Source organism: Xenopus tropicalis, chromosome 6, assembly GCF_000004195.4.
Source record: "Xenopus tropicalis strain Nigerian chromosome 6, UCB_Xtro_10.0, whole genome shotgun sequence".
In the NCBI taxonomy this organism is placed as follows: domain Eukaryota; kingdom Metazoa; phylum Chordata; class Amphibia; order Anura; family Pipidae; genus Xenopus; species Xenopus tropicalis.
The window spans coordinates 26573430-26713858 of NC_030682.2; the positions used below are offsets into that span (position 1 = coordinate 26573430).

The 140429-nt window shown below is 40.5% G+C and overlaps 1 protein-coding gene across 4 annotated transcripts; it reads left to right on the forward strand.

The window, feature by feature from the left end:
* Positions 1 to 32024: 32024 nt before the first annotated feature.
* Positions 32025 to 121581, forward strand: pip4k2a (phosphatidylinositol-5-phosphate 4-kinase, type II, alpha). 4 transcript variants are annotated; one of them, XM_031903245.1, is made up of 11 exons: positions 32025 to 32132; positions 32620 to 33251; positions 95423 to 95520; positions 101528 to 101624; positions 107848 to 108000; positions 108182 to 108328; positions 108997 to 109035; positions 114306 to 114419; positions 115026 to 115269; positions 115766 to 115869; positions 117252 to 121581. In XM_031903245.1, the coding sequence occupies exons 2-11, from the start codon at positions 33111 to 33113 to the stop codon at positions 117330 to 117332; spliced, it is 1218 nt and encodes a 405-aa protein (XP_031759105.1). In that variant the 5' UTR covers positions 32025 to 32132; positions 32620 to 33110; the 3' UTR covers positions 117333 to 121581.
* The last annotated feature ends 18848 nt before the right edge of the window (positions 121582 to 140429 follow it).

A 140429-nucleotide genomic window follows, 5' to 3' on the forward strand; every position in this document is an offset into this window, starting at 1 on the left:
TTTTAAGAGGTCACTATTTGAATGAGGTATGCACAACAACAGGGACGGGTGGAGTAGGGGGAGGAGCAACTGCACAGGTATATGAGTGCGGGGGGGGGGCGATGTAAAGTGGCCAGCCTAGGAGCTCACAAACTGTAAATCCAGGGCTGAGGAGAACAAGTATTTAGCACCCGTGTTTAAATCTGAACTACCGCAGGCAATATATCTCCCCTGAATGTTTTCCCACCAGCAATAATTAATTAATTAATTGCCGGTGGCTAAACATATGCATTACTTCATTTTCCAAAACTACCTAAAGTTTACTCACAAAGCAACTTCAGGTGACTTTGGAAAACTGAAGCATTGCATTTGTTTTCCCACTGGAAATTTACGATATTGCCAGTGAGAAAGCATTTAGTATCAAAGGTGTTTAACAGGTTACTAATCACCTTGTGTGCCAGTACCCTAAAGTTTTTATTTTGTGATGCTTTAAAAAATGTGTCCCCAAAAACCTTACTAGTATAGGTATGGGACCTGTAATCTCAGGATCTGGGGTTTTCTGGTATAGAGGTATTTTCCTAATATGGACAAGGGACAATTAGTTCAATACTAACTGCTTGGTAAAGCTATTTTGACCACTTGATATATACAGGGTTACTTTACTTCTCTACACCCTAGCTAATCATTTTTTTTAAGTCCGTTTGATGGCCATATTCACACAGTTTGCACACCATTTACAAGTGGATACAATCTTGCGTCAGTACTGGCACATTGCATTTACCTAGTGGTGGGTATAAAGTTTTGTAGTGTGCTCAGTGAAGCTTGAATTGTGGAGGAAAAATAGGTACATTGTACTGCAAATATGCCAAAGTGCAGCCACTTTCAGAATTACTACTTACTTTCAGATTTACTACTTACTACCTGCTATTGGTGCCCCATTGGTTAGATAACTGATAGTATGGCTGTGCCCAAACCAGCACAGGGATCCAAAAGAGACCATGGCATTCCAACTACTCAGAGGCCCAAACAGCCCCCCACCAGCCCAATAAATAGTGACTGTCTATTGCCAGTCTGGGCCAGTCTATGCCCACTCATATGGATAAAAAGAAATATACAGATAAATACCCCCTTTCAACAGGGTACATATGTACATGTTTAATAAATAACCTAAGACTGCACTGTGCATACAGCACAGAAGGAGGCAGTCTCTCATTTTTGTGGCACCTTATGATTATAACAATAAATCAATGTTGAACTGGGGTTTTAGCTGTCCTTTAAGACATAAATGTTTTACCTGTAGAGCAAATGAAGACCAGTGGCACTTTGCTCATAAATGCTTAGCTTAGGTATGGCTGACACATATTACATAGTTATTTATGGACTAAATCTTAGATAACCTTGTTGCATAAGTCTATCCCTAAATGAATACTAGATTGCTTACCTTGATCTATGTTTTGACCAGGAGCTCTGCCTGAATTATTCTTGGTGAAATAAATGAAAAAGTATTATCTAATCATTTTAATTTTGTTGCACATAGACTAAATAAACATATACTGAAACTGCTCTGTAAGTAGTCAGTAACCCCACTGGTCCCTGCCGCAATTTATGGCTTTCAGTTGTTTGTGAACTTCCCCTGGGAGTCAGTTGTATCCTTGTGTTATATTGCCCATTTTCATGAACAAAGAAAAGCTTTAGATTTGATTCTAATAATTATTATCATGCATTGTGTTAATTTCAAGCTTCCCATATTGCACAATGTTTAAAGCAAATCAATTTTCCAAATTAGCATATTGCGCTGAAAAAAATGGGAAAAGGCAATGTAAGTGGATCAGGCTGTTATCTTGTCTTAGAAACCCCTATCAGTGCAGCTGAATAGGACAAATGACTTAATAAGAATGCATTACATTTACATGAAAACCTGCTGCATGCTGCTAATTCCAATAATCACAACAGGACAGCAATTGCTGAAATCAAACTAGAATGGCCAACACTGAGTAAGCACTTTCTCATTTTATTTATATAAAATGAACATTTAGTAGCAGGATTTAAAGGTATATTGCCAAAACTGCAAAGGAGAGTAGCACAAACAGAACCACCATCAAAAATATGGGTGCCCTTTACATATGTTTTGATCAATCTGCCTGTCACATCATTTCCAAATTATATGAATGTACAGATGTTCAATAAAACCATAGTTGCTGTGGGGCCCAATAACCAGTCATTCCTACTGCAGGCAAGTTCATGTAGGAGACGCTGATAGAATTCAGTAAATAGCTCCCAATATATACAGCTGAAGTTACTCTATAAAAAGTTCATATAAATAGATAATCAATTTGCTAAAAATTCACCCAGTTTATTTGGGGGCAGTGAAATTTACCTTTACCTGTACTAGCTGGACTCATAAATATAGAGATAATACAGAATGGTATTTTGTTTTTTTACCTGTTAAAGATGGCTTTGTGAACTGTGAATGTTTAGATTTTGAGGTTGGCCACTAGTCATGTAAAAAACTCTCATGCTCTGAAGTTTACCTAGTTCTGCCAACAAAATGCTGGGCTAAATTGAAATGATCCAATTTTTGCCCCCCCCCCAGGCCAACAATCATAATGGGGCCTAGGGAGACCTGTCAGGAAAGGACCACATCAGTGTGCCAATGTGGGCCTCTCGAAACCAAATTATCTTATAATCTGCCTGATTGGCCATGTGTCACGATCAGTATCCCAGAACCCAGAACAGACTCCAAGGACCCGGTCTCGGCTCACGCTTCTGCCTATAACCGCCGCCTTTCACGTCGGGAGGAGCCCTTCGCTACTCGGATGCCGCCAGGACTGGTTGTGAGAGACCCGAGGAGAGAGTTCTGAGCAGGCACGGGAACCAATTGTATGACAGGAAGGTGGGGGAACACAAGCGTAGTCAGGACGGGCCGGGGTCAGCAACAATCGGGCAATGCAGTACAAAGTCAGGATCCAGTAGAATAGTCGGTCAGGCAATGGTCGGTCCAGGCAGCAGGCAAGAATAATCAGGAACAGGCAAGGTCAATACAGGCAGCAAACAAGAGAAGGTCGGGTACAGGCTAAGGTCAAAACACAGCAGGAACACCAGAGAAACACACCCAGGAACTTACAGGAAGCAGAACCTACGTTGGGCAATGATTTCAAGCTAGAAGCACCTTAAATATTTGAATTTGGCGCCATCGTGACGTCATATGCGCGCGCCGAGCGTAGACGCGCGTGCGCATGCGTAGAGGCGCCGGACGCGAGCGCGCATGCGCACAAGGCAGAAGCCTTAAAGGGCCGCACGTCGCGCGCGCCCGCGCCTAGGGAGAACCGGCGGGCGTCCCCGCAACGGAGGAGGCGGTGGGCATCCCCGCCGCCCCACTAGACCACCAGGTACCCTTACACCATGTTTATGGAAGCTATGGATCAGGGAGACAATTGGGATGGCCCCATAAAGGGGCCAAATATCTGATACAGTGGTGTGGGGGGCTGTCTATGGTCTATGATAAGTATGTAAATCAGGCAATAACTACATAAGAAGAGTGGCTTTTATTTGAAAGTTTATTCTATGGGGGAGATTTACTAATCCACGAACGCTCTGAACGTTCGTTCAGCGTATTTTCTGCGTCTTTTTCATACCTGCATGACTTTTTCATATTTTTGCGCGACTTTTTCGTACTTTGCGACAAAATTTGTGCAACAAATTCGTATTGTTGTGCCGAGTACGAAAGTTTTGGATTCATTCAAGCTTCGGTATCGTGACTTTCCTTGGGCCAGGTTAGAGCTGCACAGTGCCATTGAGCCCTATGGGAGACTTTCCTTGGGCCAGGTTGTAGCTGCAGAGTGCCATTGAGCCCTATGGGAGACTTTCCTTGGGCCGGGTTGGAGCTGCAGAGTGCCATTGAGCCCTATGGGAGACTTTCCTTGGGCCGGGTTGGAGCTGCAGAGTGCCATTGAGCCCTATGGGAGACTTTCCTTGGGCCGGGTTGCAGCTGCACAGTGCCATTGAGCCCTATGGGAGACTTTCCTTGGGCCAGGTTGGAGCTGCAGAGTGCCATTGAGCCCTATGGGAGGCTTCCCTTGGGCCAGGTTGGGGCTGCAGAGTGCCATTGAGCCCTATGGGAGGCTTCCCTTGGGCCAGGTTGGAGCTGCAGAGTGCCATTGAGCCCTATGGGAGGCTTTCCTTTGGCCAGGTTGGAGCTGCAGAGGGCCATTGAGCCCTATGGGAGACTTTCCTTTGGCCAGGTTGGAGCTGCAGAGTGCCATTGAGCCCTATGGGAGACTTTCCTTGGGCCGGGTTGGAGCTGCAGAGTGCCATTGAGCCCTATGGGAGACTTTCCTTGGGCCAGGTTGGAGCTGCAGAGTGCCATTGAGCCCTATGGGAGGCTTCCCTTGGGCCAGGTTGGGGCTGCAGAGTGCCATTGAGCCCTATGGGAGGCTTTCCTTGGGCCGGGTTGGAGCTGCAGAGTGCCATTGAGCCCTATGGGAGACTTTCCTTGGGCCGGGTTGGAGCTGCAGAGTGCCATTGAGCCCTATGGGAGACTTTCCTTGGGCCGGGTTGGAGCTGCAGAGTGCCATTGAGCCCTATGGGAGACTTTCCTTGGGCCGGGTTGGAGCTGCAGAGTGCCATTGAGCCCTATGGGAGACTTTCCTTGGGCCGGGTTGGAGCTGCAGAGTGCCATTGAGCCCTATGGGAGACTTTCCTTGGGCCGGGTTGGAGCTGCAGAGTGCCATTGAGCCCTATGGGAGACTTTCCTTGGGCCGGGTTGGAGCTGCAGAGTGCCATTGAGCCCTATGGGAGACTTTCCTTGGGCCGGGTTGGAGCTGCAGAGTGCCATTGAGCCCTATGGGAGACTTTCCTTGGGCCGGGTTGGAGCTGCAGAGTGCCATTGAGCCCTATGGGAGACTTTCCTTGGGCCGGGTTGGAGCTGCAGAGTGCCATTGAGCCCTATGGGAGACTTTCCTTGGGCCAAGTTGGAGCTGCAGAGTGCCATTGAGCCCTATGGGAGGCTTCCCTTGGGCCAGGTTGGAGCTGCACAGTGCCGTTGATTCCTATGGGAGGCTTCCAAAATCATGCACAGAAGGATCAAAGTCGGAAAGGTTTTCCTGCATTTTACGATCGTTCAGATACGAAAATTTCGTGACTTTCGGATCGCCAATACAATATTATCGTGACTAATACGTTTTTTTTCGTAAGCATATTCGTGATATTTGCGATTTTAAGAAATTATCGTATCCAATCCGAATTTATCCCATTCGGGATTCAAACTCGCGTTTTCATGAATGTGAACCTTAGTCTTTCATATTAAACATAAGATTCTAAAATAACAGAAAAAAAGACTACGGCTAAGAACCCACAGAGTGAGTTAGTCACCCGCGATAAATCTCTAAATAGAAGTCGTCGGTGGAAAGCCCTTCGCATTGCTTCATTTTCCGAAGTTGCATGAAGTTGCTGGATTACTGAAGCAATGCTGCTGGCTTTCCACCGCCAAAAACCTTTTTGGAGCGGTTACTCGCCTGCGATAGCAGCAACCGATCGCAGGAGACTATCTTGCTCTGTGGGTTCTAACCCTAATGGAGTAAACGTAAATAACTTTCTCAAGCACAATGTTTACGCATACAAATCTATTTATCTGTCTTCATAATTCCCAATGGTGTTGTCTGTCACAGATTGTGACATATTAGTATGAACACATCCTTTAATAGTATAACTCGCAGGTGTCAGGCACTCTGATGAATTATTTAGTCTCTTCCTCTACCTCCTAATTAATACAAGCTAACTGGTTTCCCAGACACGGCCACATTTTCCTTAAATAGTACTGCTGTGAACCTAACTGCAGAGGTAATGAGAATTTTTGCCATTCGGATTAATTACTGGATCTAATGAGTATTTTTGTTATTTAAAGTAATTACATATAAAAGTGCACATGGATATTTCTTGAAGTATATTAATGATTCCTTTGTTTGCCTCTGCAGTACAAAATTAGGTCTTTGCAATAAAATAATTGTCCGGTAATCACAAATAATTCAGCAAGAAGACCAGAAGGCAGATATATTAACGATTTGTTGCACATTATAATTATAAAAAAAAAGCTAAATAGCAATAAATTGGTATTCGTATTAAGTACAATAATATGCAGTAGTTTTAAAGTGATTTGGACAGTTTTTAAAGCATTAGCTAAACGCCTAAAAATGAATATAGCTGAACGTATTGCACCAGGTTCAGCATCTCTATAGTACCAATAGTACCCAGGTTCTCAAGGTTGTCACAGGAGCTCCCCATTTTGGATTCACATTGCATTCAACCTGCATTTGGCGCTTACATGCACCTGTGTGAGGACGGTTACATTTGAAAGACTGAATTGCTTTTCATCCTGTGCTTCCCTGTGGTGGAACGCAGGTGTGCTCTACTGCAGGCAAAAGCAGGGCAAAGCTTTAAGTCAAATGTTCTATGCAAAGGCAGGCATGTCAAACACTTCCAAGTTTTTTGGGATAATTTGGCCCCGAGGTTACCCATCTAAGACAGAACACATATTAGCTAAAAATAAAAATTTCTACTCCCCCTTGTGGTACACAAGAAGTTACATTGCTTTTCACTCACTGCCTGCTATTATCCTCCTACAGTGATTTAGTACATCATTTGCAACCATAATCCTTCTGATAAAAACATGAAGATGGCAGTCATATAATCCAGTGATTAATGAACCACCCTCCCAAAGATTTGTGCCAGGAAGAAGAAGGTGAGTAGTAGAAGTAGAGAAAAGAGACCAAAAACAGTGTACTGAAAGAGCTATTCATTTCACCTTTGTAATCAACGCAGACATATTGCTAGAAATTTTTCATTTTTAAACCACATTTTTGACCAAATCATGGTTGAACGTGATGGATGTATGCCGTACCTAACTTACTATGTTACTATATAAATACAATCAGTACTCTTTTTTTCTGCAGTGGCTCGTGAGCAAAATGTTGCTCCCATTGGCCTCAAAGTAGGTGCATGTGTTTTCATTTCTGGCTTGGAGGCCAGTTTTAGAAGCACAGAGACATAATTTTACTTTAAGCAGAGCCTCCTGCAAGCCAGAAGCCCACATGGGGCTACCAAATAGCCAATCACAGCCCTTATTTGGCATCCCTAAAGAACCTTTTTCATGCTTGTGTGGCTCACCAACACTTTTTACATCTGAATGTGGCTCATGATTAAAACAGGTTGAGGATCCCTACTCTAAAGCAAGATTTTCTAAATATTATGAGGTTTGCTTTAAAATGATGATTCCCCACATACAAGAGCTGCAGCAAAATAAACATTAAGCCAATTGTACAGTGGCAAACATTTTATACTGATGGATCCGATAATCATTTCTGTAAATGCAATTACGTGTAGCATAAAACATGTTTTTTATAGACATGTCTGTTCCTACTTATAATTTTGGTAGTGATATTTCAAATTTTTGATGCCTGGGGCTGAGCTATAACAAGCGGCATGTGAATATTCTATGTGGATAACTAGATGTATTGAGTATGGAAGAAATTGCAACTGGAGAAAAGGGATCAAAGTGCAGACTGTTTATGGACAGATAATTTCCTCTTAAGCCAGATTTAGAAAGCTTCTCCCTTTCCTAAACAAAGTTACTTTCCTTTCATTGTGATAATAAGTTATACAGTAAAAACTGAGGTATAGATCTTTGTATTTCAACCTTCTTACTACAAGGTCACTCTAATTGCATGTCTCTCTTTCAACTAACTCTTTTATCCAAAAAAAAATAAACTCCAAAGTATTATTTTTACTTATATCATATTTATAATGTAGAGCTACAGGAAAAAAATCAAAGCACAAAACTATACAGGTTCTCAAGTACCTTCTGCTAAATATTTACCCTCTCAAAGCGTATAAAATGCATGACAAAGGCAGCACACAGGCAGACCCAGCAAAATGCACTTACTGCCTTTTGTGTGTTTCTACTAGTGCAAAATTGGGAATGCCCTGGGAGCCCTGTACTTAGGGCAGTGGCAGGTATAAATCATAGAGCATGTTTGCATGAGTGCATTGCACACTGTGCTTTTAACTTTATGCGCAACACCATACAGATCCATGGAACAAGTATAGAATAGATAAATTAGGTGAACGCGCTTGATTACAGATACATCAGCTTTTATGTACATTTTAGGAGTCTTCTGTATTTATGGCTTGGGTGCAGATCTGGACTGAGATTCATGATAGGCCCTGGCAATTAAAAAAAAGCACCCTATAGACCCCCTAAATAGTAACTTTGGCATCTTACAATCAGCAGATTCTTTCCAGAACTTACAAATTGCCAGTCCAGGCCTGCTTTGGTGAATCATGATGCATGATCAGGCTGTAACAGGGGTTTGGCCGTCAAAGGTTCGCGTATAACGAGACATGGCATAACATTTTCCCTTTCCTTAAACTTACAAAATACATGCCCCCATTGACAATATTTGCATGATACCTCCAGTTCCAAACAGTGCATAGATGTCAGCAGTTTTCAGATGCATCTTAGCCATGTCCCATTACACCCATGACCACACCCGCAATCAAACTCCTAGCTCTGCCCATTGCTACTTGTATATGAAATCATTTCAGGTGCATTTTAGGCCTTTTTGTGTGTGTGGGGGGGGGGGGTTTCATATCAATTCAGGGGCTTTGTTAACAAAGCTGCTTGACTCCAAAAAATTTGAGTTGCCATGTCTGCCCATAGTCATTGTTTTTGTGTCCCACTCCTTCCCCCCTAACCTGAGTGTTAAAATTAATGCTATATGAAACTGGGGAAATAAGAAGCAACATCTCCCATCTTTTCCGCTGGCAACTCTAATTTGGGCTATCTCAATAATACAAAGGGGCATAGTAAGCAAGCAATAAGAACTATCTATTAAATAAAATTTTGTGTTAGAGAAAAGCTGCAAAAACATCTTTTTAAAAAATTAGTTGTGTTATCCATGTTCGGTGAAAGTGTTGCACTCAGATATTAATGCCCCCCTTCCCCCCTTTTAAAATAGTGGCTCAGGTCAACTTCCTGTTGAGCAAATAGTCTTCCTGCTTGTCCTCACTTCTTGCAATGTAATGTTAAAGCCCTTGAATCCCAAAGCTTTTAAACAGGGAAGGTATTAGGTTTGTGCTATGACTGAAAAAGAGACAGAAACTTTACAGATATTATTATGTCTTACTTTTAGACAAACAACGTAATAGTATGGTGAGATCAGGGAGCAGGGCAATGATGTTGAGGTTGTGGAGTAATCAAAACTGATTCTGCAGGCCAGTATAATGGTAAATGGATTGGGGGTCTCACCGTATATGATAAAGATATATTTTCAAAAAATCTCATAAACACTCTTGTCATGTTATATTGACTTTTTTTGAAAAATACATCAGATTTGACATATGCACTTTAACAAATATGCCCCTTGATATCTGCCCAGTGCCAAGTACAGGGACACATAAGCATGTGCAAATAAGGAATGTTTCCCACTGTGTAGGTGTAAGAAAACCCATAAACCCTACAGGAACCATAAATATATTTACCCTCTAAACATCAGATAACTCAGAAGCCAACTGCATATTTGTTAATAACAGAACTCTCTGACTATACAGGTGAATACTCTAGATTCTCAAGGGACAGGTAAGCAAAGTCTGAGACTTATGTAATCCCTGTCCCCAGGTGAGTAATGTTTGCATTGTCATGATTCCATAATCACTTTGTATTCTTAATTTTAGAATTCTGTCTTAAATTTAGAGAAGGAACACAGAATTTATGGCTCCAGGTGTCTCACTCTGTTACCAGTCTGGCTTTATTCCAGAGCAAAAAAGCATCATTTTCCAGATGTCCACAGTCCCTTGGTCATACACTTTGCATTGAAAGATTAAAATCCAAGGTACAGGGAGAAAAGGGACCTAAAATTAAATAGATGTAACATAGGCAGTTTTGCTTTACTTTTAATCTCCTTTACATAGAAAGATGAGTGATTTAATTGGACAAAAATTGTTAGAAATCTACCGTACAGGTGGCCCTTTGGTATTATCAAGTGAGGTGACCCATTTCTATATATAACGTATGAGTCATATTGACTCAAATTGCATCCTGGAAAAAGATAAATATGTGCCCACAACCTGGAGCATTAGGTTAAAGGTTGAACATACAGTAGGTAGGGAACCCATTGAGTAAAGAACAGTGGATGCTAAGGATAGGACGATGGTATGTATACATTTGGTTTTATTTTTTCTTAGTAAGGTGAATAGACATCAGTATCGCCCAAACTAGATTAGGCAATCAACAAAACATAGGGGCCAACAAGTACCACTGGCTGGCACTGTATTCATATAACATACTAACTGAAGTTCTTTCAGAGTAATTATCCAGGGGATCTTCAACAAACATACCTATCAGCTGGGCCTCTCCATGGTGCAGCTACAGAGAAAAACAAGTTATTAGCAAGTGCTATGGGGACTCGATAATTATCAGTCATGGCTTGCCAAGTGATTGCACTCAGTTTGTATGGGAATATTTAAAGCAACAATCCCGCAAGGCAACTAGCTTTTAATTTAGCAGGTTCTCACCATTTTGTTTTTCTTTAAGAGTCATTTTATGTTCTGACAGTTTTCATAATATTTGGAATATATTATAATAACACATAAGGCTGGATTAGCTAAGACATAAAAAAAGTAACTTGGGATGTTATGTTTATTAAAGTATGTATGAATGTATGTACTGAAGTATGCATAAGCCTAATATTTAGGGCTTCTGTACCAGCCCAAGGCAACCAAAGCCCTTTAGCAGGGAAGATCTGTGCCCCCAAAGATGCCCCCAGTAACCCCCCACCTTCTTTTCTGCTGATTCCCTGCACATACTCTGTGCTGCTGTCACTTAGCTGAGCTGAGGGGCCCACCCATAATATACTGTATATACAGAATATAAATGTCACAATATAAAGCTGTTCACATTATATGGCAGCCCTGAAACCAGTGCAGTTAGCATAAGAATTTAATAATTAGACCTGTAGCATCAGTTTATATGACAGGACAGTCTTATTTTCCTTTTGATGATTTGTGAAGACACCAAAGTTTAGCTTTTCAGTAGCTGCCCGAACTGGACAGTTCTAACCAAATCCAAGATCGGAAGCTCCTGTGACAACTTTAAAGACCTATATCGTTTCTTCTGTAGAGATGCTAAAACTAGGCTAGGGCAGTCCGTTTCGTATATAAAATATGCCATATCCATCTTTAGGGTTTAGTTGTCCTTTAAGCTGGAAGGAACCTGCAGAGGCAACAGCCCCCTAGGGATAAGGTCAATTTTATCAATGCTGACAACACATTTCTTGCTGAGACTTACTTTAGCACACCTGTTTTGAGAATCCAATGGCATTACAAGCCATGTGGCATCCATTAGCAGGATGTGAGAGCCAGTTGCAGGCCATAAAGCCCATCTTTGGAAGCCATTGGGGGAATGGCTAGAGGCTATTATGTAATGTGTGAATATAAAGTTCTGGAATAAGATGATGTCAGCTGCACTAATCAAGAGGTTTTATTTTTGTTTTTCTCCAGTATCCCACTTAATTCTTTCTGGCAGCATTATTAGGCTAATAGTCAAGTTGTTGCTGGTTCCTGTGAAACTACTTTACACATCTCTAAATATGGAAAAATGTAAGAGTCGATCTCTATAGGGACTGTAACTAATACTTAAAAAGCCTAGTCAACATAATGATTCTCTGGCTGCAGAATGCTGCTTACAGTATTGCTTGGCTGATGATTTTCTTCTGATGATATTATTACATGATCTATTTATCTATATACAGGCAGTGGGCAGTATAAGTGTCAGGAATCCATGAGGCAGTTAGAATGATATCCAGAGGTAATGGTGGGCTTGGGGTTTAGGTTTAAAAAAAAAAAAAGCATTGCTTAACATTCTTCTATGTTATAATGTCACAATTCAGCAAATTGGCAAATAAAGTTCAGTGTTGATAAAAGCAAGGTTATGTATTTTGCTAGAAGTAACATGAATACAATTTATATACTAAATGGTAATGTGTTGTGGGCCTCCTTAGTTGAGAAGGATTTGGAAATTTTTGTGGATAACAAGGTGTAACTCAAGGCAAATAAACAAGGTGTAACTCAAGGCAAATAAACTGCTGTCTCGAGTGATGAAAACATAATTTTGCCTCTTTATAGATCCTAGGTAAGGCCTCACTCAGGGGCAATTCTGTACCTCAGAAAAGGCAGACTTTCCCCGCCCCCCCCCCCCATGCTTACCTTTTGGAAATTTGTTGTGGGTTAAGGGTGAGCCACATTGGTAGTACAGAGATTGTGCTAGAAGAGGCAAAATTCCAATTTAAAAACTAGACTTTTGGCTCTTAAAGTTACCAGGATCAGCTTTTTGCCACCCCTGTTAATCTGTGAGGAAAGATTCTCACCTTGCCTTATGAAAGCACCTGGCTTCACCTTGAGTATACAATGCAGTTTTCGGCCCCAGTAAACTGCTAAAAGGAAGATCTAAAATATGAGGGTAGACTTTTAAGGTTGGGACTGTTTTCTCTGGATTTATAGGACCTGCTTATGACTAATGGAAATTACCATATGACCATTTTATTCTTAGGCCAACAAAGAGATGTATAAATACGAGATCATTAATGATCTGCAGTTTTAATAGAAATTAATAAAAAAATGTAATACACCAGTTACTAATACACAATCAATCGGGCCTAAGATGATGTTCCTATAGGCACACATTATTGCCACCAGAAATCCCAAACCCACACAGTCCCACCCAGTATTCACTCAAACCCCACCTGCATTCACACAAACCCAGCCCCTTTAGATGGAAGGTCTTCTTTAAGGGAGTGCTATAAGGAGAAAGTACCTATACCGACCCCAAACTTAATGGAAGTCTGTAGGTATATACCAGTAACTCGTTAAGTATGAAATACCAATTTGGGTTTAACTGGGGAAATGGTGATGACTGAGACTTTTTAATAAATGTTTATTTCTTTTCTGTTATGTGAAATGCAGCATTGCCCCTAGTAAATATATGAGATCTCCCACCAGTAACTGAAATATTAGCAACCTGGGCCTTGCTTTAATATTCTGTTTATGTGCAAATGTTATTAAGTAGCTGCTAATAGCTTTCCCTAGTTCTTTTATCCAGTACCCCATGCTGTGTATGTTTGGCTGATATGTTTCACACAAGCAGTTAGAGCTCTTCCAGTAGAGGGGTTATGACACCGAAAGGTTCTGCACACATGGATCTCTCTAACTCTGCGAGTAATTACAGGTTACACATATTCTAAATGCTGCAAGAGCACTGCGGTTTGGGAATATGTCTATGAGCCTGTTTTGCTGGACTGGGGCTGACCTTGTATCCTGTTTAATCTTCACAGCCTTTCCCAAATGCTCTGGGGATTGTGCTCAACCAGCTGAGAAACTAAGACTGAAAATACACTTGACAGACTCCATACATTCACAGTATGTGAACAAAAGGCATTGTGTCCTTCTAGCAGATAAGCCTAGGTCATATCCCAGCCAGGTAACCCATTTTACTCTCCCTCGCGTGCCCAGTTCTAATCCCCTGGTATTATGGTTTCCGTTTATAATGATAAAAAGTGCTTTATGGTTTCATACTGAACAACACATGGGAATATACTTTATGGTAGCAAAGGTAGAATACAGCTTATTCCTAAATAGGACAGGTTTGAGAATTTATAATCTGCAGTATTTCACTAGATCCCTTTATTCTAGTGGAAATGGCAGTAAGGCAACTCTTACCAAATCGATTGAATCTTTTTAAGTAGAAGAGGAATTATTTCACATACGGCAATATTAACAGATTTAGTAAAAACTGAAATACAATATCTTACAGCCATGATTAACCAGTAAAATATAGTTTAGAAATGGACCTTAGTGATGACATTTGAGTCACATGAGTTAATGAAACTAATATACCTTGTAAATGTTAGGGGTTTCAAGTTTTCTACAAATCTAGTCACTAATAGCAAGCAATCAGCAGGTAGCAATAACTGGAAGCCTGTTTAAAAGCAAACATCTTATTGGTTGCTATGGGTTATTATAACAGGGCACATGACTATGAAGATTTTTATTTATCCACGTCATGGTATATCTAATATATGGAAATCTAAAGCAACTGGACTTGCTAAGTAATCATTGAAGATGTTTCACTACTCATCCGAGCAGCTTCTTCAGTTCAGGGTGGCAAAAGGGCAGGTGGCGCATGATGGCTGGACTGGATTTTTACATGCTGTGCTGATTGAGCCGGCAGGCAGCAGGGGGGGCGCATGCGCAGTAGAGACAGTGAGGGAAAGGGTATGGGCATCCCTTGTTAAAGATGGCGGCGCCGTTCACTGTAACAAGTATGTAGTTTGTAGTATGTGTATCTCTGTAAATCTTTCATTAGGCAAGCCAGAAATATAGCGCATTTACACAGCAATAGTAGTACTATTTAATAGTGCGCTTAATAGATTTTGACTTTACTTCTCCTTTAAATTGCAAAAACATTATGATAAAAACTGGTACAAAGAACCAGGCTCAGAATGTTATAACTTGTCTTTTAGCTTTCTTCATCAATCAAGAGGGACACCCTTCCAGAATCTTATCCCTTATTACATTCTCAAAAATACTTTCCTACCACTGATGTCAGACTAACAGGCTTACAGTTTTCATGCTAAAACGGGATCCCTTTTTAAATAGCGGCACTTAGCTATTCACAAACCTCAACACAATGACACAATTCATGAATCGTTACCTATTTTAGATTGCCTAATTTCTTTTTTGTATGGTAAACTTGTACCTAATAAAAGTTTTATTACCAACCTGAATGCTAACTTGGGGTGACCAGATCTAAATTTAATGTCAAACCATAATGGTTTTGTTTTGCTATATTTTTGTTACAAAGGAAATATATTGATATGTATATTTGTTAAATAGCATTTTTTATACATTTTGAAGAAGGCAAGTGCAAGCCCAGGGTAGGGGGCAAGCTACAAAAATCACTAGTGGCACTGCCCTACCTTGCCAGCAGACACCTAAGGATTTGTATGACCGTTAACAAGACCTAATGGGTGATGGGGGGATCACAGGCAAGCAGGGTCCAAAGGATCCAAGGCACTCCCACGTGAGCCCCCATGCATGTAAATCTATGCGCGCAGGCAAGGGATTATGGTTTTAATAAAAATCGTACAGATTTTTAAATAAATGTGACCTGGGATTATTAGGGTCCCTGGCCATCAATGTGTGTTTTGCTTTTTAACCATTAGGCTCCATGGGGGGCCCTGATAATTTTGTTGCATGGGGTGCTGTGATTTCTACAGGCAGCCCTGACAATAGGGTTACATTAGTCCCTATAAAATACACAATCATTCATCCAGTTTTCATTACAATGTTGGCTACAGGAGGGCACTATTTTATAAAAACGTTTCAATAATTTCAGAAATAATACAGTACAGGGACCCTGTATTCAGAATGCTTGAGACCTGGGAATTTTCTGGATAAGAGATCTTTCTAAACTTTGGATCACCATACCATAAGTCTACTAAAAAATCATTTAAACATTAAATAAATCCAATGAAATAGTTCTGCCACCAATAGGGATTAAAGATTATTTAAAGATTTATTATATCTTACTGGGACCAAGTACAAGATACTGGTTTATTATTACAGAGAAAAAGGAAATCATTTTTAAAAGTTAAAGTATTTGATGAAGTCTATGGGAGATTACCTTCCTGTCATTAGGAGCTTTCTAGATGGATCCCATACCTGTACATTAGAGTAACTGATATCAATATGTCTTACTAAAGTAGATGTTTAGACACAGCACACGAGAATTATACAAAGCATAATTTATAATATATACTTTCTTGAACATTTGATATTGATAGATGTTTTTTTTTCACAAACTAAAGCTCTTTTCTAGTTGATTTCTATATCAGTTTAGCCAAACTACTTTATTTTATAATACATCCAAGAGTTGCTTCCTCCACCCCAAGTGCTAGTGTCAGTGTGCTGATTATATTTTGGTTGTATATCTCAGCTCTTCTGTAGGTTGCCCTTTTATCCCATATAGCAGCTAGCTTACAGCTCCCGGTGCCTCGGGTAGGGCCGCACACAGCACAACAGAGACACTGAGCATCTAAAGCTAACTCTGTAATGCAGGATTTTCAGTCATGTCAGCAGAAAATGAAGGCTGATCTTTGAAGATGTTTAGTTCTAGCAGATCAAAAAAATCTGAGCAACAGTGACTTGATTGAGAGGGAAAGTATGACGTTTTATGCACAGTATTACAGAGAGATTCTGCCTTGGGGAACAGCAGATTTGCTTTCCATTGATCAGACACTGAGGTCCTTAAGTGCTTCCTGCTCTAGCTGGTACTATGCCCTTGGTGGGTTAAACCTAGGAGGTTCAAACAGTTATAGGATGAAAGATTGAGGGATAGTATGTATAGATGGACAAGATGGAGTTAGGGGGGCAAGATGGCAGCAGTGGAAAATATGGCCCTCAGGTGGCATACAAAATCATAATAAATATTTTGGTTCTGAGGTCCAGCCTGCTCTGGGACTGAAAACAGGCTAAGGGACTAGGATTCAGAAAAGGCCCTGGCATTTTAATTACACAGAAGCCCACACAGCCCAAGCCCAATAAATAGTGAGTGTCTATGGCATCTTAAAGCAGCCCCTCTGGCATTTGCCAGAACCCACAGATTGACAGTCTTCTGTTGTCAGGTTGCCACTTTCATCAAGCTTGCATACATTGTGGGTCACAAACATAAAAGAGGTTCCCAGGCCACAAAATGCCCTCGATACACTTTACCCTCTCAGCTGTTAAAAATATACCTGACATACACCTAACAATGTCCGATACTGTCAGAAGATGCTGGAGTCATAGTTTGTCAACATCTAAATAGCCACAGATTGCTAAACCCTGACCCACAAAGATTGGACATTGTATAAACAATTATTTCCTAAACCCACCACCCCCAATAACGTGCTAATATTTGCTATACACAGTTTCTTATTGTAGTGAGTCGATCCTATAAGACATCAAAAGGATAGAAATGCCCCTCTCATGCTGCTATTCTATACAGCCTCTTTCGTATTTATCAGCTTGACAGGTAGGATTAACATAAGAAGCAGAACTTTAATTATACCTCCATGTTATATCAAGCCCATTATTTTGTAAATACTAAACAAAATGTTTTTTAAGTGCGTGCTCCTTCATATCAGGGCTGGAGCTGAAGAAGATGGGGCCCCCAACTTGTTTAATTGCCTTGGGCCCTCATTATTTCCAGCTGCAGCAAAGTCACTTGAAAAAAACATTTTATTTAGTATTTACTAAAAAAGGGGGCTAGGTATAAGATGTATTTTTAATGGAGGCACAATTATTGTTCTGTCTCTTATGTTAATCCTACCTATCAAGCAGATAAATATGAGAGAGGCTATACAGAATCGCAGCACAAAAACCCATTAGCATTTGCCAGGCTTCTGATGTCTCATGGGTTACAGTCACTACAATGACAAACTGTGTTCAGCATATATTAGCACATAAAGGATGTCTCACACAGCAGATGAATACAATGCATGGAAACACACAAACCTCAGACTGCTTGCTCCAACTTTTAAATGGAAGCTTAAAGTTGTAGTTCACCTTTAATTTAACTTTTAGAACGATGTGGACTGATATTATTAAACAATTATCAACTGGTCTTATTCAATTGTTTTGGATCTGTTAACCAGAAACCCATTATCCACAAAACTCGAATTAAGGGAAGGCCGTATTCCACAGACTCCGTAATTAAACAGTACCTTGTACTTGATCCCAGCTAAGATATAATTAATCATAGTTAAGACATTTTTAAGAAGACTTATAGTATGGAGATCTAAATTACAGAGAGACCGCTGATATGGGAAACCCCAGGTCCCAAGCATTCTGGATAACAGGTCTCATACCTGTATTTAATTGTTTGTTCAGAAGCTTTCCAGTTTTTTACAGTAATTTGCTGAAGCTTTTCAGTTTGGAATTTCAGGAGCTCTCTGGTTGCTGGGGTTCGATTTACCCTGGCAACCAGGCTGTTTTTTAAATGACGCATGGGACAATGAAAAGAACAGACCTGAATAGAAATTGATAAAAGCTAACAGTAACAAATATTGTAGCCTCGTGCAGCAATAATGTTTTTTGGGGGTTTTATTTGCAACCAGACAGCATTTTAAATTGACAGCTAGAAAGAGGCAGAAAAGGAAGGCAAATAATATAAAATATGAAACAATACAAAAGAGACCAGTTGAAATGTTACTGAGACTAGACCATTCTATAACACACTAACCATTAACTTAAAGGTAGACAGCACCTTTAAAAGAAAGAAATGGTCCATTTTATCAGCACCAGTATCTGCTGCTATGGGACCAGACTCACAGGGCAAAATGAGGTCAGTTAACATATGTGTCCCAGTGTGGTGGAAGGCACGGAATGCATGGAAATACTCTTGTGGCCACGGAGACTAAAGGTTTCATAAATGCATAAAACTATTTTAATTGCTGTTTATTCAGTGACAGCAGAGAGCGTGGCCTAGAGGGAGCACATTTCCTTTGAAATCTTCACTTCCTGTTCTGCATAATAGGAAGCTGCTACTGTTTCAAAACACAGCAGGAGATGACTCTAAGCCATTATAAAGATAATCAGTCTTACTATTAAGCTGCTGTAAAAAATAATTACTGAAGGTTGAAAATATAGACTGTATCTTCTGTTGAGCTGCTGTACAAGAAACAATGATCAGCAGCCACTTATACTTAGAGGCCTGCAATTACTTTCTGTTTCTGTGTTTGAGAATATATAGAAGACATCAAACAATTTGCCGCAGCAGTGTAAATTGTATTTAGCCAGTTTTGGCACCATGAGCAACTTTTGGGGGGATCTACACCTTGGTCCATGGGGTTCGACCTCCTTCTTGTTCCGTACAAGGAATTTATAACACTACAGAAAGGCATTTGGGGGGTGATAAGGAAGGTTGTGGTATGCCAGCCTGTAAATAATGGAGGCTTAGGCAATATCCAAGCCACAACCTGTTTTATTCTTTCCTTTATAATTTTCTCTTTCTTCTTTAATCTATTCCCCTCAACAGTATGTCTGCCCCACTAGGGGGCACCCAAAGCAGTGGATATTTGCTCTCTGGGATGTTCCTACAATAGCAGGGTAACTTTAAAACATTGCAATTTAATTTTATTGTATTTGTGTATGCTTGTTATGAGCTAAGGGGGTCCTGAACAAAGTATTGGATAACAAAGGATGCTTGTTAACCCCCATAAATTCCTGTCTGATATACAGAGATGGTAATGTGCACCATCAGTAGATAGTATATATGGGGGCTCACAGTCCTTCCCGTTGCAGCCACAAAAGAGAAGCGAATATATAGATCTCAATTAATTAAAAAGTTTTACACGCTCACCAAATTAAATGGTAGGTTCGGATGCTTATGCCCCGAACCCCTCGCTTTATAAGTTAATCGCTTCTTGTTTAAAACAAGACATATCCATACATGGTTACACGATACAGGATGTTTAACTCACCACCTCATTCGGTTGCCCCGGGTGCCATGCCCCAGACCCACAGCGAGGGGAAACCAACTTCCAAACCAAAAAGGAAACAGCAAGCACTCATCGGACTCCAATGAAGTGGATAAAAAATACAAAAACTTTATTAATGGTCAAAGCCTAACGCGTTTTGTGTGTCTGCACACCTATTCATAGGCACATTACGAGTGCATGAGGTTTTGTTTTTAATGTGCGCCATCAGTACTGAATCCTCCACCAACAGTACAAAGCTATATGATAGCCAATGCATCACCACTGTAAAAACTAAACTGTATTTGGTACTTTATATGTATTATAAATATACATAAATGTCAGCAGGTACATTTTAGTAGCCTAGTTCAAAGGCCCTGCAAATTAACTTAAGGCAAAAAATAGGGGCTCCTACTCGTGCGTGGTTGCTTCTGTGCTTCCCTGCATTGTGTTCCTCTGCACTCCACTGCAGGGATGTACAGAAACATGCACCCTATACTTCTTAATGTGCCCATACTCACACAAGCGCATGTATGTGCCAAATACAGGTGAAACGTAGCATGTTGCATCCCACCTGCATTCCCATCCTCTGTGTGAATGCGGGCACATTAGGAAGAATAGGGTGCATTTGTTTCTGTGCTTCCCTGCGGTGGAACGCAGAGGAATGCAACGCAGGAAGTACACAAGCAACCGCTCGTGAGTACGAGCCCTAAATATGCTCTCTGTAAAACCCAGTTCAGATTGTTGTCCTTGCCAGTTGTAGGTCAAGCTTGCTATTTCCTGGTTGCTCTGCCCTTTATGCAGCTGTTGCCAATGCAGGCCTGGACTAGGATTCAAAATAGGCTTTGGAATTTCAAGTACACAGAGGCCCAAACAACCCCCCACCAGCCCAATAAATAGAGGCTGTCTATGGTATCTTACAGTAGCCTCTCATTATCTAACTCCTGACCGTGCTATTAATTTCTGCTCATGACTGTATCTTGTTTTAGGACTTACCTGCCCTAATCTGTACTTGTGACCTGGACTATTTACAAAAAAAACTGAAAAAACTGCACACACAAAAGTAAAGCAGAGCACTTCCCCACTGATTTAGCCATAACCACAAGGCGCATAACCCAGTGACCAGCACCCACAAATAACACGTAGACCTGCAACCTAAAGCAGGACCCATAGCCCACATTTTTACCCTTTCCAACCAGCTACTTGATTCGAACCCACAAATGCTTTATCTGCAACCTTAGCCACTATCCACTGGACACCATTTAACTGTTATAAGTTATAAATATGCTCAGTGTTGGACTGGGATTCCAAGGGCCCACCAGAAAACCTTAAACTGTGGGCCCACTTTTCAAACTATTTTTCATCCACCTCTATATTTTCCTACTTTTTAATCTTTATGTACTATAATCTATTCTTCTTTATATTTAGTCGATTTGTTCCCATAGAGGAGTAGGAAATATCCATAAATTAAGCCAAATGGTTAGAAGCAGGAGGGCCCACTGACACCTGGGCCCACCGGGAGCTTTCCTGGTATCCCTGTGGGCCAGTCCGACACTGAATATCCTATCTATTGTTACCTACGTTGGGAACTGTGTATCAGCAGCAACTGTATCAGGGCGATTTAAATACCCTTGAGTTTTATTTTGTCTCGCTCTTCGGCTTGGCATTTGTCAGACATTAATCATTAAAAACACTGTGCGACTTTAACCATGAAGCAAAACAAGGAACAGCTGTTGGACTAGGAATCTGCTTTGGGCTGGAACCAAGACAGGCAGCTGTCTTCTCTCCCGCTGTCTGGCTTTGCAGTTCTAAGCATAAAACCTGTACTACACTTATAGTGTGCATTGTATTCAGTAGCAGCAGCAGCATTCTTTGCTTAGGTCATACTGTATATCACTTTATGACCTTTAGCAATACTTGAGCAATTCCTAAATTTAGGGATTCTCCAGCATAGTCATTTTATGGTAAAGCAGAATGGGTATTGCCCTGGGCCCCCAGCATAGGAGGGGCACCTTTGAGGGGTGAAACATAGATAACAGTTAAAATACTCTTTAAGCTATTAACCTTATAATACCTACTTTATGGGGAAACTACTTTTAAGAGGATTCAGTATGTGTATATATATTTACTTCCAGTTAAACCATCAGAATCTATCATATAAAACTGGATAGGGCTACTCTTGGCATATGCCAGCTCTTGCTTATTCTGAATGATAGAATCGAATAAGCCCTGCAGGCATCCATTGTTCAAGTTACCACCTATAAGAAACTTAATACTCTATTGAGAAGAGCCAAACCCCCCTTAAATTCAGCTGCCCCTTAGCTCCATCCTACGCATTTTGGAATGCATGATTTCCCTTCCTCAGTACTCAGAGTATGATTAAGCGGTCCATTGTTCCAATATGTAGTGCATTCCATGTCCCAAATGCTGAATGTGAAGTGTAGGAGACGCAACTGTAACCATCAAACAAATCTGTTATTCAGCACTATGGGACCTGGATTTTAAGAAACAAATGATGATGTTGATAAATCAGGTTTTGCCAATATTTCAGACATTGTTGTACATTTTGTGCGAAATGCAATTTTTCCCAAAATGCTGCAATTTTTAAAAGATATACAATTTTGTTGTGCCAACTTTTACCTTCAAAAGATGTCATAATACAGGTGCCTCATCTGGGTCATTATAGGTGTCCCTTGGGTGAGACATGGGCATTCATCATTACTCAACCTTTATTTGCAGGAGATTTAGATTGCATCAAAAATAAATTAGTGCCCCTGCTCCTGGCTTCTAAACAGGCCCAGATTGGCAATCTGTGGATTCAGGCAAATGCCAGAAGGGCTGCTGTAAGATGCCATAGACAATCACTATTTATTGGGCTGGGGGGGCTCTTTGGGCCTCTGTGTCCCGTGCTGTGAAACTGCTGGGGTAAGATGTTAAAGTGACAGTGTATGCTGTTCACAAGCAGTGTTGCAAGCCCATTCTTCTTTTAGGAATGGTTGTTCCAGTTTGATATATGGCCATTATTCTGCTTTCAAAACATGTTTCTTTTGAGACCATAATGTGCATATTGTTGTCATGTCCCTTTTATTTTAGATGCAGACAGACTAAGTGGTGGCCATGTTGGACCAATAAGAAAGGTCACTCGCAAATCAAGTGGTTTGGGACCAAGACCAGCCTCAAACACTCAGCAGTCAGCTTATAAATAGACATTTTAGGAGCAGTGAGAAACAGGTAGGGACTTGGGTGTGGCTTGGGCTGCTGCTACATAATTCTGCCTGTCCTGTTACTCCCATACCACTTCCTGTGGAAGAATAAAAAGACATGCCCAGACCACTGAAAGGAGAGAATCAGCCTGCAGCTCTGATCTGTTTATAGTAGGTAAACAGATATGTTTATAGTAGGTAAACTATTTTTAAAAACATTTTTTTATCTGGAGCACTGTACAGTATATATAACACAATATGTCTCCTTTAAGCTTTTAACTTCCATTTTAGAGAAATGCAAATATAGAAAGCAGAAGAAAAAGATCATTTTATCTGGTGTACTATATGAAAACCTCTTTAACTAGATTTGGCTAAAAGATATCGAGCCTGACACCACAGCAACGTAGGCTCTCTGAGCAGGTCCCTAACCTACTCTAACCATCTTAGTATTTCCTATTCTAATATCTGTCGGGCAAACCTAACTTATAATAACATAAGGTCCAGGGGAAGGCAAAAAACCCAACAGAAACAAAACAATGTCTGACAGGGAAATAATCCTTCCTATTATTCCTGGAACAAGCTCTAAAATCTATTGTATCCTATGAATCCCACTAACTTTTATAAAACAATTGTTATGGTGCTATCCTTTATTATTATATATTCTTATATATCCTAGTCTGACATGTACTACAGGTATTGGATCCCTTATCCGGAAACCCATTATCCAGAAAGTTCAGAATTACTGGAAAGGCCATCTCCCAATTTTTTAAAATGATTTCCTATTTCTTTGTAATAATAAAATTGTACCTTGTACTTGATCCCAACTAAGATATAATTACCTCTTATTGGGGCAGAACAGCCCTATTGGGTTTATTTCATGGTTAAATGATTCCCTTTTCTCTGTAATAATAAAACAGTACCTGTACTTGATCCCAACTAAGATATAATTACCCCTTATTGGGGGCAGAACAGCCCTATTGGGTTTATTTCATGGTTAAATGATTCCCTTTTCTCTGTAATAATAAAACAGTACCTGTACTAGATCCCAACTAAGATATAATTACCCCTTATTGGGGGCAGAACAGCCCTATTGGGTTTATTTAATGGTTAAATGATTCCCTTTTCTCTGTAATAATAAAACAGTACCTGTACTTGATCCCAACTAAGATATAATTAATCCTTATTGGTGGCTAAACAATCCTATTGGGTTTTTCAATATTTAAATGATTTTTAGCAGACTCGTACCCTATTATCCTCTCTTACCTATCCTCTGCAATCACATTTCTACTATTACCTTAATTCTAATTTTATTTTATACTAGCTATTTTATAAGAGCCCTTTAGTCATATAATTTAGCCAAAAGGATCCCAGCTCTTGCAATCATTTTAAAATACTTAACATCATTTTAAAATACTTACCTCAGCTTCTCTTACATGTTAAGGTTAGGGAGGGTTGCTAAAAGTAAGTACATACAGAGATACAACAGACAGACAAAGGGGCCAATTGATTAAAACACGAGTTCGAATCCCGAATGGGAAAAATTTGGATTGGATACAATCATTTCTGAATATCACGAAAACGCTTACGGAAAAATCGCATTAGTCACGATAATATCGTATTGGCGATCCGAAAGTCACAAAATTTTCGTACCGAACGATTGTAAACAGCAGCAGAACCTTTCCGAATGTTTCACACAAGTGTAGGAAAAAGTCGCGCAAGCGCGAAAAAAATCGGCAAAAATACGCTTGGAGCATTCAAATGAACGCTCCGAGCGTTCGTTTCTTAATAAATCTCCCCCAAAGTGTTTTCATCTGAAGATGGAAGGCCAGTAACCAAGCAGGGTATATTAGTTAAAGGGTCAGACAAAGTTGATGGTGGTTCTGTTGGTGGAAAGTTGACAGATGTAAATGGAAGCACATCGCAACCCCCCCGCCCCTGCGAGCGAAAGTTTACAGTCGCATACGGAGCAATGGGGAGAGGGCCTCATTACTCCGTATGGGAGCTACATTTCAAAATTTTGGTGCGGCGGGGTGGCATGCTGCCCCCAAGGCCCGGGCCCCAGGCCCCCAGAACTGTGAAATTATGATCATACAGCAGACTGGTGGGTTTTTTAAATAAATGATGTTACTTTCCAGTTTTGATGGTAACTGGACCTGGAGATGACAGATCCTCAGCCCACAGTTGTAGTGAGTGGGCTTATGCCTGCCAGCCGGGGCTCAGAAATGTGTTGGTGCCACTCTTCAGGACCTCCAAGTCACTTGCTGGAATGATCACATCAGAAACTGGTTTCTGGAAAAAACATAAAAGAGTAACTATCGTTATATTATTTCCTTTAGTCAATATATTTTTTTAAAAAACTACCCCTATGTGGAAGGGTCCCTTAATAGGTTATCATTTTTTGCAGGCCTTATTAACTGTTATAGCAGGATGGTCAGTCATTGACCTAATAAGACCTGTGAGTGTTACATTTTTGAATTTTATATATAATTTTTTTTACTAAAGGTGGTGCACTTCAATATCTGTTTTTCTTAAGATGATTTAATGTAAGGAATGAGGAACACTAATTCATTCGGGGTGCCAATACATTAACATTTTTGTTCAGACTCACACTCCTCTTTGAAAATTAATGACAGTGTAGGGATCTTTCTATAGAAACCACCGTGCCATCACCGTTTATTATTTCCCAGGGATCTCTTGCATAGGCTTAGGCTTGCATATGTGCAGCATACTAAAAATGGAAAAGAGTACCTTGGAAGCTCAGACTATGTAAATGTGCCAATGTTTAACTGCCCTCAAAGTGTTGCAACCATGGCACTTCTAAAGAATACATTATGTTGTGCTAAAACTCGCGCACAGCATGAAACAGCATGAAAAGAAAATAAATATTGTATAAATAAAGCTGTGTATTTGTCCTTACAAGTGATTTTACATCATGATTTATAATGCATTAAAAAGAACTATCCACTGGTCTTCATTTTTCATTTTGTACAGATTTTGAATTTTTTGTCACCTTCTTCAGACTCTTTCCAGCTTTCAAATGGGGGTCACTGGCAGACAAAAATCTATTGCTCTGTGAAGCTACAATTTTTTTGTTATTGTTACTTTTTATTACTTATCTTTATATTTGGGCCCTCTTCTATTCATATTCCGGTCTCTCATTTAACTCTACCTTAGCAAGTCTCAGTTGCTAAGGTAATTTAGACCCTAGCAACCAGATAGCTAAAATTCCAGACTGCTGAACAAATAGTAAAATAATTAAAAAAACAAAAATACTAAATTAAAACCAATCGCAAATTGTCTCAGATTATCCCTATCCACATCATATATTTACATACATTGATAAATAGAAAAAAGAAGGCAAATAATCAAAAAACTAAAAAAAATAAATAATGAAGACCAACTGAAAAAAGGATTAGAATTGGCTATTCTATAACATACTAAAAGTTAACTTAAAGGTGAACTACCCAACTTTTTTGTAGTTATTTACAGCCTCTTTAGGGCCAAATGAATACATTTTTGAGGTTGCAATAAATGCAATCATTTTTTTTTTTTTTTTTAAATGCAATTGCAGCATAAAAATGTTGTTGCGTAAAAAAGAATTTGGAGAGAAACAATATAGCACTTATTAAAATTAGGTAATGTGCTAAAAATAGCTGATGGAGGGCCCTGAGTGATGCCCCACTAAATGGCCCTTTTGTCATGGTGGTTAACGATCAATGGAACTGATCATTCTTAAATATCAAACACCACCCCACAACATTTTACAAAAATGAATAAAATATTTGTCTACATTTCTCATGATCCCCCCTGATCAATCATGAAAAGAGCTAATAATTACAATATGTTTTACATATACCAGAATATGTGAGAAGACACTATAGTTATATTTGCATATTAGATAATGTAGTCCGCTAAACCGCACACAAGTACAACATGTGATGTGAGCATACAGTAATAATTCAAATATTGATGTTTTTCCTAAGGAACTCCAATCTAACTTCTTCTTGTAAAGATCCAGATTTGTGCCAAAACTACCTGAAGCGATAGACACAAATAAGATAACAAAAGTCACTGTCTAAATTGTTTCACTGCATTATTTATTATTCAAAACAAGCCTGAAGGTAAATGATGCAGGTTCCTAGGTCACGCCAAAACCAATTATTTAGCCAAAAGGATTCTTTTTGCTGAAAAAAATGTGTTCTCTCTACCCAAAGCAGCACTGACTGGTGTCTGGGCACATTGTGCAACAAAGTGGCATAAAGACTCCTTTTTGGGTTCATAATTGGATTGGGTGTGACCTAGAATAAATAATGTTGTCAAACTATTTGGGCAATGTAAACTTTTTTCTTAATTATAATCTGCATGTTTTAAAGTCAGAAAGCACTGTTTGAAGGGCATTATTTACAAGCTTGCACACTGTAAAATGTCCATCTTGCAGGTTATAATAATAATAAAATGGTCAGTCAATGGACATAAATATAAAAGTCAATGTTGGATGTCTGAACAGACTTCCTGTCCCATTTCTTTGTACTAGATGTATAGTGTTCTCATGGTATAGTAATCTACAAGGGAAACAATTGATTCTGTATTACAGTTGATTCCTGTTCCGTTTGTTGGAGAAGGAGTAATGTACAATACGTGGCACATTAATCATTAATACGTGCCTTGCTATAAGAGCTTGATGGCACTTCAGTTTGTACAATGTTAGATGGTTATTGGTGTCCAAGCAAGAGGGTTACTGGGTGTCTTGCTTTTTTAATTATAGTTTATTTATACTAATATAGTGCTTTACAGTCCAGGCCTGCACTGGTCAGTTTTAAACTCAGGATACCGGTCCTGCAAGGAGTAGTGCTAACCACTGAGCCACCATTCTGCCAATAACATACACTCCTATTTACAGACATGGGGATTTATATTAGGAAACTAGTTATTAAGTACAGCACTGCCATTTAAACAAACCATTCACAATGTATTTATGATTTGCTATTGCAGAAGAAAGGTCCTATTTACTTAAATAAATTAATCTTCTAATGTTTTTAAGGCATGATGTTCCACATTCCAGAAAATACTGGGAAAAACCTGGTCTAAATCCTCCTGAATATATGTATTTATTTATATATGTGTCCTTATCCTAAAAACCCATTATCCAGAAAGTTCCAAATTACAGAAGGGCCACCTCCCATAGACTCCATTTTAATCAAATAATTCACATTTTTAAAAATGGTTTCCTTTTTCCCTGTAATAATTAAACAGTGCCTGTACTTGATCCCAACTAAGATATAATTACCCCTTATTGGGGGCAGAACAGCCCTATTGGGTTTATTTAATGGTTAAATGATTCCCTTTTCTCTGTAATAATAAAACAGTACCTTGTACTTGATCCCAACTAAGATATAATTAATCCTTATTGAAGCTAAAACAATCCTATTGGGTTTAATTAATGTAGAAATATTTTTTTAGTAGACTTAAGGTAAAAGATCCGAATTACAGAAAGGCCCCTTATCCAGAAAACCCCAGGTCCCAAACATTCTGGATAATGGGTCCCATACCTGTACTTTAATATATTTGTATATATATCAGAATGTTTACTGCAGCTTTAAAAAATCATGACATAAAGAGCCCCTGACCCCAGCATAATTCAGTGTATAGTATGCTACATAACATTTTCATATAGAGAGTTTTTTTTGTTAGGAAATTTGATTTAACTGCATAATAGGTATCCTTTTTTTTATATCCACTTCTTGGAGGATTCTTTTCCCCACAGACACTCTAACACATATTACAGTACATGCATAATGTATTATTCTCACTGCCGACAGAGCCCATTCTCTTATTGTTGGAGCTGTGTAAGAGATGTGTTAAAGTGAGGATTTGTTCATCCTTATGCTGGCAACATTTGCTATTTGTAGGTAAGGGCTGTACTGGCTGCAGTTCCCGCTGGAGCATGCGCTGATTGGAACTCGATCCCTGCGAGGTAATTACAGCAAGCAATGTGTAACACACTGACTTCTACAAGTGTCAGAACAATCTTGATTGATAGCTCACTTTCTTAAAGGGATATTTGTAAAATCCTTAAATATCCCTTAAAAAATACTTCTAATTTTTGAGTACTAGGCAATGTTCTGTTAATACACATGTAACTATATTTTTAATAAAATTACACATTTTAAAACAGCTGCGCAGCTTTTTTGTGTCACACATTTTGCTGTCCTGTTAAAGTGGCCATTAGACTTAAAATAGAATTTAGTATGATGTAGAAAATGGCATTCTAAAACAGTTTGCTATTGATCTTCCTATTTTTTTTTCTTTGTGGCTGTTGATTTATTTAACTTTTGTTCTGCAGTTATCTGGTTGTTAGGGTTACACACTAGCAACCAGGCAGTGGTCTGCTTGGGAGCAGTGTTGGACTGAGATGGCAGGGGCCCACCAGAAAACCCTGGACCATGGGCCCACTCTGAAAACTTTAATTCCTCCTCTCCTCCCTCAAACTCTTTATTATCCTTGTCTCTTCTCTACATACTATACTCTATTCTTCCATCTATCAAGCTTCCTTGTCCCATACTGAAATAGGAAATGGCCACGAATAGTTAGAAGCAAGAGGGCCCACTGACACCTGGGCCCACCAAGTGTTTTCCTGGTATCCAGGTGGGCCAGTCCGACACTGCTTTGGAGATTAATTGAAGAGGGTTGCTACAGAAAGCTAATAAAATGGAACCACCCGTGGTGCTAGGGTTTGCACCTTTTCAAAAAAAAAAATTCTGGCCTTCCTATATTTTGAAATTTTTTCCCTATTAATAACATTGGCATCAGCAGTAAAAACACTGGCCAGGTGGCTACCATATGTGGCGCTTCTCTTCTTAATCCTCTTATAGGAGGCATGGGCAGGTGGCAGAGCCAAACTAAGTGGCAATGTCGCCAAAAAGGACTATCTGCCATTCTTTTTTCTGTTCGTTACATGCACAATTCATTCTCCACTGGCAGATATATAGGCGCCCCACTACCACCCCCCTAAAGCTGCCACCCTAGGCGCACGCCCTCAGAAATACAGCCCTCTAGGAAATACTCATTGACCCAGCTCCATGGAAGTCCCCCATCTTCCCATGATCACCAGCACCACCACCCTCCTGATCCAGCAATACAGACCCCCGCCACTCACTCCCTTCTGTGACTTACTTAGCCCCCCCCAGTTGCTGCTTAGCCATAGTTCCTGCCCTGGCTTAGGGTATATGAAGTCTTTGCATTCATAGCCAGTAGGAAAGCCACAGCTCTTTTTAATGGAATAATGTTAAGTGGCTATATAGAAACCTGGAGTGGCAGAATCTGTAGATTCAGGCAAATGCCAGAGGGGCTGCTGTGAGATGCCATAGACAGTAACTATCTCTTGGGCCCGTTTGGGCCTCTGTGTACATGAAATGCCAGGGACTATTTTGAACCTCAGTCCAGCCTGGCCACTTGTACTGTATTTGCCCTTTCAGCCTGTGGGTCAATTTCTCGAACACTATAGTGATACAGGTACCACCTTCTCCAGGCAGGTGCTAATTCTAGGGCTCCCTTGAGTCCATGCACCCTGTACAAACAAAAGGGAGACCTGCAAACGTTATTGGGCCTGAAATTCTGAAAAAAAGGCTGCATATGGGGTACAGTAAATGTAAATGATGCTAATTTTTTGCACTTTGCAAGCTGATAGCTAAATGAGGTCCCAAGTAATGTAGATATTATTAGACCTAATGTAGGATGACTATTATCATTTTTTCATAATGACCTTAAAATGATAATATTATAGGGCCCTTTTTAGAGCTGTCAACCTCATTCTTTTAAACTTTGGGGGACCTGCGGCGTGCTGCGTTAGCCGAAAGTGACGTCAGTACATGTGCACACATTCCAGAAGTGACGTCACAAGCGTGCACAATTGACATCTGAAGCCAGCCAAAAAATTCACCAAAGGCTGAATGTGCATGATTGCCTGTAATTTAACGGAGAACTGTGGGAGATGGAGGAAAAATTAGGAGAATGCTATCAATGGCCAGGAGACCAGGGAAGACAACACCCGAAAAAGTAGGGGAGGGGTTGACAGCTCCACTGTCTTCTGACCAAATGGGATCTGAGCCCCAAAAAGTCATACACTACTCTAAAGGCGGCTGCATGCCCAAGACTAATGCACAGGCCCAAACAGTCCTCCACCAGTCACTTAAATAGCAGCTGTCTATGGCAGCCCCTCTGGCATTTGCCAGAAGCCACAGATGGCCAGTCGGGCCTGCAGTGTGCCCACAGTGCCTGTTGTTTGACATATGCAGCTATTTACGGTGTGTGGTTCCAGTTTTATTGGCCCATTCCCCTAAACATAACCTTATTATGTGGCCCTCCATTTGCATTGCCAGTTGGATAATGTAGATAGTCATTCGCCCACAGCTCTTGCCTTGGCCCTAAAGCTGGCCATACACGTGGCGATCTGACGATGTTTCGTACGACCATCGGTCGTAAGATCCGCCACACACCATTCAGGGCTGAATCGGCAGGTAAGGAGGTAGATACAATAGGATTTCTACCTCCTTCTGCCGATTCAGCTCTGAAGGGAGAATTTTGGTCAGGCGCCTTCTATGGCACCCGATCAAAATTTTCCAACTGGTCCGATCGGTGAGTCGGCCGATATCAGCAGCTTCCTGCGATATCGGTCGACTCGCTGACATACCATACACGCACCGATTATCGGACGAAATGAGGTTTCGTATGATAATATCGGTGCTTGTATGGCCACCTTAACCCGTCCTTCAGCCAATATGGCTTATGTCAGCCAAGTTCGGAATACTATCTATGGCAGCGGTTCTCAACCTGTGGGTCGGGACCCCTTTGGGGGTTCAAGGACCCTTTCACAGGGGTTGCCGAAGACCATTGGAAAACACATATTTCCCACGGTCTTAGGAATAATTTTATGGTTGGGGGTCACCACAACATGAGGGAAAGGGTCCAGGCATTAGGTTGAGAACCACTGATCTATGGATAACTGTGCATGTGAGGGAAAACACATTCAAGCACTTGGGAACTCGCCACTGTTACTATATTTTAGGATAGCAGAAAACACAAGACTTTTGGGGTTCAAAAGACATGTGCGTCAATACAATTCGATTTTTAAAACGTGTAAACTCGGGGCAAGAAGGTACTCTCTCTCTCACGCCCTCCCGTACGTATTCTGCCCAGGGCACTGGCTGATGAAACGAAAAATCCTCCGTGCCCCGGCGCCTTTCCATGTGAGGCAGGGGCAGGGCCCGACCGCCCCTCCTTTTATTCTTTCCTCCTCCTCCGAGACTGTCAGTCAAGCAGCAGAAGCTGCAACCGGCCGGAAGCGCTGGGAAAGATGTGGCCAGCAGCAGCAGCAGCAGCCAGAGACGCGGTAGGGGCTGGAGGATAGGGGAAGCGCTGTCAGTAGGACATAGAGGAGTGAGTGGTGCAGATGCCGGTGAGAAGCGGTTGGAGGGGAGGGAGCGGGCTGTGTGTGTGCATGGCAGCAGCAGGGAGGGCTCTGGCTGCAGGAGAGGATGTGAGCTGGAAATGCTGCAGGGTGCCAGTGTGCTGCCTCTAAATGCCGGGGCGCTACTCTGTCCATGCCCGTCTGTCCATGCCCGTCTGTCCATCTCTGCTGCTACCCGCTATTGGATTCTTTGGGGGTTTTCTGTTCATTTTGGAAGAATGTCTCTGCTTGTACATTTATTAAGTGGGGATCGTTTTCTTTCTTCACACGTAACCCTTATCTCCCAGTTCTGCTATTTCAGATGCCTAGACACGTCCTGCCCAAGAGCTTCTAGTGGGGAATGCTGGGAGTTGTAGTTTAATATCATTTGAATAGCTAAAATCTGTGCCATTTATTTGTTTATTTGCAGTTGGAGCAGCTGCTGCAGTGTCTGTCCATCCTTCGCTGCCACCCAGCAGAGCTGAGATAGATGGATAGGATACGATCCAGTCCAGGAAACAGGAGGGAGGCGCATTAAATCAGACCCCTGTGCCTGGCAGGAGACAGAGGAAAGACCAGAAGGGGCCAGATCTGAATTGGATGTGGGAGAAAAGAGATAGAGGGAAACGCCTACAGAGCCAGAAGATCTCTCTCTCTGTCTCGCACACTCTCTCACACACACAGACACACACACACTTCTCCTCTGAGCAGTCTTTCCTTTCCGGGGCTGGCTATAGAAAGCCCTGCCTGAAGATTGCACTCTGGGCTGTGCTTCTCTTTTCAACTTCTCCTATATGCCTGTGAAGAAAACTTTCCTGGATCTTGCCATTTTTTTGGATGTGCCTATAGTGTTGATAGATCAAAAAATCCAATTTCCCCTTCTAAAGGACAAGTGGGAGGAATTTCTGCAAGGGGACCGCTATGGCTGCTGTCAGCACCGCAATCTCCACCATGGCCAGTAAGACCAAGACTAAGAAAAAACATTTTGTGGCCCAGAAAGTCAAATTGTTCCGAGCCAGCGATCCTTTGCTGAGCGTCCTGATGTGGGGAGTGAACCACTCGGTAAGGGAATATGACTGAGTGGTCCAATGGCTAATTGTTAGCTCTCACTGTCGGTGTCCTTTGCTATTGATTTTATGGTTGCTGATGTTAGGACATAAGGGTATGTGACCTGTGAAGGTATGATGCCTGGCTGCTTTTTTTTTATGATGTGGCTCTCTGTGATGAATTAAAAGAGGTATCTGATCTGCAGCCTTACAGTTGATGTGAAACTACAACTCCCAGAATTCCTTAATTGCCAGATTTTGGGATTTGTATTTCCACGGTAGTGTTGCTAGTCTTGTCTATAAAAAGGTCATGATTTTCTGTTGCGTATTCTGTAGTCCTGTGCCATTTTATGGGATGTTGACTCTTATTGGTTTTGCCTCATAATTATGCAGCCCATAAGATATAAGAGCTGCGGGTCTCCATGCTGCAGCCTTGGCTAGTTTAGGTTACAGCAGTGTTTATTAACCATCACCAACCATGGATTTGTATGAAGCTGCTTGATTTTTACTTGCCCCTAGGCAGTGCATCAGTGAACAAAGGCAAACCGGGCTGCTTGTGTTCCCCTTTATCTAATAATTTGCCCACTTGCACAGGTTTGCCTACAGCTCCGTGATGCAGGGCTTTTGATCTGCGGAGAGTTGTCGGCTGATAACAATATTTATTTGGCTTATTGTTGTCCTTACCTTGGTTTTAGCCTGATGCTCATCTCTGTACTCTGTAGATGGGAGGGTTTGAGGAAGCTTTTAAGCAAAATAATTTGTTTAATGGAAAGATAAAATAATAGGTCAAGGATTGCCCACTCTGCCAGTGAACTGTGTGCGTGCATGTTTATGTGTATACACATAATATCACACATGAACAAGTTTATGGCTGATGATGGCGTGGTATTGCCATTGCTGATGTGGTCAAAACAGCCCGAGTGCCATAGGTCTAGTACAAACTTGTCCCTCCAGCAGTTTTAAAATTATTTCCCCATTTATACTAATCCTGTAGTTCTAGAACAGTTGGAGGGCCAAGGTCTCTGCTAGCTTGGCATCTTGTTGAACTGTAGAGATATCACTGAGGGCAAACCTTTATCATCACTTTACACTTGAGAAACAAAGAGGTTATGCAGCAGCTGCATCCCTTTACACTTTATAACAGGATTCTCACTGAATTAATGACAGGTGGTACCTATGGGTTTAAACTGCCATTCTCTTCCAGGAATAAAGACCATCTTCCCCTGTTTACATTACTGCATTATACTGGCGGAGTGAGTGGTGCTGTATCAACTCCCCCCCCCCCCATGCACTGGAAACTGGAACTCCTGTGCTATATTTGGCTTCTAAAATATGGCTTAGAGATTCCCTGTTGCATTGCTTGGATGTTTGTATTGTGATCCCTCAGCCAGGGATAAACAGATTTCATAGGAGATGTATCTTCCCAGTTCTAGCATTAGTAAAGGAGAGATGAAGCTTGAATGGTTGGTAGTGTGCCCGCGCTTCAGTCTGCCTGGCAGGACATCTTTTGTCTCTCTGGGTTATGAATAGATCTGACTTCTAACTTGCACTAAAATCTTACTGCATTCACGGCAGTGCCATTGACTCCAGGACTCCTGTGGAGTTCCCTCCTATGCTTCGCTCCTCCGAGCCTTGGCCGATCCCGGAGTGTCACCCGTGTCATTTTAATCTGATTAGTAGATAGAGAGAAATATGATCGCTGCTTGTTGATGGCAGGCCCATGAAAGTTTAAATATCTCTGTGGGTCTTTGCCCGTGCTGTGACTTATTAGGGGACTTAATGTTATTGGAAAATTCAACTACAAAGCGGTTGGAGGACTCATTAAATGAGGCAGATGTTGCTGCCATTCAGCAAATGTAATTATGGCATGTTTTCCGTTGCATTATCTTAAATTAAGAAATAGCATGCTGGAGTACTTTAGCACCATGAGCATTGGCACACTGCGTGATCTGTACTCTACCAGCTGTTTTACCAGCATTATTTGGGAGTATTATAACATGTGTGTGCTGTGACTGCCAAATGCATAAGTTCATATATAACAAAACTACAAACTTACCAGCTAAGGCTCCTGGGAGTTGTATTACAGCACATTCCTATTTCTATTAATGATATGGAACACAATATTATTGGCAGTGTTTTTTCATTATTGTGTGCATATTGTTAACCTATCTATCCTGCCTGTTTCCAGCTAGTTGATGGTCTGGGTCGCTCACCCTAGCAAAAGAAATCGCAAAGATCCTGAGGCTTTTATTTTGAGCTCACTCCTGTTCACCATTTTGACTTTAAGGGCAATGACGATTGTCATTGACACTTTAAATTACCTTTTGATCTGGAAGAATAAAGATTGCCACACATAAAACATGTTACATGCAGCAATCTGGTGTAATTGTGGGAAAATACAGAAGAAGCTAATTTTTCAGGTGATTACCGTTCCCTGTTTGTCATTACCCTTAACCAGCTCTCTGGTTGCTTTGGTAATTAAGCCCTAGCAACAAATATAATATGAGGGGAAACTGTCAGACCGCAACCTTTAACTCCTCGTGGCAGTTTTTGTTTTGGGGAAAAAATGCTTCAGCATTTTAGGTTGATGACACAAATGGGGAACGTGGGGAACTTTGTTATGCGTGGGAAATTGCGCTCCCCGCAGGCATCAAAGCTCCTGACAATACTTTGTACCAGGATGAATCGAAATCACTGATGAATCGAAAATGTCTTTGTCTGCATTTGCGTGATTACTAAAGTAAGATGGCCATACAAGGGTGAACGAAAGCTGCCGACTGGGTCCCTTCAGATCGATTTGGCAACTTATTGGCCTGTGTATGGGGCATCCCGAAGGGCCTGCACCTGCTATATCTGGCTAACAATGAGCCATATATTAATCAGGCTGGTTTAAAAATCCCACCAGAAAAGGAACGCTACAGCACATTGATGCTTTTTTTTTTTTTTTGTCTGACAGATCTTCATAGGTCCCAGTGGCTCCTAGGGCCAACAATTTAATCAAACTTGCATTTGAATCAAATGAGTCTCCAGCCGCTTTAACATATTATACTTTATTTTTAAAAAGTCCCATTATAACTACAATGCGGTATAGATAAGGCACAAAGATCTGTACCTCTTTGCTCATAAAAGCTTTCTGCATAGCAAATGGGACCCACAGGTGCAACTATATTTTCTGCAACACTTAGTTCATGCAGAAGTACAAACTCAGAATGGCATATTGTCTCTGCTTATTCATTGTGGGTTCTGGCAAATGCCAGAGGGGCTGCTGTAAGATGCCATAGTCAGTCACTATTTATTGGGCTGGGGGGGCTGTTTGGGTCTCTGTGTACTTGGAATGCCAGGGCCTATTTTGCATCACAGTCCAGACCTGACAACTGGAACTTAAGTGTCAATACTCTCCCAATCTGTAGCTACAGCAGCACTTCCTACCCCCAAAGGATAAATGTGCGAAAAAACCTCTTGCATGTATGAATGGTTTATATATGTGTATTATGACATTATATAGCTATTGCATTCTATATGAGATAGTATCTAGTTTAAATGAAGTACAGCAGCTCTGCACTGTGGGGCGTATTAGATATTTAAAGGGGAACTCCACCCAAAAACAACTTGAACTTTTTGAAAAGAAAACCTAATTTCAAGCATAATATAATTTGCAATATACATTAATTAAATATATGCAGCTTTTTCATGATTTTTAATGTAATGATATGGTTTTGAACAGTTATCTAAGCCCTGCCCCTTGTTCTTCTGCTGATCTGGCTAACTACTTTGAGACTCTAAATAAAATATAACAGGCCTTCAGCCTGCATCCTCTAAATCCAACAATTCCCTGCATATAAGGAAAGGAACATCACAGTGCAATGCATTGTGGGTTATGTAGTTCCTGCATGCTGCCTGTAAGCTGTGCAGTTAAAGTTGTTAAAGTTTGTAACATCAGTGTTTTAGTCTCCTCCCCTGCCATAATTTCAAATGATGCAGAAAGAAAAGAACTGCTTTGCAGCTGGATTTAAGCATATAAGAATTGTATTTATTCATACTTTTGAAGGAACGGATTACAGCGATAGATATATTAGGAGTTCCCCTTTAAATTTTGTTGTGATAACTTAGTTCCTATTTACTGTTGCATTTTAAAGGATGTACTAAATCCAGGATTCATTTCAGAGCTTTTCCCAAATGCCATGATGTTTAGCAACACTGGGTTTGACAGAATCCCTTGGATTAGCTCTGCAAAACCTTAACCATTGTTTTCTTGTAAATCTTTTGGTTCTTGGGGCTAAAGAGAAATCTGGCATGTAACAAAATATAAGTTTTTTTTGACTAATTCCACTCGATTGATATAAACAGGGGTATTACAGAGTCACACAGAGATACAGTTGCTAGTTCAGGCCTTTGTAATATATGGTTCTTTCCCTGTATTTGTGCTGCTCAATGTGGCTGGCATTGTGCTGTGGATTTGCTGGATGATGAGGTACAGACAGGCCATGTTAGAATGATTTGCACTGTGGCACAGGCATTATAATGTAATGAGGCTGCACGCCCGGCCTAGCAAATTCTGCGTTTCCGTAAAGGAAGTGGTTTTCAGTCAGCACATTCTGCATAGTGGCAATCTCTTTATTTACCTCCAGAATGATTAGTCATTAAACCAGTTTATTTCTCATTTTGTTTTCCTGTGATTGAAACCCTTTATCCGAGACTTGTCATAAAACTCTCACACCTGCACATATATGTTTTGACTTATATTTCATTAAAAAACATATAGTGAAGAATCTCTTTTTGCCAGGTCTGCGAGGTTGGTAAAGTTGATCTGGTAGTGCTGGCAGTCATAGTCATGGTTGCAACCCTTGTACATGCTGTTTACATATTTTATACCCCCCTCACGCAAGACCATTATAGCCATATGTGAAGAAAAGGAATGTACAACCTGTAGTCCTCTAGTCATTGTTGTTGAAAGTTCCAGCATATTCTGGTCACAAAGAAAATATTCTAATTTCATTTTTTTTACAACCACTCACTGTTTAGGTGGCCACACACGTGGCGATTTGCGATCTTTCGTGCGACCAGTCGGTCGACTCGACGACTTGCCATACACACACCAAATATGTTACGAAACGAGGTTTCGTACGATATTATCAGTGCGTGTATGGCCATCTTTACTTTGAGATTATTGGTGCAAAACTGATTGTAGTGTTTCATTTGTTTTACTTGTTTATTGTCTGTACCTGTTCTCTGTGATATTTCTTGTGTTTAGTGATCCCAGCCTTATCCTGTAACTCTCTCCTCTTTATAAATAATCTTTGTTAGGTCACACCCTATTTATTTAATCTCTCCTTTCAGAATTATTTGAGGTTGGGTGTTTGTTTCTGTGGTGTTTAACTCTTCCCATACCTGCCTGTTGCTTGATGAGCAAGCTTTCCGGATATCCTTAAACATTCATAGGCAAACAAGTTCCCCCAGACAACCTTCAGCGTTATCATGAGTACCGGCACCTGATATGCTTTTTAGTTCAATGGAAGCATATGATTGCCATGGAATATATACAGCAGTGCTTTCCATTATTTTGCATGTGGGCAGCGGATTATCCACTACACCAAAGGGGTCATTAACATCTGCAAGTGCAGTTCTACACCACTGTCAGTTGTGCATAAAACCACTCTCATTAAAGGTACTTGTGTCAAAATGCGCTTCTTGCACTTCTGTATAGTGCCACTCACTGCTGTCCGTTCTGGATTGAATACTGCTGCACCTATTGACACAGGAGACCCCTGGAGCTACCACCACCTTCTGACCAGGGATGCCAAGGTTCAGCCTTTTTCGGCAGGATTCATATTCGGCTTAATCCACGCTCCTGGCCAAACCAAATCCTTAAAATCACGTTACTTTTTGTTGCATAAACACGGAAGTTGAAAGTTTTTTGTTGCACGCTGAGCACGGTTCTCTTTAGCTCTCCTTTGTCCTGATTTACATATACAGATTAGGATTCGGATAGGTATTCACCTGAATAACGAAGGATCTGGGGTTTTGCTGAATTAAAAAATTCACCCACATTTTTGGTGCACCCCTACATCTGACCAGGTGGTAGCTACAGGGTTCCCTTTATGCCCAGTGTTAATAGGCGCAGCACACTTTCATCTAAAGAAATGAGACAGACCTGGCCTGGCAATCTGTGATTTCTGGCAAATTTTAGAGGAGCTTCTGTAAGATGCCGTACACTGTCACTACGGGCTGGTGGGGGGCTATTTGGGCCTCTGTGTACTTGAAATGTCAGGGCTTATTTTATATCCCATGCCAGACCTGGGTGCAATGTTGCTTGCATGCCGACCACTGGAAATGATGCTAGATGGATTTCCATGCAGCTTTATCCGATTTGCGATGAAATGTGTGTGCAGTTGCGGTAATTTTGCAGATTCAGGTGCAGCACAATCATGCTTAGCGCATCACCCCCTTGCAACCATAATGATTCTGTAATTCTGAGGAAAAACACAGCATTGTAGGAATAAAACATGGTGTTTGTGCTCAAAATTGCTCTTTGCTCACTGCACTTGCAGGCGCACATGTAACCTTAAATGTTTTTATGCTAATATTAGAAAGGTTAAAGCCAAGTTCAAGCCCCCTTGGAGGTCCAAGCTAGGGTCAAGGCCCTCCCCACCTCAAAACCAGTTTACAAATACAGGATAATATCAGTCTGCTTTTGGCAAGGTCTTGCCAATTTTTGCCTGCAGAAGGAAACTTCGTTTGACTTTGGAAACTGAAGTGATGCAAAGGGCTTTCCACCGGCGACTTCTGTAGTTATCTAGGAAACCCTTTTGGAGCAGTTATTTGCCCAAGATAGTATTAATCTGTCGCAGGCGAGTAGGTTGCTCTGTGGGGTCTTGCTCTTAAATCAAATGTATGGAGTCAGATCCACACTTCTGCTACTGATTTGGCTATCATTATGCCTGGCCTATTGCATTATTATCTGACTGGCCCACAGCTGTGAGAGATGTGATCAGATATCCAGGAACATGGCCGATATGTGACCATTGGACTTGTATTTGTTCAGTACCTGCAATGTTTGCTTTTGTCTGCCTGAACTAGATATTGGTGCTTTCTACTAAAATGATAATCATCTCTGTTTAGATGTTGAAGAATCCTGATCAAAATTCTCTTTCAGGCTTTGCTGGAACGTCAGTGTTTTTAGCTGTAATCCTTTGTTGCTCCAGCATGAATTGCTTGTGCTTTGTGCCCAGAATCAACAGAGCGCACACAGAAAACATCTAATTCCAGCTTTTAGGGCTCTTTCCTTGCTTTTAGGATATTAAAAACGGAAAGTTGCTTCCATTTAGAAATGAGAACTATGATTAGATACTGTTATCATTTTGAATGCTCATGGCTTTAAGCATTATTTATATGCATATGTTACTTATTTATTTACATATGTTGGTTGTAGAGAGTGACAAACACAGATGCATTAATCCCCATGGCTTGTGAAATATTTATTTAGAAAAATTACATTTTAATTTCAATTAATATTGCTCTGTTCATTCATCAGACAAGTTTGGTGTTGACCATTGTATGGTGTATCAGCAGATGAGCAGCTGAAGTGCATAGGAGCTTCTGCATTGTGTTTGTGTAGATTGGGTGGTTGGAAACAGTAGAGGGTCAGCCAGTGTATGGCTGGAAACAGTAGAGGGTCAGCCAGTGTATGGCTGCCTTAAATGGTGCATTTAAAGAGGTTTTCCCACCTTTAAATTCACTTTTAGTATAATTTAGAAAGTTCATTTGCAATTTGTCTTCCTTTTTTAGGGTGAAGACACACATAGCTACTAGTAGCAGCTGATCATTTACTGATAACTGTCTCTACGTGTGTTTTAGTAGAGGCAATTCTCAGTATTGTCTATGGCAGGGGATTTTCTGGCATTTAGTAGCCGTGAAAAGTAGCTGCTACTAAGTAGCTCTGTGTGTCTTCATCCTTATTATTTTCCGTTTCTACATTATTAAGCTTTTTGTTCAGCATTTCTTCAGTTTGGAATTACAGCAGCTATCTGGTTGCTAGGCTCCAATAATAATAACAATAATAAAACAGTATCTTGTACTTTACCCCTACTATACTACTATACTTTATTTTTAGTAGACTTAGAGGCCCATTTATCAATGTACGATAGATTTGGAATAGAAAAAAACCCATATTTTTTCTAACTTTTGGAACTGTGCGTATTTTCTTCGACTTTTTTGTGACAATTTGTACGACAAAATCTTATTTGTCGCAACGAGTACAAAAGTTTCGGATTCATTCAAGCTTCAGTATCGTGACTTTCCTTGGGCCAGGTTGGAGCTACAGAGTGCTATTGAGCCCAATGGGAGGCTTTCCTTGGGCCGGGTTGGAGCTGCAGAGTGCCATTGAGCCCTATGGGAGACTTTCCTTGGGCCAAGTTGGAGCTGCAGAGTGCCATTGAGCCCTATGGGAGACTTTCCTTTGGCCGGGTTGGAGCGGCAGAGTGCCATTGAGCCCTATGGGAGACTTTCCTTTGGCCGGGTTGGAGCGGCAGAGTGCCATTGAGCCCTATGGGAGACTTTCCTTGGGCCAGGTTGGAGCTGCAGAGTGCCATTGAGCCCTATGGGAGACTTTCCTTGGGCCGGGTTGGAGCTGCAGAGTGCCATTGAGCCCTATGGGAGACTTTCCTTGGGCCAGGTTGGAGCTGCAGAGTGCCATTGAGCCCTATGGGAGACTTTCCTTGGGCCGGGTTGGAGCTGCAGAGTGCCATTGAGCCCTATGGGAGGCTTTCCTTGGGCCGGGTTGGAGCTGCAGAGTGCCATTGAGCCCTATGGGAGACTTTCCTTGGGCCTAGTTGGAGCTGCAGAGTGCCATTGAGCCCTATGGGAGACTTTCCTTTGGCCGGGTTGGAACGGCAGAGTGCCATTGAGCCCTATGGGAGACTTTCCTTGGGCCAGGTTGGAGCTGCAGAGTGCCATTGAGCCCTATGGGAGACTTTCCTTGGGCCGGGTTGGAGCTGCAGAGTGCCATTGAGCCCTATGGGAGACTTTCCTTGGGCCGGGTTGGAGCTGCAGAGTGCCATTGAGTCCTGTGGGAGACTTTCCTTGGGCCGGGTTGGAGCTGCAGAGTGCCATTGAGCCCTATGGGAGACTTTCCTTGGGCCGGGTTGGAGCTGCAGAGCGCCATTGAGCCCTATGGGAGACTTTCCTTGGGCCAGGTTGGAGCTGCAGAGTGCCATTGAATCCTATGGGGAGGCTTCCAAAAGCATGCCCTGAAGGTTCAAAGTCAGAAAGGTTTTTGCGTTGTTTACGATCGTTCGGATATGAAAATATTTCGTACCACGATATTTTCGTACAAGCACGATGGGACTTTTTGGCGAAATGAACGCACATCAGAAATTTTCATATTTAATGCAAATTGACGCAAATCGTACTCCTAACTCGGACTTTAATGAATCGGCCCCTTAAAGTATGTAGATCCAAATTATAGAAAGACCCCTTATCCAGAAAACCCTAGGTCCTGAGCATCCTGGAAAACAGGTCCCATATCTGTAATTAAAGTATCAACGCCAATAAAATTGTAGCCTCACAGAGCAGTAGTTTTTTGGCTGCTGGGGTCAGTGACCCCATTTAAAAGCTGGAAAGAGGCAGAAGAAGGTGGCACATAATTCAAAAACTATATAAAAATATGAAGAACATACTAAAAGTTAACCAGAAGGTGAACCACCCCTTTAATAATACAGAGTTCAAGCTAACTGGTTGGGTAGAAAAACATTTTATAACTGGTTACAAATTTTCAATCAAAATTAAAGAGAAAAACAATTGTGTTTTTATTACTTTGAAAGGTTACAATTTACAAAATTAGGTGCAATTAAATAATTAATCCTTATGTACAGTCGTGTAGCACATGTTCTTCAGAATGACTTTGGGTTCTGCAGTGCAAAGTGAGCATTCACTTCACCGGATGAAGGCATTCATTAGATTTCCTGGCAGCCAAACATTATTTGTTTAGAACCTGCTTTACCAGGAAAGTAAACATTGACATCGCTCTTATTACGAGTCCTTGGAATGAGTGGCTTCCCAGTTTCCCTGAACTGAATAATAGCGAAACATTGAAACAGTGCAAAGTTACAGAATTGATACAAGATACAATGAACACTTTTGCCCTACCTCTAATTCCATGATGAAAACTTATCTACAGTTTTTGACTTGTTCCTAATGGATTTATCAGGCGACCCGCTGCCCGTGGAAATTTCAATTTGATTGAAACTTATGTGCAGGAAAACTGCCCCCGAATGGAAGGTTTATTTTGATAGATATAAAATGATATACCTATACCTGTAACAAAACAGGATAGGATATTCACAAATATATAAATCTGTTGTTTCAAACTTTCCTGAATTCTTCAAAAGAGAGAAAGAAAGTGAATGTTTATCTTTGTTCTTTTGCATTAAAGAAGAACTAAACAAGTAGAGCAGAAATGTTGTACATTATGTTTTGCACGTATGTACCAGTCCAAGGCCCCCACAGCCCTTTAGCAGGGAAGATCTGTGCCCCAAAGATGCCCCAGTAGCCCCCCATCTTCTTTCTTGCTGATTCCCTGCACATACTCTGTGCTGCTGGCACTTACCTGAGCTTAGGGGCCCACTCACAATATACTGTATATTTATTGGCCTGCTGTCCAAACTTTGCCCAGATGTCATACAGGTTAGAAACTTTTCTCACTGATCTGCAGAGACCTGCATCACATTATTAAACCTCTTATTCTGATTACAGTACCTTTTCCCCCTGCCTTTTCCTGTTTACATTTTTTTTCTTTCTTTGTTGGGTCCTACCTTGTGACTAAGTTTTATCTCAGAAAACCCTGCCAGGAAAAAACTAGGCCCAGGCAGACATTAGATACAAGGATATCATTTTCTACCTGCAAACGGAAAAATGGTGATACACAACACTACACAGTAGTGCATCTGGAAGGGTATCTTTGTGGTTTCACGATAATTCTTTCCATTGAATTTAATGTTATTAAATTCCCACCCTGTGGCCTCAGCTCAGAATTAAAAATATAATATGTGTGTTATTTGTTACTGGAATCTTTATCTTCATATGAGTGGGGTTATTGTGCATCCAACAGGTCTACCAGTTTAATTTAGTCACATAGGAATACATTACAGTGATCAAGTCATAGTAATACAGCTTGGTCTTTTTCCTGGTAGCCATGCAACAGCAAGAAAAAAACTAAATTCTAAAATATCCAATGACTTGCATATCTTTTGAGACATACATTATAAAATGTGGGGTAACTACCGTTTATCATAATAGTGACCTATTGATATATCTGATATTTTTTCTTTTGGATCCATAGCTATAAAATTGAAAATTTATAACCCAGAACCCCCCTTACAAGGGTTGATTCTTAATGGTATATGTGGGTAATGTATTTTTAGATGCTGCCTTGGCATCTAGAGGTATGAACTGAGGTTTTCCAGGAAAGGGGTCTTTCTGTAATTTGGATACCCTTCCCTCAAGTCTGCTAAAAATAATTTAAACATGTATTAAACCCAATAGGATTGTATAGGAATAATTATATCTTAGTTGGGATCAATTACAAGGTACTGTTTTATTATTACAGAGATAAAGGAGATCAATTTGTACAATTTTGAAATATTCAATTATAATAAAAAGCTTTCTGGAAAACAGGTTTCCAGATAATAAATCCCATACCTATATTAACTGTTACAAAAGGGGAACATTTAATAACAGGTTCATTTACTGAAGTATTGTCTGAAACCAAATAATTAGTTGGTATTGGCCTTTAGACCTGAAACAATCTTTGTTATTACATTGCTGCCAATAGTACAGTTGTGACTGTGAAGGTTCATTTAGAAAATCCTCTCTAAATTAAGCAGGAGCTTGAGTATCTTGGTCATTTTTGTAGCTGTTTAAATATAAAGACTCCAAGTGCCAAAATATTGTCCCTCGTATAATAAAAAGTCTGTTAATTTTCATAGAATTACAGACTGCTGAGCAGCAGGCAATGTTTTCAAAACTTTTATTGCATATTATGGTTACTTCCTTATTACAGTTAGAGATTTATAGTAAATATATTTGTAATTTTAACACTGAATGTATCCAACACAATGTCCATTTCTATGTTCAAGGTTATAGCTGCTTTATGGCAATGTGCATTTTGCTCTATACTTTGTGCTAAAGGGACACTATTATTTTAATTACTTTTTGTTTACTGAATATATTTCTTTTTGCTATTAATAGTTACTTTTATTCCTTTGTATATTTTAACCCAGCTGATATTAATATTTAACAGATTATGCATGCTTCAGAGAAAACTCTTTTCTCATATACAAAGGCCGCAAGAAAAATTAAACAAGCCGTCTCAGCATTCTTATCACTCCCTTATAGATAAGCTACAATAGCTCCATATATTTCTTAGGGCAAGGACACAGTAAAATGGCCATACACTGAAACATCCGCTTGTTTGGTGAGGTTGCCAAATGAGCAGATGCATTCCCAGTGTGCCACTTTGAGGTGAACGATATTGTATTGATCTTATCGTTTGGCCAGACCATACACATTGAGAGGATACAAGCTCTTGGGATGAGGACCGCATGTGCTGGTCCACTTCTTATCCCAATGCGGTTTTTAAACCTGCCTGATCTACAAGTTTTTTGCCTAGATGTTAGTTTGGTAGTCCCATCTGAGGGCCCCATATACGGGCCGATAACCTGCTGATCAGCCAAAGTATGGTCACCTTAATCGCAGGCTCCGCTTCTCTCTAGGGAATAATCAAATCCGCTATTTTAGGATCTGGCCAAACCCTTAATCCTTTGCAAAAGATTCAGGCGAATACCGAACCGGATCCGAAAGACAATTGCGTTAGAAGCATGCTTGGAAAATTTTTAAACTTACGTGTTTATGTGGCAAAAAGTCACATGATTTTAAGGATTCGGATACAGCTCGGCCAGAGGCTTCGGCTGAATGCTGCTGAAAAATGCGGAATGTTGGGCGAATACCGAACCGAATCCTGCTTATGGTGCATCCCTACTTCTATCCTCCTACGTTTTGTAAAGGGATGGAGAATAGCGGATCTGCTCCTATACACCCTTGTGTGTAACTGCTGTAACTATGCCTTTTCAGGCCAGAAAAAGACTATACATTCCCCTTCACCCTGTGATGTTACTGCACGGCGTTAGCCTGGGTGCAGACACAAAGAGCACATTTCAGTATGAAAATGCATTCTCTTGCATTTCTGTGTCAAAATCCACTCAGTGTTTCTGCACTCAGGCCAACGCCTTGCCTGTAGGTGCAGTAACATCACAAAGTGGAGGTGAGCAGATCCACTGTTTCTTGGTCTGCGTTTATACAGCTAAAAGTCTGGCTTTAGTCTTAGTGCTTAGTTAACTCGGTGATGCGTTTTAGACCAAAAATGCTTTTTAGACAGCTAAAAAGTGTGCATGCCAATTTTTGCAGAATGACCTGAAGGCAGGAGAATGCTGCTGTGCTTACAGACAGTGGGGCTGATTTACCATTACAGGTGCAGGACCCATTATCAAGAATGTTTGGGACCTGGGGTTTTCCGGATAACGGATCTTTCCCAAATTTGGATACCTTAAGTCTACTAAATAAATAATTTAAACAGTAATTAAACCCAAAAGGATTGTTTTGGCTCCAATCAGGATTAATTATATCTTACTTGGGATCAAGTAGAAGGTACTGTTTTATTATTACAGAGAAAAAGGAAACCATTTTTAAAAATGTGAATAATTCAATTAAAATGGGGTCTATGGGAGATGGCCTTCCTGTAATTCGGAACTTTCTGGATAATGGGTTTCCAGATAAGCTGGTAGCAACCATTTAGTAATTAATTTTACATAGACTACTAAAAGTTACAAAGATCTGATTGGTTGCGGCAGATAAATGCACTAGTACAATTTAGCAACCATGTTGCTAAATTAAGCCTTGCAACAAAAATATGGCATTGTTCAAGGAGCTGTCTTTGCTTTTGGTTAGATTAACACTGTGGTCCATCATGACATAGTCACCGAATACTCCTTCATAATGAAGTAAGGGAGCAAGTTGATCTCCTGACTCTACATCTGTTTTCAACCTGCAGTTAGTATTTAGAGCATGAATACCAGGAAGGCCATGCCAAATGTTTCCCGTCTCAAGAGCAAAAGGTTGACCAGCAGATGTACTTTTATAACTTAAAGCATGCTTTACATTCCCAATTTGATATAGGATAAATTACTAAACCAACAAGTTTTCCCCATCTTACATTGATGCTATCAATAAGGTATATAACAATTTAATTTGAAACACTACCTGGTATTTTGTAGTAAGGGCGAGCCCTGTATGGAGACGCCTATTTCTATGTATAAGTGTGACTAATATCTGCTTTCTGTCAGAGTCTGGATGTGATTCATGATAGAGCTCCCAGACAGACAGAAATAATCAGGGTAAGATCAGTGATAATCTGAAAAAATACAGACATTCTACTGCTTACACATTGGCTCCTTAAAAGGGAAATTTAAGGTTAATTAATGGTTAAGTAACTGTAAACTGAAACAGTACTTACAATATTATTCGATTTATTTTGTGTATGTATGTGTTGGGGGTGTATATGCTCATGGTTTACAATTATACATTTACCGTGATTGATTTTTGCAAGAACAGTAATTTTCCTACATTTTATTTCTGTTAGCCCTATTTTGACAACTTGCATAGTGCCCTCTTTGTGTTATCGTGTTATATTGTTTAATATAATTTACTGTTCTACAGAATACTGTCATAAAGACTGCAGGCAATTAATTACCAAAGTTATTCAGCATATGTTGCAGCATTGGGTAATGAATGGATTGTTAATTAATATGTGACTTCTTATTCAGGAGATGTGTGTATTCTCCAAGAATACCATTTTATAATTTGAATAACATTTAGTTTAAAAGGATAAGAAGAAAATAAGTCTGTATAACACTTGTTTGGACGTACCTGTAAGGTCTATATATAATTTAAAAAAATAGAGCAAGGAAAAAGGCCTTCTGTTGGTGCTTTTGTGACAGTCTGCTAGATCACTTGTAATTGCACCACCCTATCTAATGTCTATATAGAGGTATGAACTCTATTAACCAAAATACCTGGGAACTGTTTTTTTTTTTTGTTTGTTTTTTTTACTTTGGAGCATCATGCCTACAATATCGTATATATTAATAAAACTGAATTATACATTTACCACCAACATGGGTTTATGCCTGGCTTTGTTACCTTTAGTGGCATAACTAGATCTTACAGGCCACACAATTATTCAATTTATGGCCCCAAGACATTGGTAAGTTGACCTATTCTACTAAGATATATTGGAATTGCTCATTAATTTGGGCATTATTGGGTCTCTTTACACTCCTGGACCACTCCTGCAACCCACAGGGTCTGCATCCTCTGTTGCTATGCACCTACGTTACATCAAGTACAAGGTATGATTTTATTAAAGAGAAAAAAAATTGAATTTGTAAAAAAATGAAATTACAGGGAATTGCAGATGCTGTTTTTCTGAGCTTTCTGGACATTGGGTTTTCCAGATAGAAACACCCATACCTGTTCATTGCACATGGGAAGATAGGTGCTTAATTCTAATAAATTGATTAAAATGCACAGTACTTGCATTGGATAGCATCCCATTCAAGCACAGTGGATTTTGAAGGAGTCACCCAAAAACTTTCCAGTATATTTTTGGGCAATAAAAAATTAGCTACCTTCCCAAAAAGCTTATCTTTCCAAACTCAACCAGGTATAAACATGACAATCCCCATGCTACTTATAGCCATTTTTTAAATTTTGCTGCAATTTAATCAAGTTCTGCTAATTTTATGGAATGAAACCTCACTGTCTCCCTGCTTATCCCTACTTCGTTTTATTCTATTTTCCCTTTCCGCTTGCTGTTTCCCACAGCTCTGTTCTCAGTGCTCCATCCTATAAGGCTGTTAGCAATTTGGGTAGACTTTTTTATATTTCTTTAGCAGCAATGTCAGTCTCATTATATAAAAATCATAGGCCTTCTCATATTCATAAACGCAGTGTAAGCAAAACTCTGTAAAGCACATTTAAAGCAAATATATACAATGAAAGGGGATCTGTTCCTCTGGGAGCCAGCTTAGTGATTTTTGCAGGGGTTGCATTGTGCGTACTTTGTGTTGAGCGAAACAATTCCCATGCAGCTGTTACTGCTGCTTGCTCAGAGAATGTGACGTGAGCCTCAGGAGACACTCTCTTTCGCTGCCTGCCGTACACGCTAAAGGAGAGCAATAGCCTGTGTCAGTTAAATCTATGGCATGCATTGGCAACTTGAGACTTCATGCTTGGGCTCACTTGAAAGTAGGAGCATGTGGAGACAGCTGTTAGAGCGCGCTGAGCAGCATAAATCCCTGGGTCCTCTCACTGGCAACTGACCTAAAACATGAGAGAATTGTCCTTCAGCATAAGATATGATAAATTTTCATGTATACAGATAATGTAGTACAGGTATGGGACCTATTATGCAGAATGCTTGGGACCTTGGCTTTTCTGGATAAGACAGGGGTGTCAAACTCAATTGCACAGGGGGCCAAAATCCAAAACACACTTTAGGTCGCGGGCCAAACAGGATAAACATTTATTGAACACACTAAAACTAAACTTTTAAAACTTTGTGCTTTTCAGCAATAATATGCAATAATATGTAATATATATATATATATATATATATATATATATATATACACCACTGCCCATAGTTATATAGATCTCTTAATGATATTAATAGGGTCTGGGTGAGAGGAGACTACTAGAAAGAAGGTATGATCCTCCAAAGTGCAATAGTGCAAAATGCTCTCTGTCGCTAATTTGCTCGTGCGAATTGAGCCCTCAGGGGAGCTACACAATATGAAACTAAAGTCCCAGCCGGGAACTTACTTGAAATAGAAGTGGAAAGAAAGACGGGTTCCGTACCGCTAGCTCACGCTGTTTGTTAGGCGGCGTCACTTCTGCAGCGCTTCCTGCTTGTATGGATCCCTATTCAGACCACTTCTTCTTGGCGTGTTAATCACAACCAATAATATATAAAATGATCTCGTGGGCCGGATATAATTACACGCCGGGCCAGATGTGGCCCGCAGGCCTTGAGTTTGACACATATGGGATAAGGGATCTTTCTGTAATTTGGATCTCCATTCTTTAAGTCTACTTAAAAATCATGTAAACATCAAATAAACCCAATAGGTTTGTTGTGCGATTATTAAGGATTCATTATTAGTTGGGATCAAGTACAAGGTACTGTTTTATTATTACAGAGAAAAGGGAATCCTGCCAATATCATAGACTGGCAGCAGCCGGACAGAGGGGCCAAAAGTAATTGGCTTGCAGGAAGTTGGTAGAGAGGAAGCACTGTGTAAATTAGAAGTATTGGGCGGGGAAGCAGAGGACTTGTGAGAGGATTTGTTTAGAGATGGGGTACGGGGCTGCGTGGGGCTTTTTAAAAAAAAAAAAAATCCAAGATAATTCCTATGACGAGCATTACATGCAGTGACTGGGCTTGTATTTCATTTGCGGATGTTATATTGACACAATCACTGCGTGCCTTTGAAAATAAAAGTATGGGAAGTGGATGAGCTGTGAAAACAGGAAACAGAGCCAGATGGCCAGACCACTTCTATATTTGACTTTAGAAGCATTAGGATAGTGATCCGCCAGATCACCATTTTTATGGAAAAGTGATTTCATGGGGGGGGGGTCTCTTAGCCAAACTGCCCCTAGTAACAGTACATATTGCCTTGAATGTTACTTTTGTATTAATGTTCAACCAACATCATCTCCACCATTTGCTAAACTTTAATAGGAAAATGAAAGCTTCCCCACATCCCAGCCAAAGCCTGCTGAGCGGTGCTGGGAGCTGTAGCCCACAACAGCTGAGCTACAACTCAAGGGGGTACTGGGAATTGAGAGTCCTAGGGGCTGATTTACTTACCCACGAACGGGTCGAATGGAGTCCGATTGCGTTTTTTTCGTAATGATCGGTACTTTGCGATTTTTTCGTATGTTTTGCGATTTTTTCGGATTCTTTACGAATTTTTCGTTACCAATACGATTTTTGCGTAAAAACGCGAGTTTTCCTATCCATTACGAAAGTTGCGTAAAAAGTTGCGCATTTTGCGTAGCGTTAAAACTTACGCGAAAAGTTGCGCATTTTGCGTAGCGTTAAGTTTTAACGCTACGAAAAATGCGCAACTTTTCGCGTAAGTTTTAACGCTACGAAAAATGCGCAACTTTTTACGCAACTTTCGTAATGGATACGAAAAACTCGCGTTTTTACGCAAAAATCGTATTGGTAACGAAAAATTCGTACAGAATCCGAAAAAATCGCAAAACATACGAAAAAATCGCAAAATGTTCGTTTTCAAGTCGGAACTTTTCCAATTCGGGTCGGATTCGTGGGTTAGTAAATCAGCCCCCTAGTCTTGCTTTGTTGCTCTGAGCTGCCTTTGGTCCTGTCACCAGAAATCAGTTTGTGTCTGGGAATTGTTTATGCTGACAGGTATAGGGTCGCATATAAGAGAGATGAAATAAGCACTGAGAGTCTCATTCTGCAAAACATTTTAGCACCCTATTAATAAAACAGTTGGCCTACATAGAGAGAGTGTTTGATCGGCTCAGCAAGTTTTCAGTGGTGTTTAGTATTAATAATGCAAGATGTGTTCTGTCTGTTGAAATGGAATGTGTGCCCCTCCGAAAACACTCAGCTACATTGGTTAAGTGTGTGCGTGTATGTTTACACGTTGCGGCAGCGGATGTATGCTGTGTCCCCAGTGAAATGCTTTACATATTGTGCCAATTTGCTGAACATTTAGCTTGTTCACTTGTCCCTTGGGTTTAGCATACTGGGCTCTTTCTTTTTTGAATTTAGGCTGGATGGGAAAACACATTTCATAGAATTTCTACATTCTTGCACCACTTGAGTCGTCATTAAACTGCTCATCGCTGCGTACAGGCCCTATTACGTCTTGTTTTTATAGCTAGATATGGCCTTTATTCTATTAGAGAATTTTTTACAGTGATGTGCCCCTGCAAGCAACAGTTGTATAGTTACTACAGTTCGGACCTGCCTTTTGAGTAGCAATGGCAGCCTTGAAGCTTCTAGCAGGTTCATTGGCTACTGATGAATTTGGGAACCAGGGCTGTATTTCCATCCTGTGCTCCTCTAGCCACTGGATTGGACAGTCCCCTTCTTTGGCAACCGGCACATGCACATACCACCCCCATCTCCACAGTTGGATTTAGCCATAAGTATAAATCTGGTAGGATTTATCTGATTTTTTTTATTTTTTTATTTTTTTTTAGAAATACTCTAAAAAATATATAAATATGACCCTGTTAAGGACATTAGTGGCTGAGAATCATTTTGGCAGAGTTTTCTCTGTCTGGATTTCAGAACTCTGAGACCTGGATAAGCAGTTTAGAACCGGATGGACCTGTGTCAAAAACAAATAGGTGGCAATCCTATCAGACAATCAAATCCTACGGTGTATAGCTAACTTAATTCTTTTTGTCAGGGTCTCCTCATATCTCTATTGCCTCCTAAAGCACATTTGGCAAACTTAACTGGCCAGATGGTGGTGATCCTAGACGGTTATTTAGATGGCTGGATTGAAGTTCGGGCTTATCCAGTTGTAAAGTAACCCCACACGCATGCCAATGTACAATATGCCATTATGGTTTTCTGCTTGGTGGGACTGGTATAATCCAGGAGTCGCCAACCTTTTTATTAGTGAGCAACAATCAAATGTAAAAACACAAGCATGAAAAAATTTGGTAGGGGGTGACCAATAAAGGCTGTAATTGTTTATTTGATAGCCCAATGATGATTGGCAGACTACTGGAGGCTCTGCTTGACAGTACACATGGTCTTTATGCCTTCAAGTCAGAAATTCAAAAATGAAAACCTGCTTTGATGCCATTGGGAGCAACATCAGAGGGGTTGGTGAGCAACATGTTGCTCAAGAGCCAATAGTTAGGGATCACTGATCTAATCCTTTGCACAGGTCGATGGTTCTAAAAATTGGAAAAAGGGGATGACAAAAAGTTTAAAACTGATAGATGTTGTGCTGCTTGTGCAACTGTGTGGGCGGGTTTGTTTAAAAGGTTAAGTAAGGTGAGACACACAAAGCTGAAGCAAATGACAATGCATTGTGTCTATACGTAATTTAAGAAATAATGGTGAGCAGCTCACTAGCAAATCCCAGGGCTACTGGGCCTAGCACAACAGCTGTTGTTTGGTAATGGAGTTAAGACAGATTGATGAAAGGGATCTGCAGCAACTGGCTAATGAATTCATTTCAAGATAAAGCACCAAGAAAATCATCAGCGGGATGTTTCACACCATTTTGTGGGGAGAAAAAAAACAAAAGATGATCTAAATTAAAATGGAGAGGCACCATGCAAAGCAAGACAAATGTTGTGTACGCTGAATTTTGAGCCTTAAAACTATAGTAAGCATTTTCATTTTTTACACATCCTCTGTGTTCTGCTAATATTTGTAGGGTGATTTATCAATTATCATTCCTCAGGTTTGGGCAATACAAAGATCTGGAGTTTTCTTGCATCAATTGCTTTTTTCCCCCATAATTTTTTTAAAGCCACAATTGAATTTTTTAGTATTTTGGAAAAACTTGATTGCGGAAAACAAAAAAACAAAAACAAATTTTATTAGACAGTCTGACATTCTGGTTCCATGTCACTTTTTTTTGACTGCCTTTACGTTTGTTTAGCTGTACATTTACAAGGCGGTGATAGAAACACATATAAATGCTGAATGTGATTTTCATGCAAATGTTCTCTTGTGGTTTCACAAGCAGATAAACAGAGGCGCTAGAATCCAGCTTGGTACCACTACACTAAGGGGTATGTTTATCATGCTGTGTAAAAAGTGGAGTGAAGCATTACCGGTGATGTTGCCCAGGGCAACCACTGATAATGTTTTACTCCACTTTTTACACAGCATGATAAATATACCCCTATGTACACTGTGTGGCATAGTTAGTGTGTTTCTCTGCCGTTCTAAAGGCACCACTGCCTACAAATCACCCCAAAAATGCCTTCCCATAGACTAAATTTGGGATCGCTGAAAGTAAAACGTATCACTTGCGAGATCTGTCTTAAAGGAGAAGGAAAGGTAAAAACTAAGTAAGAAATATGGGGAGACTTAAGGGCACTTTTGAGACAACTGAAGTTATGCCTGCAGCTTGAGATTAACTCTTTATTAGCCTTTCCTTCTCCTTTAATTGTGGGAAATTGCCTCCCTCCCCCTTAGACTAACATTGGGATTGCCGCGAGTAAAACATATTACTTGTGGCAATCCCAATTTTAGTCAATAGCAAGGCATTTTCAGGGGAAATTTTAAGCCAGCATTAGTGATTTTTTTAATGCTGACTACAAATCGCCTTGTGTATCATTGCCCTAAACTATCACTATCACACATTGAAAAGAAATGTTTACAAACCATTTAAGAGAAAAAACAATACCAAATTTTTACATAAAATGGGATTACTGTGACATATGGACAACATTACATTCTAAATAGTCTGCATGAGATTGCATGTTTTACCTGGCCCATGTAGTTTTGGAGCTGTGTGAATTTCCCTGTAGCACTCCCTCTGTTGCAGACAAGCCAATTCACACGCATTTTTCAGGAGTTACCCTAATTTAACCTTTCCCCCGTATAACAGGCCTGTCACCTACTTTTAGTAGTTTGCACCCAGATCCTTACTTACCCTAAGCTTAATTGAAATGCATAAAAATATCATCTGCAATCCCCCAAAGCTGCCTAGCAGAACCAAGAATGGAGGGTGGGGGGGCAGGGGGATGTGGGTGTGGTTAAGCCAGAATATAGCTGGAGCCAAGATGCACCTGCCTTAGCATATTTTTTTTTCTTTTCCTGAAGCTAAAAGTAAAATCACCTTCTATTTCCTGTTCATACAAGAACAATCAAAACAAATAATGAGTCCACAGAGAAGCAGCAGTATAAAGTGCTGCTCCTTATCTTAAATCTAGCAGGCTGGGGGATGGGAGGGGGTTTGTTTATACAGAGGATTTCTCAGTCAACTAGTGATTTATTATAATTATGTCCAGATGAAGAGGAAGTAGAATGTGCATCAGACCCTGTTCTGGGTCTCCCTAGGTGGGTCAGGCCCACAGTTTGGGAACCACTGCACTATAGATTATGTACAATTATGTTGCATCCATGTACTTAGAACTCACAGAGGCCTTTGATCCTATGGATTGTGGGTGGACACAAGCAAAGAAATGACTTTTTAGGTGTGTCACCTCGTGCCGAGTTGTATTTGCTTTGCTGTGTACACTTCAGGGCATTCGGTTACGCATCATAACTCTTTTGTGTACCGTTTAATCCCTTTAGTGAATAATTATATTGTTTGAAGGGCTTTTCCTGTTGAGTGAAAATATGGTCATTCTGTTTCTAGGAGATGTTATTACAGCAGAAAAAGAAGGGTTGATGTACTCCATGGCCTTCTCCTGTGGCACTACAAAACGCAATCTAATTTCTTTGCTTGAGTGTTACAAACACAAGCCCTGCTAAAGTAGCAGCACCTCTGCTTACAGATTTAGCAAAAGAACAGAATATTATAGCTGTGTATTTACTCAAGGATCAGCATCCTCCAGCTTGTGACTGAGTAGCGTTTGTTGACCAGCCGCTCCTAGCTTCTTTACATAGCCAGCCGCTGGCTGAGGAACCTGGGAAATGCAGTTTAGAACCACAGGCTAAAATTGGAAGGTCATTTAAATATTAACTTTTAGCACTAGATTTACTGAAGGATGGAACAAAAATTGCCCTCTGGTGGATTATCACTCCTGCTGTGAAAACTTGCCTTTTCTCATTTATTAAAAATCACCTCAGTGTGAAAATCAGCCTCTGGCAAATCTTTACTCTTCTGAACTGGTTTACACATAGAATGATAATTCTGAAAATAAGGATAAAACCAATTTTCAGCTTAAGGTCCTTTTTATATCCTGTTTCTTGCATTGTGGGGATAATGCAGACCCATATACATTACATCAATCTTGGTTCCAGGGACATCTAGGGGAGCAAATATGTGTTCATCTCAGATCCTACCTGTGTTGACCTTCAAAGCTGGGCTTTTAGGTATATCTAGGAGAGCAAATAGTCACTTTCCCTAAACCTCACCCTAACTTGTATAAACACTGAGGCTGTCCCCTGCCAGGATCATATTCTGTGGTGCTGTAGAACAAATTGGTGTATACATTGAACATACAGATTAAATAAAATTTTTAACGAATAACCAATACAAGAGCTAGAGAGGACCAAGGCGTGTTTATAGTTGTAGTATTACCTGCAGTTTCTTCCTGAAGCAAGCTGTTGTTCAGTTTTCATATTATTATTTCTTTTTAGAAATATAGCAAAATCCCAAATTCACTGGGTTTAATCATGTCTACCTCTTTGCTAGTAATCTGTTAAACTGTATGTCTGCTCCAAACCTACTAACCTCCCACCACACTAAATAACCACGTGTTTGGTGACGGGGGCACAAAAAAAAATTGATGGCCTGATTTGGTGCTAATCTGATAGTTGGCCACTAAGCCAACTTAACCTTAACCAACATGATTTTAAACCTGCTCTATGTGTACAGTATCTTGCAAATTCACAGATATTGCAAGGATATTGGCCGGGCAGGCTGTTTTTTTTTTATTACTCTATACTGGGACCTTCATGCTGCTGTCTGGAGTCTTAAGCATCTAATGTAAGCCTGTGTATGGCCACTTTTACTGCAGTAGACTTGCCATGTTCATTCAGAGGTATCCCTTTCTTTCCTTTCTCACTATCTTGCTGAATTAGTATACCACCAATGCCACGCCTTCTTTTGGGCGCCTCACATTAACCCTCCAACAGTGTCTTGCAATTTCAGATATATTACTAAATCAGTACCTAGGTTACTGCAAAGGTCTCAACACTAGTTCAGTTACTGAAAAGGTTTCAACACTGTTCAGTCAGCTTAATATACAGTATGGAGAAAAATGGGTAAAACTTCTCAAAGATATTGGGGTGATTTACCACTAGCCTTGCACAGACACAGTGTGGGACTGGCCCACAGGGATACCAGGAAAACTCCCGGTGGGCCCAGGTGTCAGTGGGCCCTCCTGCTTCTAGCCATTTGGTCTAATTTATAGTCATTACCTATTTCTATATGGGAACAAAACAACTAAATATACAGAAGAATAGAATAGATTATAGTTTATAAAGATAAAAAACAAGGAAAATATAGAGACTAAGTAAGAAGTGTATGAAAAATGGTTTGGAGAGTGGGCCCGTGGTCTAGGTTTTCTGGTGGGCCCTGGGGTCCCAGTCCGACACTGCTCAGACACCCTTGCGCAGACATACTCAATCTGTTCTTATTGTATTGTGCCAACATAAAGTATTATTCAGCACTTTACAAAGAGGGTTAACCATTTACATCAGCCTTGTTTCCAGTGTAATTTTCCTAGCACACAAACATACTAGGGGCAGATTCATCAGGAATAATTAACCTGCCAGTGTGTTCATATTGAGTGAGTATAAGAACATTCTACTTCATTTAGATGAGTGCCCTGGTCAGAATGGAACCCAGGCCCCCAACACCGTTTGGCGCCAATGCAAAGGACTGGTCTATTTTTATTGGTAATGAACTTTTACCAAATCTATAGTCTTAGGGCTATGGGACATAGTGTGTTTTGTCCGACCCCTCTATCCTGTAAAAAAAAAAGCGGTGGAGAAAACTCCCTCTCAACTTATCATCGCTTATAATGCAAGTGAATGAAAAATGTGTCCTATCTGACATCCAGCATCCAGACCCGCACCAGCAGATACAGAGACAGTTTCTACCCACAAGCCATCAGGCTTCTGAACTGCTGACATTCTACCCAAACCAACACACACTCCCCATAACTACTGGACTCTTCCCAGTGTCACTTTAAGCAAAGCCACTTTAAATCCTCACTGCACAATTTCAAATATTGCATTGCATTTTATTATTGTAAATACTTGTTATTGCACACTTTTATTATATTTAATATTTGTTTTTTTGGGGGTTTTTTTGTTTTGTTTTTTTGTTTGTTTTGTTTGTCTATGTAAAGTTGGGAGGAGCCCGGGTCAAAAAAATTTCATTACAGTAATGATGCTTCATTGTTATTTGTATATGACAATAAACTTGAAACTTGAAACTTGAAAACATACTGTGAGAAGGGATAGAAGTGCAGTGCAATTTTGAGTGCAATCTCTGTTTTTTCCCAGAATTCCAGCATCATTGTGGTTGCAAAGAAATTACTCTCTTGACACACAATTGCACTGCATCTACCACTCCTGCACCTAATTGACGCTGGGCGGGAAGGGAACCCTGGAGCTAATGCCTGCTCATAAAGGGATGGTAGTTACAGGGTTCCCCTGTAACAATAGGTGCAGCAGCATCTAATTCAGAGTGAAAGGCGGGAAGGATTAAGCAACGCTAAGCACAACTACACAGAAGTGCCTGGAGCACATTTTGATGCAAATACCTTAAATGAAAGTGGTTTTAAATGCAACTGACTACAGGGAAATTGCAGAAACCGCAGTTGAGTGAGCTTGCGGGCGTAAATAGGCCCTCTTCTGTCTCATACCTGCCTTCTCCTTTTAGATTGTAAGCTCTGTTAAGCAGGGATCCTTTTACCTCCTGTATCAATCTGTATTTGTATGTATTATAAATTTTATTTACTCTGAGTATCTTATATTACTCACGTGTTTCTACGACAAAATCTGTTGCGTGTGCCTGTACCCAGGCCGTCACAATGGTTCTGGGCGCAGGTAAGGAAGAATACAGTTGCCAGCATAGGGGCTGATTCTCAACCTGCGTTTTTGACAGGCCGAGAATCAGTCTTGTGTGTTATTAGACATAATGAATGGTGAGAATGGCCATAGATCATAGAACATTACTGTGTATGTGTACTTTCCCCTCTGATAAACTAAACCCTCTGAACTGATAAAATAAAGAAGGTTTTTGTGCTTTACAAATTCCCATACGGTTTTTTTTTCCTTCAAGTAGTCTGTAAGCAGCTGCTTTGCATCAAGTCTAAGGCAAAAAGGAAATGTGTTCTATATTAAGCCAGTGCGAGATGTCTTTCCATATCCTGCACTTGCTCTCACAGCAGTGCAACATATTTTGCTGTCAGACCCCCCTCATCCCCGCCAAACCAAGGTTTGTTGATGCAGTGTCATCTTCAGTCATATCCCACAATGATTATGTGGATTGCTCAGCCTGAAAATTGTTCTTCCTCAATCCTGTTGAGTTTGAATGCACACGCGGCTTTGAGCTACAGGCTTAAATTGTGCCCATGCTCAGCCTTTGCAAAAAATATTATGGAAATCCTGAGAATAGTTAGGCCTCAGTTTCTTTCTTATTAAATCAGTCAAAGCCAAGGCCTTGGTTGGAATGAAAGGTCAGTTAAAGCCCAGACATGTTGCTTTCTTCTTCTGCATGATTCTTGGCATAGTCCCTCATATAACCCTTCACTTAACTTCTGGATGTCTTCAACATGGCCCTCCTTTATCAAGTCACCCCAGGATGGTGGGTACTTTGAATGTTTTGCAATTTGTACTGAATAGAGAAAAAGTGAAGAGCTGTATTTCCCACAGCCATTTCTACTCAGCAACCATATGCCATAAAGCTAAAAATAAATGTTTATTTTTTTCTGGTTATTACTTGCCCTTTAAACCTAAGAATAAGGCAGCCCAACTTTTATTTGCCTGTATTGGCTGAACTGCAGTTCCAAAAATAGTATACCAGGTGTTGGCTCTTCTTGCCCTAGAACTAAACCCAGATATCCTTCTCTTAGAGTCAACTGTCTTACTAACTAAGGCACTGTAAGGATCACTTAGGGGCAGTGTACTAGAGTCAAATGGTTAACTCAAACTTTCACCCGGTGATACATACGGTTCTAAAAATCCCTTAGGAATTAATAGAAAGTGGATGCATTTTTCTGTGTTCAGCAGATAGTGCTGCTAGTACACTTTTTGGTGTTTTGCCCTTGGTTTTGTGGCTATTCTGCATCGTCATTATCATGTTAGCATCAACTCTGAAAAGTGTTTTTTTCTATCATGAAATCACTAATAATACTGAATTTGTCTCAAGCCCATGTGAGAGTAAGCATATAGGGAATAATGATCAAAGTGTGTTTTTTTTGAGATATAAAGGAATGAATGACCCTAGGGCATCTGTGCAGCATTTTAACTAAGGCAATCCTTTCACAGCGTTAAATGCAGAAGGTAAATAGAATATCTTTAAAATGCTACTAAACAAATATGTAGTTTTGTGTGTTAAACAAAAGACAAAACAAAGCTAAGCAAGGTTTTAAGATTCATATATGAAAGGAAAACTTGTGCATTTAAGGCATTAGCAAGTAGGAGACCAACTGGGCAAGCAAAAAAAATCAATTGAGCAAACAAAATGGAAAATGAAAAGGACAGTTTTAAAAAGAGTGAGGCAAATTGGCATAAGTACTGGGTAAATCAGTTAATGGAAACAGGGAGAAAGCAGATGTTTGAAGCTGGCTTGCATTAGTGAGGAACCAGTTCAGGAAGGTTTGCTTTTTATTACACCCAATTCACAATGTTTAAATATCTATGTCAGAAGTAGGCTAGATCCTTTTAATGTACCGCTATTCAAAGAGCTGGAGCTCTGTGGTTGTCGAATACTCTGATTCTTTGGCACAGTACCAAGAGATTGGCAAATTGTTAATATGCTGCCATTATTAAAAAAAAAAAAAAGGCAGCCCATTTTCAGGAGATGTATACCCAGCACATCAAAGCACTGAGGACAGGATGCACTGAGGACAGGATGCACTGAAGCTTTTTGCTCATCCTGTCCCCAGTGCTCTGTATGTTAGCAAATTATACTTGCGGCTGGGCGGCCACCCTTAAATTTATCCGTCCTTGCCACAAATCCGGGCCTGTGTATACCCAAAGTATAAAATTTTGCCTATACATTCCTGAAATATATTAAATGGCTTTAAAGTTTTTTGTAAATGCACTGCTGTTCATGTCTCTTAATACAAAAAAAGCTGAAGTCAACCTTCTGGTTATTTAGATAGATTCTACACGTTCTTTAAAGGACAAGGAGGGCACCAGCGTACAAGGTAAGCAATTAAAGTCACTTGGGGGTGCCTAACATTTTGGCACCCCCAAGTGACTTAGCCTTTCCTTGTCCTGTAAGGGCAAGGTCATAGATCTGCTTCTCTTAGCCTTGCCTTTTTCCATCAGGCTGAGATGAGACGCTGTGTGTGAAGTAGAAAAGGCACTTGCAAGGGAACATAACTCTACATTGGAGGACATTATGGACAAAAAAAAAAAAAAGAGAAGAGAAGAGACAACCCCTTTGCACTAAAGGCATTGTCACCTGAAGCAACTCAAATGGTTCTTCACCTTGTAGGCAGTGAGTTTGTGTAATGTTCAGCATGGTCATTCTGTGATGGCAGATTCTTTTAGTGCCTTTAAGAGCCATGGTCCACCAGGACATTAGTTGCCTGTGGTAGCAAAGATTTAATCGCGGGTGACTAATCTCCCTGAGATGCCTTCCCACTGGTGAAAGTGAATCATTGGTAGGAAGGCATATGTGGCACTTCAGTTTTCAACGTTCCCCCTGCCGGCAACTTCGGGCAACTTTGGAAAAGAAAGCATCACTTATGCCTTGGATGTCTTCTTGGAGAGGCAAAATATTCAGGGCTAAAGTTAATTTTGTGTATGTATGTAAATGTCTGTGCGTATGCATATACATACAAGTATATATTTACATAGAGATAAAGAGAGGCAAACAGTCTGCAAGAGTGTGTGGTTTGTTTTTTTTGCTTTTTTTTTTTTACACCTAATACAGGTCATTGATCCTGGGAGATACGCTTGAGGGATGAAATAGATTTTTTCAACCCAAATTGACTGTAACTGTGCAAATGTCAGCCAGTGCAGAAGTTTGCAAGCACTTTTTGGCAATCGTCGGCTTGCTATATATTTACAATTCAGGGTGTGGAACCACTAGGTGGCACTGAACATGAAGGTACATGTATCTCCTTGATGTCTCCATTGGGGATTCAAGGGTGGGAGTTGTGTGGCACTGTGGATGCTCCATCTTCTGGAGGACCATAAGACTGACACTTCTGTGTCTCCTTCCTACAGGTGCCTTGAAGCAGGCACAGATACCAGTAGAAACACTTTGGGGCACATTTACTAACCCACAAATCCGAATCCAAATTGGAAAAATTCCGATTGGAAAACAAACATTTTGCGACTTTTTCGTATTTTTTGCGATTTTTTCGTAACCATTACGACTTTTTCGTGGCTGTTACGATTTGCTCGTATCTTGTCGCGACTTTTTCGTATTAGCATGATTTTGGAAGCCTCCTATAGGACTCAATGGCACTCTGCAGCTCCAACCTGGCCCAAGAAAAGTCACCATACTGAAGCTTGAATGAATCCGAAACTTTCGTACACGGCGCGAAAGCTGCGAAAAAGTCGTAGCGCTACGAAAAAGTCGCATCATTTTGCGTAACATTCGTAATGGCTACGAAAAAGTCGCGTCAATTTCCGAAAAAATCACAATATACCGATCATTACGAAAAAAACGCATTCGGACGCCTTCGACCGTTCGTGGATTAGTAAATCAGCCCCTTTGTATCTACATGTACATTGATAGTATGGCCGTTATTCTCAAATTTACCCCCACCCATAAAGAAAATCACTAGATGCTATAATCGTTTAAACAGGCTGCTGATCTGATACAAATGTGTTATATATGTTAATTCCTCTTTACCTTGAAATAGCTGAGAAAGGGACAGCAAATGTTAAAGGTCTGGGGAGCTTGAAATAAGAACATAGATGTGGTTTGGTTTATTCATTACAAAAAGAGGAATTGCTGCAAAATGATTGATATGCACATACATACAAGGTCAGTGTATGCAATTCTCTAAAACTGTTACTAGCACTAGCTATTTCTTTAAGCTGGAGGAAAGGAGATTTAAGCATCAGCAAATTATGTTTGTGTTTTTTTCAGTTGTGAAATTCTTTGCTTATCTTGCTTATAATCTGATTTTTTTTAGATAAATGTATGCATTTTATCTGTAGCTGAGTGTGACCTTTGCCAGTCACATCTCCTGGATTGTAGTAGTCTGTAGTCTGACAGTAATGGATTGTTTCTGGGCTGGGGGCTGGTGGAATCCAAGGAACCTGTTCCTGAGTGAGAATACCTAATAGGCCCAATGTCTGGAACACAGCTGACTTTAACTCATGATTTCTACATAAAGAAATTCCGTCTGAATGTTCTAATGTTTTGTGTCCTCTGCCTTAATGTAAGGAGATTTATATATTTTGGTACCAAGGCACATGTATGCTTACATTATCTTTCCATAGATCATACTGTGCGCTACTCACAGAGAAAGGTCGCCCTTCTCTGCCAGCTACATGGGACACATGTTGATGATACATGACAGCTGTATGTGCAGTTTGCAGGTTTGGGCTGAAGTGGTGCTGCGTGAGGGAATTAAGTAAAGGGAGGCTCGCTTTATGGCAGTGCAGCATCAGACTACACTGACCTGGTGGACCTATTTGAACTACAGAGTCTGTTTTTTCTCCCATTGTTGAATGGTTAATGGTAATAGACTTGGAGGCAGCCAGTGACAAGTAGCCAGGGGTTCCCCAAATATGACTGAACAACAGCTTCCAACATTCTCTCCCTGACAGACCCAGCTGATAGCAGATATCTCTCTAAGGTTGATTAGGTCTATGGTGGGAATATTCTTAGAAGAGCTTGCACAAGTATCTCTATTGCACACCAAAAATCTCTATTGGAGCACATTGAAAATGGTATTTGTCTGGTAATTTCTCACACTGTGCACATGTACACAGAACAGTTTTAACACATGCAAACTATATGGGGGCTTTAAATTCAAAAATAAGCTTTTACGTGCATGGATTCCCTTGAATATTTTCCCCGTTGCCAACTGGGGGAGTTCGGATATCAATCTTGAAACTAGGCATGTCCAGAGTGTGTCCCTTTAACTCAGTGGCACCCAAACTGTTGGGCTGACCCCCTTGGAAAGAAATGGAACAGTGACTGGGGGGCTCACCTGATGGCCACTTATTGTGAGATTTGAGAAAAAATCTAATGTGCTCTTCTAGATACTCCTCAACGCTTAGCAAATAGAGTGGAATTTGGGGGTGAACATTCATTTGCTGTTTTATTTATTGTTGAACTATTACTTAATGGCTTATACAGCATTGTTGTTATATACCTGTACCCTTGTTGTGAACTAAGGGGCAACTGCTCTTTTGCTGAATTATTTACAGGCTTATGATTGGCTTTGGACTTATATACAGTGTACATTTGTAACATAATAAAAACAGGTAAGATTTAAAAAAAATACACTTTCTTCAGTCTATTTGTTCAAGTTTAACCTGCCTAACTGCTATTTGATGTGCACATTGTTATATTATGTAATATTTGTACTTGTACAAAGTCAATTTGTTCTGCTTAAGGGGCCCTCTGTTGCCTTGGGCCTGGGCAATATACCCTCTCTGCTGTAGACAAAAGGAGATTTGTGTACCCTTACATTTGCTAAGTGTTTAGGATGGGGAGATTATGGAGTTGGAAAAGGTGACAATTTCTGTTCGTTTGGCAAGCTTTGGCATGTCAGCTGTAGCTGAACTACAATTACATGTATTCCTGTAACTACATAGTCAGCACCAGATATGTACTTTCATACACTAGGTCTAAAGAGGAGGCTATTTAGCGTCAGCTTGCTGTTTAAGGGTAAATGTGTGTCCTCATCCTGTTAATAAAGGATTATATGTCCAGTTGCAGTTGCATTGCAGTTTTTTTAACGCCAGACTGTGCCTTTTGTAATAGTTTAATTTATTGTTTTGAATCATTATTTTAGGCTTCACACATCTGCCCTTCTGTGCTATTAGACAGTTGGATCTGGGAAGCTTGAAAAAGAGAAACATACACACAGTTCTACTTTCTGGTTCTAGCATTTAGGGAACAGAAATAAGTCACTATTTTCAAGATCGGTCAAAAAGACAACTTCTTTTTTTAGTGGGCAATGTGCTTCCCCCCACTTATTTAGATGGTTGTGGCCCATATTTAACACTACATGACTACATTTCCTTTTCCTGTTTTGTGGTAATACATGCAAACATATTCCTCTTTATATCTGCCTTTGTACATGGGAGCTATGGTACAGCTTAAACTCAGCACAGGGACACCACGGTACCAGTTCCTTTGTGGTGTGAGTGAGAAATGTACCTTAATTGGTCTGTGGGCATGTGGTCTTTTCTTACACTTCTGTAGGTGTCTTGCATGTCTTTGTAACCACGTATTTGTATAACCAGATTCATTTGTGCAATACTGAATGAGATACAGCATTCATGTGTTGTACAAGTAACCATGCCTGTGCTGAAATATCACTCTAAATACAAATGCTGGTTTTATGATATGCTTTATTTTATATGATATATGATATATTTTAAAAGGTAGCTTATTTTTAAATAATGTATTCCATTTTATGAAATCTGTGTCTTTGTATAAAATGCTTAGGTCCTTATTTTGGTCCCAATATATTGGTGGTCCCATGTGATCCCCAAATAAAGTGCTTGTATGTCATTAGATTAGCTGAAGGGATGAATGTCATGACTGAAAAACTCACTCTTTTCCGTTTGCTAGATCATAGGGTCATATGATCCTAAAGTCAAACCTACTTTCAATGTCTTCACTGTTGGCTCTTCAGACATTTTTGAGATATGTTCTAAAATATCTACCTCAAAAGCCCATTCTTATGTATCCTTTTATTTTAGACTCTTAGGTCCAGAAAATGAACCAACCCTCCTTAGACAATGGCAGAGGGAAGAAGCCACATGAGACAACATGTATAAATAAAACATATGTTGGCTTATTTAGACCTCATCCTGCAACTGAAGGTCATTAGAGTATCTTCTCTCAGCACACATGACCTCTCTGGGATGACATTAAAGCCAATATTGCACATACCATAGTTGCTGCCTGTATGGAGCATTGCTTATTTGTGTGCTGCAGGCCAAAAACAGTACAGATCCCTTAAAGAAACTAATTTGTGGTCATCAAGTTTCTTAGCTTGTCAAGTAGCCATAATAATGATCTCTGATGAGTTTTATTGTGTTATGTATTAATACAAGTAATTAAATACCCAACACTATACCATGGATGGAGGTTTTCAGCAACAATGAGGTCCCTTACAAACTTTAAAAGCTGGAGGCATGTGAAGATTGAGTTCCTTGGCCAGGACCACAAAGTATAGCCACAAAGGGTAGACTTTGGATTCTGAATTTCAGCTCTGGGATGCCCAGTCTTTTGCTTTCCAGCTGTTGACATCTCACCAAAGCGGAAAGCTTCAGCCCTGGCAAACTAGTTGCCAGCAGAGCTGTGAATTTAAAGCTGTTGCTCAGAAGTTGTAACTTTCTATGCGAGGAGTCAGCTTGTCTGCGTGGCTTTGTACTCGCTAACAAACTTTCTCCAGCGCAGCACCACACACTGTCCAGAAGCCACAGTAGAATAGATCTTGTTTATCTGTTACGAAGTTCAATTAGATTAACAAGCCTATATTAATAATACTGAGACAAAAATGTAACAGTTAGGGATCCTCTGTAAGGGCATTACAGCATTCTCAGGAATGTGGTATAGCTCAGCACTCAGATTGCAAACAATGCAGGAACATGGCCTCGCATCCCGAAAAATGTGCTGAGCTTGCATCTTCTCGTTCAGTCTTGGCTTTGCTTGCCCTCCTGTTCCTTTGTGGAATAGCGACTTGATTCCTAAGAGTTAACATTTAAAGATGCAGAGACAACCCCCCCCAAATAAGTGTTTAGACGCTGGCAGGGCATGTAGTTTCCATTTACAGTGCTTCGTTTGGAAATGTGATATTCTCATCACAAAGGATTTTTTACTTGGCAGTTGAATTACCTCCCAAGTTTACAGGATTAGAGGAAACACCAGCGGGTGATAGAACCTGGTTGGACACTGTGCAGTCTTTTAGGTATTCTTTCTTTACCTTTTTGTATGTCATTGAAATGGGCAACCTGTGGCTACTGTGTTTGCCCTGTCACTCCATACAACCCCACAGGTGTCACTGGTAGCACTGCTGTGTTTGTCCCCTTACTCAATACAACCCCACAGGTGTCACTGGTAGCACTGCTGTGTTTGTCCCCTTACTCAATACAACCCCACAGGTGTCACTGGTAGCACTGCTGTGTTTGTCCCCTTACTCAATACAACCCCACAGGTGTCACTGGTAGTACTGCTGTGTTTGTCCCCTTACTCAATACAACCCCACAGGTGTCACTGGTAGCACTGCTGTGTTTGTCCCCTTACTCAATACAACCCCACAGGTGTCACTGGTAGCACTGCTGTGTTTGTCCCCTTACTCAATACAACCCCACAGGTGTTACTGGTAGCACTGCTGTGTTTGTCCCCTTACTCAATACAACCCCACAGGTGTTACTGGTAGTACTGCTGTGTTTGTCCCCTTACTCAATACAACCCCACAGGTGTCACTGGTAGTACTGCTGTGTTTGGCCCCTTACTCAATACAACCCCACAGGTGTTACTGGTAGTACTGCTGTGTTTGTCCCCTTACTCAATACAACCCCACAGGTGTTACTGGTAGTACTGCTGTGTTTGTCCCCTTACTCAATACAACCCCACAGGTGTTACTGGTAGTACTGCTGTGTTTGTCCCCTTACTCAATACAACCCCACAGGTGTTACTGGTAGTACTGCTGTGTTTGTCCCCTTACTCAATACAACCCCACAGGTGTTACTGGTAGTACTGCTGTGTTTGTCCCCTTACTCAATACAACCCCACAGGTGTCACTGGTAGTACTGCTGTGTTTGGCCCCTTACTCAATACAACCCCACAGGTGTTACTGGTAGTACTGCTGTGTTTGTCCCCTTACTTAATACAACCCCACAGGTGTCACTGGTAGTACTGCTGTGTTTGGCCCCTTACTCAATACAACCCCACAGGTTTTACTGGTAGTACTGCTGTGTTTGTCCCCTTACTCAATACAACCCCACAGGTGTCACTGGTAGTACTGCTGTGTTTGGCCCCTTACTCAATACAACCCCACAGGTGTTACTGGTAGTACTGCTGTGTTTGTCCCCTTACTCAATACAACCCCACAGGTGTCACTGGTAGTACTGCTGTGTTTGGCCCCTTACTCAATACAACCCCACAGGTGTTACTGGTAGTACTGCTGTGTTTGTCCCCTTACTCAATACAACCCCACAGGTGTCACTGGTAGCACTGCTGTGTTTGTCCCCTTACTCAATACAACCCCACAGGTGTCACTGGTAGCACTGCTGTGTTTGTCCCCTTACTCAATACAACCCCACAGGTGTTACTGGTAGCACTGCTGTGTTTGTCCCCTTACTCAATACAACCCCACAGGTGTTACTGGTAGTACTGCTGTGTTTGTCCCCTTACTCAATACAACCCCACAGGTGTCACTGGTAGTACTGCTGTGTTTGGCCCCTTACTCAATACAACCCCACAGGTGTCACTGGTAGTACTGCTGTGTTTGGCCCCTTACTCAATACAACCCCACAGGTGTTACTGGTAGTACTGCTGTGTTTGTCCCCTTACTCAATACAACCCCACAGGTGTTACTGGTAGTACTGCTGTGTTTGTCCCCTTACTCAATACAACCCCACAGGTGTTACTGGTAGTACTGCTGTGTTTGTCCCCTTACTCAATACAACCCCACAGGTGTCACTGGTAGTACTGCTGTGTTTGGCCCCTTACTCAATACAACCCCACAGGTGTTACTGGTAGTACTGCTGTGTTTGTCCCCTTACTTAATACAACCCCACAGGTGTCACTGGTAGTACTGCTGTGTTTGGCCCCTTACTCAATACAACCCCACAGGTGTTACTGGTAGTACTGCTGTGTTTGTCCCCTTACTCAATACAACCCCACAGGTGTCACTGGTAGTACTGCTGTGTTTGGCCCCTTACTCAATACAACCCCACAGGTGTTACTGGTAGTACTGCTGTGTTTGTCCCCTTACTTAATACAACCCCACAGGTGTCACTGGTAGTACTGCTGTGTTTGGCCCCTTACTCAATACAACCCCACAGGTGTTACTGGTAGTACTGCTGTGTTTGTCCCCTTACTCAATACAACCCCACAGGTGTTACTGGTAGCAGGTCACAGGTGTCACTGCTGTGTTTGCCATCTCCCTCAGTACATGCCAAGGCTGTAACTGGTAGCACTAATATGATCATCCACAAATCTTGTGTACGTGCCAGAATGGGGGTCCTAATGTCCATGACAGGGTACACAATTTTAGACTGTAAGTAGGGAGAGCGAATGTGAGGATAGCAGCGACATATAGGAAGTGCTGAATAGGAAATGAAAGGGCCTTAAGCATAGAGTTTGGGTTTAATTTGCAAAGGAGTTTCATTATACTGTTTTGTTCAACAATTCTTAGCCTTATCCACATGTTTCTTTATGGTAGGCTCCATCTTTGAAGCAGTAGAAAATAATAATCAAAACGTTAGGCTCATAACTGATTCCAAATTTTCAGCTTGCAAAGCTAATTCCCTGGGTCACCTAAGAACAATTATGGGGAAGTTTGCCTTTATATTAATGTTTAGTTCGTAATAGATTGACTTTTTTCTTATTATTTTCACATTATGCCTCTTTCCAGCATGCAAGTGAAAATAACCTCTAATTGTTGGGGTTACTGGCCTTAGCAACCAAAAAACTGACAGACTGTGTGGGCTCACTATTATGGTTAGGATAATTATAGATTTAACTTGAAGATCTCTGCTATTCACCTTCCATCCTGACTTCCAAACTGTTGCCTACTTGCTAAGATGATTCAGGTTTTCATTTTTAACAACAACAGAATGTTTAATTATTCGGTTGGTAGTGTGTTGGGGGAATCCTTAATGGAGAAGGATCTAGGGGTTTTTGTTGATAACAAGTTGTCTAATGCCAGGCAGTGTCATTCTGTGGCTACTAAAGCAAATAAAGTGCTGTCTTGTATAAAAAAGGGCATTGACTCAAGGGATGAGAACATAATTTTGCCCCTTTATATGTCCCTGGTAAGGCCTCACCTTGAGTATAGGGTGCAGTTTTGGGCTCCAGTCCTTAAGAAGGATATTAATGAGCTGGAGAGAGTGCAGAGACGTGCAACTAAACTGGTTAAGGGGATGGAAGATTTAAACTATGAGGTTAGACTGTCAGGGTTGGGGTTGTTTTCTCTGGAAAAGAGGCGCTTGCGAGGGGACATGATTACTCTGTACAAGTACATTAGAGGGGATTATAGGCAGTTGGGGGATGTTCTTTTTTCCCATAAAAACAATCAACGCACCAGAGGCCACCCCTTTAGATTAGAGGAAAGGAGCTTCCATGTGAAGCAGCGTAGGTGGTTTTTCACGGTGAGGGCAGTGAGGTTGGGGAATGCCCTTCCTAGTGATGTTGTGATGGCAGATTCTGTTAATGCCTTTAAGAGGGGCCTGGATGAGTTCTTGATCAATCAGAATATCCAAGGCTATTGTGATACTAATATCTACAGTTAGTACTAGTGGTTGTATTTATAGTTTATGTATGTGAGTGTATAGATTGGTAGGTGTGGGTTGGGTGTGCTGGGTTTACTTGGATGGGTTGAACTTGATGGACACTGGTCTTTTTTCAACCCTATGTAACTATGTAACTATGTAACTATGTAACTATGGTTATTTGCTTCATTATGCTGGAATATTCTCATAAATATTATTTGCAGGGAAAGACTGTGATGACGCTGAAGAATTTAGAGAGAGAGAGCAGAGTCTGATGGTTCTTTGTTTCCATTTGTGTTCATGTAAGCTTGTGGACTTTAAACTAACAAAGGATTCTGGGATTTGTAGTTCAGATGTACATCCAAACGCAGAGTTTGTGGTGCCCCCACCATGTTCTGTAGCAAAGCAAATTGAGAACATATGTGAAATCACGGGCAATGTAATCCGCAGTTTCTCTTTATTTGGTTTTTCTAGCTTGTCACAAATCGTACATTCTCATCTAAATTTTAAATGTCAACAAAATTTGCAGGGAAATGTCAAACCTGCTGGAGATTGGAAAGATAAGAACCATTCACTGGAGCGACGCGCAATGCTTTCTGCCTCTGTTACTATCCTTATTTCTTGAACCACAGAAAAGCGTAGAAAATGTGAATTTACGGGCAGATATTCCCCCCCCCCACCCCCCGAGGTTCATTACCTGCCATGTAGCTTGGAATTCGCGGTGCTTGCGTATAATGCGTTTGGTTTCAGTTTGGAGCAGCTTGCTTAATTGTGCATGAAACTGTCTTACTGACATTTATGCAGCAAATTCACGTGCATAATTTAATGGATAAAATATTATTTAACAGCAAAACTTGGGGCAAAATTATTCATGTTCTTCTTGTGCCTGAAATGGAACAAAATCCTTTGATGGCAAATGAATTCCAGGAGTGGAATTATCTAGGGTGGTTACCTAATTTACCTCATTTGTTACTAAAGGACTACTAAATCTTCATGTACCAGGATGTGTACACTTGTTTAAAGGTGTTGCCTTTGTAAACGCTACTTTGTCTTGGCTTAGACAGTGTCTTTTCTTAAGGTGCTCATACATGTTAAGATTTTTCTCTCCGTAACGACCAAGTTTAGTTCAATCCGACAAACCCGTCAAATTATCATAAGGTTAGTAGGCACCAAACGATATCACATCTAGCGATTTTCTTTTATCCGACGGATTGTGGCATTCAGTCCAGAGCTTTAATGTCACAGGGCTTGAATTTGATTCAGCTGAACACCAAGGGGGAATTATTATAGTGTGTAAGCCTATATCACAAGCAATGTTGCCCATAGCAACCAATCAGCAATTAGATTTGAATGGTCACCTACAAGTTAGAAAACAAAAGCAAAGATCTGATTGGTTGCTATGGGCAACATCACCAGTCATGTGGGTTTACACACTATAATAAATATGCCCCCTTGTTGTTCAGCTGAATGAAATCCAAGCCCTGTGTCATTAAAGCTCTATAATGAAACCACACCGATGTTCTGTAACAAGTGCTAGGAGTATGGCAGAATCCCAAAATCTGGTATTTGGATTCCTTGATATACTGGTACCATCACATCTGTGATCCCAACAAAAAATTAATATGTTTTCCCGGGGGGTTTAAACAGTGATCATCCAGCTGTTATTAATTGTAATAATAAATGTGTCCGCGTTTACTAGTGTGTGTGTGAAAGCAATTGCTAACAATACCAAAAGAATCATAATCATCATCTGTCATATTGACAGTTAATTTAACAAATTCCATCTTAAAATAAATTTTATAAACAAGGTTTACAGATAAGGTTGCCACCTCACCCCTTTTAATATCAGCCACATATTGAATCCACATCCTGCATGGTTAGTTCGCAATTAAGTTTGATGCATGCTGCATGGCTGCACATAAATTAGTTCAGTCTGCATTTAATCGATTGCTAGCTAGTTATGCAGGATGTGGATTCAATATGTGGCCGGTATTAAAGGGGTGAGAAGGAAACCCTAGTTACAGAACAAAAATGAGATCACAGGGCCCTGCTCCCAAGAATAGAAATATCTGCTTTATAGGATCCGGTGATTTGATGTTAAAATAGTGAATAACTGAAACACAAAGAAAATGGATGAAGGCATTCAGGCACGACTGTATTGGCAAGTATTTTTGTATGCCCTTTAATAGAGGGCTGCAGCTGAAGAAGAATGGGGTAAAGGCAATACACACGGGCTTTCTTTTATGCGTCCGCAAATTATGAGTGCGTTTTTGTCGTTTCCAAATGCAACCCTCTGTTCTACTGATTTATGAACATGTGTCAAGAAAATGCATCATGTTGCGTCTTAAAAAATATATAGTTTAACGCAAATGGCATGAAGAGCAAATCTAAGGGTGAAGACACACAGAGCTTCTAGTAGCTGCTACTTTTTCATGGCTACTAAACTCCAGAAAACCCTGCCATAGACAGTACTGGGAATTGCTTCTGCTAAAACACAAGTAAAGAAAATTATCTGTAAATGATCAGCACTGTCTATTTTAGTAGCCCTGACAAGTAGCTGCTACTAGTATCCCTGTGTGTCTTCACCCTAAGGGCTCTGGCACACGGCGAGATTAGTCGCCCGCGGCAAAACTCCCTATTCGCGGGCGACTAATCTCCCCGTGTGCCAGAGCCCTAAAAGGTCATGAGTACAACCAGGGAGAATATAATGGAATCAATTAGCGAATGCTTTTAGGTGCACTCAAACGTGTGTCTTAAACACACGTGGAAGGCATAAGGCTAATGCCACACGTAATGTATGGAGCGTATTTTTGGCAAGCTGATAACGCTTGCTGAGAATACGCTCAAAAATGCCCCTACCTGTGCCTGCACCCAAGTGAATGAGATACGCTCAGGTGAAGGCACATGTAGCCGATATTCGCAGAAAATATGAAGTCTCACGTTTTTTGATGGACAACAGCTACATGTGCATGCACCCGAGCGTATTCCATTCATTTGGGTGCAGGCACAAGGTAGGCTAAATTTTCAGAAGAGGGGTGTATTCTCAGCAAGCGATTTTCGGCTTGCTGAGAATACGCCCGCGTGGCATTAGCCTAAAGATAGGTCTGTGTGTGTGAGTCCTTGAGATGGAGCTGTCAGGAATTTATAACCTGTTGCACATCTCCAAGCACCACTTACCTGTTCCTCCTTTAGGGCGAAGACACTTGGAGCGACTTTTAAAAAAATACTCGTGGTAACTAATAGTGGCGATTTAGCTTCCAAAGATTAATATAAAAGTTGCTGTGATTAATCGCATGTCTTTTGTGGCGAGTGATTAATAGCCGCAACTTTTTATAAAGTCTCAAAGCAGTCAGTCAGATCAGCAGGGGAACAGGGGGCCGGGCCGTATTTTTACATTACAAATCATGAAAAGGCTGCATATTATTTTAATTGATGTATATTGCAAAGTTGCTTGAAATAATGTTTTCTTTTCTAAAAGCTTAAGCTGTGTTTGGGTGGAGTTCCCCTTTAAGCCTTTCCTTTTCTTTCAGTGTTTGCCTCTGAGCATTTGTATATCTATGGGTAGTGTAATTTCTCAGTTCTGTTGTGATTCAGTTCTGAAGCTTTCCCTCTGCTTTGTTCCACACGTTTTCCTCATTAGGGAAAGGCACATGTTTGCAGTTTAGTAAGTAATGACTTCACACACAGTACTGGGCATTTCTGATTTTATACTGCTTTATATTCATAGTGGCTAAATAGCAAAATAACATTTATAAAAATAGTTCTGGTGACTTACAGCAGGCGCAAGTGTCAACGTCTGTTTAGATTTGCACCTTTCCTGCATGACAACATGGTTTCCGCACAGCATTCTGGGAATTCAAGGCAATCGGCCAATACTGTCCTTCCAGTGATAAATAACAGGGATGATTTAACCTGAAGTGGTTAAACTGAACTGCCCTTTCTCCTTCCCTTTCCTTCATTAATTTTTCAGCAAATCTTAACCACATAAAACACTCTGCTGGCATGTATTTTTCAAGGGCATTGAATCTGAAATGGCGTCTGACTTGGCTGATTTTTATTTTCTCGGGCAAGGGCAATTTTCACATCACCCTGATTTATGGAAGAATCCTTTTCATAGGAATCTCGAGTAAATGGAAATCGACTTTGTGATCAACCAGGCTCACAGTATTGTTTAATCCACCCGTTACTCTTTAGTCAGAAGCAGAAACAAAAAGCTTGGGTATATAATAAATATATATATATATATATATATATATATATATATATATATATATATATATATATAGCAGCAAACAAAAACTGTACTCACAGGACTTTAAAAGTGAAAAAAAGTGTTCTTTTATTAAACCGGTTTAATAAAACAAAACACTTTTTTCACTTTACGTCCTGTAAGTGCAGTTTTTGTTTGCTGCTTTATTCTAAAAGATGATGGCACCCAGGCTGTTGTTCCAGGGTGCACAACATAACATGCTGGATTAGGGAACTCTCATGTGTATGTTCTCTGGTGACAGTTGTTCTGTAGTTATGAACAGGTTTAATTAGTCACTTTGGGGGTCATTTGTTACCCTAAACTAAGGTGATAATAACAGCAAATGGCTGCCCTGCGAATGATTTATAATCTCTGTAAAGCGCTGCGGAATATGTCAGCATTATATAAATAAAGGGTAATTGTAATAATAAATAGGACACTATGGGAGATGGCATTGCCCTGGACAATAAAGATACGATATCTGTGTGTGATGTATTATATTTGGCCTTTAAGGCAACATCCTTTGCTTTGGGACATCTTGGCCTTGTTTATTTTAGACAGTGTTGTATATTAGAGGGCTACAGGGCTCCTCCTGTGTGTAGTAAGCTTCTCTAAAAGCACAGACAATAGCAGAACAAGCACTAGTCAACATAGAATATTCCTTAGTGATATGCCATTGCCCTGTATAAATTACATACCCCAGGCTGCATCTACTTCTCATTACAATACCAGTGTGGCTTTGCTCCCCTTCTGCCAGCCTATGTCTGTTATCTGATTCCTTTATGATTTTCCACTCGCTCTGGATTTGCTAGAGTCTTTGCCACCAAGAGAGTGCCTAAACTCTGTTACTGCCAGGCCATTGAATCTGCCACTGAATCCCTCCTCATAACCAGAAATCTGGTTATAAATATAAACTGTCAATTTTAAAGAGGACATATACCCCTTGTTGAACAGGAGTTCAATGAATGGGGCTTGTGCTGAACTTTTTCCCTATTGATTTAATCATGAAAAATCTGTAGAGTCTGTTAAACAGGGCAAACAGGCAAACTAAAGCTACTCTATATTTTGTCCTTCCAAAGTAGATAATTAGATTTTCAGTAATCCCCTTGCTTACAAAACAGTAGCAACAAAAGTTGAATGGAGGGGTTGTATACTGGTAATCTAATTAACACAGAGGTTGTCTCCTTTTCGTTTGGTTAAAGCCCTCTTTTGAGGTTTAACATTTGTTTAGGTTTAAGGTTACAGCTAGTTAAAAATACCATCTGTCATTCAGCCAGAGTTCCATTAATATTCTGGTCAGCAAATACAGGTACAGCTATGGCACTTGTTATCCAGAATGATTGAGACCTGGTGTTTTCAAGATATAATTGGATCTCCATTCTTTAAGTCTACTTAAAAATCATTTAAACATCAAATACACCCAATAGGTTTGTTGTAGGGATGCACCAAATTCACTTTTTCGGATTCGGCCGAACCCCCAAATACTTTGTAAAGGATTTGGCCGAATACCAAACAATCGCAAACCAAATCCTGTGTTCGTTGCATCGCTAGTTTGTTGTGCTTCTAATAAGGATTAATTATATTTATCATATCTCATTTGGGATCAAGTACAAGGTACTTTTATTTTTACATAGAAAAAGGAAATAATGTTTAAAAATCAGAATTATTTTATTAAAATGGAGTCTATGGAAGATGGCATTCCCATAATTTGGAGCTTTCTGGATAACAGGGATCTGGATCACGGATCCCATACCTATTCTCCTAATTATCCTTCTATTTGGGCTAAATGCACGTAGGAAAGCAAATATACATTCTTCTGAAATGTCATGCTAAATGGCCTTCAGTCTGGGCCCATGCAAGCCACTTCTTCAGGTGCCCCATACCAGGGGCAACCCATTTGGAAGCCACTATAATAACCATACAAATATAAAAAAAATTCCTGACACAAATTGTAGTGTTTTGGTACCTCAGTTAGATACATTTGTTTGCAAATGTACTAAAAAAGGATAAAATCGTCTGCCAAGTGCCAGTTCTGGTGATTTCAAGTCAAGATGTCTTAATCTAGTGATGCCCAACAGGTAGCCCAAAGGGACACATGACCTTTCTGGCCTTTGCTGCATACTATGCATACAAAAATATTTAATTACCAATGCTATTTTACCATTCACTATAAAGAACAGTCTTCAAATAAAAACGGATGAAGTATAAACCTGAATTTATTGAGGCAATACATTAAACTCAGTCCAGTCCATACAAATATCCCTGGAAGTACATTCCTGGAGATAAAGGGGCCCCTTCATTTGAATGACCACTTATATTATATACACATGACATACAAATGGCCAATATATATAAAAAATATCTAACCAATAATATTCAGTGTTGGTGTACACATGTACTATAAGAAGCACTCTGCAGATACATCAGTAGATTGATACAGGTATGGGAACCCATTATCCTTATTGGAGGCAAACATTCCTATTGGATTTTTTATGTTAAAAAGTTTTTTTTTGCAGACTTTGCAAATTATGGAAAGACCGCTAATCTGGAATATGCCATGTCCTGGGCAATCTGGATAACCGGTCCCATACCTGTACTACTTGTATAGGATTGTTTTGCCTCCAATAAGGATTAGTTGTATTTTAGTTGGGATCAAGTACAAGGTACTGTTTTATTATTACAGAGAAAAATGAAATCTTTTTTAAAAATGTGAAATATTTGATTACAATGGAGTCTATGGGAGATGACCTTCCCGTAATTCAGAACTTTCTGGATAATGGGTTTCTGGATAAGGGGTCTGATACCTGTACAAACAAAGTTGGTATGGTTCTTTTCTTATAGCATTTGTGAAGAAGCTAACAGTTTCTCTCTGTCTGTATTGTGGTCTGGATGTGATCTCCAGGCACATAGTTCTGAATGAATGATTTACAATTGACATTGTGGGTATATAAATTAATGTTGCAACAGACCATAAATAAATAGGAGGTTAATAAAAGACACTACGTTCGCCAGTGCAGTAATCTATAGCGACTAAGCAGCAGGAAGCATTTACTAAGGCTTTTTTCTTACTGGTTGCTATGGGTTACTGCACCTGGGCAAACTTAGTGCCTTTTATTACATATAGGGTTAAATCCTGAAAAATATGGGAAATGCTGACTGTTTGCAAATATAAACTATAAATAGAAATGTTGTCTGGTCACGGTAGCTTAAAACCTGTGCATGCTCTCAAATGCCATTTCATGTGCAAGCAGTTTATTTACCTTGCTACTGTTAATGGCATAGTGTTGATATATTTGGCTATGCAGGTAATAGAAGGAAGAACTAATATTGTTCTGAATATTCAATATACAGTAGGTACACTAAGAAGCAAAATATACTACAGGTTCTGTTTTATTTATAGCATTTACAATATTTAAAGGGGTAGTTCACCTTTGAATTAACTTTTAGTAAGATATAGACAATCTGCACTTGGTTTTCATTTTTTATTTTTTGTGGGTTTTTTTCGTTATTTAGCTTTTTGTTCATCAGCTCTCCATTCAACAGCTATCTGATTGCTCGGGTCTTGTTTACCATAGCAACCAGGCAGTGGTTTAAATTAGAGACAGGAGGGGTAATAGGAGAGGGACTGAATAGAAAGATAAGTAATGAAAAGTAACAATAATAATAAAGTTGTAAGATCACAAAGCAATAGTTTTTTTGGCTGCCGAGGTCGATGACCCCCATTTGAAAGCAGCAAAGATATAGAAGTAGAAGGAAAATAATTTGAAAACTCTAAAAAATAAATAATGAAGACCAATTGCAAAGTTGATAGAAATAGGGAATTAAAAATGGTGTAATGGCAATAATCAAGTTAATGGCCTCTCGGCAATCTTCATCTTTCTTCATACAGCTTTGTGTTGGAGTTGGCTATTTGGAAAGACAGCTCTAATCCATTGTATAGGTATGTTTTCTGAATTGGCACCCATAGGGTGAATGTGCCTTCCCATGTCAGCCATCATAGTGAGTCAGAGGAGAGATACGTACAGCTGTCTATACAGGATTCTAACTCTGCTTTGTCACAAGTTCCTTGAACTTCAAATTAAACACCCATAAAATTCCTACGAAGATCTAAAGAATGTTCTGGCTGGGTGGTATCACAGCTGGGTCCATATTTATAGTACAGGCTTTCTGTAGAGTTTTCAGAATTTTGCCGTTGGTGTGTGTAACCAGTTACGAGCTACTGAAGTGCTCCTTGAGAAGGGAAGCTTTTTAGGAGGCTTGAGAGTGATGAGAGAGATCTTGGCAGGAGAACAGTGAATACAGAGGTGACTGATGGGATTCGTGCTTTGCACTTGTGCATTATGATCTATAATTCGTTCCTTTTCATGGGGCCTGTATACTGTGTCTGGTTTTTGTGCCAAGAAACATCAGATGTCTGTTGGAATATAAAAATTTTACATGTTTTAGGTGGATTGCTTAATTACATAGTAAGTGTGTTCTAGTACTCACTGAATACAGGTAACCACGGTATTTTATTAATTTTATACTTGTATATAATGATAAACTTCCATCCACCCCTCCTAGTTAGAAGTTAGAGGACAACTTGTATGATTACAATATTGTATACAGGGTAACTTTTGAAATAAAAAATAACAAAAGTGGTATAAAGGTGATTATTGGCTAACTAAGATAACCATTGCAAGCTTTTAGAACATTTTAGTTCAAGCTGATTACCTCAGTTTGAAAAAGGAACCACAATGTTCTGAAAGCTTCCTTGCCCAATAGGATTGTTTTGCCTCCAATAAGGATTAATCATATCTTAGTTTGGATTAAGTACAAGGTACTGTTTTATTATTACAGAGAAAAGGGAATCATTTAACCATTAAATAAACCCAATAGGGCTGTTCTGCCCCAATAAGGGGTATTTATATCTTAGTTTGGATTAAGTACAAGGTACTGTTTTATTATTACAGAGAAAAAGGAAATAATTTCTAAAAATTAGAATCATTTGTTTAAAATGGAGTCTATGGGAGATGGCCTTTCCGTAATTCGGAACTTTCTGGATAACAGATCCCATACCTGTACTGATTTGGGGTTATTTGCAGGGCATAAGGGCAGTTGGTGGGCCATGTAAATCCAAGGGAAAAACAACAAAACCTACAGCTGTGGCGTAAAGGCCACAGTGCTCTTTTGGGTGTTTTGACATGCAAGTCAAAACACCTAGTAAGCCATAAACCACATAATTGCAAATAGGCTGTGAGCAAAAAGGATCATCATAAAGAGTCCATCAAGATATTTGAGCAGTTACTAAAGCTAGCCATACATTGAAAGATCTGCTTGTTTGGCAAGGTCACTAAATGAGCAGATTTTTCCCCAATATGCCCACCTTGAGGTGGGCAATATCTGACTGATCCAATCATTTGACCCTAGGGCCACAATAACTGGGACACAGGCCATCAGAGCAAGGACTGCATCAATGAGCGGTCATCGCTCCAATAAGATTTTTAAACCTTATTTATGGATATCAGCCTGATTACACAGGGAAATAAGCTGCCAGCTTGGACTGATGGAGCCAAATTGGCACATAAGATCTGCCCAGTATGGCCACCTTAAGTCATTGTTAAGTTGCACCTTGCAACTAACACTGGGTTGAAATCTGGTACATGGTGTTGCATACAGCTCTTACTGGCCAATGAAAGCAGGGTTTTATGGCACCTTGCATCCATCATTCATAGCTTCAATCTATAAGTGCATCGGGACATTTTAGGGGAATGCCATGTGTTGCCCATCCCTTCTGTATGCTGTGCATTCTAGAATTGCAGAGAGCTGTACCACAGTACTAGCAGCAAATTAGATTGAAGCTGTGTAATTTGCACCAATTGTTCTCGCACCTTGCCCCCCATTCCTTTGCAAGGGAGTGCTAAATTGCAAGTTCCACAAAATCCCTACATGTTCCCAAAGCTTATGGGGTTTAATTAAATACTTTTGTTCTCATCTTAATTCTGCTGTTGGCTTAGTGGGGATGTTTATGGTAAATTTTGCATGCAAGTTTGATAAGAGTAGAAGTCATATTTAGGGTCATTCAGGGCAATGTAATATCATGAATATAGTTTGCTACACTTCTTATCATCTATAGCAACATGGGTTTATTGCATTTAGGGTATTTTGTTTTAAAAGTGATTCTGTCATGATTTTTATGGTATAGTTTTTATTACTATATTACACTGATCACAATGCAAATAATTGATTCTACCATTAAAAATGTTATTCTTGAAATTTTATTCTTAAACCAGTAAATGTAATTTTAGCTGTAATATTGGTGTGTAGGCGCCATCTCCCACTCCCATGTTACTGAAGGAGTCATGAGTCTGACTTGGATTTTTACTATTGGGTGCTATTCTCATTCGCATTGAAATTCTATTGAAGAAGCTCTATAAACTGATGTGTTTTGTAAAAAAAAAAAAAAAAAGTTTTTCCTTGACAGTATTACTTTAAGTAAAGAATACCTGATTATTTTCTCTTTATAAATGATTGGCTGCCCAGAAGGAGAAACATTATGTAGTTGTTACCAAGACTGTGAAGTAGTAATCAATTTTGCGTACTTGGAGTTAAAGTCGGCAAAAAATACAGTGTGCTGCAATGTCCTATTTCACAGATAAAGTACTTCTCTGCTGTAAGAATAAAGCCAAGTTCATAACTGTTTTACTATTGTGAAGTCCAGCTGAGCCATTATAACCTTATTGTTTTAATTTTTGTCCTTTGTTTAAACTTTAGGTTTAAGGAATGTTTGTAGTTTCTTTAATACATTAAGTAAATAAAAAGTCACAATGGCATAGGCTTAGTTATAGATTTAGATCCAAACTTGAACAGTATCCCATTCATATTGGCAGCAACAGGCTTGGATGGCCAATAGGATAGTAGTGTGCCAGCTTCCTAGCCAGTAGTTCTTTGGTTTGTTCCCAAAAGAAGAAACTATCTTCATATTGCTGAGCTTTGGCAGTGATGAAATGCTTTTGTGTTCTTTCAGTCGGAGGTACCATAAGCTAAGTGGTAAGAGTAGAAGGATTTATGTACCGACTCCACTGCCCTGGTTGTATCAGAAAATTATTGAAAAAATTATTACGAATTATTGGTCATTAAAACTCCCATATTTTGAGCAGGAGCAGTAACCGATAGCAATTAATAAAAAGTTTGTTCAGGTGACCAGTAAATCCTACCTGTTGATTGGTTGCTATGGATTACTGCTCCTGGGAAAACTTAGTGCCTTTTATTACATAACTCCATGAGTGCCTTGGTGTTCGTAACCTTGCCCTGTAAACCAAATGAAATATAATGTTCACATGCTGTTAAGGCAAAGGAAAGGCATTTTGGCATATTATTGCCAATAGATTAGCTACATCAGTGCAAGCTAGAACACTATATTTATTCTGCAGAAAGCTTTACCATACCTGAGTAAACAGCCCTAGAAGCTCCTTCTGTTTGTTTAAGATAGCAGCTGCCATTTTAGCTTGGTCTAGGTAGCTTACATGCTGCAGCCCTAGCTGCTGGTAGCTCAGATTACACAGAGTTGTGAGGGAGAGCAAATTCTGATGGGAGGGGGAGAAGGAGAAGGGAGGGGGAGAAAAGAGACTGAGCAGACTTGTGCCTGTGCCCTGAAGGATTTTTTCTGAAAGAAGGAAGTCTGACACAGAAGAACATGTGTTCACAAAAGAAGAAAAGAAATCCTGTTTTTATTTTGATAGAGGACTCAGTGTAGCGTTTCTGTGAGTGCTTATGTCTGTATATTCATAGACCTTCCTGATAAGGCTTACTTAGTTTTTACCTTTCCTTCTCCTTTAATACTAGTATTTGCTTAATATTGTTTATCCTCTACAAGAAAAGAAATCTGTAGTGCCATTCACTGAATTCGATTACAATAGGCATCTTGTACCTAACATTAACTCATACCCACCAAGCAGTGGTGCAGACAATAGGCTATTTAAACCAAGCTGAAATGCTAATTGTGTTTGTCTCTCGTTGCTTCTCTGCTCAGTTGATACTAAAAATATTTTTTTTATTTGTGCCAGTGTTTAAGATCCGTAGGCCTAACCTGGAGTGTTTATCAGTAATCTATCTATTCTAGTGCATTGTTAGTAGTAGAAACATAACAGAACATCATATTTCATAGTGTCGTATTAAATGAATAATATCAAATACCAACCCGATTGAATGATGGTTTCATTTGGCCAGCTCAGGTCAAGGCCTTACCTATTTATCATATTTAACATCACCCATCTGAAACATGTATCAAGATTGATTGGCACAGCCTTGGTGATGATCCCTTTAGGAGGGACTATGCTCCAGTCCTTTCAAAAATACAAAGAGGGTTCTGCTGAGTACAACATATCCCCCCCAAAATGTATATTGAATTGTATGGTACGATACGCAACATTATACTTGCACCTTGACAACCCCATTAGATCCTTGGAAATTCCATAATGCCCATACACCCCCTCCCCCCCAACAAACGTATGTTACATCCCACTGGGTATTTGTAAAGCTTTGTGCAGAGGGGCTGTGACTATATTGTTCTATACTTACCATATAAAAAGTTATATTTTTTGAGTAATAATGTTATGCCCAACAGAACCTCTTTGCAAGTAGTATTTTGAAAACAAATCTGAAACATCATAACAAAAAACAACAGGGTTATCATTTAGAAACATTATTTTACTACAGGTATGGGCCCTGTTAACCAGAATTCCAAAAGACCTGGGATTCTCTGGATAAGGGATCCTTCTGTAATTTAGATCTCCATAACTTAAGTCTACTAAAAATTCATTTAAACATTAAATAAACCCAATAGGATTGTATTTCCTCCAATAAAGATAAATTATATTTTGGGATCAAGTACAAGGTTCTGTTTTATTATTACAGAGAAAAGGGAATCATTTAACCATTAAATAAACCCAATAGGGCTGTTCTGCCCCCAATAAGGGGTAATTATATCTTAGTTGGGATCAAGTACAGGTACTGTTTTATTATTATAGAGAAAAGGGAATCATTTAACCATTAAATAAACCCAATAGGGCTGTTCTGCCCCCAATAAGGGGCAATTATATCTTAGTTGGGATCAAGTACAGGTACTGTTTTATTATTACAGAGAAAAGGGAATCATTTAACCATTAAATAAACCCAATAGGGCTGTTCTGCCCCAATAAGGGGTAATTATATCTTAGTTGGGATCAAGTACAGGTACTGTTTTATTATTACAGAGAAAAGGGAATCATTTAACCATTAAATAAACCCAATTGGATTGTATTGCCTCCAATAAAGATTAATTATATTTTGGGATCAAGTACAAGGTTCTGTTTTATTATTACAAAGAAAAGGGAATAATTTTTAAAATTATGTGATTAAAATGCAGTCTATGGAGATGGGCTTCCTGTAATTTGGAACTTTCTGGATAATGGGTTCCCGGATAATGGATCCCATTCTTCTATATAAAAAGGAGACATATATGGGATATGGGAAGGATTCCCCTTCCTCAGCCCCTCACTATCTCCCTCCAGTCTTTCATTCTGTACTTTTCATTGCCACCATGGTGCCCCTAATCTGCGCCACTGTTCGTCTTTCTATACCTTGCCAAATATTACCAGTAAACATTGCCGTTTTATATCTTTTCCCCTGAACCACCATTTAGTGATGGGCTGTGTGCTCCCTCAGCTGACAGGAAATAATGCAGCTCTGACTTTAACAGGAAGTAGTGTGGGATCAAAAGGCAGAACTTTGCCCATTAATTGGCTGATGGGGCCTAGCATTTATGTGTGCCTTGGCTTGTTTGTGTGCACTGTGAGCCATATGATCCCAGGGGACGGCCCTAAATTTTAAAAAAGGCAATTTTCTATCTAGGATTAATCAATCTCATATGTAAAACTCTTTTCATCACGTGAAGACAGACCTTGAACTGTGTGTCATACCTTCCTAGTTATACCCCCAATAAAGCTCTAGTAGGAACACTCATTTTTCCAGCTGCAATTATCCTGTGAAAAATAATGCAGGCAGAATATATTGATTGCAGCAAATTGATGCTACCAGCAAAAAATAATTTCATTGAGTATAACGCAGAGGACTGCAACAGTGATGGAGGAATGTAATTAAAGGTGCAAAGTACAGGTCTAATAACCTATAGCAACCCAGCAAGTAGCATTTACTGTTCATCTGCAAACATCTTATTAGTTGCTATGAGTTACTGCCCCTGGGCAAACTTAGTGCATTTTAGAACATAGAGGCACAAGTGTTGCTAATTAGGGGTAAAATGTTACTAGTGGGGTCAAATGTTACTACTCTGTGCAATATACATCTGTGCTCTCAAGAAGCAAAATCAATAGAGCTTTGGTTGAAAATGTCTGTTCATTTAATTTCAAAAAATCATTATTTTGTTTTTATCATTTACTAAACTTCCCTTTTCCTTTAATGGTGTTAAAAAAAACATCATAGGCTCCCCACTTCCTACTTTCTTTGTGTGTCAGGCTCAGGGCAAGTCAGATCTGGTGTACAGTTGGCTTCCCTCTGCCTGCCTTTTGTATGCAGATTGGTCTGAACATTTCTGCTTTTGCATTTTTTTCGGGGCAATCTCTGCTCCGTGTAGCTGCTCTCAGGCCAAAGCTGCGCTTATCGGTTCTGCTGATGAGATTGGATCCGTACAGAGGTGGAGGAAAGCCGGCTCTGACTCTGCCCTATGCCGGCTCTGACTCTGCCCTATGTCGGCTCTGACTCTGCCCTATGTCGGCTCTGACTCTGCCCTATGTCGGCTCTGACTCTGCCCTATGTCGGCTCTGACTCTGCCCTATGTCGGCTCTGACTCTGCCCTATGCCGGCTCTGACTCTGCCTATGTCGGCTCTGACTCTGCCTATGTCGGCTCTGACTCTGCCCTATGTCGGCTCTGACTCTGCCCTATGTCGGCTCTGACTCTGCCCTATGTCGGCTCTGACTCTGCCCTATGTCGGCTCTGACTCTGCCCTATGTCCGGCTCTGACTCTGCCCTATGCCGGCTCTGACTCTGCCCTATGCCGGCTCTGACTCTGCCCTATGCCGGCTCTGACTCTGCCCTATGCCGGCTCTGACTCTGCCCTATGCCGGCTCTGACTCTGCCCTATGCCGGCTCTGACTCTGCCCTATGCCGGCTCTGACTCTGCCCTATGCCGGCTCTGACTCTGCCGGCTCTGACTCTGCCCTATGCCAGCTCTGACTCTGCCCTATGCCGGCTCTGACTCTGCCGGCTCTGACTCTGCCCTATGCCGGCTCTGACTCTGCCCTATGCCGGCTCTGACTCTGCCCTATGCCGGCTCTGACTCTGCCGGCTCTGACTCTGCCCTATGCCAGCTCTGACTCTGCCCTAACAGATTAAGACCACTTGATAATATATAAGCATTACTTGGGAAAGGTAATCTTATTAACCCATCTCTCCTCTAACCAGTGCTCTAAAGAAGCAGGGATACTGGAACATAAAAGAGCTTTCAGTTTCACTGAACTGCCTTAAAGGAGACATATCATATAAAAATTAAGAATTATATTCCTCTAAATATAGAAGGATTGTGCTTAAAAAAAGTTGTGTTTCGGACTGATTAATTGAGAAATTCCACCAAAACCCCACTAGTCTCGCCCATCTGTTCCACTTCCTGCTGGCTGAATTCTCTGGATGTGCAGAGGAGCTGCAGCACTCAGCACACTGCACTGTAGGACAGGAACCAATCAGCAGCTAGGCTAACCTGATAGGGAACTGAAGCTTGTCTTTGCTTGTGTGAGTGCAAGGCTGTAATTGGCTCTCCCCCTCCTGCTGTACCTCTGGCAGGAACTGTTAGGACACGCCCTCCCTTCATTCGAAACACTGAAAGAGACCTGATTGGACTGTATTCAATTTTAGCCCAAAGTAAAACCAGTATCAATATATTATTCATAACTGCCTACAAAATTAGTTTTTTTCCATTTATCCAATATGTCTCCTTTTAAGCTGTGCCAAACATAAAAACTGGAGGTATGGGATCCGTTATCCAAAAAGCCAGTTATTCAGAAAGCTCCAAATTATGGGAATTGTATCTCCCACAGACTTCATTTTAATCTAATAATTCAAATGTTTCCTCTTTCTCTGTGATAATAAAACAGCACCTTGTGATCCCAACTAAGATATAATTAATTATTATTGAAGGAAAAACAATCCTATTGGGTTTATTTTGGGTAAATTGCCTTACAGAGAGTTTTGAAAAAATTGGTCATAAGAGGTACGTTGTGAGAGTTGTAGTGGTACAGGTATAGGATCTGTTATCTGGAAACCTATTATTCAGAAAACTTTAAATTATGGGAAATGATTTCCTTTTTCTTTGTAATAATAAAACAGAACCTTGTACTTGATCCCAACTAAGATATAATTACCCCTTATTGGGGGCAGAACAGCCCTATTGGGTTTATTTCATGGTTAAATGATTCCCTTTTCTCTGTAATAATAAAACAGTACCTTGTACTTGATCCCAACTAAGATATAATTACCCCTTATTGGGGGCAGAACAGCCCTATTGGGTTTATTTAATGGTTAAATGATTCCCTTTTCTCTGTAATAATAAAACAGTACCTGTACTTGATCCAAACTAAGATATAATTAATCCTCATTGGAGGCAGAACAATCCTATTGGGTTTATTTAATGGTTAAATGATGTTTTAGAAGTCTTAAGGTATGGATGTCCAAATTACAGAAAGATCCCTTATCCGGAAAAACCCCAGATCCCAAATATTCTGGATAACAGGTCTCATACCTATAGTATGTGAAACACAAGCTTTAGTTATTAAACTCGAGTTTAACACTGTTATAAATTGCCCCTTAATGAACAAAAAATATTCTGGATGTAATTGACGACTAGTGCAGGGGAACTTTAGAGCTCTGTGTATGAAATATCTATTGTTTTCTTTCTTTTCTTTTCTTTTTTTTTTTTGGGACCCAACTTACATATTTTATAAAGGGCTCCATATAATTACCTTGTCACATGTTTTCACAGCCATAATCATTTTCCAAGATTTAGACTATGGTTAAACAGACTTTTGTACTTGGTGATACAGAAGATTATTTGTGTTTCTAATTTGTGTAATTACAGTTTAAAAAATGTAATTAATCACTTTGCATGAAAAAAAAAAAAACAGACAAGATCCAGCTGTTTGCAGATTGGCACTGTTGTGAATTTGTGGATAAAGGCACTGAAGCTCATTCCTTTCTGTAGAAGTAGTTGGCACATTGCACCATACAGATGGATATTCTGACTGTTATTTTGGGGTGTTGCTTAACTTCATATTCTCCTTCTACACTTGACGGAGGTGCATCTTCCTATACTTTCTTGACCTTCTATTTTCTGTGGTTCTTTATTGGTTGGGAAACAAACAAGCAAGAATTAAGTTCCATGAGATTTCCAAAAATAGGGCTATAGCTGGCCCCATAATTTGGTAATTGGTAGCTCATGTATATAATGCATATTTTTTTATAAAATGCTTGTTTAGTGCAGAAGAAAGCCACATGCAAATTTTAATATGAAGGTGAACCACTCCTTTAAAATCTAGTAGCCTTTTGCCTTTCCATATATTGTGAGACCTTAATTTCATATAGACTGATTTTTTTTTTTGTGTCCCCACCAATATATAAAATGCATAATGCTTTTCCCTAATTTTACATTTTCCCAGATTTTACACCATTTTTTTCTGGTCCCCTGAAAAACATAAAATGTTGATTCTACTGTACATTATTTGGCTTTAGCTATTCTTTAGCCTATGACACCATGGTTACATTTTGGTCTTCTGTAATTTTCTTTTTATAATCTTGTGTCTGTTTACCTGCTAGTATTCCTGTGAGGGCTGCATGTATGTACCTGCTCTTTCTACTTTTTCCATCTACAGCAAATGTGTTTTGAAAGTCAAGGTTAGCATTGTATGTCATTTTTGAATATATATGGATGCAAGGATATATTTATTTCTAACATGTACATGGAAAATGTATTTGTCCCTAATACCATGGTCTTTGCCAAAGGGGTTGCTGTATTTTAGTGCTTTACTGGATGGTCTACACAGGCTGAAGATTAAAGGGATTATTTACCATATAAGCATTATGTGAAAAGTGCTAAATATTGGAAACTCAGGGGGCATTGCAGAATTTCCTAAAATTAAGCAAACGTTGCCTGCAGTGGCACTGACCTGAGTAGGGTTGCTACCTCACCCCTTTGATATCAGCCACATATTGAACCCGCATCCTGCATGGCTAGTTAGCAATTCATTTGGATGCCTGCTGCAAACTGAACTGATTTATGTGTAGCCATGCAGCATGCATCTATTTTAATTGTTGACTAGCCATGCAGGGTGTGGATTCAATATGTGGAAAGTATTAGGGCTAAACTCTATGGGAGATTTTGTAGGATGGTGTTGTATCGACAAAACGCATTCCTACAAGTCAAATGTAAATGCATGAGTTAAAATATAATGGGGCCGATGGGAAAATCTGATGTGTGGCTACATGAAAGGATTGCCATCCAACACGAAACGCCTGTCAGAAGGGAACGCTGCATGCTGCATCTTCACCCAATGAGATAAAATCTAATGGTGTCTGACCAATTTTTTTTCTCATTGAAATACATTTATTATCGGATGTAGATGAACACAGAAAACACTACATCTGACTTTATCTGATTCTACATTACAGCCTATGGAGATCAGATTCTGCAGGATCTTACAAAATCTCATGCTGTTGCATGACAAGATCAGATAAAATCTGATCCACAAAGTCAGATCAAAATCTACTGTGGAGTTTAGCCCTTAAAGGGGTGAGGTGGTAACCCTAAACCTGAGTGTGCAAACGCTTGTCAGGCAGCTGTCGCTTTGTATAATGGCAACTTGCATTTCCAATGAATGCCCCAGTGCCAGGGTGCTTTGCTGCTTCTCTCCAGGCTACTAGAAATTGAGAACCCAAAAGAGAATACATTGCTCTAGTTTGACTTCATTTGTCAGTGGTTCTCAAATTGCCTTTATATACATTTTTTAGATGGTCATATTTTCGTAGAATTAAGGGGTAGTACTTTGTATATTTAATAATCAATTTTAGTTATTTTATTACCCTCTTTTCTTGATGTTGCTAACAGTGCACACTTGGGTGGGGGGGGTAGCTTGTCTGCAGTCTGCTTTTATTTATCCCTATGGGGCTATTGTGCTGATTCGACATGATGCAAGGACTGCAACTGATGCAGGGTATAGCAGGTGGTTGCAACTTTAATACAGCCTGACTAATTTCAGCTGTTCCTCCCAGCTGCCACGGAGTTAAATGGAGCAAAACATCCTCTAGCATGTTATTATCTATGTCACATCTATTATAAACATTGCAGCTGCAGAATCACAGCACCATTTTTTTTTTAATTAAGCTCATGGTGAATTGAGTTTTGACTGGAAAAGTAGCTACTAGTTACCATTAGTTGCTCAGATACAAGAAAATCTTTGTATACAATAACTGTTATATAAATCAAATGATGTAGCTGGTTGAGCTCCAAGAAAAGCATCTACAGATGGAGAATATGTTGGCTGCATTCTATAACATTGGGCTTGGTTTTGTCATGATGGAGGTCCAATGCTGAGCAGCAAGGAGTTGGGTGGGAGATTTCATGAGGGAAGCTACCACAGCTTGCAGTATAGCCTGCAAGGAACACAGACAATAAAATAATTGTAATGGAGAAACGTAATGTTCTGAGACAAAAAGCCTAAATCTTCCCCTCTGTCCAGCTTTAGTTCCCCACTCTGGCTTTATTATCATAGAGGTATATTTAAGGAGATTTATACTTGACGTATGCCAAAGATCTAGCCGGTTTATGGGCCTGTAACCAAGCTGGTTATCAGCCAGGGGAATGCTATGCAAAGAAGTTTCCAGTGCTAATCTGATAGTTTCTTTTGTTACTGGTGTAAAAGCATGAAGCTGAATTGATGCTCTTTATGTCGGCTTTCCATGGCGAAGAGCAGAAAACCCGGTCTCTCTCTTTAAATGTTTATGCAGAATGAGAGCTCATTTTTGTAGGGGTTGGAAATATTTTTTTTTATCCCCTGCCTTCACTTACTAGCTCCAAAAATAACCCTGGTGGGTTAAAGGGCCACTATAGCCTCATATTGCCCATAAATATTGTTATACACCCCTTGAGAAATAGACATGGTTGAATAAACATGGAGCAGACCTTATACTCCTGATGTTTCTGGAACACTTACTGTATCTATTCGGTGGGGAAAGTGGTGTGGCTGATGCCTTTTTATTTTATGTCTGCTACATTGTTAGATTTAGAAGCAGGCCGGCAGGGAATAATGAATAATCTAGGGCCTTCTCTTTATTATTCTAGATCTGAGAAGTTCTGGCACAAGTAGAAGAGACTTCCCCTGCTAGCACCACAATCTTTTGTTCAAAGAACAGACCCCTTTCTTTTATTGTTTTAATTAGAACAAATTGTGGCACTCTATTTCCATTCTTATCCGGCCGCTGTACCATCCAGCAACGCAGGTTTCTGTGCAGTGATTCATGCCAGGGAAAGAGCGCCGGTTCTCATTCAGAGGCTGTTTTTATTGCTTTGTCAGTGGTTTCGTTATCATTCATGCTTACATTTTACTTGATCTGATTTAGCAAAGACCCCCAAATTGACTGAACTTGAAGAATTAGCAAATTGATTCTATTAAGATTTTTAGATTTGGCAACACTGTTAAATTCAGGTTGGATCCCACTCTAATCTGATTTAATCTGGTTGATTCATTACATGGAATGCAAATTAGCCTGATAGTAGTTTAAGTAAGTATTTTTTTGCCTTCCCAGTGCTCAGATCACTCCACGTTTAAAACAATTAAAATAATTGAATCTTACTATAGTAGAGCTTCTTGCACACTGCCAGTGTTTTGCTTAATATATACAAGAACGGCTTGCAGTAATGTTCTCTCTGCTTCTGTGGCCTGGATCAAAGCTACAGCATATTGAATGCTGATAAAACATGAAAAAATATTTTTTAAAGGGGAAGGAAGGGTACAAAATTGATCGTAATCACTTACCTTTTGCCCCTGTCAGCAGAAAACTGCCCAGGCTCAGGGTACCTGCACTATCCTCTCCCTCCTGTCTTCTTTCTTTGCAATCCTGGGGCCGACACATGTACAGAACAGTGAAATAGCTGGGTTTTTTTTGTTAAAGTTCAGCTTCTCACTCTACTGTGCAAAGACAGTAGAAGGAAAAGGATCACTCGCTTACAAGTGCCCCGGGCCAGTGCAGTTTTCTGCTAACAGGAGCACCAGCCTGGGGTATCAGGTAAGTGATTACAATAACTGGGTAGATTTAAGCTGCCAATTCGGGCTATTCAGACCAATTTGGCATCTTTTTGATGTGGTCCTCAACCCAAAGGCCTGCATAGCATCAATAGCAACCTGATCATTTGGCCCTAGAGCCAAACAATTAGATGATCCTGATATTGCCCCCCTTAAGATGGCCATACATTGAAAAATCCACTAGTTTGGCAAAGTCAACTGATGAAAGGATCTTTCCCTGATATGCCCACCTTGAGGAGGGTCCCTCAGGCCAAATGATCGGATCCTAATTGCCATTATGCAGGCCATTGGATCGAGTACTGCATCAATATGCGAATCAGGTTCTTGATCCAATGGGAATTTGTTATTATGTTAATAATTATAATACCTAGCGCTCTGAATCCAGGCAGCAAAAAAGACATGGATAAGGGATATTGTGCTTCAAAAATGGTTTATGCTTGAATGTATACCCATTATGAATACTCATTATTCCTCTATCCCATGTCTTTTAGTTGCAGAGATGAGATCCAAACAAGGAGCATGCTGTGCAGACAGGGGTAAAATGGGCAGTAGTACTGGGATAGTAGAGTCGGTTACAGAAAGGAGCACCTGATGAGTAAGGAAGATATTAAAGTGCAACAGTCATGCTGATTAGTTGATGGAAACTTGCCAGTTTGATGCTGTCTTTAGCAGAGAAGGCTCTCATGTTCTCTTGTAGCCCTCTAGGTCACCTTCTGTTCCACTGTTCAACTCTCAATTCAATCTTGTGGATATCACTTAGTGCTGCTATACTGAATCATGCAAAAGACTGCAATGCAGACCTTTAGATGAGGGACTCTATAGCCTGTAACAGTCAACTAAAACAACAGTGGCTTAGAAAAAGGAGATTGCCGTCGAGGTTAATTTCAGATGTTGGGCTGTGCAGTAATGTGCTGATTGTATTGTATGTGGCTGTACTATTAAATGTATCTGCCCTCTGGAAATGATGAATGGGATCAGGTTGTAAAACGTTAGAAAGCTGTGATTCACTTGCAGAAGAAAAGTGTAAATAAGAATCATTGTACAGGTATGGGACCTGTTATCCAGAATGCCCACGACCTGGGGTTTTCCACAAAAGGGGTCTTGAATTGGATTGTTTGGCCTCCAATAAGGATTAATTATATCTCATTTGGGATTAAGTACAAAATACATTTTGATTATTGCATAGAAAAAGGAAATCATTTTTTGAAAGTTTGAAATATTTGATTAGGATGGAGTCTATGGGAGATGCCATTTCCGTAATTTGGAACTTTCTGCATAATGGGTTTCCAGATAATGGATGCTATACCCGTACCTATTTACTACAAACATTATGTATTGTTCTTATTAAGTTGCTTATCCCCCTGGGTGATGGAAATGCCATTGACTCTTTAGCTTTTTTTTTTTTTTTTTTTACTGCAAATGTCCTATTTTTTGTTGTCTGTAATTCTGAAGCAATAATCATCTTGGATAAAGATCACAGTCAGCTTTCAAGCTTTTTAACCTAAAAAATGACATACAATGAAAAACATTACCATTCCCCTGGGAATTTTTAATTCCATTAATTTAATTGGCATGACTGTTAATGCTTGTTGATTCTGTTAGTAGGTAGCTAAGCAATGGCTTGGTTATTAAGAAAAGTTTCAAAAGAGTATTTATTTATCAGTTTCTAATAACCAATCATTATTAAAGGGATTGTATATCTTTTTTTCAAGAAATGCACCAAATCAATCATTGGGTTTTGCACTAAGTTACATGAAATCTAGGGTTCATATTCAGTTTTGGTGGGTTTCTAAGCACTCTGCCGAATCACAAACCATATGTGTTCTTGACAAGCAAGTGGCAAATAAATGTAATGATTTACTGATTTTTTTTAAACCCATTCCTCCACAAAAACATTAAAAACTAATTAAAAGATTCCAGATGCATATACCCTCATGAGCTAGAAGATAAAAGCAAATAACTGATTATATACAACTGTTCTCTAACCTATATTAGTAAATGAGCCGGCTACTGCCCCGTAGGTGCAATTAGAATTATATGGAATGCACATCCCAACACACATTTATTCTTCTAAATTATTATTATTGTGCTTTCTATACAGGTATGAGATCCATTATCTGGAAATCCCATTATCCAGAAAGCTCCAAATTATCGGAAGGCCATCTCTCATTTTTAAAAAAAATGATTTCCTTTTTGTCTGTAATAAAAGAGTACCTTTTACTTGATCCCAACTAAGTGTGGCCATAACACAGGCAGGTTCCAGCTGCCACTTTGGGTCCTTCAGACCGGTTTGGCAGCTTATCTGCCCGTATATGAGCACTCTTGATGGGCTTCCCCGACCTGCATCTGGCCTAAAATTGCCCAGATCTCGATCAGGCAGGTTTGATATTCCATTGGATCAAAGATGTATCAGCTCGTTGATGTTGTCCTCGCATCGACAGAGCATATGCCGCTGCTTTAATTTGATCGCTTGGCCCTAGGGCCTTAGGTGGGCATATCAGGAGAAGATTTGCTCTTTTAACAACCTCATCAAATGAGTGGATCACTATGTTTTTGGCCACCTTAAGATAATCATTAATACTTATTGGCAGCAAAACAATCATATTGGGTTTATTTAATATGTAAATTCTGTTTTAGAAGATTTATTATGGAGATCCAAGTTATGAAAAGGTCACTTATCCAGAAAACCCCAGGTACCGAGTATTCCAGATAACAGGTCCCATACCTGTACCAGTAACATCAGTAAAGTCTGCTCAGTCTGTATATGTCCCAGTAGTAGGCAGCTAATCCAGAATATGAGAGATGCCAGAAAAATAAAAAGCCAACTTCCATTGTATGTACTGTAACTCTCTTAATATCTGTAGAGAAAAAAGGTTTCATAGGAGCCCTAGTAACAGCTTGGCTCTGAACCCCGGTTGCTTATTCATTCCTATTTGATAAATATAATTTTTTATGAACGTGCTGTTTTTTGTGTTTCTCTTCTTACAGATCAATGAACTCAGCCATGTCCAGATACCCATCATGTTGATGCCAGATGACTTCAAAGCTTATTCTAAAATAAAGGTGGATAATCACCTTTTTAACAAGTAGGTGACACTATAATAATCTGCACTGGCGCCCCTATTGGTTTCTCTATCTGTCAAACCTTTCAATTCTGCTTTCTAACTTGTTGGTTTGATCATTAATTCATTGTTTCTTCTTTTTGTTCATGAGAGGATTCTCTCCCCCTTCTCTTTCTTTGTACTTTGACCCTTTCCTTCCTTTGCTTTCGTGTTGTTTCTCCCTGTTTCACTACTGTCCAACTTATTACATGTAGTGGAACAATTATTTATAACATGTTAGAGGGCCAGATAAAATAAAAATTGTCATACAGTGAAATCTTTGAAGCTTTTAAACAGACTGGGGGCCATAAAAAAATCTCTGGAAGGCCAAATCCAGCCGTAGGCCTCTAGTTGGACAGCTCTGTTCTACATTATTTCTTTATTTCCTCCTTTCCTGTCTTTTTTCTCTTCAGTGGCGCAGCTACAATACAGGGGAGGCCCAGACCAAAGGTTTCTGTTTATTCCACTTCTCCTTAACATGGAGCAGGAATGTTCTTTCTCAACATTTAAGCTTTATTTTGTTATACAGGTATGGGATCTGTTATCCAGAATGCTCGGGACCTGGGGTTTTCCGGAAAAGGGATCTTTCTGTAGTTTGGATCTCCATGCCTTAAGTTTACTAAAAAAATCATTTAAACATTAAATATGCCAATAGGACTGTTTTCCATCCAATAAGGATTAATTATATCTTAGTTGGGATCAAGTACAAGGTACTATTTTAATACTACAGAGTAAAAGGAAATTATTTCTAAAACTTAGAATCATTTGTTTAATATGGAGTCTATGGGAGATGGCCTTTCTGTAATTCGGAACTTTCTGGATAATGGGTTTCAAGATAACGGATCCTATATCTGTACTATTGGTTTATATTACAATTTCCCTTTCAGTGTCCAAATAGGTGCTTTATGAAGCCATATCCTGCCAAAGAGCATAAAATGATTTGTCTCCGTGCCTCAGCAGGTTCATAATAGTAATATTGCCAGATAAACGTATCTGTCACCTTAGGTGCAATATTAAGGACTTAAATTAGCATCTGTGGTTGCTGGTGTTTAGTTAAATAGCAGGGAGTGTGCAGCTAAAAACTGGTTCTAGAGTCACTGGAAATGTAAGGGGTGTCTGGAATGAAACAAAATAAAAGTGAAATGAGAAGTGTGACAGTATGTTTCACATTTGAAATGAAAGTATGTTTCTATTTTACAAAAAGTCAAGTAAAAGAAATGCACTTCACACCAGCATGTTTAGGCAGCACCATCAGGAGGCACCAGTGAGGGACATTTATCGGTCATGAAGGGAGTTTGGCTTAGGGGAGAGTGGGTAGAGTTTGGACGGATTGTCGGCAGTGACTGGGGTGGATCAGGGACATGGCAATGTATTCATGGGTCATTTTTTTCATTGGTGTCCTATTATACTTGTGGGCAAGGCCTTTCTCAGGGGCCCAAGTGGCCAATAGGATAATAATTGGTGCCTTCCTCTATAGCTGTATGAAGCCCGCCACCCCAGCTCTGTTACCCACCAGGTGCAAGCAACCTGGGAGCTGGGGGCAAAAGCGGGACAAAAAAACTTTGGATAATAGAACCTATACCCTTACATACAATACAAAAGGTTCCTTTATATTTATTTGCAGCTGCATGGAAGCAAGATATAGCAACTGCATTCTTTGCAGTTCTCATTCTCTAATTATGTACAGTATTAAAAACTATCAATAATCATAAGGCACGGTGAGGATAAATATGCCAAAAAACCATATTCATTGTTCAGGGGTAAATCAAACAGCAGAACACACTGTGTCTGGCGTCTCTAGCTATTCTGGGTCTGAAGTGAGTCACAGTAAGTGAAAATTAATTAAAAACAGATATTTATAACACAAATGTCAAAGTACAGCTTTCTGTTTGACAGAAGAATATGTCAGAGTGTGGTTGTTTCTGTAATCGCTGTATTGTCATTCAGTGTAATATGCAATGTGTCGGGGGGTTGGTAGCCAGTCTATGGCAATCGGTTTTTGTTCCTGGAAAGGTGCACAAGCACTGAGCCTTTACCAGCGAATAATGAGACTTTCCCCTTGTGAAATATTATATATCCTATATATTTTTATTATGTTTTTATTATAGAATAATTCCTCTTTTACTTGTATGTATGTATGTATGTATGTATAACTTTATTTATAAAGCGCCACAAGGGTACGCAGCGCTGTACAGTCTTACAGAATACAAAATTACACACAGGGAGGACAAGTGATATAATAAATAAATACAATAAATACATATATGTATATATATATATAAGTGCCAGGTGGTATGAGACACAGTAGGAAGGAGGTCCCTGCCCCGTAGAGCTTACAATCTAAGTGGTTGGGTAACATACAGGCACAAACTGGAAGGTAATAGAGCACCAGGTATGGGCATTTGCCCTTAAGCGCAGGACTGGGCAAAATTAATGTTTTAGTGCTCCAGAAGGTAACAGCTGAGCTTTTTATTAAAGACAGTGGGTGAGTTTTCCCTACGGAGGGATTCAGGGATAGAGTTCCAGAGGGAAGGAGCAGCGAGATAGAAAGGTTTAAGACGAGAGAGCGCAGTGGGTGTGGCTGGTGTAAAAAGACGGAGGCTCTGAGAGGAGCGGAGGAGACGACCAGGAACATGTAGGGAGACCAGTGAAGAAATGTGGTGAGGAGCAGAGGAGGGAAGGGCTTTGAATGTCAGCAGAAGGATTTTGTAAGCTATCCTTTGCTTAACAGGCAGCCATGCAAGAGAGCTTAATTGAGGCTGAGCAGGTACCCTCTTCGGAGAGAGCAGGAGGATCCTGGCAGCAGAGTTTAAAATTGATTGCAGGGGAGAGAGGTGGGAGTCTGGGAGGCCGGTTAACAGGACAGGAGATTGCAGTAATCTAAGCGGGAAAGGATAAGGGCATGGATTAGTGTTTTAGCTGTCGCTTGTGAAAGAAAGGGGCGTATCTTGGCAATATTGCGGAGGAAAAAGCGGCAGGTTTTGGCAGTGTTATTAATATGGTTAGAGAAGGAGAGGGACTGGTCAAAGATAACTTGTATATAATGATACAGTGATTCGTGCATCCAAAGACAGGTTTTTCAGCCATGAAAGAAAATCAGATATCAGCAACTTTCTAATATACATTCAATACACATTATCACTGATTATAAAATTATTTGTTTATGTAATTGCTTGTTGAAAGTAGCATTCGTCCCTTTCCATTCTCTGGTTCTGACTTGAACCAATGTTGCATACATGCTAAGATCCACTCGAGCAGATCTTCTCCCGATAGCCCCACCTATGGATGGGCGATATCAGGCTAATTCAGGCTAATTAGGTCGTTTGGCCCTGGGGCCAAAAGATTGAATTAGAACGATGGATATAGGCGTCCGTCGTTTCAGAGACTGCATCGGCTTGCCTTCAGTGGCGCCCGATTAAAATCTTTTAACCTGGCTGATCGACGATATCCACAGCCTTCTGCGATATCAGCCGCCTAACACGCACCGAATATTGTATGAAACAAGGTTTTGTACGATAATATTGGTGCGTGTATGGCTGGCTTACGATATAATGAATTCTTATTGGAGACCCCTTATCCAGAAAACACCAGGTCCCGAGCATTCTGAATAAGAGGTCTCATACTGTACAGAGTAGCTTGTTTGAATTATTTTGAGTTATACATTTAATGTAAAGGGCGACTATCCCTGCCCATATTATTTTTTCATGTTAAGTTTAATGCACTGGAAATTCTTGGATTTTAGATTATAAGTAATCAATGTTAAATATATTGGAAAAGTTGAAATGTGTTTGTCCATCTGCTCTATTCCACCCTCCCTGTAACAGACTGTACATAAAAATATGCTTTATTGATAGATCAGTGCAGTAGTCTTGTATCAAAATAGAACTCCCAGCACCTTCTAACCTCTGCTCCTTAATACCTGGGCAGTGCTTGTTAATCCATGCGTTGTTATAGTGCAATTTCTCATAATCGGAACTTGGACTGCTTTTTACTGAGGCATCCAAATGTTTAAAGATTCTCTTTGAATTCCTGTATGCTCATTTTTAAATTGCTCTGTCATTAAATATGAATGAATTTTAATGTGTCTGACTTCAAAGCAATAATCACTGACATTCAGCTGACTGGAGGCAGAATTCATAAATATACTGGCACTCAGATACAGAGTGGGGGGAGTATCTATCTGACTCAGTAAGGGTGAGTAGGGGCTGTAACACTGAAATGTGCAAAGTTTTGTCCACTGGAGTGCATATCTAGTGCAAGGAGCATAGAGCAGTGCTGACAGGCACAAAGAAACCCTTTACTTAAAGGGATTCTGTCATGATTTTTATGGAATTATTTCTAAATTACACTATTTTCATAGCAAATAATTCAATCTGCCATATAAAATTGTATTCTTGAACAATTTGTATTTTTTTTAGCTGTAATATTGGTGTGTAGGCACCATCTCAGTGCATTGTGCCTGAGTCTGAGCTTTCAGAAGGAGCCAGCGCTACACATTAGAACTGCTTTCAGCTAACCTATTGTCTCCTACTCCCATGTAACTAGAGGAGTCCCAAGCCGGCTATTCTGATACCTACTGGGAGCTGCTATTTTGTTCCCTTCCCATTGTTCTGCTGATTGGCTGCTGGGGGGGGGGGGGGGTGGTATCACTCCACCTTGCAGCTCAGCAGTAAAGTGTGACTGAAGTTTTTCAGAGCTAAGGTCACATGGCTGTGGCACCCTGGGAAATGAAGAATATGGCTAGGCCCCATGTGAAATTTCAAAATGAAATATAACAAGAAATCTGTTTGTGAAAAATTGATTTCAATACAGCATTCTGCTGGAGAAGCTCTATTAACTGATGCGTTTTGTAAAAAACATGTTTTCCCATGACAGTATTCCTTTAACCACTTCCATACACAAGTGGTAGTTGATGGGTGCCTAGTGCCGTGCATTCCTGGCCTTTTTGGATTGAATGATACACATGTGCCACCTACCCTATTTGTAAGAGAGAGATGCAAAGGGCAAGAAATGGGTACAATGCATAATTTTTTTTGCACGTTGCCTCTCTGCCTTGCAGATTTGCCTCAGGCCTGTGGCTGCCCCAAAGAATGTAGTGCCGACTGCTTTAGTCATCGCTTTATTGGAATATGTCGCTCCTCCCGCCCCCAACTTGTGCATTTGAACGACCCCTCCTGTGCCTCTTGATGCTATTGTCTGCTTCTTGCACCAGATTTTTGAATTTGGCATGAAGGACATGGAAAAATGTCACATCTCATTTGTCTCCATTCAGTGAGGCCTAATGCCAGACAATACTTGCTGTGGCAAAGATGGCATTTATCTTATGTGTTGCCTTGTTTAAAAAAATTCTCAAAAAGCCTTGCTAGTGCATCTCAGACACTCCATTGGTTTTCCTATGGGCTGTTTAGAAGAACTGGCAGCACTCAGAACTTTGGATTGTAGGAATTACAACTCCCAGGACCTGCCAACATCCAAGGGGCCCTACAAAGTCTTTATTGCTGGGTCACAGAATGCATTTCCTTCTATCTTTCAGCAGCTCTGTGCGGCACGATTAGTCAATATGATGTCATGTTAGGTTTCTTTGTTATTATAACAGGTCAGGCTGGATGGAATCTGCACAGAATGTAGTTTCTGCTTTTGGCTACAAGCATGTATAAAGCATGTGGTTATATTAGTGACGCACCTAAGCAAACACTCCCAGGCAAACCCATCCAGGCAACAGCTTATTCAGCATCGGAACAGCAGCAGGGGCTATTGCGTATGGCTAGAGGTTGGAACCACCTATTGGGATTATTTATTCCAACTTTCTCTATTGATTGAAGTATTCTTAATACATTTTATTGTCATTATTTTGAAAAATTTAACTTGTTATTTACATCCTCTACTATTTGTCTTTTAGACTGTCATTAAAACTACCGCGTGGTTACTACATTAAGGGCAACTTACCTTCATTCCTGGCTGTCTCAACATTATCTTCCCTTTGATTTTACAGAGAGAACATGCCAAGCCATTTCAAGTTTAAAGAATATTGCCCGATGGTTTTCCGAAATCTGAGGGAGAGGTTTGGGATTGATGACCAAGACTTTCTGGTAAGAGAATCTTATAAGTTGATTTATTTGCTTGTCTGATAAATATTTCAGTCCTCTGCTGCATTAAAACAAAGCATCTCAAACTTCAGGTTTCATGGCCCTATTAAGCTCCAGTGTTTGATCTGGGTTCCCTTATCTTATAATATGAATACAGAAGGTATACTTGAGCAACATTTCCCTGTTAACAGGGCCCTCCCCCAGTGGGACCCTTTTATTGGCTCCCTGGTTGGTGGACCCTTCCAACGAGTACAAAAAAGTGCCTGAGTAAATAAAATTAAAATGCATGCAAACTTTCAGTCCTGATCATTCCCAGCCACTCTTCAATTATGCCAAATCCTTGTCCATGACCCACCCAAACCCCACCAACCCCATCTCACACAAGCTCTGCCCCATTTTTGTCTGGTGTTATATACTTTTCCATCTCAGGGATGGGGCCCCTGCCTGCTCTTCCCCCCTGAACACACGGGGCCAAAACTACCATTGCCTTCACAATAGCACACTTTTGTGGGAGATCTCTGCCCTGCTAAGTTGTCTCTGTAATTAGCACTGTATAGATACAGACATTATTTTTATGTTTTCTCCTTGCATCAACATTTGGAGACAAGCTATAGTACAGAAATCACAATTGCCCATAAAGGGGAACTCCGGCTTCCGAACCAAAATTTGTTAAAGAGCCCCACACAACACAGAAACCCCTAATATACCTATCACTGTAATCTGTTCCTTCCTTCCTTTTCAGTTACAAAGCAGTCAGCCAGATCAGCAGGAGAACAGGGGGGGGGGGAGGCTAGGGAACTGTTCCAAACCATATTATTACATTAAATATCATGAAATGGTTGCATATTATCAATTTTTAATTGGTGTATATTGCAAAAACTTTGTGTTTGGGTAGAATTCCCCTTTAATCAACCTCCCAAAGGCAGTTGTCAAGGTGATGCCCTCTCATATACTGTAGTTGGGCTGGAACCTTGGGCATGTTCTTGAAAAATAAGCTAAATGGAAAATGCTATGAACATTTTAATTTCAAACTGGGTGATGGAGGTTGTAGTACCATAATACAAGGACAATTTAAACTGGACGTTACTGGTTTTACTGTGTTTTCAAGTGAATACAGGTTTATTGCAAAAAAAAAAAGTGGCGGTCATAGCAGGCCTCAAACAGCACATAAACTTGAAATTATGAACCATTTCAGCTTTCATTTATCTTGCTGTTTCCTTGTGAGATCTTATTAAGTTTCCTGTGTGCGTTGTGCAGAGAAGAAAAATAATCATCTCTTAATGGTAGCCAGGGAGACAATGAAGGTTAAGGCATTGCATGACTACAGCTAAACGAGTTCTTCTTTGCCCCTTGAGTTTCAGTGAGTAATAGCGCCTTGGGTTAGGCTTGGCATGAAAACTCAAGACTGTGGCATTCAGCATCTCTATCTATAGATCTGCACGCTCCTGCTTGAAAATAGCCTGGTCTGTCACACAACTGTGTTCTGAGCCACAATTGATTCATGTACCATGGCCCATATATATATGGTTCTTGTGGTGGCTATATAGTGACTGACCTGGGATTTATCCTGTTGACTGACCCATAGCTTGATTCTGCAGATTTGCAGACAAGTGAGGAAAAGCTGCAGCTCCTTTTCCTTTCACATCTGCAAATGCATCATTCACCTGCCAAGAACAAACACTTAAAGATAAGATTTTAGGTTTGGATGGACAACTAGGATAAGATAGGATGAGAGAATGCTCTGTGATGCTGCTTCTGAAGCCCCATATATGTCCAGCAATTGTGGCAGTACGTAACAGAAAAGAGGTTAATCACCACTGCACCAACATTAATTTGATCAAGTGTTGGGTAGTCTTAAAATCAGAAAATCTTGTAACCCTCTGGGCACTGTCCACAAGTTATGGGTTAAGCTCCCCTCCCCAGTACCTGCTGGAGAGGAACCCTCTGTCTAGCAATGAATTCACTGAACTATATCATGCTAGATTGCAGTAACAGTAAATGCTGTCTATATACTAATAGCGCTCTTAGTATAGAAGCCACACCTCTCTAATAGAGTTCCTAAGACACCTAGGGTGTTAAACCCATTAATGTAACACTGAATATGCAAGGTGCCCCCTCAGTAAGATGGCAAGCTTATGGGGGAGTCAGTAATTTGTGAAGAGGGATGGGGCTCTTTAGGGCCACAGGGCTGCTGCATTTCCATTTGTGTACAGCAGTCCTTAGACAAGTGTTAAAGTTGTAGAACTGGGACATAATTTTTATTTATTACATTTTTTGTTATTTATAAAATAAACTGTTGGGTTTCTGGTCAGGAAGCTATTAGCGCCTGAAATGTTATTTACTGGATGTTTGCAAAGGGTCATTATGTATTTTTCAAGTGGTAATGATGGACATTGCCGGGAAATAAAAGAAGCATCAGTTTCACAAACTGGCATTGTATTAAATTCAACACAATGCAGCGACTTTATAAATTGGTTCTATGATGAAATTTTGGGCAATACCTCTGCTGTAGGAAATTATACAATTCGGCTGCTTTCACTCAGTAAAACAGGGTGTGAGAAGTGGGGAAATATCATTAAAATGTAATTAAATTCATACTGCTGGGAAAATACCTGGAAAATGTAACCCCATTTCAACTTTTGTTAATTCTCTTCACTTCTTAAAACATGGCACCCCTTCTAGAAACCATATTATTATTTGTAAGGCTTTTGGGGGCAGGCCATGAAGGTGTAGGATTTCCATGTTAATTGAACACAATTCAACAATCCATAAAAGATGGTCAGAACACCGCAGAGCTGGGCTTGTTACTTGGCCTTTAAACTGAATGTTCAAACATTATAGGTCTCTGATTTAGACAGCCAGAACAAAGGCTGGCTCATGTGTGTTGTCACTTACATAGTTACATTGGGTTGAAATAAGACCAGAGTCCATCACAAACATAAACTATATATACAACCACTAATACTAACTGTAGATATTAGTTTCACAATAGCTTTGGATACTATGCTTGTTCAAGAACTCATCCAGGCCCCTCTTATAGGCATTAACAGAATCTGCCATTACAGCATCACTAGGAAGCCTCTTGTACAGTTAATTTTAATGAGCAGGGTCGGACTGGGGAATGCAGGGCCCAATGGGGCTGCCACCGCTGGGGCCCCACACGCCCCCAAGGGACCCTCGCCGGGGTCCCAACACATAACAATGCATCATGGTTATTCTCATAAAAAGTCTGTCTTTTTCTATGAAGACATCTGAAACTAAATCTGGAGATGCATTTTTCTCATCAAAGTAAACCAGGACCAGTGGAGCTGAAGCTGAAGCTTTTGATGGAGCAGTAGTGTGTCTCTCTCCCTACACTGTGTTATCAGCTGCCCCCTACTGGATATCTTGTATATTACATCCAAGCTGCTAATAACTGCAGTTTCACTGGTCCTCTAGTCTATAGTGGGTTCATTCCCTATAAATATTTATATGCTGCTTAATGCACCAGCGGATTTCAGTTGTTTTTACAGCAGACTATCTATCACATCTGCAAAGTAGATAAATGTCTTTAATTTAAGCTTTCAGCCTACAGCATAATCACTGCATAATCATTTATTTTCATTATTGTTCTTAATAACATGCAGCTAAAATTGTCTAAAGAAACCATACATTGCAGTTAAAAAGCCAAGTGTTACTTTAATAATTGGTGAGAAGGCGATGGGCTTTCCGCATTATAGGGACACTAACATCACAACAGTTACATCTATTGGTGGTGCTAGTCTTTGCAGATTAACATCAATTTACATGAGACCAAATGTGATTTTCTGTAGAGATTAAGTGAATCCAACACTTTGCATAGTATATAATGTCCCCACACATGCAGTCTCCTGTCACAGAAAGGTCAAGTCAGATACATTTACAGCTTTTCCAGTGTGCCTTCCTAAGGTGCTGGTAAGAGTGAATAGATTTTCTTGTTACATAGCAATATAACGTGGCATCACCCATTAGGTGTCACTGGTGCTGCAGCTGGCATAATTGGCTGTGTCATCCAGGCATGGATTGTGGTCCAGAAAACATAGTATAGGCATAATCATCAAATGCCTGGACAAAAACAATTGTACATTTGTTTTAATGTTTGTTGTAATAGGTGACGAGTTTGCTTCAGGTCTAGTAACGCATAGTGACAAGTGAACTGTGGTTTAATGCACAAAAAAAACACATAAATGCATTTGCAGGCACGCTTAATGTGGCCATACATGGGCAGATTTCAGCTACTGATTCGGGTCCTTAAGACTGACTCGACAGCTTATCTGCCTGTGTATGTGGCCGTCTGACAGGCCTCCTCGACCAATATCTGGCCAAAAATTGGCAAGATGTCGGACAGGCTCAGATCGGGGACCACGTCCCCCTCATTGCAAAGCAATCGTATTAGCAAGATATCATCCACCCGAAGGGGCATATTAAGGGAAAGTTTGCTTGTTTGGAGACCTCACCTGATGTACTTTGCCTTTCCTGCTCTCATGCACTGATATATACAGTGGTGTGAAAAACTATTTGCCCCCTTCCTGATTTCTTATTCTTTTGCATGTTTGTCACACTTAAATGTTTCTGCTCATCAAAAACCGTTAACTATTAGTCAAAGATAACATAATTGAACACAAAATGCAGTTTTTAATTGAAGGTTTACGTTATTAAGGGAGAAAAAAACTCCAAATCTACATGGCCCTGTGTGAAAAAGTGATTGCCCCCCTTGTTAAAAAATAACTTAACTGTGGTTTATCAATTTCAATTTTCAATTTCAATATCAATTTCTGTAGTCACCCCCAGGCCTGATTACTGCCACACCTGTTTCAATCAAGAAATCACTTAAATAGGAGCTACCTGACACAGAGAAGTAGACTAAAAGCACCTCAAAAGCTAGACATCATGCCAAGATCCAAAGAAATTCAGGAACAAATGAGAACAAAAGTAATTGAGATCTATCAGTCTGGTAAAGGTTATAAAGCCATTTCTAAAGCTTTGGGACTCCAGCGAACCACAGTGAGAGCCATTATCCACAAATGGCAAAACATGGAACAGTGGTGAACCTTCCCAGGAGTGGCCGGCCGACCAAAATTACCCCAAGAGCGCAGAGACAACTCATCCGAGAGGCCACAAAAGACCCCAGGACAACATCTAAAGAACTGCAGGCCTCACTTGCCTCAATTAAGGTCAGTGTTCACGACTCTACCATAAGAAAGAGACTGAGCAAAAACAGCCTGCATGGCAGATTTCCAAGGCGCAAACCACTTTTAAGCAAAAAGAACATTAAGGCTCGTCTCAATTTTGCTAAAAAACATCTCAATGATTGCCAAGACTTTTGGGAAAATACCTTGTGGACCGAAGAGACAAAAGTTGAACTTTTTGGAAGGTGCTTGTCCCGTTACATCTGGCGTAAAAGTAACACAGCATTTCAGAAAAAGAACATCATACCAACAGTAAAATATGGTGGTGGTAGTGTGATGGTCTGGGGTTGTTTTGCTGCTTCAGGACCTGGAAGGCTTGCTGTGATAGATGGAACCATGAATTCTACTGTCTACCAAAAAATCCTGAAGGAGAATGTCCGGCCATCTGTTCGTCAACTCAAGCTGAAGCGATCTTGGGTGCTGCAGCAGGACAATGACCCAAAACACACCAGCAAATCCACCTCTGAATGGCTGAAGAAAAACAAAATGAAGACTTTGGAGTGGCCTAGTCAAAGTCCTGACCTGAATCCTATTGAGATGTTGTGGCATGACCTTAAAAAGGCGGTTCATGCTAGAAAACCCTCAAATAAAGCTGAATTACAACAATTCTGCAAAGATGAGTGGGCCAAATGTCCTCCAGAGCGCTGTAAAAGACTCGTTGCAAGTTATCGCAAACGCTTGATTGCAGTTATTGCTGCTAAGGGTGGCCCAACCAGTTATTAGGTTCAGGGGGCAATTACTTTTTCACAATGGGCCATGTAGGTTTGGATTTTTTTTCTCCCTAAATAATAAAAACCCTCATTTAAAAACTGCATTTTGTGTTTACTTGTGCAATCTTTGACTAATAGTTAAATGTGTTTGATGATCAGAAACATTTTGTGTGACAAACATGCAAAAGAATAAGAAATCAGGAAGGGGGCAAATAGTTTTTCACACCACTGTAAGTATATTATATACATATAGTTTCACTCTGTGTCCCTTTTCTTGCTTATGTTTTCTTGTGTGTTTTTCCCTTTTAGAACTCCCTTACTAGATATTCCCCCCTAGCCAATGATTCCCAGGCCCGCAGTGGCGCCAGATTCCATACGTCCTGTGACAAGAGGTATATCATCAAAACCATTACCAGCGAAGATGTAGCAGAGATGCACAATATACTAAAGAAGTACCATCAGGTAATCCTATTTTATATATTTATATATAATCACAATCAATCTCTCTCTCTCTCTCTCTCTCTCTCTATCTATCTATCTATCTATCTATATATATATATATATATATATATATATATATATATATACACACACACACATATGCATGAGCTTTAAAGAATTATAACTTTTTCTCTGCCTTCAGTTTATTGTGGAATGCCATGGCAACACGCTTCTCCCACAATTCCTGGGCATGTACCGGCTAAACGTTGATGGAGTCGAAACATACATGATTGTTACAAGGAACGTTTTCAGCCATCGACTCTCTGTCTATAGGAAATATGATTTAAAGGTAAAGCCGTTCTGAAAAGGGTAATTCAACTTCATATTAACTTTCAGCGTGATGCAGTGCAGTGATAATTTAAAACCATTTGCAATTTGCCTTTATTTGTTCTCTAGTTTTTAGTTTACCTCAAATTGTATCATTTTTTTTTTTGGCTGTTGGGTCATTCACCCTGACAGCCATTAAGCACTTGAAATTGCATGGTGGGAAGAGACAGAATTGAAAGGCAAATCATTTTTAAAAAAAAAAGTAAAAAATATAGACCAATTGCAAAGAAAATTTACTTTAATAACGTATATAGATTCTGACTTAGACATGTCTCCTACTCAAAAATCCAGTTAAAAATCAGGATGCTGCTCCCATTAGCAGTGGGACAGTGGCATTGCTGCAAATACTGATATTTTATTTCATGCTGTAGATTATAAGTTTGTGGGTTTTGGGCTGATCTGTGCTGCTCAGCGTGTTTACTGTCAATGCTCCGTACTCAAGATCAAAGAACACACATAGTGGGTTGAAGTATAGACGTCTAAGGGAAGATGCAGCCACTTTAAAATGATCTGACCTGAAATCCATAATATATGTGTCCATAATCAGGTTAAACCTTACCGCAAAGGATGATTTTAGGGGTAATTATGGCATTAACTGATTACTGATTACTGAAATCTTCTGTTTTCTAGGGCTCGACTGTAGCAAGAGAAGCTAGCGACAAAGAAAAGGTATTGCGCTTTTCTTTCTTTTGAGGATCAGCACTTTTCTATCATTTGGAGAACTATGCGTCGTTTTTTATCAACATAGATTAATATCATAGTTCACCCCTGCATAAGTTAACCTGCTAGAAAGGCGTGGAGGGTTTATAGGAGTAGAGAAGATTCCTACATACAAACAGTAAATTCCAATGAAAAAATCCAACCCGCCCAATCGAGATCTGGCCAATTTCAGGCCAGATGGCGGTCGGGGAGGCCTGTCGGAGTTGCCCATACCCAGGCCGATTTCAGCTGCCGATATCAGTCCTTTAGACCTTTATGGCCATATTTATAGAGATGTCTGCTAATTTGGACCTGTATTGAAAATGCGTTTTGCATCTTACTTTAATTGAAATACAGTAGAACACCCATTTTAAGTTTTTCAGGGGACCAGAAAAAAATGGTGCAAAATCCAGGAAAACGTAAAATCAGGGAACTTGATTGTGTTATATTATTATATGTTATTATGTGTTATATATTAGTGGGAACACAAAACAATGGTGTAAAATGCAGGAAAATTTTAAATCAGGGGATATAAAATAGAGGTTTCACTATAAACCATTAAAACAAATGTGCACTTATAAGCACTTTTGCAATTTGCATTCATTATTTTTCTAGTTTTCAAACAATTTGTCATTTTAAATATGATTATATAATAAATGTGATACAATAGCACCACCTGTTGGACATTTAGGGCTCACTGGCTGAAAATCAAATGAATTTCCTGAGATCCTGTGATATTGCTCTGCTTAGAAAAATGTCACATGACTCTTCCCTGCTCACTAACTTTATTTTCTTAGCAAAGCATCATCATTTTGTCCATCAAATTGTTTTCAGCTGACTCTAGCAAGTCTGCTGAAATAAACAGCAGGTGGTGCTGTTGTATTAAATTAATTATATTACTGTAAAATCTGCTAATATCTTAAAAACTAGACAAAAATGTATGTATGTTGAGTTTTCCTCTTATCTGCGCTTAATACCTATTTACGGTAACTGATTTAACTCTTGTCATTATAAAAGTCTTTATGAACGAGTTCATAATGTTAGGTTGTACATGGGTGGGTTTTTCTTACTGTACTGACTCCTTTTATCACTCCACTGCCTTTTATTTCTTGTCCATTCAATATATAAGTGATATTGGACTGTACGCGCAAATGGCATTCAATGGCCCTTAATAAAGAAAATATAGGCAGCAACAGAGTGAACATATTCGCTCTAATAGACAGGCCCCAAGCACAGAGGAAAGTTGCAGTCCTGCAGTACTAGAAGCAGTGCCATGATAGTCTCTTGTCTAATCTTCATTTTCTCATTCCTTTTAAGTATCCTATTTAACATAAAGATCTGATATATGACAAAAAGATGCCGGAGGTGAAGAAACCCTTCTCTTCCACTAGAAACAGTTATAGCACTGAAATTACAGACTGCGTAGGGATTTTTCCTTGATCATGGCAGGGCTCTCAAGGTGGCAAATGATTGGCTCTTAATGCCACAAGCCTAGAAATGTTCATGTGCTCGTCCTTAAAGTGCTCCTATACACGTGCCAGCACCCCGTGTAATTACCTGGTACGTTTTTGGACCTCTTCTCGAATAGGAAACTTAATAAAATGTTGATGTCTCCCTTGGAATTGATTAACACAGACATTTTTCAGGTTTCATTCACCGGAGGCTTTATCCAGTCCCTTACAGCTTAGTTGCCAGCTCATTAAATCTGATATCTGTCAGAAGGGGTAGATTATTCAGAGGAGGGTGTATTGGAGAGAGCTCTGAGAATGTGCTGGGTTTCTCAAGGAAAATTCGGATGGGCTCAGGGCAAATTACACATTCCTTTAATACATCAATTTCAGCTTAGAAATTGAGGTTTTACAGAAGTCTGTTTCCACAGTTCTTACTAATAAACGAGAATCCCTCTTCTGGCAACTAAAGCTTCTATTAAAAAGAATTTCCCATTTATCAGTAGTTTGAATGTGAACAGTGTGCCCAAATTCTGGACCAGGAACAAGGGACTGTCTGATTCAACACCCCCTGCCTAGTTTCAGAGTTGAAATAACCAGATCAATATCAACCAACCACTCGACATGAGATGCCATAGCCCCTCTCCCAGCGCAGACCTTTCAGACCCCCATTTTTCGGGAGTTACACGATTTTGGTGGCTCTCCCCTTCCCCAAAAGCATTCTCCCGACTTTTCTAAAATCTCCTTTAGTCCCACAGTGAATTCCAGGCATGCAGGCACAGTAAGCATTTGGTGATGACATTTGAAGCATTTGCACACATGCAGGCCTCACTTCCTGAAGCATGAATAGCGTCACTTACGGGTATCAGAAACAAATTGCTTGCGCTGCCCAATCCCCCTATAAGTTATTTGTCAGTTGACAGGTCTGCCAGTGTTATAGCCCCTTCTGCAATATTACTGCCCTAATAAACTTTGGGATTAACTGACTATACACTAGTAGTCATGAAGAGGGTTGTTAACCCTTCCCAACCTGCCCCCATATGGGCAGGATATGTAGATGCATCACTGTTGGGATTTGGACAACACAGTGACTTCTCCAGAACAACAAAGGTTCCAAATAAGCATCTTGTTGGCCTAAACCCACCTAACCCATGGGTTTTGGGCCAAGCTGTGTACTACTTGCAGTCAGCATATAGTCACATAGGGGCCCTGACTCTCTGACTTTGATAAAGGATAAGACCGCGTATGAACAGTCTAAAAGTGCTAATATATCAGAAACCACTAAAAATAGGAAATTAATGTAAATTACAAAAATACTTGCAATGGATGCAATGAATGTATATGTATGGCGAGAATGTTCTGTGCTGCCCTATGTAGGTAAAAACCACCCACTGCACTGTAAGGCTCAGGCTTATCTTATAACTAAGGGGATGGCATGCATAAAGTGATGTATTACATGTAATAGCTCTGCTTATCTAAGGAGGGGAGGACTCCCAGCGCAGAGAGTCGCAGTGCAGCCCAATTGCATTCCCTGGCTCACTCCATCCGTTATTTCCATGTCACAACATTCCCTTGCAGGCGTCTCCTCCTTCTTCACTGAAATTCAACAGTTGTCACATTCTTGCATCTGTTTTGAGTTTCTCCTTCCCCTGGAAGATTTATTGTTCATTGATAGGAAATCATCCAGGACCCTGTGGCTCAGACAGATTAGCCTTCTCCGAAGCTTGATAGGGAAGCATTTAGCTCCCCGGTGGCCCTTCTTTTCAGCAGAGGTGCAATTCCAATATATAAAATGAGTGCCTGTAGTTCAGCTTCTTTTCCTCGTACTGACAGTCTGGGCAGTCGGCCAGCGTATGAGGAGCGTGTGGCTCAGTGGGGATGGAGAAGGGAGAAGAGGAGGGAAAAAAAGCAGATTGCAGACAGAACAGATTCCACTGAGAGCAAACATCTTACTAAAGGGATCTCACCATGATTCAAAGCCTTTCAAATAAGTATTTCTTATTTAGACTTCCGGGTGTCATTGTGTCTGCGCAACTGTAAATACTGCTCATATCCGCACTTATTAGGTATGTCACTGGCTAGTACAGAAGCCAGGGTCGCCTAAAACAGACCAGATAAAGGGCAATATAACATATACAAGAAATAGTGTTTCCGTACATTAAAAAAGACTTGTTTGTTTAACTGTTTTATCGATTTGACTGCACAGCAGCTGGGAGAAGCCAACATCTTTCTCTAAGTTCTGATTCTGCCGCTGCTCCTGTGTAGCCAGGAGGTGATTACAGAGCATGGGAAATGGCTGCCTCAGAGAGTCTAACAAAAGTCTTTAAACCTGCGGTAATTCAGGCAGAAATTCAATACATGAAATGCAGAGCAGGAGAACATTACATTTATTATTACCCTTTATTTATATAGCACTGACATATTCCACAGCGCTTTAGGGCTTTGACACACGGGGAGATTAGTCACCCCACGACAAATCTCCCTTGTCACGGGCGGCTAATCTCCCCGAAATGACATCCCACCGGCTAGAATGTAAATCCCTGGTGGGATGGCATACGCTGCATACTTTCACACTAATTTTATAAGGAGCCAATTAACCTGCCTGTGTGTTTTTGGAGTTTGGGAGAAACCCCTCAACAATACAAACATATAGACTCATTGCAGTTGTCCTGGCTGGAATCAAAGCTAGAACTGCAAGGCAGTAACGCTAACTGCTGTTATCCCGAATGCTCAGGACCTGGGGTTTTCCAGATTAGGGGTCTTTCTGTAATTTGGATTACCAAACCTTAAGTCTACTAAAATCATTTAAGCATTAAAAACCCAATAGGGTGTCTCTTATAAGGATTAATTATATCTTAGTTGGGATCAAGTACAGGTACTGTTTTATTATTACAGAGAAAAGGGAATCATTTAACCATTAAATAAACCCAATAGGGCTGTTCTGCCCCCAATAAGGGGTAATTATATCTTAGTTGGGATCAAGTACAGGTACTGTTTTATTATTACAGAGAAAAGGGAATCATTTAACCATTAAATAAACCCAATAGGGCTGTTCTGCCCCCAATAAGGGGTAATTATATCTTAGTTGGGATCAAGTACAGGTACTGTTTTATTATTACAGAGAAAAGGGAATCATTTAACCATTAAATAAACCCAATAGGGCTGTTCTGCCCCCAATAAGGGGTAATTATATCTTAGTTGGGATCAAGTACAGGTGCTGTTTTATTATTACAGAAAAAAGGGAATCGTTTAAAAAAAGCTGAATTATTCGATTCAAATGGAGTCTATTGGAGATGGCCCTCCTGTAACTTTCTGGAGCTTTCTGGATAATGGGTTTCCGGGTTTCTGTATTGAGATCGATCTACATTTTTCATCTTGACCTTTGAAGAAGGGGACACTTTTCTTGTCAATATGATTACGATGACAATCTCAACAATACTTTACTCCCAGCTGTTCCATTCACTGTACAGGTCTCTCTTGCTAGCAGTCTGTAAATGCAGATATATTTAATTTTAGTTTGATCCTGTAGATTGTAAGCTCTTGCAAGCAGGGCTCTCTGATCCTATTGTTACTCTGTATACCCATGTTTGTTTTAAACGTTTTAAGATCCCTGTTTGTTTAAATTCATTGTGAAGCGCTGCGTAATTTGCTGGTGCTATATACTGAATTATTAGAATTCGCTCAGGTCTGATGCTGCGCACATATGTATATATATATTTGCTGGAATTTATGTGTATCGCTGTTCACAAATCCGCAATAAATAATGGTGTTTGTCTGTGTTTTTCTACCAAGGCCAAAGAGCTCCCAACGTACAAGGACAACGACTTCATTAATGACGGGCAGAAGATCTATATCGACGAAAATAATAAAAAGTTGTTCCTCGAAAAACTTAAGAAAGATGTGGAGGTAGGTTTCATCTTTGTACAGCCCATGTAGTACCAGCACAGCCCAATGGCAGCCCCACCTACACTCATTAGGGCCCAATTACTAACCTGAGCTCAACATGCAGAAAGCTGGAAAGATTCAAAAAGACAAATTAAACAAAAATGAAGAGCAGTTAAAAAGTTGCTAAGAACTGACTGTTCTATAAAATGCTAAAAGTTTACTTGAAGGTAAACCATCCCTTTAATAAAAAGGGGTTTTCTGAGATTTTAAATTCCAGTACATTTTATTATCTATATCTAGTTCTGTCACACATGCAGAACAATCCATGGTGAGGCTGTAGTAGAAATAAGTAACATAGTAGAAACATAATAAAACAGCTTGAAAGCCCATACCCGGCTATTTAAAAGAAAAGGAAAGCTAAAGTCACTGGTGAGTGCCCAGCAAATCTGCATCCTCAGCCAATTTAGCTTTCCTTGTCCATGGGTGCAGTACATTAGCTCAGTAGGGTGGGCACTCCCGATAATTACTGTTGTTCCTTACATTGTCAACATTAAATAAACTGAATATAAACAAAGGGACTGGATACATCAAGCACCAAGTAAGATAATCATTGCTTTACCTGTTCAGTTCCTAGCACAATTAAAGCTTATGGACTACAGCTTGCTGGTGGGGATCCATGACGTGGAGAGAGCGGAGCAGGAGGAAGTGGAGAGTGAGGACAACGATGGGGAAGAGGAAGGGGAGAGTGAAGGGACACACCCAGTTGGCACCCCACCAGACAGCCCAGGCAATACACTGAATAGCACAAAGCCCCTGCCACCTGGGGAATTCGATCCAGCCATCGACGTGTATGGAATTAAATGCCATGACAGTAAGTATCTACTGCTGCCTCTATTTGTGTTTTAAAGTCTGAGAGCTGTTGAGCCAAAATATCAGCCAAGATTGTAAAGTGACACTGCAACAAGGGTTCTGATTGCTGTCATATGACAAAAAGGATTTGGAGTTGTGTACAGTGACTTTAGACCTGACCAATAACCCATAGCACCCCATCAGAAGTATGGCAGTAGTAAGGGCAGTAGGGCAGCCAATGCTGTCTTCTGACTGGTTGTTAATTCTGCCCATTTTATTACTAGCAATAATGTAGTTTGCTCATGGCCTGCTGCTTAATTGTATCTTCTTTGAATTATATGTATATATGCCATTGCTCATAACTTTGTTAGCACATAGCTGTATCATACTGATAGCTTGTCCGCTTATAAGCTCCTCTGTGTTCTGCCTACAAAACCCCTCACAGCTGCCATTCTTCTTATTATTTATCTATTCTTATTATTAGTGATTGTGTCTGACTCTCCCTTGTCTGTTCACAGATGCCCCAAGGAAAGAAGTTTATTTCATGGCTATTATTGACATATTAACACACTATGATGCAAAAAAGAAAGCAGCTCATGCAGCGAAAACAGTTAAACATGGTGTAAGTATATGATTCCCCATCTGGTGGTGGAAACTAAAATAAGTATATAATGGGGCAGGGCCATAGGCTGGGTAAAGGGTAGTGGGCAGTAGATTCCAGGTGGGGTTTCCTTCCATGCTGCATGAGGGGGCAGATTGCATGGCCAGTCTATAGTCTCAAGACCAGAAGTCATGCAGAAACCCAGGTGAGTAGGAAAATGAAGTTGGGGAACATATAAAAAATGCAGTGCTGCGTCTTCATCCAGTTTGAGCTTTTTTGCTATTTATTACATGAAGAAAGGTGGGAGGTGAGGCCTCCTAGCTGTGACCCCCAGGTGCTTTTGTTCTATTTGCTTGTGTTGCTTATGGCTGCCAAGGTTTTTATTTATTTAATATGATGTAGCAATTGCTTTTCTGAGATAATTTGCAGTTGGTCTTCATTTGTTGCGGTTTGTTTGCAGTTTCTGAATTGTATAGGTTTTTGTTCTGCAGCTCTAAAGTTTGAAATTTCAGCAGCTGATGATTGCTATGGCCCAATTTAACCTAGCAAGTGGTTTGAAAGAGAAGACAGAGTTATGAATAGACCAGGGTCTAAATAAAGAAGATAAATAATAATATGTAACAATAACAAGAAAATTGTAGCCTCACAGAGGTATAGTTTTTTGACTGCTGGGGTCAGTGACCCCCATTAAGAAGCTGGAAAGAGTCAGAAGAGGAAGGCAAAAAAATTCAAAAACTATGAAAAAATTAAAACCAATTGAAAAGTTGCAAAGAACAGAACTTTGTATAACATACTAAAAACAAGTGTATCTGCTGTCTGGCTATTATGAGTGCTGATAACATATTGTATTTCCCTGGGGCAGGCAGTTTGATTGTGGGCATTATATAAGCACTAGCCCCATAATTTCCAGGCCATACTTTTAGGTTACATTGGGGGTAGGCTTGTCTGCTTGTTTGGGCGCGAAAATCCTAAAATCAACCAGTGTGCCAGTGCCCTAAAAATTCAAAGCACCATCTTTTTATTACATCTTGGCAGGCAGCTACAGCAAACTGCACGGTCTGATCCCATAACAGTCACCAATCCAGCCTTTTATTTTAGCATTACTGACATTTTCCTACTTGCTATTAGTGCTAGGTCTTAGTGCCAGGGAAGCTGTAATTGACAGTTGGGCATTATGTTGCTGCTCAGCCAGATGTGACAGTCAGCCATTTTACGTTGCTCTTGGAGGACTATGCAATTTGGCATGTGTAATTGCGCTCATACTATGCTGACCCACCCTCGTATAAAAGGCAATGGGAATCCTTTATCCCCCAGAGCTGCCACATTGGTGCCAGGCTGATACTTGGGTGCAAGTAACAATGCCACTGTGTTAACTCTATTTTCTCTCTCTTTCCCTTCTACAGGCTGGTGCAGAAATTTCCACCGTTAACCCGGAGCAGTATTCTAAGCGTTTCTTGGACTTTATTAATAATATTCTGACGTAGCCTCACCTGCCGGCAATGGAAGCTCATAGAAGAGAGGACAGCTATGGATACAGCATGGATAGAGAGGCCAACAGAACTTGCTGTTACTTAATGCTTCCCCTGCGGGGATCACTCCTCCGCCCCTTGTAATATGACATCTTCTGGCAAAGATGGTACGCCTAGGGATCACAGACTTCGCTGCCTGGCATAGCCCTAGATTTTTTTTTTTCCTTTCTAACTCTTTTGTGTCTCAATAAAGAAGGAAAGCTTTGACAGCTATGCGGAAATAATGCACAGATACTATTGCCAGCAAAAAAAATGGAGAGCAGAGTGGTGGGGTCAGACGAAGCAGCCTGCATGCTTTCTCTGCCCTTCTGGCTGGAAAAGGATTGAAGCGACGTCAAGACGTAAACTGTAGATCAGTTTATTTTTATTTTATTATTTGGTTTTTTTTTTTAACTTAGAGGGGCAAGGCAGTATTCATGAAAATCACCTGAGAAGCGCTATGTTTTTATTTTTGCAAACCGTTGCTGTCAGCGGGACATAGGCAGTATGTATCATATGACGCTGTTCATTGCAGGACTCGGGATGCTGACAAGGATCATGGACAAGAGTCACAGTCCCCCAGCGCTCAATGCTCTTTGAGTGCCAAAGAAGTAACATGTTGCCCCGGCTTTGGCACCCAAAAAGGCTCCAGTTTATATCTGCACCTTGGAATCAATGATGCCATAATATTTCTGCCTCTATGTCATGTTCTTGTCTGCCACAAAAAAATCTGCACTTCACTATGACTCGGATAACTTTTTGTCTTAAACAGGTTGCCGTACAGTGTAGTTTATCAACACAGGAAAGAGCTCTGCTCGCTGACTTACACAGTTGTGGGCAATATTTTAGTAATGATTGGTTTAATTGCTTTGCAGCATCCAAAGCCGGGTTTCCAGCCTGTTTCACTTTCCAGTGTCCAGTCCTTGGCCCTAAACGTGCTGTCAAACTGCAGCTCCCTTTATCTGCCCTTGTGAGTCGCTGGGATTTGTCCTTAGTCTGTAGTTAATAGTGTTGCTCCATCTTATGGGCACTGTCACACAGGGCGCTTCATTGTCTGGTGGGAAATCTCCTCTCATGCGGATGATAAAGTGCCTGACATTACCTGCCTGTTCTCATGACTTATAAATGATTCAAGTAAAATACGTTACATATGTCGATCCTCAGTAATCACTTAACAAGGCCGCCTTTTGCATTTTTGGGTGATTAACAAGAATCACCACACGTAATGTGTTTTACATGTGGTGATTTCAAGTAATGTAAATGGGTAGGTATTAATGGGCGCTTCATGGACTTCAGGGCAGGGCCCAAAAGGTAATGGAAAACAAAGCTTTGTTGACCATGGAAAATCACGTTCCCCCTTGGGCAACAAAAATGGTGAGAATACATTGCTTTTGCCTTGAAGTTAAATCGCTGTGAATATGTTCATCAGCTGTTGTGGTTATGCCATTTTACTCGCACACCAGCAGTGATTTAAATTAAGGTCAGTGGCAAGGGATTTTATGGCTCTTTCTCGCCCCAAAGAGAGGAATTTCCTGGGGGCAACCAATCACCCTGTGTGCCATCACCTTTAATGTTGATGGACTGCTTTGCCCAAGATTCTCCACAGCGTGAAGAGAAACATTCTTGACTTCTTCCAGCCCCCCATTACTTGCCAGTGTCTGACTATAACATAGCCTTTTTGTCATGACTCTTGCCACTGTACCAATGGGCTTGGGAATGGGGCAAAGACCTAGCAGACCAATTGAAGCAGATGTTTCTAGTCTATCAAGGCTTTGCCCATATGGCATGGTTGCAACAGCCATGCAAGTAGTAATCCCAATCTGACACTGGTTTGTAACAGAGGGATGGGGAAAGCAAGGATAGAATAGCATCAGAACATTTTTAAAGAGGGACTGACTCATTTCTGTTATTAGGTGGAATGTATTGGTGTGACCATAAAGCATTCTGGTGCTGTAGTTGAGCAATATCAATGAAAAAATAAAAAATCGATGGCTTATTAAAGCAGCACTGTTTAATAAATCCTTTCCCCAGCTCTAGCAGTGCAATTAATATACAAGGATCTAATGCACGAGTCTGTTCTTCACTCATGTGATCAAACACCTAAACAGCACTCTGCCTTCCCATTGGATGTTTGATTAGAGTTCACTACTGGCAGCCAAAAATGCACAGTAATCTCTCTGTGATAGATACCAGCGGAAGGGCTGACATAGCTGTGGTAGGCAGCATTCTTCATTGGGCACACCCTGTGCCATTGGTAAGTACATCTGGGCTGCCTGTTACGGGCCGTTAGGGAGCAGTAGAGATTAATGAAAAAGCTTATCTGTCCTTTAACCCATTTATTGCCAGATGCACTTGTAGTGAAAGGTTTTATTGTAACTATTCTTTCAAAACAAAAAAAAATCTTTGGCAATTTATGTTTACAATGGTAAGACATTGAGGGTATTTTTGTTATTGTTCTCAGTTTGTGTATCCCACTGTTATTCTTAAGCACAAACAGGCCCCCTCTGTTGCTATTAAAATGCCTTTATATGTAAAAGGAAAGTTTGGGAATGGGATTGTTCTGCTAAAGATCAACATAAACTACAGTATATTGCTAGTTCAGCAGTGATGGGCAACCTGGGGCCCTCCAGGATGTTGGCAGGATATTGGGAGTTGCAATTTGCCAATATCTAAAGTGCCGCACATTGTACCTGCAACGCAAAAAGTATCAAACCATTTGCTTTTCTGTTACATTCTCTAATGCCCTGAAAAATAACAATGTAACCCGGCCATCCCTCAGCTTAAAGGAAACTATAGCTAAAGGGTGTTGCTCCTGTATGAAAGAGTGATTTTTGGGAGGAGTTCCTGGAAGTTGCTTTGTTCTCTTGTTATTGTGATTGAAGTATTACAGCCACTTGCACTACCATTTGGCACCTTTTGTAGGTGGCAGTGCTCTCCTTAGTTTGCCCTAAAACAGTGCCACCACTTATTGATACAATGGGCACGGCATGCAATACTCAATACTATTTGCCATTAGATACATGGATTTTACTGGTGAACAGTTTACCAGAATTTTTCATCATATTTTTCTTACAATACTTGAATGACACCCATGATCACCCTACTAATTTTTTTTGGCCATGCTCTGTTATGTCCAGGGTATGGGCAAAAACAAAACTCCCAAGAAATACAGAAGAGTTGACAGGTGTACACTTGTGCCGTATTTTTAAGAAGCCAAAAGCATGGCACCCAAGCACACACCGGCACATTCAGCTATTTTGGCTCCGCTGGGAGATTGAAGGGGCATGAATACAAAGGGTAACTTAAAGATAAAAATCTAGCCTGGCATTCAGCTCTCTGTCTAGTTGCCCACTGTGGCTGGATATAGCAACAAGACAGGTTGCAGAAAGGCAAATCCAAGAATCAGGACTGGGATTCAAAATAGGCCCTGGCGTGTCCAGTACACAGAGGCCCAAACAGCCCCCACCAGCCCATTTAATAGTGACTGTCTATGGCATCTTACAGCAGCCCCTCTGGCATTTGCCAGAACCCACAGATTGCCAGTCTGGGCCTGTCCTGGATCTATTATAAAAAATACTTGAGACCAGTAACCACCTGGGAAGGAAAAGAAAATAATTTGGCTACATTTTAAATTAAATGCTAAAAAACAATATGGCTGTTGTGACAAAAAGGAAATAATGCTGGAATAGTGGATGGCATGTAGAAGGAGGAATTTCTACTATGACCACTAAAAAAGGGAATCTGTCACAATAAAGTATTTCTCATTTAAACAAGAGGCCGGAGTTTTATGGATAACACTGTTTTGGATCCCATACCTGTACTTCAAAAACAGTAATGTATAAACCAGGAGCCACTTTTGCACAGGATTCTAAAAGTATTTTTGTCTGGTGATCTGCACCCTTGTAACTGCCATAGCAAATATAAAGACATCTATGTTGTGTACTTACCTGAGGAGGAACAGTCTTCTGCTTAGGGATAAGTAACAGCCCATGATATACAGTAGCCTTACAACAGGAGTAGGGGAATAATACTCTGTTCCAAAATCCTTCCATGTAAGAGCAACGTTCCTTTAGCCTCTGCACAGCGTGCAACCCGTTCCTCCATATTCCTGGTTTGCATTGTTCAGTACAGCGGATCTGTCAGACCCACTTGCAGGCTTGTTTACATAAGCATTCTGCCCATTTGTGTTTCATTTTTGAAGTAAAATGCAAAAAAATAAATAAAAACGAAAAGAAAACTGCAATAACTCACACATTTCAGCATTTGCATTGCTTCTTTTATTTCTTCTGGAAACAAAAAGGCTTGTGAGGCAGACCCACGTGATGCTGGAGTTACAAGGTAGTTATTCTATAGGCAAAGGTGGGTGGCATAATACCCCAATGACACATGCAAGGATCTGCCATGATGCTGTTTGTGGGATTTTTTAATGGGCAGTGCCAGTACAGCCACTCTGAAAAGTTGGCCTTTGGGCTCAGGCAGTTTTAAGCAGGGCAACGCTGGATGGCACAGCTATAAAAAGTGAATAACAGCTATAGGAGGAATTTTATCGGCATCCAACCTGCCCCCCATGCCTGCCCCCCCTTCCCCTGTACATGCACCCACAGCCACTACGTTGGCCCCAATGCAGCCACATGATTTTGGTGCCAATATTCGCTGTGTGCCCGCACCTGGGCCGACGCAGTGGGAGTTGACACTGTAGGCTGCTGTTTTCTCTAAGCACCAGGGGAGGCTGGCTGCTGGGCTGTGGGAGATTGGTGAGCAGGGTTGAGGGGAGAGGAGACTGGGCATCCTTGGCATGGGTGCCAATACCTCTTGGCCCCACTTTCACTCCCATACACTGTATATATATCCATTCAGTTTTTGGATTACTCATACTATGTTCATTATAATATACTTTAGTTTAATATTATTACCAGCTCCACTGGCTTTTTCTCATTCAGTGCTATGTACAATTAAAATCCAATATTCCGCTGTGAGCCTAACGATATTACATTGCAAAATTCCAGTTGTTTTCCTTAATGCTCATCATTTTTGTGCCGTAATTTTGATAGCATTCTCACACTTGACTGCTGGTATAAGATCAGCAAAACTACGGCTTTGCCCTGTGTGCGTTTGATGCCAGATGTTCTGTATGCAACACTGTGCCTGGACCCATAGTTCAGGATTAATGAGTTCTGTGGCCTTTGCTGGCCTGTGTAATGACTTCACGTTTATACTTAACGAGGTGTCAATGAGATCTGAGTGTCTGTTGATTGAAGAGCCAATTGGGAGGTCATTGGATCTACATTGCCATCACCCACAGTGCCTTGCAGAAGTGTTTAACACTGAAGTTTTGTTTTCTGTGATATTTTCAGGATTGAAACTTTTTTGCATAAGGTGGGACAGTGTTAGATTATTTGCCCTAAATTGCCGTAAACTTCAGCCAGAAATGTTCTCCCACAGTCAGTCCCACTCTCATGAAGTTCAGCCCAAACCAAGTGGCCATTTTGGTAGAATAGAAGGCAGAATTGATGCTGCAATAGACAGGGAAATACACAGGGCCATATATTCTGTATTGGAGGCTTGTGCCTAAGGCAACAACATCAGGGGTTAGCCCTCACTTGCCTATATGTAAATATAAGAAAAATCACTCAATTTTTTTTTCTAAAGTCCTTGGCCTGCTACCAAACACTTGCTGCAAAATCCAGTGGTGGAGATAAGTGGGGGAGATCCCCAGGCCCGGACTGGCAATCTATGGATTATGCCAAATGCCAGAGGGGCTGCTGTAAGACGCCATAGACAGTCACTATTTATTAGCGTGGTGGGGGGGCTGCCAGGGCCTATTTTGAATCCCAGTCAGGGCCTAGTGGATGTCCTTGTGATGTGCGGGTTGGACATTTTTTTACCCATCCCTTCTCACCCCAAGCCTGACTCAGCCTGAGATTGAGATGGGACTTGAACATCCAAACCCTACCCAAACCCATGCTGCCCCCTTGGCTAATATCAGAGATGATATCAGAAAAGGGCAGGCTCCCAAAACACTATGCCTCCAATGAAAAGGCTAGCCTTCTGGAGCCCAGGTGCAGCACCAAAAGGAAAAAGTATGTGTGCTGGGGCTGGGCAGCTACAGTAAGATCCATTTTTCATGCCGAACCCACCTGATCCATTGGTCTTTTGGGTTTCAACCCATCCCATACTCATACTGTTTGTGCAGCCATATTAAATATACAACAGAACAATAGCTGACAGTCAGCCAGCTACTTAATCACAACTATCCTACTATCCTGTAGCATTTCTGGTGGTTTAACTCAAGACCAGTGTCGGAATGGGAACAGGGGCCTACCAGAAAACCTTAGACCCTAGGCCGGCTTTCCAAACTATTTTTCCTCCTTTCCTCACCCAACCTCTTTATTCTCCTAGTCTCTTTTATTTACATGCTAGCATCTATTCTTCCATCTATTTCTACTCTTCCGTCCCATTCAGAAATAGGAAATGACCATGAAACAGGCCAAATGGTCAGGAGCAGGAGGGCCCAATTACACCTGGGCCCCCCGGGAGTTTTCCTGGTATCCTGGTGGGCCAGTCCGACACTGCTTAAGACTCTTGTCTTTCTACTTGTAAGGGTCAAGTTGTAGTTCCTCCAGAACTCAGAGACTCAGGGTTAAGAATCAGGGGTCTAATGGTTCAGCATGAAATGTGTTCACACCAGGTAATACACAATGTGGCTCCCCCTTTAGCGGCCAGATGTGGCAAAGCCATTGCTTAGTTACATGAGCCAGGGGACCCCTGGGGGAGGCTAATCAGTTCCCAGACAAAATAGGTGACTTTGATCTTGCAGAGGAAAGTGGGGGAGCTGTTCCTGTGCGCAGCTACATCACCCCACATTCAGGTCATACATGGGCCACTAAGGCTCAGATTCACTGCCACTGAAATACTGGGAATGCACCAAATCCACGGTTCTGCTCAGGACATGATCCCAATCCCAGCATTTTTTGCGGCTATAATTTGGATCTAGTACCCTTTTTACATTTCTAGAAAACTGAAATCAACAATTTTTTTGTTTACAGATAATAGATTTTTTTATTTATTGCAAATTTGAATATGAAATAAGTGTTTTTTTGGCTAAATCTTTTGTAGAGGGTTGAGTATATAGACAAATTCAGAAATTATGCATTTTGTCCATCCCTAAAATCAGGTGTGGACTGGCAGTCAAAACAGGCCCTGGCATTCAAGTACACAGAGGCCCAAACAGCCCCACCAGCGCAATAAATAGTGACTGTCTATGGCATCTTACAGCAGCCCCTCTGGCATTTGCCGGAACCCACAGATTGCCAGTCTGGGTCTGACAGGATACTTTACCCTTTATCTGATGGCAAAAATAAGACCCTCACAGAACCCACAATGCGGGGGGGCCCCGAGTCCTGAAGGGCCCCACTGCCGCTGGGATATGAGGGGGCCAAAAAGTGCCTGCCACCGTGGCACTGCTGCTGCACACTCTGCAGGGGGGCCCCACAAACGCTAGTTACGCCACTGTTATACATACTGTATATGTATCTCAGTATTCTCATAGCACATCTTTCAGCCTAGATACTGTAGTTCTTATTCAATATACAAAGCAATAGCCTCAATCCTGTGGAGTAGCAAATCCAAAGGAATAACCTCCAAGGCAGGAAGCAATGGTAGGAAAGGTGGGGGACAGCAGGTATAGAAGGATGGCATCCATAACATTTTTTGTACTGTTGCTGAAATATTTGCCTTTCTCCAGTTGCCAATTTAAAATGCTATACGGTAACGCTTGAATGGTTAAATGAGGGCGTGGGATAAAATGTGGAATGTTATTGGGCAAGTGTGGAGCAGTGCAGGGACTGTGCCATCTTGTGCCCAAGCATGCAGAAACATTCGCTGTCAGGGATGGAACAGCCATTGCTGCTTTATACAAGGGAGAACAGCTATTATACATTGCCAGTGCCAACACATACTGGGCAAGGCTGTTTTTATCAAGGTCAGAGGCAGTGAGGATAGAGCTGAGTACCAGTCTGTGCCAGGGTGCACTACCTCCAGTACATAGGGCCTTGCTGGGGCAGCTACAGTTCAGGGAAATATACTGAACAATCTCAGTCTCGCAAGTCACAACATGCAGCCTGTACTGTATAAACTGGGAGTCCGGAGCGTCCAAATGCCCACGGAAAAATCCGAGAGCAGCTGAGAAAACACAAGATAATTCCTGACATGTCAGGCCGGAATCCCAGAGAAATCCATGAGATTCATTCTGTTCTGCTCACTGGTACTCACACCTCCGCACCCTGTTTCCCATTAAATATTCTCATTCTGCACGTGATAAATAGGGCCCCATGCGCACAGGAATTGTGGGGCCCATATCTAAAGGATAAATGCATGTCATTGCAAACTGCACCCAAAACCAATGGGAAGAGGCCAATCTAGTGCCAATCTAAGGGGAATGGCATCTAAATAAGGGTGTCCAACCCCTCAGTAGAACTACAACTGCCCGAAAGACAAACCACTGTATGTAATAACAAGCACTAAGTTTGCCCAGGAACCCACAGCAACCAATAAGATGTATGCTTTTAAACAGGTGACCAGTAAATGCTACCTGCTGATTGGTTTCTATATGATACTGCACCTGGGCTAACTTAGTGCCTTTTATTACATAACCCCCAGCATGCCAGTTGGTGGGCCACATACTGGGCAACCCTGAACCTACTGAAAAAAGGGGCAAGGGGAATACTGGTTGCACAGGAGTCAGACTGCTCGGAGTGTGTAAAACACTAAGTAATTACATAGTATACGTCATGGCAAGGAGCTATAACTTCGGACAGTTCATATTTGTTTATAGACTCCCTGGGCTTCTGTACTTGTCTATCGCTATTGACTGGCCAGTAGTTAATGACTGGGTGTTTATGGCCTGAATGCCGTATCATTGAAGTTTACTTCAGATTAAATCCCAGTTACAGGCTATACACTAAACTCATTTCCTGCCATTAGTGCAACATGCAATCATGTACTGGATCTTCTGATGTGTAGCTTTAATTTGTAACATTTGTATGTAAATCTGGGCAGTGTAGGGAGTCGTATTAATGTGAATGGAACAGAAGCGAATAGAGTAGCGCAGAAGTTGCTCTTTCTTTGCCACATATACAGGTGTATCCCCTTCTTGGCTGTATTGGCCTAAACCAGTTGCCCCTAAGCAGAAATCCATTGCGAAGCTATTATCCCACTGCTACTATAGGCACCATCTCTCCCTACTATACCTGCTATCCCACAGCCCCAGTCCCTTCCCAGAGGCTATTATCCCCCCACTGCTACTATAGGCACCATCTCTCCCTACTATACCTGCTATCCCACAGCCTCAGTCCCTTCCCAGAGGCTATTATCCCCCCACTGCTACTATAGGCACCATCTCTCCCTACTATACCTGCTATCCCACAGCCACAGTCCCTTCCCAGAGGCTATTATCCCACTGCTACTATAGGCACCATCTCTCCCTACTATACCTGCTATCCCACAGCCCCAGTCCCTTCCCAGTGGCTATTATCCCCCCACTGCTACTATAGGCACCATCTCTCCCTACTGTACCTGCTATTCTGATATATTTGTTTTTTTTATTTATTTATTTATCGCAAAAAGCAGATCTTGTTTATAAGTAATTTTGTCCCTGTTTTGGGGCTTGGACTGTCTGATAAACAAATCTCATTGCCAGCCTCAACAATAATTAACAACAGGCAGCTAGCAGGTCATGAAAAGAGCAGCTATGTCAGTCATGCTGAAAGGTGGCAGTCACTCCCTTATCTCTTTTGTCAGAATTCTGATCATCTTACCCATGTCAATATAAATGCACAATTTGTAGGCACAATGAGTTTATGTCTGGGCAATTTGCGTATACAACTATAAAGACAGATTTATTAAGAGAAGAGGAAAAAGGTTTAGAGGCTAATTTAAATTTATATATATATAATTAACACATGTATATATATAACACATATAAGACTATAATACTAGTATAATACTAGAAGCTATGCAACCATAGAGGTTCTGAAATGCAACTGAAAGCCACAGCAGAAAGCAGATTATAATTTGCACAAAGCAATGTATAATTACCCTAACAAAGAATCCTCCTCAGTAAAAATGTATTCAATAAGCATTTAATTATGAAACAATGGAGTGTGTATGACATATCCTGTAGATAAAATGCTAAAATGGTTTTAATTGCAGTTAGAAATGGTTTAATGTATCTCTTAATGACTGAGCTGCATTTACATAACAACATGCATGGATAGCGATCTCTATTCCTGGTAACAATATGGATCCCATAAGCAGCACTCATTTATCTCTGGTAACCAGCATGTAGGACCTTAAGGCTAATTACAGACCACAAGCAGCTCCTTGATATCCATTAATCCACCTTAAAAAAAGAAAAGAAAATTAAAGGGACACTTATGTGTGATATCTTTAATTTCAGTCCATTAACCTTGGTCAGGCTAAGTGTTACATAGGTAGCTCTCTATCTATATCCATTAAGTAAAACATGGGAAAATTTGCCAAGCTCAGGTAAAGTCAATATTTCCTGGAAAAACTAAAACATCTGAGCTGAATTAAATGTAAGTAACTGAGATGGTCAATTCTCTTGAAATTTGCAGCTCAATTCACCAAAGCCCTTAATTACGCACAAGGCATAAGTGGCATGAACAACGGCTGTAGCGATGCATGCAAAAGAGCAAAAAGGATATGTATCATCTAAATCTCTCTCTATCTCTAACATAAATCCAGTATACAGCTACTAGCAGACACACTTGATTAGGGTGCAACCATTTTAGCATGGGGGAAGCCACTTCTAGAAATTGTTTATTGGGGTTTATAACTATTGGATAAAAAAGTTCCTCACATCTACTGCACCCTATAGAACCAGCTGCACCTTCCCATTGTTGCAAATTGCCACCTTTGCCTTGGGTGCCAAAACCCCTCGGTCCTTCTGTGTGTGGTCCTGACGGGATTATTTAATTAGGGATATTTTATTAATCAGTTTTTATTGATTTCCCCTTTCTAGGTTCATTATGGTACAGCAAATCCTTCCTGCCCCTGCTTCCCTTATCCACCCTCTATACAGTGTTTTATACATCCACATTGCTGCAAATCTGTTTGATATTAATGATTTACAGAGATTAATAGACTAGCTTAAGAACCAAGATTTTACCAGCCAAGGCAAAGAGGTCATTTTCATGGGCTCCCAAACCGAAAGGGGTCTCCTTGGATAAAAAAAAACCTGTCATTTTTTAGTGAAAGAATTAATTGCATATTATTAAAATGTGACAAACACTGGTTGATATTATTAGTATTATTTTTATGGGTGTGGCAGGTTGTTGTTGTTTTTTTTCCCTAAGTTTCCCAGAATTACCAGGGGCTCCTCTTCTCTAACACTGAGCCTCGCTGGCAAGAATCAAACCCAGGTCTATTTACTTGATTACCAGGCCATGCCTCTGCCAGTGCTAGATCTATGCTCAGGCTTATTTGAAGCTTAGAATACTAGTAGCTACGTTGACACCACAGGTTTATTTGTTTATTTGTATATTTTGTTTCTCTGTTTATGTCACAGCCATCCTATGGAGAAAAAAACCTAACCAGTTTCAGAACATAGTGATACTATGGAAATGTTCCTTTAACCTAATCTATTTTATAAGCTCTTGAAATGGGAGATCTTTCAATTAACTTACAGAGATGAACAATTAAATTATATATATATATTTTTTAAGAAGCCAGAATCTTCCCTATAAATGGATGTGCTACCTAGCTACCAAAGCCATAGGGGACATATCGGTGCGCTGTGTTCTGCTCCTTTGTGCTGATTGATAAAAGTATTTGTTTGCTGCTCTTCTAGGGCCCAGCATTAGCATGAATGCCACTTTCTATTTAATGATAACACTAATACATAGCTTGGCCACTAATCCAGCACTTATGCTTATAAGCAGGTCTCACATTGTGTATTATCTCACTGGGGTAGAATACATGTTAGGTGGTTTATTTGCTTCCACAGTAAGAACAATACTGTAACTAGCTATTTATTTATATTGTTCTGTAGCAAAATTATATCTGAAGTGATCTTATTAAATTGTGTATTACATCATTTAAAAAGAAGTGCAAAGTGCTTGTGCTACAGAGACCAATGGTCACAGCAGTGATCATTTAGCACTAAGAATATGGAGTATTAACAACATCTTGGAGATGAAGAGCAGTGAACTGACCACCCTTGTTTGCAAAGTAGGTAATCAGCCAGGAACCTTCTCTTTTGCTGCTATAATTTTTTTATTGTTAGATATTATTGAACAGATATTTTTGTTTGTTTGAGTAAAACCTCCACAATCGACAAAACTACCATGGTTACGATGATGTCTCCATGGTACCAATATCCACGGTACAGGGATGTCTCCATGGTACCAATATCCATGGTAAGAGAATATCTCCATGATTCCAATATAAATGGTATGAGGATGTCTCTTCTGATAGTTCCTTGGACATACATGTACCAAAAATAATATAATACCTCATTCCCAACTAAAATATCTGTGCATGTATGACCAGCAACAACAGAGGCAATTTTCAGGTTGCCACGTATGGCAAGTGCATAGCTGCCAAGAGAAGATGGCATCCAATGGAAAGGCTGCAATCATCCCCTCACAGAGCAGGTGAATATACAACAGGAGTCGCTCGTGGAAAGCCCTTTGCATCGCTTGGGTTTTCTAAATTCATGCCTAGTTGCCTGCAGGAGGAAACGTTGCTGGTGGAATCCATTTCGGAGCGGTTAGTTGCCTGCGATAGCAGAGATTTATCACGGGTGACTGAACCATCCTGTGAGTTCTTGGCCAACCTTGTAACCGAAAACGCCACTTACAGAAGGGAGGCGATAAAGATCATCAGATTTTAGTTTGTGGATTCAGTTGCCCACTTGAAGACCCTCATTGTGGTACCAGAAAAGCCATATTCCCAATTTTCCATCACAGACGACTAAATCTCTCCATGGGACATCAGCCTTCCTGTTGTTCCTTGTTCCTGCTCCCCATCCTTTATATCTGATCTCCTGATTTTGAACCCTGGCCTGTTTTTACATACTTGTATTGCCTGCTGCCTGCCAAGACCTCTTGCTTGATTATACAGACATTTTTCCCCTTGCTGCCTGCCACCATTACTGCCACCTGTTTAAGCCAAATTCTAAGCACAGTTACGTATTCCTGGTTCTTCAAAGCACCAAAGATGGGAACACCACGTTACCAAGTACTTAGGCTCCTAGCTGCCAGTCCCAGTCCTGACAGATACAGTGTTCTATTGTGGCAACATGGGATCCAGGCACAAAGGCATCTCCTAACATGCACCCCTGTGGAACTCATTATGAAATCCTTATATGGTTCCATTTTCTGTAATAATAAAACAGCACCTTGTACTTGATCCCAAATAAGATTAAATAATAATTATTGGAGGCAAAACAATCCTATTGGATTTATTTAATATTTAAATTATTTTTTACTAGACTTAAGGTATGGAGATCTAAAGTACAAAAAGACCTCTTATCCAGAAAACCCCTGGTCCGGAGCATTCTTAATAATAATAATAATAATAATAATAATAATTCTGGATAATGGGTTCCATACCAGTATACAGTTTTATAAAGTTTCTGGCCTGCCCTAAAATCATGTATACAAATGTTATACAGTAGGCAGGAAATGATATAAATGAGGTTCTGCAAAACAGATACCCATAGATAGCACAAAAGCTTTATGTGGGATTTGGTGATATTTTCTATTCAGTGTGTACTGTACTAAAGATGTTGACTAGGACCCCCTTTGCAGTGAGGACAGGGGATTGTTGTGGAAGTGGATTTTCCAGACTGAGCTGCCGGGATACCGGGAAGAAACTCGGCGGGCCCCGGCCCTAGTGGGTCCCAGAGACCCAGATCCGATCCCTTTTACACCGCTGGTGTCCTCCCCTGACGTGTTTCACTTCCACGCATTCAAGGGAGGATGTTGGGGGCCCATGTGGGGGATTAGGGGGGCCCCTGCGGGAGACGTGGCCAGCGAGGCACCTTAGGGGATGCGGGACCCCTGGGGCGGCAGGAGGAGGAGTAGGAGTCAAATCTCTTTCATAAACTCCAGTGAAACAGTCATATGGCCATGAATCCTACTTAGAATGTCTGGTCTCTGTTACCAAGTCATTATTTAGACAATTGACTCACGCAGGAAAGGGGTGGGGAGAAGAGACACGTGCCTAGGGTGAAATGGTGGTGGGGTGCTAGGCATGTATCTTTTCTGTCTGCCTATCCCTAGTACAGACCCTTGAGTCCTGGTCCCCAGCACCACCTACGCATCATTCCCTTTCCCCTCCAGCCGGGTCCCATGGCAGCTTCCCTAGGGTGCTTGTTTAGCATGGCTCGGCACCACATTCAGGCATTTGTATGTGAAAAAGTGAGTGTCATTAGAGATTGTAAGCTCTTTTGGGCAGGGCCCTCTTCCCTCTTAAATTGCTTATTGGTTGCTTTGTATGTAATTGCTTATGTCCATTGTATAAACGTACTTACTGTACAGTGCTGTGGAATATATTGGTGCTTTATAAATACATGTTAATAATAATAGGGAATTTATAGTTAGTAGAGGGTTAGTTATATGAAGAGCATAAGGGCTCTGGCACAAGGGGAGATTAGTCGCCCGAGACACAGGAGATTTGTCGCGGGCGACAAATTCACTGAAATCGCGCCGCCGCGTATGCCATCCCACCGGTGATTTACATTTTCGCCGGTGAGATGGCATTTGGGGCAGATTAGTCGCCCGAGACACAGGAGATTTGTCGCGGGCGACTAATCTTCCCGTGTGCCAGAGCCCTTATGCTCTTCATATAACTAACCCTCTACTAACTATCCTAAAGGGATATCCTAAAGGGATAGTTGTAGTTTTAATGTTATACAATGACCTATTCTTAACAACTTTTAGTTGGTCTTTTTCTGTGTTTTATGGTTTTTGGATTATGTCCCTTCTGCCTCTTTCCATCTTTAAGGTTAAAGACACACTGAGCAACCAGAAGCAGCTACTTTTTCACGGCTACTAATCTCCAGAATATACCCTGCTATAGACAATACTGAGAATTGCTAATTGCTAGAATTGCTAAAACACATGTAGAGACAATTATCAGTAAATTATCAGCATTGTCTATTTTAGTAGCCACGACAAGTAGCTGTTACTAGTAGCTCCGTGTGTCGTCACCCTAAGGGGAAAGACACACAGAGCTACTTAGTAGCAGCTACTTGTAACAACTACTAAATGCCAGTAAATACCCTGCCATAGACATTACTGGGAACTGCCTCTGGTAAAACACATGTAGAGACAATTATCAGTAAATGATAAGCATTGTCTATTTTAGTAGTTGTGACAAATAGCTGCTACTAGTAGCTCGGTCTGTCTTCACGCTAAAATGGGGTTACAAGTTTATTGTTACTGTTACTTTTTTTATCAGTCCCTATTCATCTTCCAGTCTCTCATTCAAAGCACCGCCTAGTGGCTAGGGTAAACCAGACCCAATCGGATAGCTGCTCCAATTCCAAACTGTAGAGCTACTGTGCAAAAAACAAAAGTATTGGAGGAAATTATTGATATTATTGATAGTCTCAGTGTATACAGTGTCTATATCATACTAAATGGGAACTGCCCCTTTCAGCTGAGCACTTGAAAGTCATTGCTGATTAGTATAAAGCCCCAGCAAAGGGGTTGGAATATTACCTTTTATATGCTTTTCCCACTTTTCCCATAAAATACACACATGCAAGATACAGACAGACAGCATTAGCAGCATCCATTCTGCCTCTCTTCCTCTCACAGTAACATTTTGCTTTGTTTGAAGGCAAAGGAAACACTTTAATTATATTCTTTGATGTTTCGTCCAACTTTTTGTGCAGCCTCATGTCTTGCACATGTATAAACGTCTTAACCAGCTTGCTGCCAAGAAAGCCATTTGCTCATGCAGTTACTGCTTGGTCAAGCAATGCAATTACAGACTTAGGGGAACATTTATTATTCTAAACCTGATATTGAAAGCACATCGCCATGAGGAGTGCATTGAAACGCTGGCACTGTTATGCGCTTAGCTGCAACTGCATCATGGGATGGAATAGTACATAGGGGGGTTAATGCCCATATTTGGGGATTAAGTTGGGGTATGTGAATAAAGCCCTTTGGAATAGATTATTATTATTATTAACATTTATTTAGAAAGCGCCAACATATTCCGCAGCGCTGTACAATAAATAGATCCTCTGAAATTCACCCCTCTGTGTTCACCCAGTTCTTATTGGGTGGACCCACAATGAACCCAAACAGCAAATTCCAGCATTGTCTACATAGATTGGCTAGCTGACCCAATACATGCCAACTTTATCCACAACAAGACCCATTACCCAGTCCCCTTACTACTATCGCATTGAGTAATAGAGCAGGAAATCATCAATAGACACGTCCTGATTCAGTAAAATAAAGTTTTGCTGTTTTGCCCATAACTTTAAATTGCCTTGTTGAACTTAGGATATATGACCCCTTTATATGAATAATTAAACAACTATTGTATTCCATTTATATTGTTTTGATTCTACCCTATTGTTCTTTATAACAATAAAGGTAATTGATGTTACACATGCAACATCGGTCTGCTTTTCTGTACACTGTTAGTTTGAAAAATGAAATAATAATGATAAAACGGCATTAAATTCAAAGAAATGTACTGTTTTGCCAGAAAACGATGATAGATAGATTGATAGATAAATAGAATGATAAATCGATAGATAGATAATAGTTAGATAGATATATAGTGGTCTTTTGTTCCCTGGTATGGCAACCCTGCAAAACTACTTTTTACAAGAAAAAAAAAATATATAGAATATTCTTTCACCCTTTTCTTAACATACCAGCCTGTGAAATTATTATTACTGATTTAGATAAGAATCACTAGCCATACCTACTGAGACAGCCGGGATTCTACCACCGGAAAGAGGCACAATGAACTACATTACATAAGGCCAAGTGGCAATGCCTGCAACTGTCCATGCCGGCTACCTTAGACTTTTCTGTCAATTATTTGTTAAATTAAACTGAGCACATACAATTTGCAGTTTATTATGCATCTGCTGGCAGAGAAACACTTATTGGTCTGGGCTAGCCAAGATTGCTTTAGGGTGCAAATAATGGGAGTCCTGGGCTACATAGAAAATAAGTGGAGAGGGCATTTTAAGTGGGGGCTATTGCTTAGGGCAGTGCTGTCCAACTTCTGTGGTACCGAGGGCCGGAATTTTTCCGACCTACGTGGTAGAGGGCCGATAATGGAAGCCAGTTTTGACCCCTCCCCTTTTTGAAACCGCACCTACTTAAAACCACACCCATGTTATCACATGACCATACTCATATTAATGGTTGTAGTACAGCAAATACCTGCCATACTCTGCCTTCCCTACCCTGCCTGTGTGTGCCATACTCTGCCTTCCCTACCCTGCCTGTGTGTGCCATACTCTGCCTTCCCTACCCTGCCTGTGTGTGCCATACTCTGCCTTCCCTACCCTGCCTGTGTGTGCCATACTCTGCCTTCCCTACCCTGCCTGTGTGTGCCATACTCTGCCTTCCCTACCCTGCCTGTGTGTGCCATACTCTGCCTTCCCTACCCTGCCTGCGTGTGCCATACTCTGCCTTCCCTACCCTGCCTGTGTGTTCCATACTCTCTCTGCCCTGTATGGCACACACAGGCAGCATACAGTGACACAATGTTGGCACTGCTCCTACAGTCTGCACAATAACTATATATTGAAAAAAAAAAAAACTTTTTAATTGCAGTACCACCTCAGTATATGTTCTTTATGTAGTGTGCAGGGTTTATTTGTGGGTTTCTACTGCTGTCTGAGGTGTGAACAGGTAAACAATGTGGGTGATTACAGCCTGAGCCTGAGGTGTGAACACTGCAGGGGGTGAACAATGTAGGTATTAAAAGGTGTGAACAACACAGGGGATTACATGTTTAAACAATACAGAGGGTTTACAGCCTGAATCTGAGGTGTGAGCCATGCAGGGGGCCAGTTAATCACAGTACTGATACCATTTAAAGCTTACACAAGAGTAAGCCATCAAAGCAGCCAGACAGGTGGGGGGCCACACAGAGGGGGGCCGCCAGTTGGACAGCACTGGCTTAGGGCAAACATTAGAGAGCAAGCCTGATGTGTATGGGTGTTATTAGATAGTTATACAGCAAGATCTGACTATTGAAGATCTTAATAAGGTTTTGCAGTATCTTTGTGTTGTATGTGTGTTTGAGAGAATAACCCCTATTTCTTTATTTCAGAGAGGGAGAATAAAAGGGTGTCGAGCCTGTTACCTGAAAATTAGGAGAAGAATTTTCTGTGTCTACATTGAGAAGGAAAATAGGCCCAAAACTGAAACATTATTCGAGGGTTATTTCTCAGGCATCTGGATTATTGTTGTGGTGGCATCCCACAGGTAGGCAGAGGGGAATAAATGCTAGTTGGACCCCCATGGGTCAGACTGTTATATGGTGTCATAACCTCTATACTCTCAACTGATTGTAAATCTATGATATAATAACAATAGGATATCCATTATACTTACATGTGTTGGAGCTCTATGCTGTGTAGATGTCTACATTGTACATATTTTATTACTGATTCACACTTTGGTCTAGAAAGACTCTCATTGATCAGGGCGCTTTGTAAATATTAATTGCTACTAAAACTCAACATTCATATGTCACAGGTTCCAGTGCCAAATGAACTGTGTTAGTGATTCTTACTGGCCATATTACTGGGCAGGCTCACTTCTCAGGATGATACATACTCCCTTTATTACAAAAGAAAGTATCTTCCCAGAATCTCGATCTGCACTGGTGATAACGAGAAACAGTGTCTAACAAATACAAATGTTTTCGTTCATGAATACAAGTGCCTTCCTTATAGTTTCTCTCTTATGGCGAGATCCCCAATTATCTAAATACTTGGAAAGTTCAGAGAAAGGCAAAACAACGAATTAAGCTATTGGAGGATCTTACAAACCGGATTCCAAAAAAGTTGGGACACTAAACAAATTGTGAATAAAAACTGAACGCAATGATGTGGAGGTGCCAACTTCTAATATTTTATTCAGAATAGAACATAAATCACGGAACAAAAGTTTAAACTGAGAAAATGTACCATTTTAAGGGAAAAATATGTTGATTCAGAATTTCATGGTGTCAACAAATCCCAAAAAAGTTGGGACAAGTAGCAATAAGAGGCTGGAAAAAGTAAATTTGAGCATAGCAAAGAGCTGGAAGACCAAATAACACTAATTAGGTCAATTGGCAACATGATTGGGTATAAAAAGAGCTTCTCAGAGTGGCAGTGTCTCTCAGAAGCCAAGATGGGTAGAGGATCACCAATTCCCACAATGTTGCGCAGAAAGATAGATGAGCAATATCAGAAAGGTGTTACCCAGCGAAAAATTGCAAAGATTTTGCATCTATCATCATCAACTGTGCATAACATCATCCGAAGATTCAGAGAATCTGGAACAATCTCTGTCCGTAAGGGTCAAGGCCGTAAAACCATACTGGATGCCCGTGATCTCCGGGCCCTTAAACGACACTGCACCACAAACAGGAATGCTACTGTAAAGGAAATCACAGAATGGGCTCAGGAATACTTCCAGAAACCATTGTCAGTGAACACAATCCACCGTGCCATCCGCCGTTGCCAGCTGAAACTCTACAGTGCAAAGAAGAAGCCATTTCTAAGCAAGATCCACAAGCTCAGGTGTTTTCACTGGGCCAGGGATCATTTAAAATGGAGTGTGGCAAAATGGAAGACTGTTCTGTGGTCAGACGAGTCACGATTCGAAGTTCTTTTTGGAAATCTGGGATGCCATGTCATCCGGACCAAAGAGGACAAGGACAACCCAAGTTGTTATCAACGCTCAGTTCAGAAGCCTGCATCTCTGATGGTATGGGGTTGCATGAGTGCATGTGGCATGGGCAGCTTGCATGTCTGGAAAGGCAGCATCAATGCAGAAAAATATATTCAGGTTCTAGAACAACATATGCTCCCATCCAGACGTCAGGTACTGAAATGGCCAGTCTGCAGTCCAGATCTTTCCCCTATAGAGAACATTTGGCGCATCATAAAGAGGAAGGTGCGACAAAGAAGGCCCAAGACGATTGAACAGTTAGAGGCCTGTATTAGACAAGAATGGGAGAGCATTCCTATTCCTAAACTTGAGAAACTGGTCTCCTCGGTCCCCAGACGTCTGTTGAGTGTTGTAAGAAGAAGGGGAGATGCCACACAGTGGTGAAAATGGCCTTGTCCCAACTTTTTTGGGATTTGTTGACACCATGAAATTCTGAATCAACATATTTTTCCCTTAAAATGGTACATTTTCTCAGTTTAAACTTTTGTTCCGTGATTTATGTTCTATTCTGAATAAAATATTAGAAGTTGGCACCTCCACATCATTGCATTCAGTTTTTATTCACAATTTGTTTAGTGTCCCAACTTTTTTGGAATCCGGGTTGTACTTATAAGGAGAAGCTTGAGGATGGTCATGCAGCGCTGGTGTCCTAGGTTCAACTCCTGGCATGGCATGATCTTAATTCCTACATTCTCCCTTTCCATGGATTTCCTGTGGATTCCTTCCCCACTCCAGAAACATACAGGCAGGTTAAAAGTTAATTGGCTCCTGATTTCAGCATATGTGAATGTGATAGGGATCTTAAGATTGTAAGCTCCACTGGGACAGCAACCGATATGAATGATGTATAATTTCTGTAAACCACTGTGGAATATGTAACTGGTAATATATAGCACTATATACTGTAAACAAAGAACAATAAAAAATAATACTAATAAAAATAGAGATGTCTTTACCATAATGGCAGTGAGGTGGTAATGAGTGGCTTACGAGTAGGGCCGGATTTAAAGATGGGGTCCCCTAGGCAATTTGCAGACCCCGTCCTCAACGCTCGCACACATCTCCCGGCTGCTTCTTTCAATCGCCAGCGTCGACGGCACCAGTTCATATGCAGCCAGCGGGTGACATATCTCTCCCAGATCTTTGCTGCCCTAGGCCCACAAATCCAGGCCTGCTTATGAGTGGTAATGGTGTGTGCCAATAGTAGCATATTAATTGTTAAAATAATTGACTGATGTGGTTAACATGGGGGATAGACGATTCAGATTGGCCAGTGGTGTTGCTGACTTGTGCTGAGTGCTAATACCCCCAGAGGGAAATGAATGTGTTGAACTGCTAAAAAATGCAGTGCAGTTCATCTAGAATTGTCCTTGATCATTCCCATAATCTGGTAGCCTTTTTGTTCTACAGCTGAAATGCCACTGATAAGCATAAAAAGATTTTTTTTTTTTTGCAATTAAACTTGTCTGTGCTAGAGCCAGTAATGTGGCACCCATTGCATATATATGCTTATATGAATATGTTCTTTTACATAAGGATAATATTAATAGATATCACTAGAATATGAAGAGAGTGAAATGCCATCATAATATCTAGTTAATACTTTCTTACAGATTGTTGTGTTCCAGTTCAGAGGGAGAGAACACCCATAGAGCACTTGTAGGAAGCCTGACAGATTTCAAAGACAAGGCATATATAGTGTATACAACCCTCCCAGGGATAAGAATCCTTGATAAGAAAGGCACATGGACAATGTCCAGTTATACAGGATCTACCTGATGGGACTCACGGCCTCATTAGTGGATACCATGTATGTCTGGCCTGTTGGGAGGTATAGTTCTTCATCATCTTATGGGTCTCTAATATCTCATTTATCACACACTTAGGGGCTGATTTACTTACCCACGAACGGGTCGAATGGAGTCCGATTGCGTTTTTTTCGTAATGATCGGTACTTTGCGATTTTTTCGTATGTTTTGCGATTTTTTCGGATTCTTTACGAATTTTTCGGATCCAATACGATTTTTGCGTAAAAACGCGAGTTTTCCTATCCATTACGAAAGTTGCGTAAAAAGTTGCGCATTTTGCGTAGCGTTAAAACTTACGCGAAAAGTTGCGCATTTTTCGCGTAAGTTTTAACGCTACGCAAAATGCGCAACTTTTTACGCAACTTTCGTAATGGATACGAAAAACTCGCGTTTTTACGCAAAAATCGTATTGGTAACGAAAAATTCGTACAGAATCCGAAAAAATCGCAAAACATACGAAAAAGTCGCAAAATGTTCGTTTTCAAGTCGGAACTTTTCCAATTCGGGTCGGATTCGTGGGTTAGTAAATCAGCCCCTTAGTGTCACATTTACTAATCCACGAACGTCCGAAAGCGTCCAAATGCGTCCGAATGCGTTTTTTTCGTAAAGATCTGTATTTTTGCGATTTTTTCATCGCAGTCGCAATGTTTTCGTATTTTGCACAACTCTTTCGTCGCCATTACGACTTTATCGTCGCCGTTACGACTTTAGTGTATATTTTCCGCAACTTTTTCGTCGCCGTCGCGAAAAAACGAAAGAGTTGAGCAGAATATATGCTAAACACGTAACGGCGACGATAAAGTCGTAACGGCGATGAAAGTTTCGCAAAATACGAAACAATCGCAACGAAAAAAATGCTAAATTTTCGTTTCCCAATAGGATTGTTTTGCATCCAATAAGGATTAATTATATCTTAGTTGGGATCAAGTACAGGTACTGTTTTATTATTACAGAGAAAAGGGAATCATTTAACCATTAAATAAACCCAATAGGGCTGTTCTGCCCCCAATAAGGGGTAATTATATCTTAGTTGGGATCAAGTACAGGTACTGTTTTATTATTACAGAGAAAAGGGAATCATTTAACCATTAAATAAACCCAATAGGGCTGTTCTGCCCCCAATAAGGGGTAATTATATCTTAGTTGGGATCAAGTACAGGTACTGTTTTATTATTACAGAGAAAAGGGAATCATTTAACCATTAAATAAACCCAATAGGGCTGTTCTGCCCCCAATAAGGGGTAATTATATCTTAGTTGGGATCAAGTACAGGTACTGTTTTATTATTACAGAGAAAAGGGAATCAT

Bases quoted from the DNA above. Each gene is read 5' to 3' on its own strand.
- pip4k2a (XM_031903245.1), top strand. From the start codon at position 33,111: ATGGCTGCTGTCAGCACCGCAATCTCCACCATGGCCAGTAAGACCAAG. The intron at 95,521-101,527 runs GTAGGTGACACT...TTGATTTTACAG, and splicing joins GATAATCACCTTTTTAACAA to AGAGAACATGCCAAGCCATT. The intron at 115,870-117,251 runs GTAAGTATATGA...TCCCTTCTACAG, and splicing joins CGAAAACAGTTAAACATGGT to GCTGGTGCAGAAATTTCCAC.